The sequence below is a fragment of the Spinacia oleracea genome, chromosome 6 (genome assembly GCF_020520425.1).
Source record: "Spinacia oleracea cultivar Varoflay chromosome 6, BTI_SOV_V1, whole genome shotgun sequence".
NCBI lineage: Eukaryota > Viridiplantae > Streptophyta > Magnoliopsida > Caryophyllales > Amaranthaceae > Spinacia > Spinacia oleracea.
In genome coordinates this window covers 150,207,314-150,348,662 of record NC_079492.1, presented here as the reverse complement: position 1 = coordinate 150,348,662, position 141,349 = coordinate 150,207,314, and the positions used below count along the sequence as shown (strand labels likewise).

Sequence of the window (141,349 nt, the reverse complement as noted above, 5' to 3'; positions counted from 1 at the left end):
TATTTACTTGGATGCATTTTATAAAAAGCCCAACACTTTTACCCAAGTGCAACACTTACTAGGTTATTTGTGATAATATGATTAATGACCTTTATTTTACTACGAGCCATATGAAAAGTAGTGCATAATCTTTGTATTTTTGGAATGGAATAGTATTTACTTTTTCAATTTCGTGGTAAGTAAATTATTCTGTTTTAAATACTAATAATATAGATGATGATATTGTCAAGAATAGTAAGTACATAAAAATGGTAAAATGCTACAATTAATAAGTACATTAAAGGGTAAAAAGTACTATAATCTTCTAGTGAAATTAGTAGAATCTCAATCAATGGAAAAAATCTTAACATTAATATTCAATCGAAAATTAGTAGAATCTTAATCAATGGAAAAAATCTTAATCTTAATATTCATTCGAAAATTACAAAGATAATAAATCTTGATATCAGAATTGATTATATTGATATCAACATTATTTAAGATCATATGAAGATTTTTTTTTTTACTTTACTATCTGAGAAAATCTTAACATTACAAAATAAGACACAGTATACACCTATAAATACGACCCAAGGTAAAGCCATTATATAAACACAAATTGATAGCATACACACACACACTTTTATTCAATTAATTAATTATTTAATAACAATGGCACCCAGAATTGTATTTTCTGTGTTCATCGTTGTCTCTTTTTTAATCATGGCAAATTGTAAGTTATATATGCAATTATTTTAGTACTACCTCCGTTTCAGAAAGGTCTTTACGTTTTGGAAATGTGTCCAAAGTATAAAAACTTTGACCGTAAATTCTCATCATTATATACATCAAAACGTTACATGTAAGATCTTGTTAGATTGGTCTCGGGATGTATTTTCAGAATATCACATTTTTATAATTTTTTCACATACGAAATTGGATATATTAGTAGTTAAATATTGCATTGGAGTCCGTGCAAATAGTAACTGTAAAGATCTTTTTGAAACGGAGGTAGTAAAAGAGAGGAAATCAATGTGGTGATGACAAATGTCACTCATTGACAAATGGGCTTTATTGAACGTACCAATCCGACGAATACCAAGCCCCCCCATTCCCTTTGGAAGATGCAACACAGAAGATGGAATCAACGACATCCCACACATATGAGAAGAACACCACAAAAAACGAAGGCACATGTTATCAATCCTGTCACAAATGAATTGCGGAATCTTAAACACTGACAGGACATGAGTGATCGAAGCCACTAGCACGGAATTAATGACCACAAGCTTTGCCTCTGCCGACAGATGAGAGGCCGAGAAATTCACAATTCTCCGTGCAATGCAATCCACAAGACCATAAAATGCGGAACACTTAGAACGACCCAAATCCACCGGAACCCCCAAATAAGGCCCCAAGGAAGGACACTGGCCCAACCGCAAAGAACGAGCCAGGAAATCACGATAGTCTTGAGGGGTGTTGGGGCTGAATTTGACAAACGATTTCTGATAGTTAATCACCTGACCCGAAATGGAACTAAACTCAGAGAGCACGGAAATGACTTGGTCACATGCCTCTGGACACACTCTGAAAAAAAAAAAAGAATCATCTGCGAAAATAGGTGAGAGATCGAAGGTGCTCCACGGGAAATTGAGATTCCCTCAATGAGACGCAACCTCTCTGACCGGCGAAGAAGAGAAGACAGAACCTCCGTACACAACATAAACAAGTACGGGTAAAGGGGATCCCCTTGACACAACCCGCACTTTGGGGAAAAATCTCGGGTAGGGTCCCCATTCACCAGAACCTGGTAAGTCACTATGGTAACGCATTGGCGAATGATATTGACCCAATAAGGAGGAAAACCAAACGCCTGCAAGACCTGAAACAAGAAATCCCAACCAACCCTGTCATAAGCCTTATTTATATCAAGCTTTACCACTGCGAAGAACTTCTTTCTAGCTGAGGCCCTGTTAACGAAAGACAATAGCTCATGAGCTATCAGACATTCATCTGACATCAAACGTTCAGGCACAAAGGCGTTCTAAGTGACAGATATCAGAGAAGACAACACGGAACGAAGACAATGAGTCAGGCACTTAGAAATACATTTGTAAATAACATTACATAACCCAATTGGACGGAACTGGGAAACTTGGGAAGGATTTTTAATTTTTGGGAGAAGAAACAAGAAAGTGCTATTCCAATCCTTGAGCATAAACCCGTGAGCAAAGAAATACTGAACAACTTTAGTAACCAAAGGACCTACCAATCCCCAATGGGTTTTAAAAAAAGCTGTTGAAAACCCATCTGGACCTGGAGATTTGTTATCAGAAATACTGAACATGGCAGACCGAATCTCTGTCGGTGAGAAAGGAACCATCAAGAAATCTTTATTGTCTTGTGACAAAACAGGCAGCTGGACCTTGTTTGAGGTGAGTTTGCTACTTATAATCTTTCTTTAGATCACTTTCTTTAGATGAAATTTGTGAACAATTTTCATACCTATTATTTATGGATGATTAGAGGTAAAATCACAAGTTTTAATTTTAATATAATCTCGCACGCATTTCGTGTATATAAGACTAGTTGTTTAATAGGGAACATTAACATTGGACCCGCCCAACTTGTCTAATAGGTTAGACGTGGTCACGTGGGTTGATTAGAGTGACCCGATTAGAGCTTGATTGCTTATCATATTGGGTTCGGCGGTTTGAGGGTCGGAAAAGAGATTTTAGAATTTTTCCTTTTATTAAAAAATATGTATTTTACTGAATTGGACTTCCTTGAACCTGTCGTTTAATATCCTACGGAGTAGTTAACACTAAGGCCCCGTTTAGTTCACCTTATTTCTCCTGATCTGGTCTGATCTGATCTGAACTTATTTTTTCTGATCTGCTCTGGTCTGATCTGATCTGGTTAAGTTTAAACAAAAATCTACATTTATTAATATTAAACGACTTACGTGTAAAATAAGTGTTACACAAATTTATAATATTGTTATTATTTATTTGACTTTGCTCATGATTTAACTATTCCTTATTTTAGATAGACCTAGACATGATCTAGATAGATCAGTTATGATCTAAACATATAAGTTCTGATCTGGATATGATTTGTACAGATCTAAACATGATTTGTACAGATCGGTTCTGATATGGACGTGATCAGTTCTGATCTGGACATAATATGTACAGTTTAGTTCTGATCTGGACATGATCTATACAAACCAGTTCTGATCTGGACATGATCTGTAAAGATCAGTTCTGATGTGGACATCATCTGTACAAATTAGTTATGATCTAGACATGATCTGTACAGATCAGTTCTGATCTGGCAGATCAGTTATGCTCTGGACATGATCTGTAAAGACCAGTTCTGATCTAGACATGATCTGTACAGATCAGTTCTGATCTGGTCAAGATCTGTACAAATCAATTCCAATATGGACATGATCTTTGCAGATTAATTCTGATCTGAACATAATCTGTACAGAGTCGATATCTAGACCAGTTATAATCTGGACATATCGATTCTGATTTGGACATGATCTGTACAAATCGTTTTTTATCTGAACATATTGGTTCTGTAAGGATCGGTTCTGATGTAGACAAGATCTTTTCAGATTTGAACATGATCTGGACATGATCTGTACAGATCAGTTATGATCTGGATATTATCTGATCCTATCAGTTATGGTCTAAATATATAATGGTTCTGATCTATAAAAATCGGTTCTGATATGGACATGACCTGATCATATCGTTTCTGATCTGGACTTAATGGTTTTAATTTGGACATGATGAATTTGAATGTTTTGTTAATGTTTTTTTATGCCTTAAGTAATAGATTTTAATTGCACCGACAACAACATTCTTTTTTATTAAAGCAATAATAGTAATAAAATATTAAATATAATAATAATAATAATAATAATAATAATAATAATAAATAAATAAATAAATAAATAAATAATAATCTGGTCTGGTCTGATCTGACCTGAACTTATTTTTTCTGATTTGATTTGATGTGAACTTATTTTTTTTGATCTGATCTGATCTGAACTTATTTTTTCTGGTCTGATCTAATCTGAAATAAGTAATAAGGTCTTGAAATAAGGTGAACTAAACATGGCCTAATAATGTATGGGTTCCTTTTTTGTGTGGCTTTCTGCCACTAATATCTTGAAATGTAGTTTCATAGCATAAAAAAAGTGTTCTTTTACCATTTCGAACTTTTATCGGTTTAATATTTCCGTAATCAACCATAATTAGATGGTAAAGATATAATTATATAATAAACATATTACTCAGTACACAATGATTTAAATATTAAACATATTTTAGTTATGAAGAACATCATTACATAAACCACATGTCTCTTCCAACAAAACAAAAAATTACATTGTAACTAATAGAATTTGAGATAATTTTAGCTAAAACAATTACATTCGATTACTACAACTAGGGTATCATAATGGATGAATTAATTCGGGCCGGGTATCTAATGGATGAATTAATTCGGGCCGGGTATTATAATGGATGAATTAATTCGGGCCGCGATACCGACAGATAAAGAAGCCAAAATGCAACTAGTAGAGGCAAATATAGCAGAACACAGATACCATCTAAAAAAATCATAACGGCGTACGTCCCACATATGTACATCGTGGAAATAAAATAGCAACATCGCTACCATGACGCTTGTGCTTCCAATTGACAAATACAATACAAGCTGCATGTGCCAAAGTTGTATTTTTAGTTCACCATATTGAAACGACTAAAGTATCTTTAATAACAAAAATAAATATTAATTTCGTTTCAAAATGATCTTTACACTTTCCGTTTTAGTTCATTTCATAATGTTATTTACTACTTTGCTTTATTTTATTTTTGGACATGAAAATTTACCACCTTATTCTTCTTTACCCCATAATATTTAATTTTTTTAACTCATCTTACTTTATTCATACACTCACCCATTTTTTTAACACAACTTATTTTTTTTTTACGTAAATAATATGATAAAGGGTGTATTTTGTACGGAGTAACTCTTTTTTCTTTTACCAGAAAAAAATTAAACAAAAAATCAGCACATACCACGTCCCAACGGAAAATTAGGGTAAAATAATAGGGATGTGCCCGAAGATCAACTCCTTCCTTTGCAACACAGAGTTCTACCACCATCATGATAAAGCTCCAACAAGCTTGGCAGCCCATGAATGCCATCAAAGCACTAAATCAAAAAAACTATGTTAAAATTGATAACGAGTTCAGATTAAAATTATCGGATGGGCTAAAATTTAAATAAAAATATTGTATTTTAAACAATTAATTTTTACTTTGAAAATTATACTTTTTGACTTTTATTCAACCCATGTGCTTGATTTTTTGTCTTTTTTAGGCCTATTTATTATCTAATTTCTTACACCTTTTTTCTTTTAAAATGTATTGCTTTGACGTACTTTCACAATTCATGGAGTAGTTAATATTCCTCAAAAATAATATTCAAATTATATATGATTATATTCCTCAAAAATAACATTCAAGTTATATATGATTTATAACAAGATATCAACTGCATTAAATTGCAATTAAGTCTGTTTTTCGTTCACCTTGAAAGAATAACTTGAACAACTGCAATAAAAGCAAGTTTTTATAAGTAAAAAACACCTTGAAAGGATGACTTTCAAAACACAAATTGGGCCAAACAGGGGTAAAAAAGAAAACAGCTTCAGCTTTCTGTAGAAGCCCAAAACAGTTTCTAGGGGAGTTTTTTAATGCAGAGAAGAAGAAGCTACAACTCTACAAGTTGTAGCTTTTCAAAATCGTTTCTCGGGGAGCCATTTCCTCCTCTTTAATGAAACATTAATTGGACAATAATGCCCCTGATTTTGATAGTAATTCCCTCATGTCCCACCTAAAAACATTATTTGCTCTTCACCTCCCCTGATTTTGTTGATTCGAGTCTCTACCTAATTTCATAGGCTGCTGGAATTTTATAATGGTAGACATAAGATGATTTGACGTAGATCAGTAGATGTGGGGGTTTGGTGGTGTTAAAATGACACTTCTATTTCTCAAAATGGCTTCTCTAAAAACTGTTTCTAAAAAACTACTTCTTATAAAGATTACACAAAGCCAACAAATTTGAATCCATCGTAAAAGAAAGGATGTAATACCTGAACCAAATTGCATATGTGGTCATAACGTACAAGGTAATAGCTAGTGACATAACGGATAAACCAGCGAATAATACTTGACCAATCCTCAAAAAAACACTTGCCATTGTCCCATAACGTCCAACAGAGTCAATCAACGGTATCATCCTAGTATTATCAAAAATAAGATGGAAGTATCAGATACCAAATTTGACATTTCTAAGGGTTTTTCTCTTTGGTAGCTATATATATATTAAGTTTTGCAAATTCTCAATGATAACAAAATATTTGCCAAGTCTCTCAAATAGCATTAGTTTTAAAAAATTATTAATATATATTGATCTTGTAATTAACGCCTAATTAAAAAAATTAACCTAGCGAACCTAATTTTGTAACCAAAGAAATGTAAATCCTATTTGCCCGCGTTGAACTTAGATAAAATCAGATATTAATTGAATTTTTGGCAAAAATGCATCATGATAGAACAATCCATCATAAAATAAGACCAGCAAAGTCAAAAACACTTCATATGCTCTAAATCCATAGACTCATTTACTACAATAAAGTATACAGTGATCCTATTTATTACGGAGTACAATTAGTAGAAGGTACACCCGGCTCTACACGCAACCGGGTCAAAACTACGTCGTTTTGATAATTTTTTACCAAAAAATTAAAATAAATTAATAACACAAAAATACTTTCCAGATATTTTGGTATTTTTTGGCACCTAATAATTTGCGTATTTATTATAATGACAACATAATTAATTAACATATTACATTTTGAAATAAGCTTATCTCTGGTCTCTCTCCTCCAAAATGGCGGAGAAACCCAACCAAAATGAAAACTCATCCGAAGAACAAGATCAATTGAAACGGTCGAAGCACAAGCGGTCGAATATGAATCGATTAAAAACAATTAAAGATCCATAATAATGATTAATATTAAGGTAACTAATATAATATTAAGGAAACTAATAATATTTACAGAAATTATTACCTGGTTAAACGGATTTTCAGAAACTCGATCTTGCCCAAAATTCACTTAGTTTAGTGATTTCCGCAAGTTTTTTTTTTTTTTTTAATTTCCGCAAGTTTTTTTGGTTACTCTAGTTTTTTTTTTTTTTGATAGAAACGTTAGGCCGACATATATTATATTAAATCAAGTCCCGCCAAAGTGGTGAGACTTTGGGGGAAATTGTCCTCAAAAACAAGCTCTCGGACATTGGTACTCCATCTTGCCATGAGATGAGCCACCGTATTACACTTTCTACTAACATGATTACAGCTAAAAGACTCAAAGGAGGTTTTCAATTTAGCAATATCTTCATAAAACAGCATAAGAGGGGAGAAGCCAGCAGCTCTATCGTTGATAGCACGCACAACATTCATTGAATCACACTCCAGCACCACCCTTGGGAAACCCAACCTGTGAGCAAGCTGTAAACCGTATTTCGCCGCAGCCACCTCGGTTTGTTCCACACCCCATCTAGCATCCAACTTTCTCACACCTGCAGCCACAATCTGCCCCTCCGAATCCCGCAGAACCACACCCAATCCTACACCAGAACCGCCCGCGATGTGGGCGTCAGAGTTGATTTTGATGTGCCCCTCCATAGGTGTATTCCACCCTAACGCGCTACCTCTAGCTGCACCAGGAGCTGGTGTGAAGACCAACTGTGCGTACTCGACGTAGTCTGACACCAACTTTGCAAAGTTCGCAGCTATTTGGATGGGGTTAGCCACGCCATTGTTATTCAGCTTATCATTCCTACAAAACCACGCAGCCCACGCTATTGTGCAAAACCATCTCAACTCGTCTCCGTTCAACCTGCTTGCTACCCATTCGAACATCGTGGGGAAAGAAGTAGAGGGGGCCTCCGCTATTAAGTCCGCGAACTGACTTTGTGACCAGATTACACGGGCAGCCGTACATTCAAACAAAGAATGGAAGATTGTTTCACTAAAGCAGTTACATACCTGACAATTACTATTATCCACCACATGCCGGTAATGTAGCCGCTCCTTCACCGCAAGGCTGCCTTTGCAAGCTCTCCATATAAAGTGTCGGAGTTTTGGAGGTCCCGTAAGTTTCCACATACATCGCCATAATCCTTCCTCCCTTGGACCGTATAAGGTAGCCCACGCTCGAGTCTTCCCGAGCCTCGCCAACCAGTACCCACTTCTCACAGAATACACCCCATCTTTGCAAGGCCACCAGTAACGTTGGTCGGACGGCATATACTCGGATACGGGGATATCAAGGATTAGTGCAGCCTCTTCCTCATTAAAAATCTCCCTTACTGTCTCTTCATTCCAGGCCCCCACATTCGTATCAATAAGATCACTCACCCTTAGCTCACTGTCAAAATTCAGGTTTGGCGTTGGAACCAAACTTGTGCCCTCGCCGGGTAACCACGCCTCTTCCCACACACCAATGTCTAGTCCGTTCCCAACCCTCCACTTAAGGCCATCGAGCAGTAGCGATTTTGAGCCCCATATACTTCTCCATGTATAGCTCGGATCGTACCCCCTTCTTGCATCAATGAAGTCACCGTTTTTAAAATACCGTGCCTTTAGAACCGAGTGAAGCAGTGAATTGGTATCATTTAGAAGTTGCCACGCCTGTTTTGCTAGCATAGCTTGATTGAAGCATTTAAGATCGCGAAAGCCTAGGCCGCCCATTGACTTTGGTAGACACATCGATTCCCAATTGTGCCAATGCATCTTCCTACCCGTATCCGACGAACCCCACCAAAACCGGGCAATAAGTGCTTGCATCTCATCCAACAAGCCATCCGGGATTTTAAATACACTCATCATATAAGTGGGAATGGCTTGAGCAACTGCTTTGATCAATACTTCTTTGCCAGGACGGGACAAGAGCTTTTCCTTCCATCCATTCAACTTCTTCCACAACCTCTCCTTTAAGCCCGCAAAAACCGCCTTTTTGGATTTGCCTATGATTGTCGGTAAGCCCAAGTACTTCTCATGCCTCACCACCTCTCGTACTCCCAAGGTCTCCACAATAGCCTGCCTTCTCTCAAAGCCCACCCACTTGCTAAATACCACATCCGTTTTGCTTAAATTAACTTTCTGACCCGAAGCTCTTTCATAAGTACTGATGATCTCAGCAATCTTAGAGCATTCTAGCAAATTGGCCCTGGCAAATAGAATACTGTCATCTGCGAAGAACAAATGCGACACTCTAGGAGCGCCACGACAGATGCGTGCCCCGTGAATGCTATTTTCTCTAGCAGCCTTAGATAGCAAGGTAGAAAAGGCGTCAGCACATAAGAGAAACAAATATGGAGAGATAGGATCACCTTGGCGCAACCCTCTTGTCGGATGCACGGACCCGGATATTTGCCCGTTGATCTTGAAAGAGAAGGAAACACTTGAAAGACAATCCATAATTCGCCTTACCCAGTTGTCGCTAAAGCCCATACGAAACATAACCCTTTCCAGGAAACTCCATTCCACTCTATCGTATGCCTTGCTCATATCAAGTTTGAGAGCAATCGTCCCATCCTTCCCCACCCCCCTTCTTTTCATTGCATGGAAGATCTCAAAAGCCACCAACGCATTATCTGTAATAAGTCGCTTCGGGACAAAAGCGCTTTGATTAATAGAGATAATCGAATCCAAAAAAGGTTTTAATTTATTAGCCATTGTCTTTGAAATGATCTTATAAAGAACGTTACATAAGCTAATCGGACGAAACTCGCTCATCAATTTTGGATCATTGCACTTGGGAATGAGGACAATGCATGTTTTATTAATCGGCCCCAAGTCTACGTTACCCCTCCACCACCCTTTCACAAAGTTCACAATATCAGACCCAATTATATTCCAGAATTTTTGAAAGAACAAGGCATGCATACCATCTGGTCCCGGAGCTTTGTTCGGGTGCATTTGAAATAGAGCCTCACGAACCTCTTCCACAGTTGGCTCCGCATCTAGCCGTGCATTCATCTCCCCATTGACAACCGGTTCGAGGCCCGCTAACGCCTCCTCACCTCCATTTGAAGGTTTTGCCGCAAATAAACCATCAAAGTATCGAGCAACGATTTTCTGTACCTCTACCTTTTCCGTTGTCCACACCCCTAGCTCATCATTCAAGCCCGCAATATAGTTCCTCCTTCTCCGCTGACTCGCTTTGTGATGAAAATATTTTGTGTTTTTATCACCATCACGAAGCTCGTTAGTTCTAGCTCGGGCATGCCAGTAAGACTCCTCAAGCATATGCAACTCGTCCAACCTACCACAAATCTCCGTACTCCTCTCGATCACCGTAGCATCAGGTGACCTGTTTTGCAGCTCCTTGAGTTCCTTTTCCGCCTCCCTGATCTTCTTTTTAATACTACCAAAGGTACCCGCAGCCCACGCAGACAAAGCTTGAGAGCACTTTTCTATCCTCTCCGTCACTGACCCCCCTGCTTGTTCGTGCCATGAGGCTGCTACTACATCACCACATTCTTCCTTCGAGAGCCAAAGGGCCTCGAATTTGAACAACCTTTCGACCTGCTGTCTACCACCCAAGTAATCGGATTTCAGAAGTAATGGGGTATGATCGGAACGGTAACGAGGCAAGTGAATTACAGCCGCGTTGGGGAAAAGGGTGGACCATGCAACGTTAGCCAGGAACCTGTCGAGGCGTTCCCGTACAACAGTAGTTGTAGATAATCCCCTTTGCCACGTAAAAATGCTTCCTGTATAGCCCAAATCCCGCACCCTACATTGATCCATAGCAGCCCTAAACGCGTCCATTTGTCTCTCCCCTCTACTCACCCCTCCCTCCTTTTCCGATGGCCCTGCGATTTCATTAAAATCCCCAAATAAAACCAACGGACTCATACACTCACCCCATAAGTTTCCCATCATTTCCCACGTTAAGTGTTTCCTCTCCCTCTCTGGCCACCCGTACACCCCCGCCGCTTTCCATGCCACATTGTCGTTGTGATCAAGAATCTCCGCATCAACATGATGGTCCGAATACGACGCGACCCTCACATTGATATCTCTCCACCAGAATGCCATACCCCCCGACCTCCCGTCACTGCTCATACACATCCCATTTGTATACCCACACCGCACCTTTATTCTCTCCAACTTCTGCGCATCGATCATCGTCTCCATCAAGAAGACAATTTCTGGCCTATCCCTCCAACACCTGTCTCGGAGGGCTGTTACTGTCCGGGGGTTGCCAAGCCCCTGGCAGTTCCAGCTTAATATTTTCATTGGTATTCGCGGGGTTGGTGAAGACCAACCACCGCTACTTTGACACACCCCTCACGGTCCGCCTGTTTTGTTCTCTTCAAACCATCATCCTCTTCATCGATCTCCATACAATCTTTGCGCTTCCCCCCCATGGACACTGCCTCTCCATCCACCCCCTGCGACCCTATTCCCCCTCCTTCACGCCTAAATTTCCTGTACTTACGTCCAGTAGTTGATGATGAGCATCCCACTGAAAAGTTCAATGGGGGTAGGAGCGAAGCTCCCGTTGGTTCCACCTGCCTCACTACATTGTCTCCCGTTACCTCTGTCACTTTCCCCACCTCATCAGTACCATTCCCACCCACCTTTTTCGTGTCTTGCCCTACCTCGCTTCCAGGGAGCAACCCTTGTTTCGTCACTCTAATTTCCTTGCTCTCCCCATCCGATCCCCTAGTCTGGCCAGCATGTGTTGCTATTTGTTTCACTCCCTCCCCTTGGACCTCCTCTTCAACACATAGGGACACAGTTTCTAGCTTTTTCATCATCTCGTTTACACACTCCACCTCCCCTTTCTCCACTTCCTTCTTCTTCTTGGTAATGAACAATTTCTTTGCACACCCCATGTTAGCAGAGTTTTGACCATCATCCCTCCCTCCTCGGTTCGCCTTCCATGGTGAAGCCCGCAGCTCATCAGAGAATTGTAGAGTTACTGGCGCACCTCCCTTAGTCGCATCGCAATCCTTCTCTCCATGACCAAGCATCCCGCACACATAGCAAAACAATGGAAGCTTCTCGTATTTTATTTTCACCTCGAACTCCCTTCCCCCTTTCATTTTCAGTAAAATTTTGTCCCGAAGAGGTCGTCTTGCATCTATCAGGGACCTCACCCGCATAGACTTGTTGATGCCTATGATGTCAGAAGTGTCCACCTCCATGAACGTACCAACCTTGTTCCCTACAGTCCTTGCATTATCCACATTTGTTCGGCCCCTCAACGGTAAATCGTATGCTCTAACCCAGAAAGGTATTGAGTGCAAAGGTATGTCAGACGGTTTCGCAGTACCTTGGATTTCACTGAGTATGAGAGCATGCCTGTCAAAGTGCCATGGTTGGGCCTCAAGAATCTGCTCCTTATCCCTCCAATGATAAAATTGGAAGAAGAAGACATTCTTCTCAATCAAATTCGCTTCCATTCCATGCCTAGGGTTCCAAATCCTCCTCATGGTCGAGATTAGGGCATTTGCATTTACATTACGTTCCGTCCATACACGGCCCACAATTCCCAACGTAACCCTAGCGTCTTCCTCCTCTTCGTCCTCAATCACCCAATCCACTTTCTCCGTATCTCCTGTAATCTCGAGCACCGTACTGGTGTCTCGCTCCTCCTCGTGTTGTGGTTTGGTAGAATTTGTCGCCATAGCCCTCGGAAAATCGAGAAAAAACCTTCGAGAAGGAAACCCTAGCAGTACTAGACAAAGCCCTCCCAAGAGAAAACTCTAGAGGGAAAATTTTTTGTTTACTAGTATGTGATAACTGATCCATTGGTTACTCTAGTTTAGTGTTCGCCAATTAATTTATAGATAACATTCTAGTAAAAAAGAGGAAATTCATTAAAAAGAAAATATACACATTTATAGTAATACTTAACCGAGTCATCTTCGTCCTCCATTTTCGAAGAGTTTAAAAGCTTATTTGAACCTCAGAAAACTGCTAGATTGACATTTATTTTTTTGAAAGAGATGAGTTTATTAGAGAAAAGTGATTCCATATAAAATGGAAAATACAGAGTAAAAAAGAGAAGAATGGACATCTAAAGTGAAAAAAATCAATTATATTATTGGGTTTTGAGTATTTTGTTTACATTACTTTCATTTTTATAAAGTACGAGTTTGGACATCTAAACTCTAAAGTGAAAAAGTTTAAAAAAAGGTACTCCGTATTACTTTATACTCCGTTCGAATAAGTTTTTTTGAGGGAAAGATCATGCTCATTAGATTAAAATCATTAAATCAAGTTCCACCAAGGTTTGAATCCGTTCGGGAAAAGAGTTCATACAAATTCGTTCCATGGAAGTATCGGTGTTCCATCTTGCTATAAAATGTGTCACCGTATTCTCCGCTCGTCTAACATGAGTACAAATAAAAGAGCTAAAAGCATAACTTAACCTTCTAATATAATCAAATTAAGATAAAAAATATTGGCGCATCACCTTCGAATAAGTAACCACATGTTTTAAAACTTAGGCAGATATTTTATAGTCCGCACAATTTTATTTTATTTTTATTAGGAGGAGTTCTCACAACATTTGGCGAGTAGACTAATCTTCCGCGTAAGTTTGCATGGATAACTCGATGGGCAACATCCCTTCCAATTGAGATTTTTTCCATACCCAAATATTGAACCCGAGACCTTGATTAAGAAGCAAGAAACCCTTAACCACTCGTGCCAACCTCAATTAGTATAGTTCGCACGAATAAGTGAATAACAAAATGTTTTAAATCTTACAAACGAATATAGACTTGCTAGTACGTTCCACGCTGGTATTGCTTAGATTAAGATATATACTTCACATTGAGGATGAACAAAAAATGGTAAGTCTTGCCTGAAATAGGTTGGACTTGCTTTTAAAAAGAACCTCATTCATATACTCCGTAATTGATTATTTACCATCATTTTTTAGGCATGGAGTGAGAGTGAGTGACAAATGACATTATATAAAACTATACTAATGTTTCACGATCGTATTGTTTGGAAACGAAAAATATCTTATGAAGTACTTATATGATCCGTATTAAATTCCATATGGTTTAGTGAATCAATTTCATAAACAGCTTATTCATTGTAATTTAATGGTATGCATCCGTGATATAAAAGAATACTAGTTTAGATCCCGTGCATGTACGGATTTTGATCATTTTTTTTCTACAAAATATTTAACTGAATATCTTCCCAAACTATTGCATTATTTATAACATTTTGCAAGCTAATGTAACATGTTTAATAATAATAATTTTAAAAATTAATAATAATGAATAGTACAAAATTGATATTGCACTGAATATTACACCGGATCGAGTATTCCGGGACGGAGGGAGTACTTAATACAATTAACGCGAGTGTATCAATTGGAAAGACATTTTTTGTACATTTAAACAATAATTATTTGACTTCATTAAGTTTGCTAAATGTATATGTGCTAAGGCTATGGATACACAGAGGGTAAGTGGTCCCTGTGTACCCTGGCCATATATTGGTTCAATCCACCTCAGCATCGCCACATCATCCCCCAATTTCAATTTGAAATTTCAGCTTCACTTTGAATTTGAAATTCAAATGGCTGAGGTTTTTTTTTTCCTTTATTTTCTGTCGATGATACCAAAGTTAGAAGGATTTTTTTTTTTTCCATTTCATCTCATCTCTGTCAATGGTAGGTGATGAAATGCGATACCATGTTAATATCGCTGTAGATTGCAATTTCCGTCGTGTTTTTGGATTATTTTGTTCGAATTAAGAGCTGTTATGGGCACGAAATCAATATTGTCGAATTGATTAATGTTTAATTTGTGAAAAAAAAATTCTGCATTTCAGATTTGATAAGATCCAATCGGAGAAGATGACTGCGGAGTTTCCAAAGTAAATATCTGTTTTAAAAAGCGCCCAAAAAAAAAATTGAAAAATAGAGGTTCTCAAGGCTCGAACCCCGTACCTCAGCGTGGATGAATGAAAGAGTTATTGATAATGCTAGTAACCATTGTGACAGTGAGGCAAAGCCATTGGCAATTGTCATGCAAATTTCTAGTTAAGCACTCCTTGTAGTTCTAAACGTTAATGAGTAATTAATTTTACGTTGTATATCAATATTGACTCCCCATCATTGTGTTGTACGTTTTTATATAATGTATGATGATACCTCCCCTATTATGTTATACATTTGTATGTCTTATAAAAATGATGCCCAAATTTATTTTGTATTTTATTATTTTATTTTTTTGAACCGAAGTTATAATTTAAATCAATCATTTCATTAATAAACTATAATTGCAAGTTATAAGAATATTCAATAATTAAAATTTCTTGTTAAACAAATAGTACATCAAAATAACAACTTATAATATATATCCTTTAGTCCACAGTCGTACGTTGTTATATACTAATTGCGTACACAAATGTTACATCATAGTACCGTACACAAATTCAAAAGTGTCATACCAAAGTCCTAAACCCCTCCGAAACAGTATTAAGTACCGTTTTTACTACTTAAATTAGACACTAATAAGTAACGATAAACAAAATGTTACATATTAGTCTATTGCCGAAAACCTATTCCTCAGCGAACAACCTACGCAACGACTCCCCGTAATCGTCGTCGTCCCAAATACGTTTCCATTCCTTGCAAATAGCTCGAATTATTTTCCCTTGACGGGCCGAAAAATTCGGGAAAATATGAAGAGCTAAAATGAGTTCGTTATAAAACACATCATGCGCCTACAACATTGAACATTTTAGTTAGGAATTGTTGTTTAACTAAAACTAACATTACGCAACCTAAATTAAAATCAAAATAAAGACCAAAACATAATTTTCAAAATTTCGGAATAATAACACTAACAAACATAATTAAAACTTCTCACCTAAATTATGTACCAAAACCAAAAATAAGAATAGAAAGTAACTAATATTTTCACCTTAAATTTTGTACAAAATATTATTTTCAAGTCAAAATTAACAATATAATTTAACTAAAATTAACACTCATTAAGCCTAATTGACCCTAAATAGAATTGAAGTAAAATTAACAAAAATAACCCTAAGTTTAGTGGTAAATTTGTTACGAAAAAAACTTGCCAAAATTACCAAAAAATGACTATTACTAAAAAAAATCGAAATCATGATCTTACAACCTCCCATTTGAGTAACTAAAAAAAAGAAAATGTTTAATTACCTTGATCTCCTCCATTGTTGAGTGGTTTTTGGTGGAAACTTGAGGGTTTTGGAGAGTGTTGGGTGGAAGAAAGGTGAAGTAGGATTTTTCAAGTGAACTTGAAGATCCTATTTATAATGTGTTTCCAAGTAAGTGTTTTAGGGCAATGTAAACTATAATGTGAGGCTTGAATTGTTATTGTAATACGAGAAACTTTTGAACTTCCGGATTTTATTTTCACACTGCCAAATGAGTTAAGTTGTATTGAGATGTTAGAGCATTCCCCAGCTGTGAACAATTAATTGTTGCTATTTACAGTTTTGTTGTATATGATTTTGAACAAATTTACTTTCGTTGAAAAACGAAAAAGTAAATCAGCTTTATTGATATAAGTGAGACGCGTGGTGCATGTAATAAATTAGAGGAAGCCAGCGCAATAATGCAATAAAAGTGGGTTCATTTTTATGTATTTTCTGAAAAAATTCGTAAACAATTTTGGTAAATTTTTTCACAATTGTGTAAAATTCATTTGGTTTATTTACTAGTAAAAGAAAAAATCAGATAAGTTGGTATAAATATTGTTTTATTTCGCATGTTAGTTTTATAACGACATTAACAATATTAGATAGATATAACAATGTAAGTTATCGTAAAAAACTCATATTTTAAAGAGTGGTAATGAAAAATTTATTGATTTAAATAAGTATATAATTTATAATATATAACCATAAATTAACAATTTTAGTTATCAGATCTTTTTGCATGTTATGTCAACGAGCCGAGCTCAACCGAGTATTTCGGTGTTCGACCTAGGATTAGGCTTGATGAGAAATTTCCGATCTCGAGCTCGAGCGGAGCTTAAATGAGCTTTCATTTTTCCGTTGTTTTAGCTTAGGTCACGAGTAGCTTGTTTAAGTTCAAGCTCGAGCCTAGCCGAGGTATTACCAAACGTGCCTTAATAAACGAGCGTTTAACAAACACGCCTTAAATTACCAATATCGAATTTAAATGATCATATGAATAAATTAAATATTATTTAAAAATATTATAAAACATAAAAACATATCCAAATTAAAAGGTAGCACAGTATCCTATTTATATTTTGTTAGCTGAGAAGATTAATAGGACTAAGTTACATTTGCTGTGAGGCTTAAATTATCACTGCATGGCTCGTGTATTAGGGCAACTCGAGCAGTGTAAAACCCTTCGTAATGTAAATATTCAGTTTTAAAAGGTGCCCAAAAAAAAATTGAAAAATAGAGGTTCTCAAGGCTCGAACCCTGTACCTCAGCGTGGATGAATGAAAGAGCTATTGATAATGCTAGTAACCATTGTGACAGTGAGGCAAAGCCATTGGCAATTGTCATGCAAATTTCTAGTTAAGCACTCCTTGTAGTTCTAAACGTTACTGAGTAATTAATTTTACGTGGTAGATCAATTTTGACTCCCCATCATTGTGTTGTACGTTTTTATATAATGTATGATGATACCTCCCCTATTATGTTATACATTTGTATGTCTTATAAAAATGATGTGTATTTTATTATTTTATTTTTTTGAACCGAATTTATAATTTAAATCAATACATTCCATTATTCGGTAATTAACAATAAAACTAGAATAAAAACCTGTAACCAAAAAAATAATAAAGAAATATATTGCGTCCAAAGAAACCCCTACTTTATTATCTACTGTTACACTCTCCAAGTATTTAGAGAAAAAAATAATACAAAGAATGTCAAAATAACGCACATTCTAAAACTTAGTTTTTCATTTGATTTTGATTCATAAAAGCGTAGCATGATATCCTCATTCCTTGCCTCCAAATATGCAACTTTTTCCAACAGCATTTTATTTTCTAGAAATATCTTTTCAACTTGGAATTTCAAGCGCACAGTTTCTTGCTTGAGATTACGATTCTCATCTTGTAGCTCATCTAGAATGTTACCGTTTACCTCACTTTCCCAAAAGAAAAAACCACAAGTATCATCCTGTAAAAAAACCGATCATCATTCTGAAAACCAAAATGTTGGGAAAAAGTGATTTAAATCTACCTAATGAATCGATTATATTACCTTCCATACCGGGCAAGAGTAAAATTGTTGGCCCTTGTTTTTTGTGTGTTTGCATGTTTGTAGCTTGGCCTTGTAACCATGGTAACATTGAACTTGCTGTGCCTTACAAGAACTGCCTCGCGAAGAATTTGCCGAATTGGGTGTTCCTTGCTCAATAGCCATATATATTCTTACTAAATGTTAATTTTTGTTTTTTTTTTTTTTTGGCACGTAATGTAAGTAGATATCCCACAGAAACGGTCATTATATAGAAGTCCAGATTGTTACCGTTGCAATGTAACTTGAATAAAAAAATAATAATCTAATAACAATACAACGAAAACCTAACCTAGTTAAATAATAAAAAATTAAAAAATCTAATCGTGGGAGATAGGATAACTAAAATGAATACAACAAATTAATAAAACTATAGGAAAGTTATTTGGACACATACTTGAAAATTGTTTGCAAACAAAGTCGACGACAATTATTAAATATTCCCATACACAAATTCTTCAATGACGGGTCCAAATCCGTAATCACCATTTGGTCCTTGATCTGCTTTTAATGTCCTGTCAATGTCCTGTTGGTCCCATACTCGTACGCGGCAGGCGTCGGGTGCCATGTTCAGATCAGCTCTGGACGATGCTAGCCTATCGATATATATGATCTGTTATTTTTAAGGGAAATAATTGTTGTTAGGTACATGTATACCTATGGTTTTCATAAACAAACGAGTGTTTGTTATTAATGTTGTTATAACTTACAAGCAGTAGAAGTGTGCATCCACCATAGCCCTGAATTGAATTTTTGAATTTTTCCCCGTATTTGACAAGCCAATCCAACACATATGCTGCCCAATTATACTTTGTTGCCTCTGAAGCTTTGTCTAAGACGGTGATATGTATCGGGCTTATCCAACCACATTTTTGTGTAGGACAAAGGAGAGTTCCTAAAGCATATAGTAAGAAATGTTTTTTGAAACTAATCTTGTCTATATGACAGTCGATTATTTTTGAATAAACCTCAGATTCTGTAACCGCACCATAAGATGTGTTTTGTTTATACTGCCTCTTTGTGTGAATATCTACAAGTTTTGAAGAATTATTTGGTAGCAAAAGGTGCTTCCCCGAATTTAAACCTAAAACCCAACTAATTGTTTCCTCGTCTATTTTAACGTAGTAATTGTCCCGTATCTTCAGCTCTAAGTTGTCCGGGTCAAACCTAGACATGATCCAATAACCAAATGTTGCGTCAATATGATTGACCCTTATATACAATAGTTCCTCGAAACCCATTTCCACCACCCATTTTTTTTGTGGTTCTGTTAATTTTGCAAGCATTTGTGCAAATTGACTTATACCACAACCCATTCCAGGAATCTGACCAAAAAAAAAACAATACAGTACATGAATTTAGTGATTTATTTAAAACTATAAACATTTTAATTAAAAAAAAATCCATACATTTCTAATTATACAATCCCTATTTCTAAAAACTTCGATCATATTTAAATAATATTACATATGTAACTCATAAAATGTCACTAACCGTTGTCGAACATTGACCATAGTCGTTATGTTCCCCTTCATTAGCCTCTGTATGCTGTTGTGCATTGATATTCGGCTATACAACAAAAATGAATTTAAGTTACTATAATAAGACAAACTTTAAAAATCTAAATACCTTAATCGGCATAAACATACCTTTTTAATTGGACTTAGATTTGTAACATTTTTCTTTTTTTTCCCAGTTGGATGAGTTGCCGCATAGTTAGTGTGTTGGATAATGATGTTAACCAATCTTTTCTTCAGACCCAAATCCACCATTGCCTGAAAGTCTTCTGAATTTGAAAGTAACCTCCCTTCGCTGTGAAATTTTTTAATGTCGGCGACATACCAGATCTTGTAGTCATAGTATCCCATAGATCTAATTATATTATGCAGATAGTTGAAGTTTAATATGGTCGTTGCTATCATATACAATTTTGACGACCCTTTTCTATATTGGCGGCGTGGATGGAAAACAATTTTCCCCTCACGCCAAACTACAAGCCATATTTTGGCGGTCTGTGTTATTGGTTCTCTGCGATAAAACGATTCAATTACAAAATATTCAACAAATTAAAAAACAAAAACAAACCCAGATAAAGGTAATCGATTAACATACCTTAATAGCGACAGTCCTCTTTGATTATTCATTATCTGCCAAAAAAATTGAACTCAGATCTGGTTGTGTAGATTAATTTGAAGAAAGGAGATTTTGGTTTCCGGTAAACTAAGTGTGGTTGCTGGTGATATTTACAAAGTATTCCCCACAATTCCCGTAAATGTCGAAATAGTATATGCAAAAGCAAAAGCAAAAGCAATACGACGAATATAAAAAAAAATTATATTTCAATACGAAATAAACAAAGACGTCATTGATTTTAATATAAAAACTTTTTCAAGCCGTACAACGTAATATTTAAGAAAGTGCATACGATAAACGTTGCATGTAACCACTTCTACAACAAAATTCCCTAGTCTTCTTGTGTTAAATCAACGAACACTATCTTTTTCTGTTTCCCTTCCTTGAGCAAAAATTCGTCCTCTTCTAAAGGTTCTCGCTTTAGTAGTCGATCATCCGCTTTTGCTACCGCAATTAGTCGATCTCCCTTCTGGTTTGGTTTAATTTTTTCAAAAGACCAATTCTCAACTAAGTAATAGTCACGTTCTTCCATAAATACTTCACTTACATTAGGAGCGCATCGTAGATCGCTTACTATCTTGGAAGTTTCAGAAGGTCCTAAACGCTTGATAATGAACCGCATAAATCTCCTCCAATCAATTTTGAATTGCTCCTGTTGAAGTTCCACCGCCAAGTACTTACACCAACGGGGTGTAGATGGTACATCTACAACAAACATGTCCGAAATCCATGTTATATTAGGCTATTTTAAGTGTAACTCGCTAATAATATTAAAACGCCGTTTTAGTAGGAGTTAGCTTACCTTTTCCACATACTCGAATTTTTGATATTTCCTTCATTCTTGACGAACTTGTGACGCCATGAGTTAGCTTACCTCTTCGATTCACCGGTGCCATTCCCACAATAGTTCTTGATGTACTTAAATGTTCAACAAATTGTATTCGTGGTTTGTTTGTAGTTGTTGAATTGCTATTTCATTTTGTATGTCTTATGTATATATATGCACCAATGCACCATATATGGATTTGGAGCACATGTGTTTTCTGGCGGGAAAAGTAGAACTAATTAGGCGTAATTTAGTGTGTTGTTTATCACGTCGTTATGAATTTTTCAGACCAAATTAATAGTTTTGTTGTTAATTACGTAGATAATCGTAGACAAACATGGTTGTATGTAAAGTAGTTTCGTTATATATTGAATAGCGTAGTTTTCCCGCCAGACATTTGCATTGGTAGTCCCAAAAGCTGAAAAGTGGTTGCATTGTAAAATGTGCTATATAGCACTAGCTTCGATACTTTGCATAAGTGAAGTTTAATGGGTTAAAGATTTAAGTTGTATAATATTATGTATGACTATAATGGGTTAAAGATTTAATTTGTATAACATCAGATCTTTATTTTGTATTTAACTAAAGTGAAATGAATGTCTAAAGTCTTCGTCACTTTAACATGATTTGATTGGGTTCAAGAGTCAAATTAACCTAGACAACCTTGGTAACCAAGATCAGAATGAGATTTGATTCGAGTATTCAAGACCAGATTAACACTTGTAACTCTTGTTTGTTCCTAATCCGTCGATACAATTGGTTCTACTTTGATCGGACCAAATGGCCAACTAAACCTAATCACCCCGTATTGAAACAAACCTTCTAGTGATTCGATTTAAGTGAGTGAAGTGTTTATTGTTTTGTTCAATTGGTTGACCTTTGATCGGAACGAATGTTCACCTAAACCTAATCACCCTGTGTGGAACGACACCATTTAATGAGATTTGATTCGAGTATTCAAGACCAGATTAACACTTGTAACTCTTGTTTGTTCCTAATCCGTCGATACAATTGGTTCTACTTTGATCGGACCAAATGGCCAACTAAACCTAATCACCCCGTATTGAAACAAACCGTCTAGTGATTCGATTTAAGTGAGTGAAGTGTTTATTGTTTTGTTCAATTGGTTGACCTTTGATCGGAACGAATGTTCACCTAAACCTAATCACCCTGTGTGGAACGACACCATTTAATGAGATTTGATTCGAGTATTCAAGACCAGATTAACACTTGTAACTCTTGTTTGTTCCTAATCCGTCGATACAATTGGTTCTACTTTGATCGGACCACATGGCCAACTAAACCTAATCACCCCGTATTGAAACAAACCGTCTAGTGATTCGATTTAAGTGAGTGAAGTGTTTATTGTTTTACCTATTTAACCCTTAGTGAACGATAATGGACTTTTAGTTAGAAATTTACACATAATTTATAATCGGGCCTAATACTCACCTAAAATATGTCTTGGCAAGTGAAATTAAACGTATACATACAATTTAAAGTTAACGGTGTCCTTAGCTATGTGTATTTATAATACAATAAAAAACATTAAGACCGAAAAAAATTAAATAAATTTGAATTAAAGTTAAATAAAAAAAGGGAAAGATAATAGTGTAATTAATGTCAACAAAACTACATTTTGCTTTTCTTTTGTGTATAGGAAGAATCAAACGCGTGCCATTCATTGCAAAAAGTGTCTCCGTTTTGAAAATCTGCCAAAAAAAAAAAGAAGCACTCAATCTTCTCATCTCTGTTCACACTCCAAAACCCACCCCAACAAGGTGAACATCCGATATTCGTTCGCCGGAAACATAGGAAAATTCGTCAAGAGTTTCTTTGAGCCAATTGAAATGTAAGTTCTTAATTTGTTTCAACCATTACATAATTGTGTAACCGAAGTATTAAATTCGCCAAAAAGTGAAGTGTTGAAGCTATGTTTGAGTGTTGCATGTAGCTATTCCACATTAAAAACCCGGAATTTATTGATTTGTTTGTGTTGCTCCGTTGTTAATGTTTGAATTGTGTGTAATAAAACCCCCAGGGAGGCAGATCCGGCGCATACGCACTACGATTGCATTCTTAAACTAGCGGCGTGCTACAGGGATGACTCCGACGACGATGACTCTAACTCCGGCCAGCCGCACAAGTCCCAATCCACCCAACCTTCTCAACTCTCAGAGGTACAGTATCACTTAACTTGTAATTTTAGATTTATCGTAACTAATTATTGTTAGTAGCGCTTCTCTAATTAGTGTTCCTATAAAAACCTTTGTTAGCTCGAACAAGAAACTGTCGATCCAATTGGACAGTTCGTGGGCAATGAAACTGAGGTATTGTTTGTAAAACCAGTGAGCCTTGAGTATGAATTACATGTTTATCTTTTTTGAATTTTTTTATTCACTATGTGGATTGATTTTAATTTGTAGGATTCTAATTTCATTGATAAGAACACCCAGAAAAGTAGTGGAATTAACAAGTCCGGTGATGATTTCACTAGCAATGAACCAATTTGTATGCAGCCCTTGTTGGGGGTAAGATTGTGTTGAACTGGTGACTAAAAATTATTTATTGGTTAACTTTTGTTTTTCGTTGTATAGTTATACCTTCTTTACCAAAAAAAAAAACTCTTGTTTTTTTTCTGTTATAGGAGTCAAACACAATTAATAGTGTCACTGATGTTCGCGGTGAATTTGAAAACCCCGCATTTGCGGTGAACAATAGTCAACCATTAAATTTCAATTTTGATGATAATTTAACTTTCGAAGATTTCTCACAGGTAATGACTGCATCCCTATATTGATTTGGTTTGATTTATCCATACAAAATATTTAAATCACTTATTAAGAAATAATCACAACACCGCTTGACAACACATTTTATGTTTTGTAGGACAACATATGGAACGACATTAACTATTCCAATCCTGACAACCAATGTGACATACCTTATGAGGCTCCCACGGGCACGAACAGAGGGGTAGGCAACTTTTCATATATTCGTTGCCATTGTTTGTGGGTACAAAGATGATTATCTTTAACCAAACTTTTTGTTGTAGGATATCGAGGGTCAACAAACTAATAATACAATTGAAAGCGATCCAATATTACCCAATGCGGGTAATGCTGCTTCTGGAGTAAACAATGATCTGCCGGTTGAAGAGGGTAAGGTTCAAAACAAGCATGGTCGTCCACGAACGGTTAAAACAGCAACAGTTCAAAAAAAAAAAACGGGTGGTAAATGGGTAAAGGGCGGACCAGGTAGACCACCAAAGGAACAGGGGCCACGAACTAAGGTATTGGTCGTACAACATTATCTGTACTTTGTGTAAATTTTTGATTGACATTATCCTAACTCATTTAAACTATTTTGATTGACATTGTGTTGTAATTTTTGAAATATTTCAGCACACTGCCCTACGGACGTACCCTGGCCTTGTTTGTGACATCCTAACCGAGTTGTGTCCTATAAGGAAGGATTGGGTCATAGCTGCTGGTTTTGGGTCTATTTTGAACCTAAAAATAAGTAAGGTAGATAGATATTTCATTACCTGGTTAGAGAGTAGGTGGGATTGGAAAAGACGAGTGCTTCGCATACGCGATGATTATGAGATAGTGATTGATGAGAGAATGGTTTCTTGGATCACTGGAATTCCTGTAGGGGTTTATAGAATCCCCTTTTTAAATAAGACCGATAAGGAACTTGGAAAATTGTTTAAGGAGTACGTCAGGGAAAAGGATGGAGGAATAGACTATGTCTGGTTGTATAACAAGTGTTTATGGGAGGTTCAGGATGAGATGGTTTTTCTTCGCGATTTCATACTACTGTCATTTGGTTGCTTGTTTTGCATGACCAAATACAACTTCATATCCATCAAATTATTGGCACTACTGAAATCAACATACTTTACAACACCCCGAGACTGGAATTGGTGTGGGTTTCTTTACGACTGGATTGCAGGTCATGAGAAGGAGAAGGGAAGACCATCTTCGATTATTTTAATGGTTAGTGAGGATAGACGTTGTGCGCATCGTCCGTGTTTTTTTTTTTTTTTGTAATTAGTTATTCCTCCCCGCGAATGATAACTACTCCATCTTTTGGCAGATTGCTTACCTGGACAGGTTAAAGTATGGTGTTACTCCGTTGGCTTGGAAAACTGATACACCTAGATTAGGGGCATGGCTACAAGATGATGTCACAAACGCTATTGCACAAGATTTGGGACCGGATGGCGAATATGGCCATGCAGAGGTAAAAACCAATATCTAACTTTTTTGTTGTATTGAACAATATATGTTATTCATTAGTGATCATTTATACGCCTATTTAGGTTGTACTGAATGTTGAGTATGGGAAACCATACCCCATTGGCAAGCCGTTAGAGCGGACCCCATGGGATGCCCTTGCTGAACGAACACTTCTTAGTAAGAGGACTGGTACACCAATGTTACCCTCTAAAGCGTCAACCAAAGCGGATAGTCGATCAAGGAACGTGGATTATAGATGCCGGGGCAAGAGGAAGAGGAAGGTACGAGTCTTTATTATATTATTGTTTGTTGTAACTGGTTTTTGTTACAACCTACTTCACCGTGATAATTATCACTAAACTACACAGGCCACACTTGAAGGCTCCGTACAACAAAATGCTTATGATACAAGGCGTGGACGAAGTTATAGAGCTGCCAATAAAAACATTGATGACCTTGATGGTCCTCATCAGGACGAGGAATACGCTACGGGGCCTGAAAACAGAAACCTGAATGAGGATGATGGTGTTGAGGAACCTCAAAACAACACGGGTGATGACATTGACTGTGTTGGAGTTGTTGATGATTACACAACTGGCAGCGATGATGGACTTTCCATGCCAGATGCTTTACAGCATAAAACTGTCATTGAACCAAGAACGTTAAAGATTTCAACTATGATTTTGACCGTGAACAAGTTTCCAAACCAAATGGTGTTTAAAGCTGGTGATATCACGATTGATCGGATCATGCTTCAAACGTCCTTTAAGTCCAAAGGCGAAGTACATGATAATGTATGGGGGTTGCATTTTGTAATTAGTTAATAGGTCTCTGGATTAGTTTTCTCATACTAACATTGTCTTATTGGTTAGGTGATGTCTGCATGGTGCGCGTGTTTGAATGCTGATACGACCTCCGGAGTTGGCATAAGGTCTTACGTGCTTATGCCAGATCTCATGGTAAGCTTATTATGCAAATACATAGTAGTAGACACCCATTAACCTTATATACGAAGTAATGCTATGGATGTTTAAAACGTAGGGTGAATTGTTAGACCTTGAAGAATCAAGTGAGAACTACACAGAAGCTTTGTTAATGAAATCAAAGCAACTACTTGAGGACATCAACTACTACCAGATTGATTTGGGTGCAATACAAAAGGTAAGTAGTCTTATTTTCGCACAGAAATGGTGGTTTACGGCTATTAACTCTATGTTGTGCAATCAGCTTTATGTCCCGATTAAACGCCGAGGACGGTGGGTGGTTGTTAAAGTGGACCGTGTTGCGCATAAGGAGGATCTTAACTCAAATATGTTGAAAATGACTATTTTTGCACCAAGGCAAAAGGTTATGGGTTTAAATGCTACGGATAAATTCGTATACAAACTGGTACGTACTGCTATTTTCGGGAAACATACTTCCGCCTTAATCTCGTATTAATTCGATATAACCCAATTGTAACAGGAACGTATGTTTTTGGGTTTTCAATCGCACTTGGGATTAAAAAATGATGAATTGACCTTAAATACTGCCTCTTTTGATCTATGGTCAAATGGACCAAAAGAGAAATGTCGCCAGGACGGGGGTGTACTGTGTATGATCTACCTCTTGTCATCCGTTGAGAACGTGGCAGAGTGGTTGGAGGTAAGACTATTTAATTTACATGTGGAAATAAGTTGTTTTAATTTTTTTTATTAATCACTACACTAACCGTGTGTTCATTAATTATGACTAGGGCTACGTAGAGGAGGTGAGGGACGTCCGGAATTACATGCTCGGACGGCTAGTTACAAACCCACACAATGAAATCAAAGTGGACGAGCTAATAAGGAAATTGACTGACGGACAATGATGGTTATTGATTTGGTTGTATGGTAGGATTTCATTAACAAAAAATTTAGTAGCGTATTACTCGCAGCATAACTGCGTCTTTTAAACATGTTAAACATTTTCTAATGTTCATTGGTCTTATTGGCACAATTTCTTAGTATCTTTTAACTACAAACACCGACAATCCCCTCTTCAGTGATGTTGAACATACATGCATCTACCTCTAATGATGGTGAAAATGCAATGTTTATAAATCTGTCAATTTGTTGGGTAAACGAATTAAATCTTTTGGACAACATTAGACGAGTGCGTACATTGCGTGTCCATGAGGCGCCCAAAGCCGGACGGACCTTTCTCCCGGACGATATAATGAAATTTTGCGTTGTATCGTGATCAGATGGAAATACGTCAATCACATTGTTAGCCACAACAACGGCAACATGATTGGATGCGGCAATTGTACGTAACCCATAACCAATAGCTTGTATAAGATCCTTTCTTTCGGTTGAGCCAACAACATTGTTTTCAAAATGACCAGTGAACATACTACCTATTGAATCAATAACAACAACGCGGATTGGCATTGATGAATTTTGAGACATTTTAATAAGTTTTACAGTCCATTCTAGCACATCCGGTATTTCATGAGGAGTGTCAACTTGCTTTGTAGTTATGTAATCCAAAGGATTTCCATTTAATGTTTCAAGGTCCCCTAAAACATATGGAACTAATCTACTTAAACGACGTATGGGAAAGGGACCAAGTGAATGGATATATATAGCCGAGGAACAAATACCACCCCTTGAAGGCGGCAATTGACAAGAGAGACTAATTTGAAGGAAAAATTGAGTCTTACCTGATGCATTTTCGCCACACACCTCAGTCACTTCACCGATTGTTATTCCCCCACTCAACATCGAATCGATTTCACTGCATCTCGTTGTGATTTTGTTTACACTAGTAGCCATTCTTTGTGATGTAGTAATCTCTTATAATTACTTTTACTTTGAAATGGAGGGATTGAACACACCCTTATATTCACCTAGTTCTAACATGTCATTGATGGATCATGTTGTTTCCAATAAATAATATTCATATATTACAAAAAATAAGGGGCTGAGTTTTGCATGACATGGGAATGCATATTTTGACTACAATGACCAAACACATCATGTTTACATTTGGTAAGACTAGTATAATGAAGTCGTTGTTTTAATAATTGTTTCCCAGTGTAATAGATTCGTTGTATGTACATTATTAAGTAATATAAAGTATACAATAAATAGTATTGTTGCCCACAAATAGCACTGGCTTAGCCTCACTGTCACAATGGTTACTCTTTCCTCCTCATTTCCCATATTGTCTACCCGTTGGTTGTGGGTTCGACGCCTAATACAACTCATTTTGTATTTTTTTTTTTTTACACTGACAAAGTAATTGAGGTTACATCAATTACATATATAGACATAACGTAAAGTACATAGCAAAAAGGGAGGATTGGATTAAAAAATTCAATTCTTAAAATACCGTTTAAACGAAAATATATCTTTGAAGAAATCAAATTAAATTACATTTACACAAAACATTCACAATCTGGTGCGCCAATAGTTAATATCAAATTCAAATGACTGTGAATAATCCTGAGACAAATGTAATTGGGACGGGTGTGCTTGAGAACTTTGAGAAGGATGTACATTAGAACTTTGTGGGACGTTCTCCGCATATGTACCCCCAACGTGATTCGCGTGTTGTTGCCTAGCACGGTAACTTGGAAGATTTCCAAATGCGTTGCAAATAAGTTCCTACATTGCACAAACAACATTTAAGTAGAAAAGTAAAGTTATATTTCCTAATGAGGACTTGCATATACGATACGAATCACCAAACAAATAAAATATAAATTTTACCTCATTAGCAATAACTTCCTCTTCAGTAACCACTTTTTTGTTCTTAGAATTCCCACCGGCCTTTCCACCAAAAGGAGCATTCCTTTTTGTCTTTGCCCTACCAGTATGCCGTTTGTCAACCGGTGTTTTGATCCTGTTCTCGTCCACGACCGGTTCTACATCCCTTAATCTGGCTCTCTCACCAAATTCTCGTGGACGTAGCCTTCGACGACCAAATACATTTCTCGCATCTGGGTCCCACCAACATATAAGGTCGTCCCCTTTTTCCCCAGTCTTTCGTATTCCGACTACATCCTCCATTTTTAGCCGCACAACATCCATAGCCTCCTTGTACAACCGAAGTGCATCATCATTACGCATAGCTAATTCAGACAAGTAATTATGCCGTTGTGAAAGCTCTTTGGCTTTGCCCAATCTGATAGATTCAAGAGGGTCGAAGTAAGATACTCGAATGCTCTCGTACGACCTAACACACTTCATCCACCGTTGTAGTATGTACTTTTCTGGAACAAATTGAAAATCCTCTACATCCATTGCACGCATTATATGTCTACAAAGTATTCCCGTAAATTCAAACAAGTTACAAGAGCAATGTAAATCACCATTTTCCTTATCCACCCTAACATCATAACTTTTAAACCTTTTCCGCCAAAACGGTGAGGTTAGTTTTTCATCAGCTCTATACAACACCACTGATCCATGACATGAGGTTTTCGTGACATTTGTGTGTGTCAATCCTCTACGCTCTTTAACAACCTCAGCAAACTTCTCACTAGTGTACGTCTTAACCAATACATACTCAACTAAAACACTCTTATCAACATCAATCTTAGCAGGCTTATCAATGTTATCAAAATTATCCTGTTTCTCTTCCTCAGCTTTTATCCTCATACAATATTCATAATTATGAATGAACAAAACTAAACCACAATCTAAGTTCACGTGAGTTTTAAAAAATCTATTCATACCCTCACTCCTTTGTGTAGAAGACATACCTGCCCAAAACTTTCCTCTATTATATGCCGGAGCCCACTGACGCCTGTTATCATACGCGTCCTTCATCCACCCAGGACCCCTTTGTTAGGTTATGATTCATATGACAGTTCATAAATCATGCGGAAAAACCATAAAGCCAGGAAACATATTATTTACACATAATCATTTAGCATAGTTTAGATGCATACTCTTTGTTGCGTGCCTTCCCTAGCTGCGCCCGAACCGAACAAGAACAAGTCTTTAGGACTCCAAGTGTCGTCCCTCCGTAGATAGTCCACAGCACGTCCGGATCCGCCTTAAGATTGACCAACTAGAATCGCCCTTAAGGTTCTAATATTTTCGGTTGGGTAGGCAAGAATATTGGCTGATTTTTCTGCTTAAAAATCTTAGTTTTGAATACTTAAAAACTTGTATATAAATAATGACCCCTAGGCCTTTATTTATAGAGTTATGGAAAAGGAATCGCAATCCTAGTAGGATACGAATTAATTGAAATTAGAATCCTACATGAATTCTATTTAATTAATTTATCTAATTAGGAATAGGAATTTAATCACACACTAACTCTTGCAGTTTTAGGAATCACGCATGAGCACAAACTCACACACACACACGGCAGCCACAAGGGCTGCCCATGCGCATGCGAGCAGCAGCCCATGCAGCGCGGCCCACGCATCCGTGGCCTTGGTGCGCGCTGGGCTTGTGGCGTGCGTGCTTGCTGGGCGATGGCCCGGCTTCGTGCTGGGCCTTCGTCCGGCAGGCCTCGTCCGATGCTAATTCGTACGATACGCTTCCGATTAAATTTCCATTTCCGGAATCTATTTCCGATACGAACAATATTTAATATTTCCGATTCCGGAATTAATTTCCGTTTCGAACAAATATTTAATATTTCCGTTTCCGGAATTATTTTCCGATTCCGGTAATATTTCCGATTCTGACAATATTTCCGTTTCCGGCAATATTTCCGATTCTGGTAATATTTCCATTTCCAATAATATTTTCCGATACGTACCATGTTTCCGTTTCCGGCAACATCTACGACTTGGATAATATTCATATTTCCGATACGATCCATATTTCCGTTTCCGGCAATATCATCGTTTCCGGAGTATTCATTTCTTGCCTGTGACGATCTTAGCTCCCACTGAAACCAAGATCCGTCGGTTCCGAATATTCATAGATGGAGTATTTAATGCCATTAAATACTTGATCCGTTTACGTACTATTTGTGTGACCCTACGGGTTCAGTCAAAAGTAAGCTGTGGATTAATATCATTAATTCCACTTGAACTGAAGCGGCCTCTAGCTAGGCATTCAGCTCACTTGATCTCACTGAATTATTAACTTGTTAATTAATACTGAACCGCATTTATTAGACTTAACATAGAATGCATACTTGGACCAAGGGCATTATTTCCTTCAGTCTCCCACTTGTCCTTAGGGACAAGTGTGCATTTCCTAATTCCTTTGTCGCTCGATGCTTGCTCTTGAACATAAGGTAAGAGTTGTCATCCTTATTATGTCCAGAGGTGTTCCTCGGTTTCAGAGTTCAACTGATCAAATAAACAGATAATCATAGCCTATGATTCATCCGAGCACGGCCATGCATTTCACAGTTTCTAGCTCTCCGAGTGGCCTTGTACAACTTTTAAGCATCTCTTCCCGATTTATGGGAGGACAATCCCAATCTTGCGATCTTGAGATTAGACTTCGTTTGATAGGTGATTACCTGAGCGTTGCCTTTATAGCCTCCTTTTACGGTGCGACGGTTGGTCAACGTCAAAGCAACCAGTTCTCAAACAAGTAATCTCAAATCACTCAGGTATTGAGGATTTAGTGTCTAATAATTTAATGAAATTTACTTATGACAGACTTTCATCTCTTACAGTAAAGTTTCATAGGTCTTGTCCGATACTAGTCTTCCCAAAGTAAGTATCTATGCAAATGATTATGACATTGCCATGTCCACATAGTTCAAGAAACAGAACTACTAGTCATCTTGCATTCTAATCGTCTAACGTTTTCTATGCGTCCAATTTTATAGAAAACTCCGATTAGGGACCATTTTCAACCTTTGACATTCAAGTTCACTTGATAGACATTTCTTAGTCACAGGACTGGTCCTGACAGTCTATCTTGAATATATCGTCAAGTTGAAGGGACTCATCATTTAATAAACCACAAATTAAATGGAAAAATGAATTTCTTTCATTTATTGTGAATGATTAACCAATAATGTTTTACAAAGATTTAAACTCTAAAACTTTAAAACATTAAACAGAGACATCAAAGCCATTCTCCAATATGCTTGATTCCCATAGCTGCAGTGTGCGAGTTGTGCTTCGCTTGCGGCAGAGGTTTAGTTAATGGATCTGATATGTTGTCATCAGTTCCAATTTTGCTTATCTCGACTTCTTTTCTTTCAACGAACTCTCGTAGAAGGTGAAATCTACGAAGTACATGCTTGACTCTCTGGTGGTGTCTAGGCTCTTTTGCCTGTGCAATAGCTCCGTTATTATCACAATACAGGGCTATTGGTCCTTTAATGGAGGGGACTACACCAAGTTCTCCTATGAACTTCCTTAGCCATATAGCTTCCTTTGCTGCTTCATGTGCAGCAATGTACTCCGCTTCAGTTGTAGAATCCGCAATGGTGCTTTGCTTAGCACTTTTCCAGCTTACTGCTCCTCCGTTGAGGCAGAAGACAAACCCAGACTGTGATCTGAAATCATCTTTGTCGGTTTGAAAACTTGCGTCCGTATAGCCTTTAACAATTAATTCATCATCTCCACCATAGACCAGGAAGTCATCTTTGTGCCTTTTCAGGTACTTCAGAATGTTCTTGGCAGCAGTCCAATGCGCCTCTCCTGGGTCTGACTGGTATCTGCTCGTAGCACTGAGTGCGTACGCAACATCCGGGCGTGTACATATCATAGCATACATTATCGAACCAATCAATGATGCATATGGAATCCCATTCATTCGTCTACGCTCATCAAGTGTTTTTGGGCACTGAGTCTTGCTTAGAGTCATTCCATGAGACATGGGTAGGTAGCCTCGCTTGGAGTCCGCCATCTTGAACCTATCAAGCACCTTATTGATATAAGTGCTTTGACTAAGTCCAATCATCCTTTTAGATCTATCTCTGTAAATCTTGATGCCCAATATGTACTGTGCTTCTCCTAGATCCTTCATCGAAAAACATTTCCCAAGCCAAATCTTGACAGAGTTCAACATAGGAATGTCATTTCCGATAAGCAATATGTCGTCGACATATAATACTAGGAAAGCAATTTTGCTCCCACTGACCTTCTTGTATACACAAGATTCGTCCGCGTTCTTGATGAAACCAAAGTCACTGACTGCTTCATCAAAACGTATATTCCAGCTCCTGGATGCCTGCTTCAATCCGTAGATTGACTTCTTTAGCTTGCATACCTTTTTAGCATTCTTTGGATCCTCAAAACCTTCAGGCTGTGTCATAAACACAGTTTCTGTTAAAACGCCGTTTAAGAAAGCAGTTTTGACATCCATCTGCCATATTTCGTAATCGTAATATGCAGCGATTGCTAACATTATTCGAATAGACTTTAGCATTGCAACTGGTGAAAAGGTTTCATCGTAATCCACACCGTGGACTTGCCTGTAACCTTTTGCAACCAATCTAGCTTTGAAAACTTCAAGTTTCCCATCCTTGTCCTTTTTCAGTTTGAAAACCCATTTGCTTCCAATGGCTTGGTAGCCATCTGGCAAATCGACCAAATCCCATACTTGGTTTTCAGACATGGAGTCTAATTCAGATTGCATGGCTTCTTGCCATTGCTTGGAGCTAGGGCTCGTCATAGCTTGCTTGTAAGTCGCAGGTTCATCACTTTCAAGTAATAGAACGTCATAGCTCTCGTTCGTCAAAATACCCAAGTACCTTTCCGGTTGAGATCTATATCTTTGCGATCTACGCGGGGTAACATTTCTAGATTGACCATGATTCTCACCAGATTCTTCTAAAGATCTCTGAGTTTCATCCTGAATGTCATCTTGAGCATTCTCTAGAGTTTGTTGTTCGACTCGAATTTCTTCGAGGTCTACTTTTCTCCCACTTGTCATTTTGGAAATGTGATCCTTCTCCAAAAAGACACCATCTCGAGCAACAAACACTTTGTTCTCAGATGTATTGTAGAAGTAATACCCCTTTGTTTCCTTTGGATAGCCCACAAGGATACATTTGTCAGATTTTGGATGAAGTTTGTCTGAAATTAATCGTTTGACGTATACTTCACATCCCCAAATCTTAAGAAAAGACACATTTGGAGGCTTTCCAAACCATAATTCGTATGGAGTCTTTTCGACAGCTTTAGACGGAGCTCTATTTATAGTGAGTGCAGCTGTATTTAGTGCATGTCCCCAAAATTCTAATGGAAGTTCGGCCTGACCCATCATTGACCTGACCATGTCTAGCAAGGTTCTGTTCCTCCGTTCTGACACACCGTTCCATTGTGGTGTTCCAGGAGGAGTCAATTCTGATAGAATTCCACATTCTTTCAGATGGTCATCAAATTCATAGCTCAGATATTCACCGCCTCTATCAGACCGCAGTGCCTTAATCTTCTTGCCTAATTGATTCTCTACTTCTCTCTGAAATTCCTTGAATTTGTCAAAGGATTCAGACTTATGCTTCATTAGGTAGACATAACCATACCTACTGAAGTCATCAGTGAAAGTGATAAAGTAGCTGAAACCACCTCTAGCATTTGTACTCATTGGTCCACATACATCTGTATGGATTAAACCCAATAGTTCATTTGCTCTTTCTCCAATTTTAGAGAAAGGTTGCTTTGTCATTTTGCCAAGTAAACATGATTCGCATTTACCATAATCCTCTAAGTCAAATGGTTCTAGAATTCCTTCTCTTTGAAGTCTTTCTAAGCGTTTCAAGTTTATATGGCCTAATCGACAATGCCACAGATAGGTGAGATCTGAATCATCCTTTTTGGCCTTTTTGGTATTTATGTTATATACTTGTTTGTCGTGATCTAATAAATAAAGTCCATTGACTAATCTAGCAGATCCATAAAACATCTCTTTAAAATAAAACGAACAACTATTGTCTTTTATTATAAAGGAAAATCCCTTAGCATCTAAGCAAGAAACTGAAATGATGTTTTTAGTAAGACTTGGAACATGGAAACATTCTTCCAGTTCCAAAACTAGCCCGGAGGGCAACGACAAATAGTAAGTTCCTACAGCTAATGCAGCAATCCGTGCTCCATTTCCCACTCGTAGGTCGACTTCACCCTTGCTTAACTTTCTACTTCTTCTTAGTCCCTGTGGATTGGAACATAAGTGTGAGCCACAACCTGTATCTAATACCCAAGAAGTTGAATTAGCAAGTATACAGTCTATAACGAAAATACCTGAAGATGGAACGACTGTTCCGTTCTTCTGATCTTCCTTTAGCTTTGGACATTCTCTTTTGTAATGGCCTATTCCATCACAATAAAGACAGCTTGATGTGGACTTGTCCTGCTTTGATTTAGCATTGCCCTTGGACTTTCCACCTTTCTTGAATGGTCTCTTTCTAGCCTTGAGTAAATCTTTGGCTTCACAGTCCAGTACTATTTCAGCCTTTCTGACAAGGTGAATAAATTCTGCAACTGTTTCTTCTCTTGGTTCACTTAGGTATAGTTTCTTGAAGCGACCAAACCCACTGTGTAGTGAATTGAGCAAGACAGAGACTGCCATCCTTTCGCTTATTGGTGTTCCTAGTAGACTTAGGCGATCAAAATATGAACACATAAGATCCACATGGAACCTCAGTGGGACGCCTACCCTCTGTTTAGTGCGAAGGAGCTGAACATGTGTTTCTTGGACCTCCATCCTATAACACCTGTTGGGAGAACTAACCTTTAGACCAGACATTGATTCAACCAACTCATGGACGTTCAGGTCCCTGTCCTCCGTACTTCCACGACAGATATCCCTCAGATTCTTGATGAGCGTAAAAGGTTCATAGGCTACAAACCTTCTAGCCCAATCATCAGGGATATTGTTCAGCATGAGACTCATAACCTTTTTGAGATCCGCATCCCAGGCGTAAAATCTCTCAGGGGTCATGTCTCTGGCATAGTAGCTTGGCATGGGATGTGACAGTACATACTCAAGTCCATTGAGTTTGACTATTTCAACTAGCTTAGCTTCCCATTCAAGAAAATTTGTCAGGTTCAGCTTGACCATAAGCTCAGAACCCATGATGATGTTTTGATTGTTGTTTGCCATATTAAAACTACAATTGAAAAGAATAAACAAATAAATAACCATTCACAGTTTCTCTTAATAAACTTAAATTCTAGCATACATGCATAATTCAATGTTTATTAAGCATTTTATTCAAGTTATGTGTTCCGGCAGGTGTGAATAAAATGATTCCAAGATCCTAAAATCATTGAAGAACTAAGCACAGTTTGTCGACTTAATCCTAGAACATCTTAGGTAAGCAAAAGCCTTTTGCTAATAGTCTAGAAACTATTCTTGGTTGATAGGTACGTCTAAGAACTTATTAGGTAAACCTATCGAATTTGCCACGACATAAAAGGACTCCTTACTTATATCGTTGAGTTTCACCAAAACTAACATGTACTCACAATTATTTGTGTACCTTGCCCCTTTAGGACCAATAAGTAACACCTCGCTGAGCGAAAACTATTACTAGATTGATGTAAAGGATATCCAAGCAAGTGTATATTTTGGCATGGCACCTTTTAACTCAATTTTTTTTAAGTTTGGAACTTAAGGCTCTTACTATGTTGGTTAGATTTTAAGTGAACTAAAATCCTTAATCATGCAACATAATCAAGCTTTTGATCTCATGCATTTTAAGACACATTTAAAACAATAAATAACTTAAAACATGCATAAGATATTTGTGATCTAGTATGGCCCGACTTCATCTTGAAGCTTTGACTTCAAAGTCCGTCTTGAAAATCTCCGTGGGAGGCACCATTTTCTTCAAATAGGATAAGCTATAACTAATTACAACTATTTGATGGTTCGCAGACCATATTTGAATTGAAAAATAACTTTGGTGCTTTAGACCAATTACATTCAAATTAATGGTACGCAGACCATATTTTCTATCCTATTTGGGCCATACTAGTCACTTCATAACCTGCAAAACAGTACATATACAATATATACCATTCACCCATTCATTATCATGAATGGCCCACATAGCTGGTTAGTAAAACACATTATGCATCACGTAAACATTTGCAGCAATTAATCAAGGGCACCAATAATCTACCAATTATTCAGTCCTTATTAATTCTAATCAAGTTGTTTTAACCTTAAGGATTTGTAGACCTAATCAAGAGTTTATGACTAAAAAGCGCTCCCACTTAAACCAATAAATTCATATGCTTTACTAATTTTAAACATAAAATTGTATTTCTAGTCTAACCGGAAACATACAAATTTAATTAAAATTTAAAGCTCATATAAATTTATAATTGAATCCAAAAATTTAATTTAATTTCAGTCGCATTTAAATTAATTCATGATTTTAATTTTAGTAAAATAATTAGAATAAATTCCATTTATTATAATTATAATATTCAAAATTAAAATCCAAGAAATTAATTCAAATTATTAATTTTAAAATTAATTAAAATTACGTGAACTGAAATTTTCAAATTAAACATTCAAAACGATCTAATCGTAACGCAAACACCCTACGCGTTGCACGCCCATGGGCCGTACGCACACAGCCATTGCTGGCCATGTGCGCGCAGCCCATGCGCTCGTCGCATAGCTGCTGCTGTCCTATCGCAAGCCTCCGCACAGCGCCCCATCGCACGCGAGCTATCGCTCGCAGTGCGCGCGCGCGAGATCGCTCGCTGGGCGCGCGACATCGCTTGCTGGGCGCGCTGGCTCGCTCGCTGTGCGCGCGAGCCATCGCTCGCTGGGGCGCGACATCGCTCGCTGGGCGGGCGACATCGCGCGCTGTGCGCGCGAGCCATCGCTCGCTGGGGCGCGACATCGCTCGCTGGGCGAGCGACATCGCGCGCTGTGCGCGCGAGTAGTGCTGGGCGCAGCGCTCGTGGCACGCGAGCTTGCGCTCGCTGCGCGCGAGGCTGCGCGCACTTGTGCGAGGCAGCGCGCGTTGTGGTGCAGCTCGCTTGCTGCCCACACGCGACTGCCTTGGCTCGCCCCTCGCCCATGCCCATTCGTTCATTGCTCGTGGCACACGACACAAGGCAGGGCTGCTGCCTTGTGCTCGTGCACTACGCCCTTGCTCATTGCATTCGTGCCGCACGGGCGACGAGCTCCCTTGCTCGTCGTCGCATGCCCGCATTATACAACACCCCTTAAGGGTAACACGAAGCGTCCATTGCTTCGTGCGTGCAAGTTATTTGAACGAATCGCATAAAAATTTAAAATTTATATTTAAAATTAATGACAAATTAATAAATAATATTAATTTCATAATTTTAGGGCGAAAAATCGAAAATTTATTATCCAATTGATTTCCGATTGATATGGATTCAAGTCTAGGTCATAAAAATTTAAAATTTATCGTAAATTTACAATTTTTTATGGTGGTTTTTAATCATAGGTTTCTAATTAAATTACAATTAATTATGAAAATCAAATTAATTCTAAATTATTCTAATTTTCAACAAATTAATCATAATTACAAATTAGATTGCATAATTAACAAGACTAGGCATTCAAACTTGTTAAACATATGCAGTAGGTCAATCAAAAATTCAAGATTTATCAACAAGAATCGCAAATATTTAATTTAACATCTTAAATTTACGAAATTTTGCATTCGAAAAACTAAAACCTTCGAAAAGTCATAGTTAGGCTTCGAATTTGAGAATTCTGGGTTCGGCAGAAAAATACTATTTTTGTCAAAATTTTAGAATGCCTTTTACATGCGGAATTGACACAAAAATCACTCAATTCGGATGAGTAATGAAGAAACTGCCGAAAAACTGCGTACGTATAATTAAATAAACGCAATTTGCAATTAATTAACAATTACGAAAATTAATCACCCCTTTTAATTCTTGCAAATTTGTAATATTTAACCATGTTCATGCAATTTAGATTATGAAAATAATAAGGGGCTCGTGATACCACTGTTAGGTTATGATTCATATGACAGTTCATAAATCATGCGGAAAAACCATAAAGCCAGGAAACATATTATTTACACATAATCATTTAGCATAGTTTAGATGCATACTCTTTGTTGCGTGCCTTCCCTAGCTGCGCCCGAACCGAACAAGAACAAGTCTTTAGGACTCCAAGTGTCGTCCCTCCGTAGATAGTCCACAGCACGTCCGGATCCGCCTTAAGATTGACCAACTAGAATCGCCCTTAAGGTTCTAATATTTTCGGTTGGGTAGGCAAGAATATTGGCTGATTTTTCTGCTTAAAAATCTTAGTTTTGAATACTTAAAAACTTGTATATAAATAATGACCCCTAGGCCTTTATTTATAGAGTTATGGAAAAGGAATCGCAATCCTAGTAGGATACGAATTAATTGAAATTAGAATCCTACATGAATTCTATTTAATTAATTTATCTAATTAGGAATAGGAATTTAATCACACACTAACTCTTGCAGTTTTAGGAATCACGCATGAGCACAAACTCACACACACACACGGCAGCCACAAGGGCTGCCCATGCGCATGCGAGCAGCAGCCCATGCAGCGCGGCCCACGCATCCGTGGCCTTGGTGCGCGCTGGGCTTGTGGCGTGCGTGCTTGCTGGGCGATGGCCCGGCTTCGTGCTGGGCCTTCGTCCGGCAGGCCTCGTCCGATGCTAATTCGTACGATACGCTTCCGATTAAATTTCCATTTCCGGAATCTATTTCCGATACGAACAATATTTAATATTTCCGATTCCGGAATTAATTTCCGTTTCGAACAAATATTTAATATTTCCGTTTCCGGAATTATTTTCCGATTCCGGTAATATTTCCGATTCTGACAATATTTCCGTTTCCGGCAATATTTCCGATTCTGGTAATATTTCCATTTCCAATAATATTTTCCGATACGTACCATGTTTCCGTTTCCGGCAACATCTACGACTTGGATAATATTCATATTTCCGATACGATCCATATTTCCGTTTCCGGCAATATCATCGTTTCCGGAGTATTCATTTCTTGCCTGTGACGATCTTAGCTCCCACTGAAACCAAGATCCGTCGGTTCCGAATATTCATAGATGGAGTATTTAATGCCATTAAATACTTGATCCGTTTACGTACTATTTGTGTGACCCTACGGGTTCAGTCAAAAGTAAGCTGTGGATTAATATCATTAATTCCACTTGAACTGAAGCGGCCTCTAGCTAGGCATTCAGCTCACTTGATCTCACTGAATTATTAACTTGTTAATTAATACTGAACCGCATTTATTAGACTTAACATAGAATGCATACTTGGACCAAGGGCATTATTTCCTTCACCCTTAAACCGTACTCATCCATCACATGACACCAAGCTTCATCGAACTCATCTGGATCAATCAGATCATGTATTGCAGTTCTGATCAGGGTGTCTATTTTCTTCCAATCACTGAGACTACCTAGGTTCTTACTAGCATTCTGGAGCATGTGCCACAAACATAGTCTGTGACGGACGCCCGGGAAGACTAGCTCAATTGCTCTACAAATTGCTTTGTCTTGGTCGGTTAAGATGCCTAGTGGTGCCTTCCCCATACACTTCAGGAATTCTTCAAATACCCAAACAAATGAGGGAGTATTTTCATGGGAAATTAAGGCCGCAGCAAATATAATTGATTTGCCATGATGGTTTACACCAATGAATGGAGCAAATGGAATCCGATACCTAAAAAAATATAAATGTATTGGATATTACTTTTTCAAACAAATGGACCAAAGTACAATTACAAAGAATTTTAATCAATAAAAACTTAATTAAAACACGTACCGGTTGCATGCGAAAGTAGTATCAAAAGTAATAACATCCCCAAAATATTTGCATGTACCCCTACTACGTGCATCCGACCAAAATGCATTCGTAAAAACACCATCATCATCTACTTGTATTGAGCTATAAAACTCGGGATGCAAATCACGTTGTGCCTTAAAGTAAGCATCGAGTCCTGCGGCATCCGCAGCACTAAATCTTGATGAACGACGTTCGACGTTGATTGCGTTCCTCAAGTCTCTATTATTAAATGTAATATTTTCATAACCTCCCTTTTCAATTAGATGCGTACCAAAGTTCTTACTTATGCTAACACCACCCATGTCATTGATCATCGCCCTCTTAAATGTAGTACCGTCTATACATCTATAATTAACCATCAGTCTACTACAGTCAGGATTTAAAGGATGATTGTGTTGCAAGTCACAAGTCAATATAGTAAATAGCCCATCTCTACTTACACCGTAAATATTCATCTTACAACCGGTCACATTAGACCCAACACCTTTTTTCACCCCTCCCTTCTTGCATTTTAATCTAATAAGTTCCATCATATGAGGCTTTGCCTCATACTTTCCCACACCAGACTTAGATACTCCCTTTTCTTTGTACTCTTTTTTCAGCTTATTACTTTTGATAAACATCTCAAATCCTTCTTTGAAGGCATACAACTGACAAAATTCGAAAAACTCATGGCCCGTTGTAAAACACATCCCTACACTAGGGGGGTTAACGATAACTTCTTGTCCATCAGTTATTAATCTATATTGTGAGCTTTCAGGAACATTTTCATTCAGATCAGGGACACTTTCGTTTAGGTCTACCCAAGCCATACAGAACTCCCACGTATATCACTGTTGTACAAAATACGAAAAACGTTTAGGGTTTTATACAATGCTGCCATACACCGAATTATCTGGCACGGTATTTATATATAAAACATACAAACATAATATATACAAGGAAATTTATAATAAACTAACAATTTATTGTTTAACCATATGGGGTAGCATACAACTTATAACGTTCTTAATACTACGTAAATATAGAATTTGTTGAAATTATCAAAGAAAAACGCCTAGTTATCTCCGTCGTTCAGATCTACGTTCTCACCAACAACAAAGTATGATTCATCAATATCAAGCAACTACAACTTATCATCAATTCAAACAAATTTAATTACCATTAAAAACACATTCATATACCATTGTTTTTTTCAGGAATTTATGAGCTAGATTTGACAAAATCACTTGAACTAAAAACTTACATTATCTTCGATGCGGGATCTCGAAGCTGAATTTCGAAGCTGAATCACCATGTAGCAGTTCTACAGTTCTGCTAAAAACTCTCCTTTGTGTTTTTATTTGTGGCAAGCTAGATAACATGAGTCCAGCTTTGCCTAATTTTTTTTAAGAGTGATTTAGGGTATTAAAATCTTACCGTTGGGTTTTTGAAATTGGTATATTATGGTTTTTTTTTTTTTTAAATTACTTTGATATATGGGCGGGATAAAATTAGGGGAAGCAAAGGGCGCATTATTTCCCGCTTAGCATCCCTAAATGGCGCAATCAGTGAAAAATTTTCCCCCTAAAACCAATTGCTTTTCCCCCTAAAACTGAATTCCTCTTTGCCTACTTGGACCAACAAGCTTGCAGTGTACCTGGGCCCCAGTTACACCCAGTGTAACTGTATCAGCTCCCAGCTTTCTGGTTGCTGCAGCAGGCTTGCAAATCATTTGGTGCTTTTTGCTGGTCATCATTGGTTTGAAGGATATTTGGCTCAACCGTCGAGCAATTTGTTGTTTTGCTGCTGGTGATTTGGTAAGACCACACACATACTTGTAATTTGATATCTTTGCTTTAATAAGGCCTCGTTCTTTTTTGTTTCCAGTTTTTTATTTTCTACGAAACTTAAAACCAAAATATGAAAACCACCAAATGTAGTTTCCAGTTTTTTGTTGTCGTTTTTTAAAATCAACCTGGTTATTATAAATATGATTATTTTCTAGTTCGTGATTCAATCTAAATCATATGACTTTTAAAACCAAAAAATCAAAAACTGGAAACTGACAGTGATACCGAACGATCGTTTTTTGGTTTTTTTTTTGTTTTTTTTTTTATAAATTTTTTTTTTCCATAGGGATTTATCGGTTGTTTAGAAATTTATTATTTATTTTATATGCTCGTTTTGCAGATTATGTTTATAGTCGTATGTTATGGAGCTCTCTTTCCGTTCTTTGATGTCGACTATTTTTGCTCCGACACTCCGGCGAATATCCTTGTTCATTACGTGCTACCAATAATCCTGTCAACGATATTTTCGTTTACTAACTTGCAGTATTTTCTTTGGAATTATGAGTTATCGCGTCTTGTAAAACCATAGTAGGCTCTGATTGATAAGAAACAAGCCATATTAGACTTATTACTTGATTATTTGAGATAATATCTCAATTATGTTATTGTATTTTTAGGAAGACAAGGATAACTTATAACTATGTTTCTTTGTGGCACAATTGGTTCCTAGTATTTTCTTATTTATCTATTATGCCCCTAATATCGGTTGTAATTTACAGATACTATGACTTTTTATTACATAACAATAACAATACATTATTTTAGCAACTCTTAACACCATTTTTTTGAATAAATAACCGAGCTCATTCGTGTTAAGTTCTCTTATTCAAACATATGAAAGTAAATTTGTCAATATACATCTCCATAGCTTCATATAAACGTAACTTAATGGGGGGTAAGGATTATTACAAGAGCGTTATTTTAAAGAAAGCATAAAACCTAGAATATGTATGCATATCATATGGTAAACAGAATATCCAAATTCGGGCCGGACATTTGATACGGGCTTTGCGGGCCAAAACGGCTTTCAGGCCAGACTAAAATGCATGTTTTATGCTACCCAAACCCCGTACTTTTCGGGCCGAGTCAGGCCGACAGCGGTATAGATGATCAGGTCTAATACAACTCAGTATTCTACTATTCTCAAGTACATTTATTTTATATTTGGTTATTCTTCTTTCTGAAAACAGGCTCGTTATTTGCAGTATCTGAATGCATTGGCTACAAACCATATGGGGCCCTAAATCATTCTGACCTCGTACTCGTGGGATATGCTTAGAGGTGACTGCTTAGAAACAGGCCTTTGCTCTGACCACAGCTCCAAATTAACGGTTCCTGTACCCCAGTGAATCAGACACTTGAAAACTTCCTTAGTATCGAACCGGTTTACAAGACTAACACCGAGACATTTATCAACGAGTGCCCATTCTCCTGAAAATTCACACATTTAAGTGAATAAATAAATTCAGAGGTTTCAGATAAATTACAAATATAATTGAACACAATTACCATTTGGTTGCTAACTGATGATGCAATTAGCCCACCCTAAAAAAAATGCTACTATAATTGTTTGACAATTACCATTTGGTTGCTAACTGATGATTCAATTAGCTGCTAACTTTCTACCCTAAAAAATGCTACTATAATTGTTTGACAACTACTACTAACTTTCCACCCTAAAAAAATGCTACTATAATTGTATGACAATTACCATTTGGTTGCTAACTGATGATGCAATTAGCTGCTAACTTTCCACCCTAAAAAAACAATGCTACTATAATTGTTTGACAATTACCATTTGGTTGCTAACTTATGAATTATGATGCAATTAACTGCTAACTTTCCACCCTAAAAAAAAATGCTACTATAATTGTTTGAAAATTACCGTTTGGTCGCTGGTTGCCCTCATACGATAGCTCAGTAGACTCGGGCTGAATCTGATGCTTAGATCCATCAATTGCGGTAAATGATACAAATGATTCTGTCGGGTGGAGGAGACCAAATGTTGGATGCACACGCAAACACACAAGCCTACATAATTTTCATCATCAAGCAACAAGGATGAGAATAATGAAGACTATATGAAGTAGAAGTGACTCTAACTGAAAGAGTCACATTGGATTTCTTAACTCAGGTCAACATATCAAATAGTTTCTTTCTATTTATACTAGCTAAAGTCACATTAGTCATTCCATATGTAGCTAAAGTCGTGAAAGTTCTTGCATACTTCTTTTACACACAAATTAGAAAGTGCACTCGGTTATATGTAGCTCTAAGTGCAACCGGGTTAAAACTTAAAAGCATATTTTTACGGTTTAAAAGCACATTTTTCCAATTAAAAGCATATTTTTATGGTTTAAAATCACAATTGTACAATGTAAAAGCACATACATTTTTTCCAGAATTTTTTTTTTTATTTTAGTGATTGTGTTGTACTTAACAATATGTTTTTTTAAAGCGGATGTGTTTTTTGTTTGTAAATGTACTTTAATCGATAAATATGTGCTTTAAACAATAAAAATGTGCTTTTTGAATGATTTAAAAAAACAAAACGACCCGGTTGCATGTGTAGCTACGTACAACATGGTGTACCTTCTACTAATTGGTTTGTAATGTAAAAAGAAAAAGAACAGACTAAAGCATTAAAGTGCAAGTTGATAAGAGATGGTTTTGTTCTGATCATCAATACAACACTACTTGAGAATATAACAGTAGAGTAAAGTAAACATATGGGCAAACCTTGAAAATCCTCCAGAACCAGCACCAACGTTACGGCCTACGATACTGGATATTATTCGAACAACACTGGGTCCAGTCTTCGGAATTGATATACATCTCTCCAGGATCAAGCCTCCACCAATATCACCTTCCATTTTGAGGGCTTCTTCTTCTCCAGCTTGCAGAAGATCTCGCCTGCATACATACAGATAGATTTGGAGTAAGGCACAAGAAAAAACGAATTCTACACCATGTCAATTACAATCCACAATTATTGGCACGAGAAGGCGCGACACACTTTTTGTCACGAGATTCAAGAAAACAAAAAAGTTATACTGCATACGTTAGAGCATGCACAATGTAGTCTTGGACAAACATAAATTCAATTGTGAGATCATTGACATCTCCAGTCATGGTTCTCTAAAAGAAGAACTTAGAGTTGAAAGTTCCTAAACCCAATTATCCTCAGCCAAAAAGAAAAAAAGTTCCATTGCATATGTCTGGAGAAAATACAAAGACATACTCGTAAGTCGTAACTGTTAATTCTACTTTCCTAGAAAATGCAAGTGTGGGCCTATAGCGTGAATGTCACAAACATCAGCCTATATATGTATCATTACTTTGACTGGATAAATGGCATGTTCCCCAAGTTACGCAAGGGGAAAACGATTTCAGAATTGTTTTTAGTACAGTGATTAGTTGATTACACAAGTTAGTAAGTCGTAGACGACAAATGGAAAGAGTTTTACCAAATTAAAAAAAAAAACAGAAAATCACGAGGTGTTACACAAGCATTTCAATTTTCACTGTCCAGTGGGAATTTACAAAGGTCACTTTGCCTTAATATGATCAGTACAGCTTTAATAGTCTATTTGTGTAGTGTGACTGAAAATGTTTCTTACCTGGGAAGATATAATGCAATATAATGCCAAATACTAAGTTGTAGTTTCAAAAACATGTGCATATAACTCAGACTGCTAATATGACTAAGTTAACAATATTGCTAAAGAGGTGCATTCGGAGCGTATTTTAATCTTTTAATTGTAATTTTTTAGCCCGCTTGTGTATTTGAACGTAACATGTGATTAACCTAATACTAAGTTGTAATTTCAATAGCTTGCACAGCTAAATCCCGAACATTGACGTCAGGCTTGCGTGAATAAGCAATAAAGCTTATGACTCATGAGGTGTAGAACATTCTTAACTTTCATACAATATTCAGCATCGTTGGTAGTCATATCACTACAAGAATTCTTTAGCTGCTTAATCTACGCATTAAATGAAAATAAACTCTATGTGCGCAAGTTTCAGGAAAATAAATCGAGATAAATTGATAAATTCCAATAAGGGTCACCTAAGTTCAATTCACAACTAAAATAAGTTCAGATACGCTTCAACAGTTTCAGAATATGTTTTTTCAAGGTGAAAAGAATGAAGCCTTACAATGATCGTCACCTTATTGTTAATGCTCGGACATTATATAACGGCATACACACGTTTTTAAGATTTGATCGATCCAAGGATGCAAGAAAATTGATATAGTGTTATAAGTTTATCATATTTTAGCATCTTCAGAAGCTGCAACTTTCTAACTCATGACTCAAGTTATCAGCATTAACAGAAACACTCACTCAATGACGGAATATTCTTCAGTACATCCAGGAGATCTATACTCTGTACCACTGTACTCCTCGTAGCCATTAATTTCAACCCTGCTATGGAGCCACTGTATTCCTGTACGAAGTGAGCACAAAGAAGCACAATATTAGACAAAACTTTCACGCAGGGGATGAAATCCAGAGATTCAAATGAGAATAATTATCAGGCAACAAAGTTGTATAGGAAGTCAGCAAAAAAGAGTGGGTACAAACTGAAAGAAACCACTAAAAGGCAGTTTAAGGATGCATATTTTTTAACAGAATCATGAACAATATACTTCTAATGTTGTCTGTTGTATGCTTCATGCGCATGCTTTTAATTTTTTTTTGCTATAAGTTCCTTAGAAAGGTCAAGTTTCCTTAGAAAGAGTTGAGATTGGTTAAGCTAAAATCACAAATTTCCTTCAATTGAGATGATTATTGCTTTTCTGCTACTAATAGAGGAGTGATGGATGCCAAATCATTTTGGTTAAGCTTGCATCCTCCATTTTATTATGGATGTAAATATTGGCTTAGTAGATGGTCAACAAATAGCAGAAGTCATACCCGTGGGATGATGCTCCATTGTAATAATTCTACCACCAATCCAAGGAACCACTCTAAGACACCAATCACCACCTTTTAGTTCAACAGGAGTCTTTGAAAGTTCAGTGCCCTTCTTTCCTGCAGTATGTTCAACCTCTGGGATACGCTTCACAGTTTCTGCAATCAATAGTAATATATGGTTAGCCAAAAATTAAACCAGGTAGAAGTATCCTATATTTTCTGCTAGTGATTGTGAAGGTAATAAATAATGAAACTGGCACCAATAATTATAAGATTTACATGACAATGGCTGTATGCCAGTATGGAATTCCCTATTTTAGTGGTACACTGTGGTACATAATTAATTGACAACAAAGAAAGAGACGAATTCCTGATAGCAGATATGGTCAACTGAAGCAATATTAACTGTAAAGGAGCAGCAGTCAAGATTGTAAAGCATGTATTTCCGACCTACATGCTCAATGTCTTTCAAGTTACCTATTTGAGTTTGATAATGCTTCTGACTCATTAATACCAAGTTAGACACTTCCTGCTCTGACGGCATAGTAATTTGCACTTCCTCTCCATCAGTGGCCCATGAATCAATCTGCATAAAAATATTGAAAACAGGAGACAAGTGAAAAGAGATCCACCTATTTAAAAAAAGAAACTAAATTTATAATAACAAACTGTCAGTTCCACCAAAATTTCATACCATTGCACCTCCACCGAGCAACAGTTTCACATGCAGACGACGTTTTGGTCTCTTCCAAGATCCTTCAGTATTAGAAACTTTTATAGTAACAACAGAAGAGTGGAATTCAGCAGTGTAATAAGTTAATAGATAATTCCCTCTGGTGAATCCATATCCATCACCATCATCTTCAAATAGTACACCTTCAGCTTTCCCTGCAAGTATGTGGAAGACTGTCATAAACTATGTTACTTGGACTCGGGTACTAGTGTCGGACACCGGTACGTGCCCAAGTGTCCGACTCGGCTAAATTGTGAAAAAAAATCAAGGATTTAAGTAAAAAATGAAGTGTCAGAGTGTCCGTACACATGTCGGAGTGTCGAGGATCCGACATGGGTACTTGAGGTAAAATGAAGAGTCGAAGTAACATAGGTCATAAACCTGGTGACAACCTCAGCAGAAATGCTCACAAAATGTGACTTACAAAGGGGAAATAAACAAAGACACCAATTTACTAGGTTTAGAATACAACTAAAGAATATGTCCTGAATCAGTCGCTTCAAGTGACCCAGCACAAGGGTTTTGCTGAATGGTCAGCGAGCTAAGGGCCCGGGGGGCGATGCGACCTGGGTTGGCAAAATGGCAACACCCCCAAAATTTGCGGTATCTTTTGTTATATTGCGATACAGTTTTCTTTTCAGGCTTATTATCTAATCAGTTTTTGTTTCAGGGAATAATATATAAACTCCCTAATTCTTAACCTAGCCCAACTCTGTAATATGTGTTCCTCAAGATCGACATACTCCTATTCTTTGCCCGGTGGACATAGATAACGCATTGTTAGTGAAACACGTAGATATGTGTGTCATTGTTTCTTGATTTCATTTAATCTTTCTTGCGTTCATTAGAAAACAACAAACCATGACCTTTATTTTGTGCGGAAGTTGACTTAGAATAAATATCTCATAATACTTAATTAATAGTCATTGCATATATCTATACTAATGACATTGGGATCTCTATACTTGCATGATTATACCTGCTATAATCAAACTACTATTTCTTCTGTAGCTCCAACAAAGGAATTAAATATTTCCAGATCTGAAGCAAAGCAGCTTTTGCGGAACATACCATGTTCATCTAAAGCCACAAGAAGTGTTAAGTCATCTGTTGGATTAGCTTCCCCAACATGTTGATGTGGAGGACCCAAGGGAAGTACTGATCCTCCTCTGAGGTATAGCATGGGCAAGTCCTAGCATACACAAGATCAAAAGCTTTAATAATTGGCATGTGAACCTGTTTGCAGTCAAAGTATACTGAGCGAGCAAGTTTCTGAATACCGGATGTGAATCATTAAAATCAAAACTCGACCAAATGCCTTTAGGCAACAATGGTTGTATCTGGTCCGTTCCCTGATCCTGCAAAGTACTGTATACAGTAACACTCGTGTTAGTCCAAGTTTAAGCAATCAAGTCAACTTCTAGTTCTCATTTACTTAAAGATGATCCCAATTCCCAATAGAGGTCCCTGTTAAATGGCTAAAGCCTAGAAAACATTGCTAATTTATCACATTTACTACAAAGGACACATTGTCTTTGCCAGTTGCTAGCTTATCAGAGTTATCACTACTCTAATAGAACAAGGATGGATGTAGTAGATTCAAAGTAAGAAAGAATACTATGTTTGGAAAAAATGGTGGAATCCCACGATGCAACATAACATTAGATGGTGGAATTAAGCAAATTTACAGAGGAAACAGTCTTCTGCACTAGGTACTAGCTTGAAGTTTAAGAGTCCTTAACGGCCTGTTTGGTAGGCGGTTACAACTTACAACGTTGATAATGGTTATGTATTAATATATGAGTTGGCAAGGGAAGTCCCATGTCAATGTCTATGGTAATGCATCTCAGTCTAAGAACGAATTAATCTTCAAAAGTTTGCATTACCACTCAACACCACATCTAAAGTGGTAATGGAAGGTAATGGGAATTTATGGAGAAAAATAGATATTTGGTGGTGGACAAGCATTACCATGGACATTTACACGGGACTTTTCTTCCATTACACTTAGTTCATTACCATTACCACCTACAAACATGCTGTCAAAGGTATCTAGTTGCAATTTGTCTGCTTGATTCATGTTTTAATAGACAAGATAAAGAGTTCCTAGCAACATATCAACGGTACAATCAGAAGATAGCAATGTGGTATAAAGCATAAAAAAAGGGGCCTTAAATAACAGACGGAAAACCTTGCATGTATTAGAAGTGGTCCCAACAGAAAGGAGTTCTCAACTTTGCGAAGCTGTACATCTTTCGGATCTGGAAAAATAAAGTAATTTTAATGATTAAGATGCTAGAAGGAAGTTGGGCTTCAAGCTATGGCAGCCACAATTTCCATAATTGTATCACCTGCAAAAAAGGCTGGTGAAGCAACTGGAGCACCCCTCGTATGTGCTAGATAAAATAAAGTATATATGTGTGGTATAAGCCGGTAGCGCCTCTTCAAAGCAAGACGGCACACTTCCTCGCACTGACCAATTAAAGTGAAGTTAGCCTCAATCTAAATCTCTCTTTTCCTATTATATAAGTGATACACCTATACTGTATATGAGTATATCTGTATTTAATTAAAAATAAGGAACCAATGATACACGAAATGTGGGCTGCAGAAGATCCATCATGCCCTTGACTTTCATACGTCACTTTATCTCGATAAAAAAACTTAAATCTTTGACATGAAGATGTTTTTTCTTAAAGATCCACAGGTATACTACCGCGTGCACCACCAGATTGCTCTAAAAGTAAGCTTGAATCTAACTTCAAACACTATATTGGCTGTTCAGGTCATGGGAGTCATCTAAAGGAAACTATTTGATTTATTTCAAATCTTCGCAGTCAATAGAAGTTCTGTCACACTATTAGCACGAACTAAATAACAGAAAACACTAACACATTGTACAAGGCACATAACTAGCATTAAACTGTAACTTTCATATCCTGAATTTCAAACATACCTCTTCACCAAAGGCCCAAGGTTCATGGTCATCTGTACCCATCTCAGAATGCCCACGGCAAAATGGAAACATTGCACCAATACCCATCCACCTTCCAAATAGCTTCGGAGTTGCATCACCAGCAAATCCACCAATGTCTGGGCCTGAGAGAGGTTGTCCACTAAGGCTCTGTACCCTCAAAATACATGGGGAAAAAATGGAAGAGTTAAGCACACATCTTTCAATCTCTGATTCTTAGCAGAACAACATATTTACTCATGGGAGAAAGAATAAACAATTAAGCACATGTCTTTACTTTATCCAATTCTCATCTATATAAGGATGGCCAAAGCTAGGGGAGGGTTCTGCTCCAAGAAACTCAAGTAGGGTGAAGCCCACTTTACACTGAACCTCACCCTCCAATTGTCACCACAAGTATTTGATACCATGTGGCTTGTGGAGCCACGAATAAAGAATTTGATACCAGCTGCTTCAGATGACACCGTGATTTTCTTTACAAGGTCAGATGTTCCATTAATACTACTGTGTTACACTGGAGAAGTACAAATAAACAACAAAAAGAAAGATGTTTCCAGATCCCATACCAGTTGAAGTACCATGGGAACACTCATGTGAAGATGTTCCCATGTTGAAAGGTTGTCACCTGTCCATGTTGCAGCATACCTTTGGCTGCCTATAAATCCAGCTCGAGTAAGAACAAATGGTCGTTTATCTTCATTTGCTAATTTCATGCCTTCATATGTAGATCTAGCCATCAGCATCCCATATACCTAAAATGGCAATAGAATCTCATTATAAAAGATCAAGCTCTGCCAATTACACAAAAGAATGTGAACAAGTCATAAGAATATAATACATTGTGGTAGTATGAATGATTTTGGCAGCCGCCTAATTCAGGATCCCCATCATGGATATTGCTGTCAGGCATAGTCTTTGTCACTACCTATCGAACAAGCAGCAAGATGAATTCAATTTACCACCCAAGAGAGGGAGAATATAGAAGGTTGGGTGTAACGACGTAATCTGAATATAACTGTTAAGTATAAAAAATCTATACCTTGAATATCGCTGGTTCATTCATATCATTCCATATACCATCAACGCCATTAGAAATGAAGTCTTTCACCAAATCTGCCCACCATGATCGAGCCTTTGAATGTGTATAATCAGGGAAGACACAAGGCCCAGGCCACACTTCACCTGATTATATAAGAAAATATGAGACAGCCACTAGGGTTCATCGATATTTTCAGTGGAAAAAACCTGATGAAAAATTCATATAATTCTATTGGACCTCAAGATTGTTAGAAATGGAGCTAAAACAACATATTTCATTAAATTATTAGGTTTCTAACAATTACATAATTATGTTACTACTTTTGAGTAACAGTATTTAGTATAAGCCTATAAGGTCTTTAAATGACTTAGATAATCAGTTAACAACAATGCACAAAAAAAGACTTCCTCAGTGTTATTTCAATTCCAAATTTTCCCCCCTTTCTTCTTATACCAAAACCCCTGCACTTGAAAACTTCATTTTATTGACTCTCTATATGGATGTATGTAGTATTGTAGTCACCTTTTTCAGAAATAATTTCTAGCAACATTTTCAAAAATGAGGAAACAGCCAACTCATGGAACTCCTTACAATAATAGTAAAATAAATAAATCGCATGCGAGAAATCAAGGGGAATTTTTTGTAGATTAGTCATGTATTAGTCAAGTACTCCCTCCATCCCATACTACTCGGCAGTCGACACAGTTTGACTTTTTGCAGTATTCACACACCCATTTTGAACTTTTTTTTTTGCTAATGCATGAAAACAAATGTTATGTAAAATGTTGTTGGGTGTATCTTAATGTATATTTTCAAATTATTAACTTTTATGAAAAAAATTACTATTCGAGTAATCGATGATGATTAACAATATTGATGGTCAAAGTTATGCACTGAAAACATGTCCAGTCAAAGTGTGTCAAGTACTTTGGGACAAAGGGAGTAGTCAGCAATACACTAATTCATTGAACAACCAGCTCTTACATAATTCCTTTATTATTAATTACGTAGACTAAAAAGATTTCGAATAGGTTCAAAAATATGGAATTTCAAGGTAAATCCATTAAAAGAACGACAGTCAAAACCAAAGGTACAGAGGCAAGTCCTTAACTAAAAAAGCTTACCTAAAAAAGGTTTCCCATCAGCAGTTTTGACCCAGACGTTACTTTCAGATCCACTATCGTAAACAAAGTAACCTTTTTCTTGTTTGATTCCTGGGTCAAGCATCCAGATTGCCTTGAAACCATCAAGATGAAGATCATTCACCAGAGAGCTTGGGTCTGAAAAACGCTCCTGATACATTATTTTAAGTGAAACAAGAAGATTTTCAAGATCAATTAAGAAAATAGAAAAGGGGAAACTGCAGCTGTCGGCAAACTTTTCATATTCAGCAGATATGAAAGATAATCCAAATCAAAATTAATACAGTGGGGAGAAGAAATATCATCCAGGGTCTAGTTCTCTACTCTCCATTAGCACAAAGGCTCATATAAAAAAAAACTACGTATGGAGATTGTGGCGGTGTGGCCAAATTGTCAGAACACAAATTTTCAGTGCTACACCTACAGAAGGACCCAAATCAAAACAAAACCAAGTCCTTCTACAGGTAAACAATACCCATTTTTCAATAGGTCCTTGGAACATTTCTTTGCATCCTTTTTGAGCAATTATCAAAGTTATGCGACCACCTATTTACATTACATAACTGACTATTGTCATCGTAAAATAACTATAAGGCGGAGGCCAGTCTATTTGATAGAGTAGTGTAATAGTTTGAATTCAACTGAAGTAGAGAAAGGATATTTTGGATTTCACTCATATCTTGTCATTCAGGGCCTCCTCTCCCAACCTTACTTTAGTTTCTAAAATGACTACATACAAAGTTGATAAAGGATGGTCCTGCGAAATTTACCAGATTGCAGTTTTGTAGTATAGTAAAGGTATGGAAGTATGGTACTGTTAAAATACATTGATTCGAGAAAATAAAGAAATAACTTACACTGTCAAAAGTAAAGCAACGAAAACCATCCATGTAGTCTATATCCATCCAGATCACATCACAAGGTATGTCCTTTTTACGAAAAGTTCTAGCAACCTGTATATTCAGTTGAAGATTGCATTTAGTGAGGAAATGCAGATATAGATAAAAGATAGGAAAAGCGGGAAGGACGTCCAAGCAATGAACAAGAAATCACTAAGCATACACCAATTTCAAAATGATGCATGAACTGATAAACAGTATACAGAGCAAATGTATGCCCACATGTAGGAATAGGATCACAGGGAATCTTTTCCAAGGACAAAGAACAGCTAACCTCAAGAACTCGTTTATCAGAAGCATAACTCCATCGACATTGATGATAGCCGAGTGCCCACTTTGGTGGCATAAAGGTAGTTCCTGTAACCAGAATATCAATTAAAATCTGTACAAGGTGCATAGTGGGATATGGAATGGGCAGTATCAGTCATAAAATATACAGTATGACTTATTTGATTTGCATTGTTTAATGCTCCTTTTGAATCTGAGACAAACTCAACTAAGAAACAGAGAAATATTGCTTCAAGCATCTCTATCATTTTGATTTTATTCTGGTGCCAGTGGTGGATTCGCCATATTCTTCAAACTTCCACAAAGATATATGGTGTTGCATGTCTCTATGTTCCAAGGAAGAATTCTACGTGGATTAGTAGAGTCCAGTTACAAATAAATGGAAACGTGTTTTTCTTAGATCTACTTCTGGTTCTAAGTGAAGCATATGGTTGAAACAACTAACTTGAGATACAATGAGGGAAAAAAACCGGCCAATAAAATATCCATGTGATTATTACTTATAACTTGCATAGCAGAGTTGAACCCCCCCCCCCCCCCCCCCCCCTCTCCTTTTCCCTTTTCTCTCGTTTCACATGGCAAAGTAGCAAACGTAAGTCTAAGTCATATAGGGAAGCTGCAAAAGGTATAAGGTTTCCGTTTCAATTAGAAAAAGGGCCATTGCATTGAGCAGAATAAAAACTACCTCCACGCATATAGTCTCTAGTCATTTACCAGCCGTAGCCCACCATCTACTCCAAACAATAACAAACAGAAGGAATGAGTACATTAAACCCCCACAGGAAAAGAAAAGTCTTCACTAATGGGGTGCCAAGTTAGCTATAACAAGAAGCATATTCAGTATATTTATCTACCAGAAGATTCTCAATTCTGCAAAATTCCCTTGAAGTTGGTATAATACTGCTTGTTTTACCCATTTTCTTCTGGAAGAGCTGGGTCAACAAGGAAGAAGATCGGATAACGTGAACTTCCCACTCATTCATTGCTCCTTTTTCTGACATTCAGGAGCAAGGAGCAAAGTGCAATAAGCCAATAAGCCTTAATAGTTAAATAGTTAATACACGCAGTCATGCTTCTCGCCCTCATCAAAACAAAAGTCATGCTTCTCAATTTAAAATTGGCGTAACCTATTTTCCTATTTCAGAAACGTACACAGGATTTCTATATCAAGTACGAAGTATTATTAAAATTTAAACAGGTATTCATAAAGGCTTTCCAAAATTTCTCCCTTTCTCCCGTCAAATAAAGTCCCGTCTTGTTTTACGCTAGCTGAACATCCAACTGTCTAGAATTATTGGGGGACAAAAGGTATATGAAACTCAGTAAAATAATCTTACTAAGTAACAGTGATTACCAATTGCGTGAGACAAAGATTCCAGAACATGAGTTGGGGAAGAAAATGGACCAAATGTGATAACAGGGTAAGATGATGGTGCAACAAACTTTATGGTAGACTCCTTCCGTAAATCAATCTGTTCACGACAAAAAATTAAGATAAATGTTTAGAAAGTGGATTTTCTGTGAATATTATACAGGGTCTTCAAATAGAAAGAATAGAAGAGAGTTTTACCTCACAACGTTGTGTTGTATCAGCCAGCACACCTAGTGTTTCCCCATTTGGCAAAATGGCCAGAACCCAGGGATGTGACTGGTATAATGATGTTGTACTGGGCCCATATCCCCAAGCATCTGTGTTCCAGGTAAAGACCTAATACGGAAAGAATTAGTGAAAATCTAAGATTTAAAAAATAAGTAATTCAAATAAGACAGTTTTCTAGGAATGAAACATTACTCTTTTTCCTGTTCTCTCAAGCTGTCCACTGACTTCTCCAGTTCCATAAAAACATGTACCAACGGGAAGCTGCAATGACAGAAATAAGTTTGGAAACAAATAGTTGTACAAGTGAAAAATAAGAGCATAGAAAATTTAAATAAGGGTAACGAACTAATGATAGATGTATCCCTTAAGGCTATAAATAAGCATTTACTAATTCCTAAATTGGAATTAATTTAAGAATGCATGACAAAATCACGCGTTGATCGGTCTCTTATATATGTAGCTCTTAGGGATAAGGACTACATATATCATTTCCTTCAAATAATACCAAAGTGAAGTCATAACTTACCATGTAAAGAATCGAGACAAGTATTCTAAAAACTCTAACACTATAGTTGGAAGATCTTACTAAGTGTCAACTGTCAAGCTCATGTTTTATCCAACATGGAAGAGAGAAGGCATAAAATGGCAGAAACAATTGGGCATTTTACACATTTACGTACATGAAAAATCTCAGTATCTTCAATCCTTTTAGCCGCTTTAAGGATCTATATAGTTTCTTTTTCAGGTTTTGATAACATATTTCACTCATTCAAACATATGGAAGTAAAAACATCCCCATATATATATGTAACTAACATGAAATAGAGAGAACACGAGTTAACCTGAAGATTCACGATCTGCTGCCCCAGAGTGCACTCAAATGTAGGAACATAAAAGGGAAGATTTCCACTCATTAAAGGTGTTTCCCTAAGTTTAGGAGTTGCAAATGACAGGCTAGGAAATGCTGCATTTCTGTCATCAGATGAGCAGTCAAACCGGAAAACACCTTCTTCTAATATAGGCTCATAAATCATAGTTCCTGAATAAACATCACTCGCCATTCCCTTGCTGTCAATTCCAGCCATTCTACACACAAGCTTATTGCGACTGTTTTTCTTGGTCCTGTAACCAAAATTTGATACTGTCAACATAAGCATCTCTTTCGCCAACTACTCTTACTAATCTCTTCGTCGTAGCTCAACTAACTAATTACCAAGACTAAACATAGACGTAGAAACAAAGAGGCAAAACAGCACATCAAAATCTTCTTAATCGATGACACTCAGAGACCGTCATTCCAACTCACTCATGTACTACGTACAACGCTGATAACATGACCCTTTGAAACTCTAACGGCCTGTTTGGTAGCCGGTAATAAATGATGGGAATGAGAATAAATTTAAGTATTATTTGGCAAGAAAATAACATCATAATGTCCATGGTAATGAAAATTAGGATTACCATGGAAATGGATATTAATTTTCCTTAAAAGTTTACATATAAATTCATTCCCATTGACATTATTTGCAGCCGGCTACCAAACGGACCGTAAAAAGAATCAAAAATTGAAAACCCGACCCTCAGTTCCACCCCAGTCCTTGATTATCACGCTTCCTCTTAGTTTGTGTTTAACAGCTCCTTCTTAACCATTGGCATTTACAATATTACTCCACATGTTACATGAATTTTAACTTGATGCATACACAATATACTATCATAGAGTATCAAAGAAATACATGTCCATAAGTTGCTACAATTTTCAGCCGAGGATTCCATCACCTAGGCAAAAACTACTACTTCAAAAAAGAAAAAAAGAAATCCAGAATTGCAACTTTGCAAGGTGGGTTTCAATCACTACTAATAATTCCAGTGAAGCTTCATTTTGCTATTGTGAAGTGATAGTGATAGACTGATAGGTATTACATTATTGTTGTAAAGAAATTTGGCTAAAACGACATGCATTCGAACAATAAAATATTCTTGGAAATAAAAACAAAACCAGAAAGCAATCAAATTGACCTAATTGAATAAAATCAAAATTTTGGAACAATTAATCATCGAAATTGCACAATTAAACATTATTAGAGGAGCGAAAAATTCACCGAGAGCTCGGAAAACAAAATGATGATGATGATGATGATGATGATGATGATGGAGATGACGATAGAGGATGACGACGATGGTGATGATGAGGAAGATGGTGAATGTCGCACGATGTCAACGAAGAGGTTGAAGGAGGAGGAGAAAGTGTTGCAGCTAGTACTGCTGCTGCTGCTCCAATTGCCATTTTTCTAGTGAAATGCCACGTCCTTTTTTCATTTTTTTTATTTATTTTTGTTCACGTTTTTTTTTTTTTTTTTACTACACCTGATATTGTTTTGTGTAAGAGGTTCTAGGGTCTTCAAAATTTCAAATACAGCATTTTTTTTATCAACGCAGAATATGTCAGTATCAATTACGTAAATTATTTACTCTGTATATAATTGTTTTTTAACAACGTATTGTTATATCAATATCATACTAGTCTCAGTATCAATAAACAAATTTAATGATACCAAGCCACTTGAGACTTAGAGTTTCTCATAATCCGAAGGTTACAAATCTAGTATCTTTCACGATTCATTGCGCATCCGGAGGTCGGAGCATTGACAATTTATCGTACATATGTAGCATTAAAGAGTATAAAGACGCTTATGTGCCCTTAAACATATTACGACTCGAGCGAAAAGATGGCATTGGGACGGGCTAGCCTGAGGAATGGCCCGGCCCAACACGAAAAAACACGGCCATGGGTGGCCATGGAAAAATGTGGCCCGACACGAGCATGAAGTTATGGGTCGTGGGCCAAGTCTGAGCCGTTTTGAAAAAGGCATAACATAGCACAACATAGTCCTACATGACAACACACTAAAATGAGTAAAATAAGCTTAGATACTACGGCCCATCCAAACCTGGCACGAGAGCGCGTAACCTAGCCCGTGTCCGAGCCACATTTTTAAATTTTCCGGCCCCGGTCTCCAATTATGCCATACCATCAACATTCACTAATATTTCTTATACAAGTACTTCTAAATTAGTAATCCTCCTAAATGTAATGGTGAATAACAAGATAAATCTACTAGAAAAGTAGAAGGAAGAATCCCATCAATCACACCATGTACTTTGGGATTTCCTTTCCCATAATTCCCAACACCATTGACAATCAATTTCTTCCAAAACTGGAATCTCATTTACCTGTGTCAAAAATTCAAAACTATGGAAAGGAGAAATACGAACTATCCATTGTTCACCATGTACAAAGTCAAAAGTCTATAACACTGGTGGGATGAAACATACACAAGAGGGACAAGTTCATATCTTATCTAGTAAACATACCTCAATCAGAAAGCACGAAAAAATTTCTACTATGCTTTTTATTACCGTGTCACGGCCCTAGCACTCATTGACACATGGTAATTAGAGCTTCTATTTTTCCGATAACTAGTATAAACATCATCATATTGACTTGCCTCATTCGGATTTACACTAGCTCCAAGGCCCAACCTTCCAGACCCAAATGAACCCGGTTCTGTTTCCCGTTCTGTTTCTTGTTCTGCATTTGACTGCAAGTGCGATGGTGGCGGGATACAAGCTCCACCCTTACGGACCGGTGAATCCCTTTGATAGTCATCATCATATCTTGCTTCGGAACCACTCATCGGCCCTTCAGAAGGGTTGGCTTCCCCAATCTCCTTAAAAAATTTAGACACGCTATCCAAAATATCAGATTCTGGTACATCAGATGATGGGATGACAGTTGGAATTTCAAGAGGGCTCATTGGGGAATAGGGAACGCCACTTCCAACCTGCTGTTTTTTTACCATTCCGGGTATAAGACCGGGAGGGAACAAAGGGTATGGTGGTAATTTCTCACCAACATTAGCAGATGGCGGCTGTGGCAATGTAGCAAGTGAGTTAGGCAGTTGATTTAGTGATGGAATTGTCGGAGGTAAAGGGAGGGATCCTGGAAAACCACCAGGGGAGACAGTATGTGGAAGAAAGGGTTGTTCTTGATTAAGTAAACTTTTGTTTTCCTGCATCCATTGAAGGTTACTGATTGCTGTTTGATGAGATACTCCTGCATCAGGATAATAAAATAGTTTTATCAAATCATAAGTTAAAGAAAATTAGGAAAATCTCAGTAATACCTAAACCCTAAAACCTAACAACAATAAAACTGAGGTTAAGCAACTGTTAAGAAAAAGTTAGTGTGCTTATTAAAGCTTTAAACAGTTTGTGAAAAGACTTAGCCCTTTTTGTATATAAAAAAAAATAAAACCAAAACCCACCTTCACCCTTTCAAAATCCAATGGCTTTCTCAATTTCTCTCATCCTCAAACTTTAAGAACATAAATCAAGGTCCATAACCATCAGTTCTACTTCTACAAAACTCAAATATCCAAAATCTTCAAAACTGGTTGATTGAAATTGGGAATGGAACAGCATGTCATGATTTTGATGTAACACACATTCCTTTTCTTTGCAGCAAAATAAACCAATAATTGTGAAAATATGCAAAACGTATGAAACATCAAACAAATATCCCAGTTAACTAATATCCAGCTCAATTGACTTTGCAAGACGCAAATGGCATCAAGACTCATCAATTTCTTTAGGGGTTTAGTGATGAAGGAAAAAACATAGAGGAAGAGGAGATGCAGTTCAGCTAGAGAGACGCAATACGAAGCTTATGGAAGGCTCTTTTTTTTTAATTTGGCAGTTAGGGGCTATTAAAATTATCAGGGATTAACGTTTTCTTAACTTTAGGATTATTGTAGTTAAGGAGACAGAAGTAGGGGATTAACGTTTTCTTAACAGTTGCTTAACTTAATGACTATTGTAGTTAAGGAGGCAGAAGTATGGTGGTACCACATGTAAGCCAAACAAAATTTGTATACCACATGTAAATATGTAATCCACTATAAGATGCATATTCTGTTGAAGATGCCATTCTTGAAACATACTGATTAACATTCTGCCCAAGCAGGAGGTGCCTTCTATTGGCACCATTTAGGAATATCAGCAACCCAATAAAAAAATAAAAAATAATTATTGACTCAGAAGTCAGAAGAGCAGAACGTTAGACAGGGTGTAATATAAGGTGACAGGATCTTACCCCCAGAATGTGAAGGGTCAGCCGATGAACCAAACAGCTCCTTGGGAGGACCAGTAAAAGAACTAGCTGGTGGTCCTCCAATCATCTCTCCCTCGAGGGCATGAATGGTTTCTTGATCATAAACTTCTTTCGAAGCCCAAAATTGTACTATTTTCTGCAACCGTGCCTGGTTTTCTTCCTTATTTTGTGGATGATGGTAAATCCTCGCCAACATGGAGCCCAAAACAGGTTTGAATGCAAGGGCCTCATTATCAAGTTCATGAGGATTGGCACGACGCTGGAAGCTGTGAATCCGAGGTTAAATAAATGACACAAATACTTTAATGCTTCTAATGGAAGAAAACCACATAACACCAGCATATGTAACAATGTAACATCAGCATCAATATTACTTCAATGCCTCTAATGAGGCTCCCACCCAGCAAGGTAAGAAAGAGTTAAATACATGCAACCTTGTCACCGCAATAACAGAGAGGTTATTTCCATCAACGACGTCAGAGTAAAAATAAAAGCACATGCAGCTTAATGAGCCAATTTTATCTATTGTTTTCCAAAGCCAAAGAATTGAATGTTCCAGCTTCATTGGAAAATGAAAGTACAGCACAAGGTTTTGTTCTCCTCACCTTAGCAAGCCATATGGGCCTCCTTTCGAAAATCTGGAGGTTGGATCACTATCTTTTAAATAAGATAAGTTCAGGGAAAATAAAGCTCGGGACTAATAAGTTCAAGGCTCTACTCTCCCCGACTTATTTTCACTTATCTCAGGTCTAATAAGTTTCAGATAACATATGATCGGGAATATTTACTATCGGAAAAGAGGAAAAGACGGCTAATAAGTCAAATAAGATAAGTTTAGGACCAATAAGTTCGGGTCTATAAGTTCATAAGTAACAAAGTAATAAGTTAAAACAAGTTCAGGGCTAATAAGTTCAGAAAAGATAAGTGACATTCAAGTGAAGAGAACACTGCCTTACCGTTACATCAACTACGGAGGGAAAAGATACTTTAAAGTATTTTGAACACCATTAAAAAGGAAACTACAAGGTGGAGAAAAAAAAAATGCAACTATCTAGCCATGGTTTTTCTTAAACTGGTGCTATCAAAAGCAACAATGAAAAATCAAAACTTACTAGAAATTACTCTCTGTGCTATACAAAAAGCATTTAGTTAGTTTCAGGCTGTACTTTGACAATTCACTTAGATATGATATGGGTAAATTTTTTTTTTTTAAACAAACACTATGCTTTGTGGAATTATTTGTCTCACAAAATTTTAGAATGAAGGACTCGGGAGGAAAGGGAAGAAGAAAAGAGATGCAAAATAAGTATCAATACATCATTTAATCTGGCACCCAATTAACGGACTAAAACTGCAAAGTGCAAGGCATTATTTTGAGAAGATAACAGGAAAACAAAAAGAAAGGAGTAGACTAACACATTATCTATGAGGTTATACAACCAACGCCAAAATCCTTAGGAATTAGAACATACAAAAATTTATTTTAGGTTCATTAATTAGAACTGATAATTATTTCAGACATGGTTATAGACAAAAATACCTGTCAAAGATTATGTCATTTGCAAGGTAAATAATGTGCAACAGCTTCTCAGAATCTTCTAAACTGAAGACCCTATCCCTCAACGCTTCAGCTAAAGCAGGAGCAAAAGGCGACCTCTGCATAAACCATGCCTTAGCCCCTTTAATCGACTCCTTGGTACCAGTGAGGTTGACAAGCACGTTGTTCAACTCCATTGCAATATCAGATGGAAGTGGACCGGAAAGGCCTCTAAATGACTTGGCTGGCTGGTCATAATCCGGTCGGCCATCACCCATGTAAGGCTGAGAATAAGGCTGTTGCTGATCATAATGAGGGAAAGGAGGTTGATGCATCTGAGGTAGGCCCATCATTGAACCAGAAGCTCCAGTAGGATTCATAGGTGATGGATGAATCCCAGGCATAGAAGGAGGGAAGGGGGCACCAAAAGGACCAGGAGACCGAGTAAACAAAAAGAGCTTATAGCGATAGTATGCATGACCCTCACCACCAAACAAAAAACTATACTCGGGGTTCTTATGTTCTTTCTCACACACCATTGCTTCAAATCCCGGACCGTTTTTGGCAACATACTCAACTAGCTTGTCAATACGCTTTCGCATTTCGGGATCGGGAGGAGGAGGTGCAGGGGGTGGAGCAGAGTCATATGGTCCTCCAGGAAAAGGAGAGGGTACCAGGTGAGGTGGCATATGAGGGGAAAAGGATGGTGGAGGTTGTTGTTGCTGCTGAAGATGAAGAAGATGAGAGTGGGTAGGATGAGGATGAGGATGAATTTGTTGAGGATGCTGTTGAGGATGGAAAGGGAACTGTTGGGCAGATGGATGAGGAGGTAGAAAAGGAGGACCGTGAGCTGAAGGGGGAAACTGTTGATGCTGCTGTGGAGAGAAGCCATACTGTTGTCCAGGCATGTTAGCTGCCTGTTGATGTTGTTGCTGCTGCTGAGCAAATGCCATTGCAGCATAATCATGTGGTGAACGGTCCATCAATATTAAGACTTAGGAGTTTATTTTCCAAATAACAACGAAGACCGAGAATTCTTCCTGTGTAACAACTGTAGTGCAGAAAAATATTTTTCCAGTTAATAACATTATAAGCTGGAGACTAAGCCAAAACATATGATTTTTCCTCAAAAAGAAAAAAAAGTATGAATCAACTTCATATATGATATATAACCCCTTCCTTTCACAACAATCAACAACATTTGAATTTTTGTTTGACTTTTATAATTTATTGGTTAAAAGTATAGATAAATCCACAATGTTTAAACAATCTTGTGGCAGTATGTCGTGATTGAGGAGCTAGACTAAACTTCCTAGCCTTGTAGGTCTCTCAGCAAGACACACCAGCAGACCAGCTTCAACCTGAAGCATATAATCTACTACTTAGGTTTGACTAACATTGTTTGGCAATATGATCCAAGATCCCTAGAATCACAACAGACAAAACTGAATCTGCGATACACGAGATCACCGAAAGCAAGAAGCATAGCATGCTAGCCTAAGTTCAATCAAGAAAAGATTGCTCTTTAACCCAGACTAAAAAGCTAGTCAAAGGTTGAGCAGTTGCATAAAATAGAATCACCATATAGTCACTCAAATCACAGCATGCCAACAGCCAACCTATTTGAACTTTTTTGACAGGCTCGAACTTACTAACAAAATAAAGAACACTAACCCTAAAAAACTATGTGTGCTATAAATCTTTATTAAATCTAAACAAAATTACCTCAATTACATATACAGGACATAGAACTATAAATCTTCAACATGTCACAAAGAATAACTTCAATGAAACCAAGCCCTACTGGGCAAGTCCATTTCGAATACAGAAACTAGAGGCTTTCACGGTCCGATAACTCTACCATCTACACGGGTACGCCCCACGTGGTATCCCTTTATTTTCCTCTCTTAGGTCTTCCCAGATTCTTCCTTTTTGTTTAGTCGCGCGTATCACAGAACAGAAATACAAGTCTGTGTCTCAGCAAATAACCAGAACCGAAGTATTACTACATTTTCACTATCTTAACCAATCATATACTCCATACTTTTCTAATCAAATAGCTGTTCTAAAATATTTATGATATCCTAAGTTGAAGCAAGAAAAGGTAGCCCTTTAACCTAGACTGTTGCATAAAATAGAATCACCATATAATCACATAACAAAAGTTACATCAAAACCAGAACCGAAGTATTACTATATTTTCACATCTAATCTGAACAAATCATATACTCCACAATTACTTATCTAATTAAATAGCTGTTCTAAAAGTTTTATCTTTGGCATTGCTCAAAAAGTAATCAAAAAAATTAAAATTGAGAACCTAACAATTAGCGCCGTTCCCCCAACTCATCCATATCATTGATTGAAACTGCAGGATTCATAATTCAAAATTGCAATTTCTTATCGTCAAATTAAACAAACTAGGGGGGGAAATCATTCTTAACTACCGGAAACCCTCTCAGAAGATTCACGAATCACAATTGCATTATTCCCAAAAACATAATTCCAGATAACAATAAATAAATTAAGGAAAAAAATGTAATTGAAATTCATTGAAACAACCAAGTCATTCGTCGGGACCATGAACCAAGTGAACTCGCGACTTAGATTGAATAAAATGTAATTAAAATTATACTGATAATTTCACAAAATTGAAGAAAATCGAAAAATAATACGGTACAATTAGAAAGAGAAATACCTGACAGTGGATTTGGGAACAACTGGATTTTGCTTCACAAATTTGAGAGTTGCAGAATACCATACTTTGAAGCCATTGAAGAAGAAGCAGCTCACTGACCGAAAATTGTTTTATTTTGAAAGCTGTAGACTGTCGACTAGACAAGTAGACATGCATTGCCGAGAAGTTGTGGAGTAGTGTGTATTTGGACCTAATGGCCCAATGTAGTTTAAGGCCCCAAAAAAATACAATCTCTCTTTGTGTCTTTACTGGAGTGTCAAATCGGGTCATCAGTCAGTTACAGGTCAGGTATAATCGAATAATGTAGTTGTACGGAGCCACTATGCCTATGTGGATTAAATGTGTGAAATCTTTTTTTGGGTCACTTCAATTTTTGTCAGAAATCGGTTGGATCGGATCAGTTTTTTATAGCCCTACGTTCGGAAACCTCCATCTTGTTCCCGATAATTAAAAGTCACTAAAACCCGTAGGGTGACATTTTTTAGAAAATATACACAATATACATTATTACTTCATTTCACAAGATTTGCGAGTTGCGACAATTAGACTTCCGCACAGTGGCATTAGAGTTTGGCATGTGTTGGATCGTGTATGCCCACGTGACAGGACTGCGTGCTTCTTCCCCCGTTGTATCATGTACGCAACATGTCAATCAAAAGTCATATCGTGTCAGGCGCGTGTTTCTTGTCCGTAAATGTCATGGGCTGGAAAAAGTAAAAGTTCAATTGTTGCAAGTAATCAAGATGTATTTGGTTTGCATAATGGTACGAGTTACTAAATCAGGGGGTTGCGAGGTTTGAATTGTATTCTTAAAACTGTATCCACAATAGACATGGGAAAACTGACCCATACCCAATTACCGGACCTGAGAACCGAACTCTACTAGAAATCACTTGACACAAATTTCACTCGACCCAATCGAAACCCGATCCAAACGACCCGATTGCAACCTCTAGTCCACGTGTTTGGTTTTGTTCATGGTGATTTTTTTACTTGATACATTAAAGTTGGTATGAGCCATACATATTACATACACACCTCTTCCCTTGGCCCTTGTGTAATCTCATGAGAGTTGAGACTCTCTAAAGAATCGATCTATATGGATTTTGACCAAAGTATAAACCTCAATTTTAGAAGTTTCCTATTTTCATGTGTATCATTTTGTTCTATGTAAAGTTGTAAACAATATGGATGAGCCATACATATTACACAAAGTGCTAGCTGAGATCACATCATTTAAGCTAAACAAAGCAAAGCTAACAATATTACACCAGTAGAGTTTTCCATTTTCCTACAAGACTAGAAGAGATTCCAAACGAAAATCACTCTTAACAAAAGTTACATCATGAACTTGATTCTGATCCCATAACATCAATCTATATTCTATAATCAGTTCTTAGAGTTGCATAAACGCGACAATGATCCTGTTTAGAGCACCTTTCTGAAGAGACTGCAGCATTCCTAGTCAATCAGTCAGTAACAATAACATCAGCAGCTAATTTTCTGCAAGTTTTGGTACTCTATGTTTGCAGTCTTTACAGCTGATAATTTTCAGAATCTCTGTTTACCTTGTTCTGTGCAGCTGATATATAACTTGTACTAATCAATACTCTGTAATTAATAAATAATTAAGACAAAATGGAGGAGGTGTTCTACTTTCTAAACATGAGAAGGCAAAACTATTTAGATACACCAAAACCAAGCTTCAAAAGATGGGATAAAGGCATACCAGAGACTTATTTCCCTGGCTTTCTGCCGATAAACTCCACTGGGCCAAGTCAAGCCCAATGTTGGAGGAGAGTCTGACCGTATATAAGCATGACCGGGTTCCTTCCTAAAAGCAATTGATGATAGGTGGAATAGCCCACCCACCGATATATTGAGATAATATCATAATATAAAGGATATATTTACATAGTTGGTAAAATAATATGAAGGATATATATTCATATTATGATATTATCTCAATACAATAGTCAATCTCTCTCTATTTTTTTCACGTGTGGGTCAGTCTTCTCAACATCTGCATCATTCAGTTACCGGACAATCATCTGGTATGTGAACGATGTAGCAAAGCAAGATAAAATGAGGGGTGTTCCACATTCTAAACAAGAGAAGGCAAAAACTATATATGTACAATTTTACATACACCAAAACCAAAACCAGGCTGCAAAAGATGGGATAAAAGCATGCATACCAGAGAGTCAGAGACTTAATTATTTCCCTGGCTTTCTGCAGCATTCAGTCACCTAGCAATCTGGTATGTGAACAAGGTAGCAAAGCAGACACAGTAAGAACTGAGAAATATGTTAAACGTAACAATATGATTCTATTAAAATTGTGCAAATTGTAGAGTACGTAGATGAAAAAACTCTCCCAGGCTAGTAGTACAAGGTATTTACATGGACATTACTCAAGAGAACATATTACTAGTACTCTTCATAATCTGTAACTGTAATCTTGATTTTTATTAGCTGTTGAATAGGCTAGACAATTCTCGATCGATCTGTTTTCAGTGATAACCAACAGGAGCAGAAGCTTCCTTCAGTTCACGACCTTGACAGTGAATGTCCTGCATAAATAAATATCAACAACCAAATTAGCAACTTGTTAAGCTCAAAATCAGAGAAATCACCAAACAATGCAGATCAAAATCGGGATATAGATAAGTTCAGGAAAAAACAAGGGTTACCCAAGAACATATCCTAACAAGTTCGGTTAAGTTCAGATAAGATTAGTTAAAAATCAGGTAAATATAACGCATCCTAAATATGAAAATTTCTTTTGAAATTTTCAAAATGCCTTATTTTAGACAAGTAAAAGACATCTTTTTCAGGGGAATTGTAAACAAATGAAGTATTATGCTGTACATACCATTTTGTACACAAATTTATGCAACTACTAAATGGAATAAGCACTATAAAGTTTAGAAGTTGCTTAAGTAAAAATCACATTAAGTATGCACATAAGCAAAGTAACTGTTAGATAATGTCTTGAATCGGTCAAGCCCCTTACAAACGCCCCAGCATGGGGATCTGTTTTGGGCCTATTTTTGGACACGGATTATCTGTTTTGGGCCTATTTTCTGGGCTTTTCCGCATCTGTCTAGAGAGTAGTATATAAACTCTTTAGGTGATAACCTAGCCGTATTCTGTAGTCTGTATTCCTCAAGATCAATAAAACTTTCCTCCCCTCTGCCTGTGGACGTAGCTAACACATTGTTAGTGAACCACGTTAAATCTCTGCGTTCTTTAATTACGTTATTTAATCTTTCTTGCATCCGTTATAACAGTAACTTAAGCATTGGCTTATGCTAAACAAGTAAAGACATCTTTTTCAGGGGAATTATAAAAAAAAAAATATACTGTCCAAACCATTTTGTTCAAACTTCAAAGATTATACAACTACTAAACGGTATAGTTAAGCAATAAAGTTTAAGGGATTGCTTAAGGAAAAACCATCATGAAGTATGCATATATATATAAGCACAGTAACTTATAGATGCAAAGTGATTAACAATGCAGATCAAAATCAGGATATTGATAAGTTTAGAAAAAATAAGGCTTATCAAAGAACAAACTCTAACAAAATAAGCCTTAATAATTTCAGATAAGATAAGTTTAGCATGCATATAAGCAAAGGAACTTACAGATGCAAAATGATTAACAATGCATATCAAAATCATGATATTGATAAATTCAGATAAATTCATGAAAAATAAGGGTTACCAAAGAACAAACTATAACAAAAATAAGCCTTAATAAGTTCTAATAAGTTCAGGTAAGTACAGATAAGATAGGAACTTACAGATGCAAAGTGATTAACATCGCGGTGATGAGCTTCATCAGCCCTAATTACCATCACAACATCCCTAAGAGTAGAATCTTTAGCCAACCTCCAGTAATCAATAGCAATAGCAGGAGCAGGAACATTCTCAATATTACCATTATCAATCTCTTTCAAAAACTCAGTGTAAGAATGGATAGCTTCTTCCTCAAGGTACCCAACAACACGATGAGCAAGTTTAGGAGAGATGATATAAGTGAGAAAGTAGGCATTGAAGAAGACACCTTGGACTGTAAAAACCAGTGCACGTTCATACCATCTAGGGTTTACAACTTCCATGAAAGTCATGAGATGCATACGTTCGTTTTCTGCTTCTTCTAAGAGTGCTTTGATCCAACCACCACTTTGTTCGAATTTTCGAAGGGATTTGCAGTGGAGAAGCATTCCTCCTACCATTCCTGGTACTGCTGCTACTGTTTCTAGCATCATTGCTCGGCATCCGTACCTCCTCTGTTTTCATGGCAAGTTGGTAATTAATTAGGGTTGCAAAATGATAAAAGGTCAGTGTTACGCCTTTTATTCTTTTTTATTTTGCAGCGAATGAGCCATAAACGGAAAATGAATCATAAATGGGGGTGAAAGATTTCGAATCTGATATCTGTTTTACACAGGCTCAGTCTTAACCATTAGGTCAAGACCTTATTGATACTCCCTCCGTATTTTTTTAAGAGATACACTTGGCCGGGCACGGGTATTAAGAAGAATAATTGAATGAAATAAAATAATAAAGCAAGTGGGGTTGGATAGATATTTTAATAATTAAATATGTGGGGACCATGTCATTTTGGTGGGTGGATGGTGGGGTGAGTTTATGAAAATGTTTGTTTAATAGGATGGTGGGTGATAGGGTATATTAGATGTATTATTTAATTAGATGGTGGGGTTGATAAGTTACTAAAAATGGCCAGTGTATCTCTTAAATAAATACGGCTGGAAAAGACAAGTGTATCTCTTAAAAAAATACGGAGGGAGTAATAGTGTTACATTGCTAATATTGATATATAGTTTGATCAAACAGTAAAGGTCCTAAAATCACATGTTTTCCTGAGTGAATTTGGAGTTTCTAGAACAAATTAAAGGTCACAACTCACAAGTATAATAACATGAGCACCTAGCTAACCTTTACAATTTATAAATAAATTGCAAAAACTAGAACAGAATCACAAATTTGATTACCTAAAATCATATCTTCGTTTGTGTGTAAAATCACATGCTTTTCTAATGTGATAAAAGGTGTGTTACACACTTACACTTCCTAATGTTGGTTGCTTGTCAAGTTTGATCACCTAAAATCACATGCTTTTCTGAGTGGATTTAGAGTTATTAGAAGTTTAGAACAAAAGATTAGACAAGTATTACCTAATTCTCTAATCGTCCCATGAACCGTGAATCCTAAAGCGAGTTACAATATGAAAACGATATAATTTTGGTCTAATTTAGAAAATTAGGTAGTAAAATTCACTTAATTGTGAAGCTGTATCCAATCTCATACTAGCAAACCAAATACGGAGTAATAGTGGATCAAACGGAAGTATAGTATACTATGCTTTATACTTTGGACCGAGAGTCTCTGAGTACAATTAGTAGTAGCTAACAGCCTAACACATCAATTAAAGATCCCATCATTACAACAACAACAACAACAACAACAACAACCAAGCTTTAGTCCCAAAATGATTTGGGGTCGGCTAACATGAATCGGCTAACAACAAAGATCCCATCATTCTTAACGAAAAAATTAGAAATATATAACTTCCTTTATATATCTATCAAAGGGCTAATTAAAAATGTCAAAAGAATTAATTTGTACCTGAAAGAAAATATCAGTGGGCAAACGAAGAGCCTTAACAGTCCAATAAGCCATTTTGTCCATTAATGTTTTTGGCGCATGATGCTTCCCCAAATCAATTGACATATCTGCCTTGTACGTCTCCCATGGCTTCACCAAACCAAAATAAAATTAATAACAAAATGTCAAGATTAAAGAAAAACATTTCAACATTTCTAAATAATTTCGATATGATTTCCAATATTCAATTAGTTTATATGGTTACACTTTAATTTTTTGATCAAACTTCATAAACTTTAAAATAAATTTTTCGTTATTACACATATCAAAATAATATGCTTGAGATATTGTTAGATTTCTGATCGGATAAATTAATGGTCAAATGTGTGCATTAGAGACGTTAAAAAGCAAAGTGTAACCATAAAAAACACGAAAGAGAATAACGGATCGATCTACAACTTTATATCATTCAAACATTATTTATATTTATTAAATCACATTTTTACTAAATTTCTCATTATAAAAAAGAAACTAAAATTAAAAACATCAAATTTTATGACATACGTACCATGAAACAAGACCATCCCCATTCAGTACCATCTTCCTTCATGATCTTCTTAGGCTGAACTCCCCAATAACTCACAACCGCCTTATCATCAGCCCCACCACTACCACCGGCTGAGCCGGTTTCCGCCTTCTTCTCCTTCTTAACCTCTTTATCTTCCGAGGTATCATGCAACGCTGCCGTACTCATATGCCTCACCGGAAACCGGATAAACCCTGCGACCATTCCAGGCACATGAGTAGAGCCTCCACTCACGTGACTTACCCTATTTAGAAGCTTAAACGCCGCCGCTTCGTTAGAACGGAGTAATGCGGCGGCTGCGGCGGTGGTGGCGGCGGAGAAGTAGCGTGGCGCCACCATGCCCATTGATCGTGCGGCTCTGGTTGCAGCACGTGACATCATCATATTGATCGGAATTATAACCGTCGTCGGATTAAGGAAGTATAATGCCAAAAATGTGGGAAAAGAATTTTTTTTTGTTTATTTTTTTCTTTTGAAAATTTGTTGTTTCTTGTTTTTCAAGACAATTGTATGACGGCGTTAGGAGGGGAGTTGGATGATTTTATACCAGCAGGTAAGTCGGTGTTGTAGTGCTGACGTGGCCCCATTTTTTGGCACCAAATTAATATTTTTACTTTTCTTTTCCATTTTTGGCGTCTAGAAAATTTAGCTGAGGGTGGGCCCTTTCTTGGGCAACAAGAATACGTGAAAAGGAAGAGAACACCTTGTATTTCCCTTAATTACTCGTTGACTTGTTTTAGGCATAAATATTAAATAATATTCATGATCTCTATTGTATAAGCTAACTTTAGACCACATGAATAATAAGGGGTGTGCACAGGTCCGGTCCGGTCCGATTTCGGTCCAAATTCCGGTCCGGACCGGACCATGCACACCCCTACACATGATAGTTGATGTTTCCCTTGAATTCTTGATGCATGTAGGAATAAATAAAAATTAAAAAATTTGTGTTATTACAATTAAAAATTATAAATAATAGGCAACTAAAATTGTGTCACTAGCTAGTCTTGTTTGCACGCGATGCTTGTGGGAGTACATAAAAATTAAAAATTGTGTTATTACAACTAAAAATCATACGGAGTAAACATTAGGCAAGAAAATTTATTCACAAAATTCATTTAAAGAAAAATTAGACATAATCTTATTAACTAAAACATCCAAATTAGTGAAACAATATAATACTCATGTTATTACGTTGTAGTACAAAAAGGAAGAAATTTTTTTTTTGGCAAATAAAATGAAGAAATTAAACATATAAAATCATGTTTATTTTCCACTCGTTATAGGAATTTTCTGGATTATAATAATTGGACATTTGGACCACATTTTGCAAAATGTTAGGAAGACCAAGCAAGTTCAAACATTTTATACAACTAGTTGTTGGAACGTGCGCTAGCGCGCACGTTCCCCCAAGATATAAAAAACTATCTCCCGAGACACTATATAGATCATACACAAATTCTTGTTTATAATGGGTGTACAATAAATATTGTACACCGGAGTAAAAGTTGACTCAAAATGCTTAAAAGTTACATTTATATAGGTAAAAGTTATCTATTTTTTAGTGATAAATTTTTTCATTTGAATAAATATTATTTTTTCAAAATCACCAATAATGTATAAATTAATCATTTAACCCTTTAAAATGTTTATCTATCAACTTTTTTATTTTATAATATAAAAGTTACAGAAAAATAGGTTAAAGTTATGAAAAACTGCATAAAAGTTATCTGGGTGTACGATAAATTTATTGTACACCTTGTGCGCGCAAGACCTTTTGTAAATCATAAGCCTAATTACTCTATAGAAATAGTTGAAATCATGAAAAGAAACACCGTTAATTACTTGATGTAGGTTACATATATAGAAATCATGGCTAAGCACAAAAAAAATACATGACTAAGTATAGAGAAATTAAACACGACCGACATAATAGCATAAAGAACAGTCGCGATAGTTCCTCGCCCAACTTTGTGGCAACGTAAAACTCTGCAAGAAAAGATACATTATTACTTAGTTGATCAATGATGAAGCAAGAAAGCAAGAAACTTGTCCGTCCTGCAATTATTGATTATAATTATAATTATACACAGACTATTGTCGCACTCAATCACCTGATATAAGGTCTTATGCATAATAGTATTTTAGAGTTGGATAACTACGTTTATTACGTTTATTTGCGCTGGTGAAATTTCAATTGCACCCTGAATATTTGTTTACATTATATTTACCAGAAAATCCAAATAGAATTAGCTCTTCATATTCATTTATCAAGTTCACTTATGTTGTGGTGTACTCTAAATTGTAATTTTGAGAGAGTGCTGTAGAAATTTGTTGATTGATTATATGTAAGTTTAAGATATCATGTTCCATATTTGTTGCCCTGAGACTTCATTTGTAGATTATACGTTGCTCCTGAGATAAGGGGGGATTTAAAAAAATGAGCTAACTTTTTTTTTAAAAATGACAAAAATTAAACAAACCATCCTTTCTAAGGTGACAGACACAATGTTGAGTGTCCTCGACGACAACATTTCCAATACGTACTGCTAAATAATGAAACAAAAGCAATGCATTTGCTGGAATTTCAAGGCTCCTACACTCGTACCAATCTCTAACTTCTTTAGAACTTGGGGGAGCAAATTTCCTTACAAACGAGTATGCAGAGTACTTGTCTCCGTTTCTCCATAGTCTGACATCAATCTCTCTCCCTCGGAGTCCCAATCTATCTGATTCATCTTTTATAGCGCTCACTCAAAGATGCCCTCGTATGCCATCTTCAAATGACATATTCAAGCCTCAGAAAAGAAGAATGCAATAATGATGGCCTTAGGAAGAACTTCGCAATAAAGGGCTTGGATTTATCATCAAATTCATACTTGACCACTTCAGGTCTGAAAACGATCCTGAATATTTGTCCCAAAGTGGAGAAGATCAGGCTATCTTCTTGTTTTAAACGCGATAACCAACTGGATTTAACTGATATCCTGGAGTGCAACAGGGGACTCGTGAACATGAACTTAACTTGCGAACTGAAAGTATCTAGAAAAGACGCGGTTATCTCAATGTTAGAGGTGTTGAATGTACAAGATTTAGAAATAACTGATGAAGTGTTAGGGATGTTGGTGAGGATGTGCCCTGGGCTGGCTCATTTGGATCTAGAGGATTGCGACGAGTTGACAGAAGAAGGGGTAAAAGAGGTGATAAAGCCGTGTAAAAAACTAAGATTTTTAAGCCTTAGTGCTTGTTTGAATGTGGATGTCAACATTATGGTGTGGATTGTGGATAACATCCTATCCTTGAGACGACTCGTCTCACCATCTTACTCATACCCAGACGACGAAGATCAAAAACGTTTCTTGCAGCAAGGTTGCCTTGTTAGTAAGGGTAAAGATTACGAAATGTATTGTGTTTGCTTTGCATTGATTTGTATGAGACTCTTTTCTTGTATTTTGTTGTGTACATTACCTTAATTTGGTTTGGGGTTGATGATTATATAATCTAATGAAATACGAAGTGTAATATGCTAATTAATTTATGCTTATGGTATGCTTAGTCCTAGTCAAATATTGCTACTACTTCAGGTTAGGCACTGCATCAGTTTACAAAAATCTCAGAATGTGAGGTACGGATTACTCATTAACTTTTGATAATATTGTAGTCACTTTTGGGACGCATTTTGATGGTTGCATACTTGATGTACGATGTGGGTTTGCCTGTAATATTCTATCAATAAACAAAGTTGACTTTGCTCTTTTGGTAATTAGATTGGTGGATTTGGAACCTTTTTTGTTGGTGCATTTTAATATTTGTTAACAATGTGTTGGTCATTTTTAGCTTAAGAACTCTGTAATATTGTCATTTTGTATTTAGTACTTCGGTTTGGATTGGTTCTGGCAGTATGGGGTAGTCAAGGTTAGAGGCGATGTGTAGAGATTGTTGCAGTTGGTGTAGTGCATCAGTTTCTAAAGTCAGCAGGTTCAGACGTCTCAGATCGTAGGCTCATTAGGTGCACTCGTGAGCTGTTGTGGCTGTAGTAAAGCGATGGCGTTTGCTGGTGGTTTATAGGTGGTTGTGTATCGGAGTTATTGCAGGATTGTGTTAGAGGCTACTTGTGGTAATGTTGTATATATGTTCTTGCAATGTAGGTTATTTTGTTGCTGCAGTTGTCACTTGTCATTTAAAGTGAACTGACCAATGTTGACTTTTGGAGGGTGTTAAGTGTTGCTTCACTCGCCTGTGTTATCTTGTTTTGATTTCGTTTTGCAAGCATAATATACTTCGTATAAGCTAGAAAAGCAATCAAAATAGAGAACGATGACATGGTGTTCAATAAACGAAACCTCCATTAAAATATGACTTTTAATTACAGACCAACCCATTCTGATTGCAAACTAAACAACCAAACCCAAATAGTTTGAATCATGAACCAAATAATAGTCATACCTACAGTAATCAGGCTGACTTTGAAAACTGACAACAAAAAGCTGAAAAGTTTTAATAATTTGTAAAAAACAGAAAATTGAAAACAACAAATGATACTGAACGATCCCATAAGCAAAATTAAAGCTTCCTATCACTATCCAAAAAATTTTTATTGAAATTGCAGCTTAAGTGAAGCTAAGAAGACCACAATAGAAATTGGGTTTATGAAACTGGTGTACCTTTGAAAATGGGATGTTCCAAGATCGTTTGGAAAGAAGATCGTATACGAGAGAACCACCATGAAAACGCCATTAAAATGTTCTAGTTTTCCTGACGTAGCAGCCGTTATAAGAGAACCACCATGAAGACGACATTATACGAGAGAACCACCATGAAGACGATAGTATAGTTGATCAAATAAGTATTTTTCGCAACAGGAAACCCACACCTATAATTGATATGTTTAAAGGTAGCCTGATGCAAAAAATTTGAGCAGAATTAGGGAAATTGTATGATTTTAGATTGGCAGCCATTTCACGGATAATGAACCACAAATAGAAATAAGGTAACACTGATAAGACCTAGTCTATATAAAGCATGAACTATGTGAAGCCAAATTAGTGTTGGTATCATGAAAGGTTGGTGTACCCTGAGAAATTATATTAGGGATAAATACCAAGTTTAAGACGGCCTAACACCAACCCAGTTCAACAGGTATTGTGGTACAGCTCAAGTCAGTTCAACAGGTATTGTGTAAAGCTCACCTGAGATGCTGAAACCCAGTGTATCATTGACTTAAGTTGTGGATCTCCACCAAATCTTCACAGCACACCCTAGTAAGAGATAGAATGGAGGAATGATAGTAAACATTAGAATGTCAATAATGCTCCCAAATTGCGGAAATTAAAGAATGGGGGAACGATAGTAAAACCCCTAAAAGCAAAATTTAAATACCTACCCCTAAAAAATTGAAAATTTGGGAGAAGATAAGACTCTGAGCGTACACCAAGAACCCCTAAACCCCCTAAAACTCAAAATACTCTCATCGTCTGTAGAGTATTTTTACTATGTGCCTTAAATTTAATAGAAAAGAAAGGAAGGACATTGGTCCAGAATCATAAGAACCTGAGCACTTTACCTGAGCCTGCTATATGATCAGGATTCTGTCAAACAGCTGCTATTTGAATATTTTCTGATAATATGCAATTGAAGAAAGAACCTGCAACTTAAGAAGCATTGATTTAGACAAAGGAATAACAAGTTCAGATATAAATAGTACAATTAACTACAGTTCCTTAGTTTCAAGATTTTTTTGTCAGCAAAGGCGGCAATGTACTTATCTCTCTGTCTATGTATCTCTCTATCTCTTATAGTTATCTCTGAGTCTTACTATTTACACTCTCTCCCCCCATCTCCACTATCTCCCTCCTTTTAAATGATGATTTGAATTTTGAAAGGCTAAATGATATGAGATAATCTCGTGGGTAAATCTCCTGATTCCATAAATCAATATAGACTTTTACAAATCATCTCGTGAGTAAATCACCGAATTCTATAAATCAACATAGATTTTTACAGTCATCGAACTATTTCTTCACCACAACATAAACTGATGACAAAAATGCAACACAATAACACCACAAAGACGATTTCAAGTGCACAAACGATTCCAATTAAACATGAAAAAATCATCAGAAATCCTAAGCTAAAATTAACGAAGCGAAGCTCAAACTTCAGGAAAATTAAAGAATATCGTACAAACATAAGGCTAAATGAGAATATGAAATGAGTTATATTGTGAGAAAATCAGTCCTGATTCTAACAAAGCAAACCAGTTCGTGATAAATAAAGCAAACAAAATTGAATCCCTAAAATTCATTATACAAAATTGAATACAAGTAATTGAAGCGGGGAATAAAGCAAACCATATCTACAGCAAGCAGAAACCGACAACCTCAAGTTCATCTGGCGAGATACCCTCTTGTGGTATAGCCGGGTATACTTGCACTTCAGGAGAGCCTGCAGTAGCATAGATTCTTCCTTCTTCAGTGAGAACCCAGCGCTCCCTCTAATATCCTGAAAATTGCCAAAAATACATATTCGCTATAAATCATGCAACAAACCCAAGAAAAATCTAATCTAGTATCCTATACAATTACCAAACATGTATTAGAGATAAATAACATAAATACACAATAAAATCCAAGAAAAAAATTTCTCGAAGAGCATAAATCCATAGGCCTGGAAACAAAAACCTTTTTCCTTATCCACACAGTTAAACGAACTGACCTAATTGTACAAATCACAAATGGCTGAACAAACTATGCAAATTATATTCAGTTAATATAAATGGCTGGACTCTACAAGAATGGAAAAGTTAATATAATTGACCAAGCTTAATAACATGTACTTGAAGACCAAGCTCAACAATAGCTTATAAAAGATATCAGTGACATTGTGCACAAGTCAAACAAGTCACGGAGACACTCAAGTCATTAAAAATACAAGAATAAGTCTCACTATATAGGGGAACATTCGGCTAAAAACTCACTGTATAGTCGGATAATTGCTTGTTTATGCCAGCCTTCACTCAAAGTAGCAAGAACTATTACGGGAAAAAAACAACTATTGAGTTCTGAAATAAGAATTTGGAGGTGAAATGTGATCAATAAAGAGATCACTTGTTAGTTATATACATCACTCAAAGTAGCAAGAACTATTACGGAAAAAATAATACAAGAGTGAGTAAGCTTAGTACTATTAGTCACATTAGACTCAAGAACCTTGTTTCAAGCAACCCTCAAAGTGTAACCAAAATCATTTTAGGCAGCTTACAAAAATTCAAGTGCCTATACAGTGTAACTACAATATATCACTCAACCATACTTCCCTGCCACTTACTTCCAAAACATTAAACCTAATTAACTCATCAAAGTTCCACTCTTTCCTGTTTTGGCGATATCTATTTAGGAATGATTCCCAATATTTGTGTCCTGGATATACCTCATATCTCCCCATACCCTCCTAGAGCTAATAGAATTGCTTCAGCCTGCGATAATCAAATACTCAAATAAAATAAGTATTCCCTCTGTTTGATAATCTAAAATATCTAAAATTAAAGGCATTTGAACAACATATAATTCAGATAAAACAACAGTGGACGGAAATTAATTTACTATCTCACTTGAGGGTTAGCCTCTCAAGTCTCAATTACATCAAACACGGATGAATGAAGTAATCAAGCTTACTATCACACTCTTATTCCTAAAAGAAGTAGGTCAAGCTGATCTAAAGATAAATGAAGTTTTCTTGAAAAAGGAAAACTTTCCAAATACAACCCTAAAAACTTAACATTTTACGGGTTACAACCTCAAACTCTCATTTTTGTTAATTACAACCCAAAACTTAAGCTCCCTTATTAAATTTCAACCCCGGGTCACATTCCTGCTAACTTAATCGGAATGTGATGTCATAATTATAATTTCAACCAATTTAATCCCAATTAAATGAAATTGAAAACAAAAATCATTAACAAAAATTAACAAAAAGGAATTTACTCCCTCAAATTAATCCATCTTCTTCTCAACTCTGTCCCTCGATTACTCCCTTCCCCAATTACTCCATCTTCTCACTCCCATAATTCTCAAATTGCTTCCCACAAATTCAGTTGTTCATCCATGGAGCTCAACACACACATCCTCAGTATCAAAATACACATATGAGGGCCGCTGCGCACCTCAACACAAAAACACAACTCCAGCAAAGACCGGTAAGAACAACACCAATAGGATGACCACGCAACTACAGTAAATTTAAACATAAAGAACATCAAATTTCTTAGTTGAATCAACAATAGTTATTCTAACTTCTAAGCAATTTGGCTATGTAATTGACCCAGAAACACAAAACTCCGATAGCAAAATACCCATACGAGGGGGCTTTTTGCACCTGCACAGGGATGTACTCGTATGAACCAATTCAACAGAGAGATACGAGAGATACTCGTATGAACCAATTCAACTAAATTGTAGATCCAAAACACAAAACCCTAATACAAAATCAGCCATATGAGGGATATTCTCAAACCTCAGTCCAAAAAAAACACAAACCCAGTAAAGAAATATTAGCAGCTAATCATAAAAAAGCTTTCTTTGAGTTTTCTTTGTTTGTACCTTCCGATGTATCAATGTTGTACTCCTTCTCAGAATCCTCGAACGTGGCCTTCTATCACCATAAAACAACATCCTCTTGAAGAAGAACGAACATTGACGATCTTAAAATCTAGGGTGATGGAAGGAGATGTGTTAAGGGGCGGAGGAGATTGTAGAGAGGAGAGCTAGGGTTTTTTGAAAATGGAAGGGGATGAAGATCCCAGTGTCGAGGAAAAGGAAAGGGGAAACAAAGAGGAACAAAGAAGGCAGATGGTTGATGGAACATGTGGCATCATCCAACATTATGGCAAAATTCAGTAATTAAGGTTGAAAGTTAGGGGCAAAATAGGCAGCACACTATTGCTGCAATAGTAAATTGAAGTTTACATGTTTTAAAGTGTTAGGATTTGGAATAGATCTCTCCTTCCAAACCACAACAATGCAAAAACATTATTAAAAAGATAAATGTAATTTGCATTTTTTAATAAAAAATAGAGATTCTCAATCCACATTATTTAGCCATTAAATTGCGTGTATGATACCAAACGTAAGAATAAAAGGGACATAAGAGTAAGGCCTTGTTTATTTTACTTTGTTTTATGACATTATTACTTATCAAATCAGATTAGATCAGAAAAAATAAGTTTAAATCAGATAAGAGAAATAAAGTGAAGGAAACAAGGCCAAGATGTTTATGTTACCATCTTTAAACATAAATCTAGATAATGCTAGGTTATTTAAAAGGGCAAGTGGAATTTGGGCCAAGAAATTTGGGCCACACCCAACATATGCTCCAACCACAAACCCGATATTGGCTGATAAAACAACAGAAACCCAACCAGTGACTACAAATTTTAAGGGTCTGTTCGGTAACATTTTTTATTTCCAGTTTTCTGTTTTTTACAAAACTAAAAAACCAAAATATGAAAACCATAAAAAATAGTTTTCAGTTTTTTGTTGTTAGTTTTCAAAATTACTCCGTAACATGATTACTATGAGTATGATTATTTTTTAGTTCATGATTCAATATAAATCATATGGTTTATAAAAGCAAAAAATCAAAAACTGGAAACAGGCAGTGATGCGAACGAGCACCACTAAATATATTTTGCAAATTTTAACTAGGAAGACCAAACACATTCAAACACTTCATACAATTTGGAATGTATAGATTTCTCTTTCCATACCACAACAATGCGAAATTGACGACAGTGGGGGATAACTCAGTTAATTAGAGTTTCTCTTCCGATTTCAGGTAATCCTGAGATTGATTCTCATTCCCGCCATTGTGACTCATTTGCACCCAAAAAAAAAAGCGAAATTAAACCCCTTTAAAGTCGTTTGTCAAGCTAAACGATGGAGTTGTTCTATTTGATCATCATCATCTAACAAATCTTTCTTGTTCGTCTTCTCTTTCTCAAGCAAGTGAAGTTGTACGTTCTGCTTCAGGGATCGCTTGTATGATCGTGTTCATCTTTGAATTCAGCTCCTCGATCCTTTCGAGTAGCCTGTCGTTGGTGAACATCCCTGATAATACACTTTGAATAGTTTTCCAGCTCTCCATCAATGGCATTGCTATTATAATTGCAGATCCTATGGTTCCCCATGCTATTGCAATTATTGCCCATACTGTGAAATATTTCAAACTAAATACTCCTGCATCAACACATAACATAACACAGATTAAATAAGTTGGAATTTTTTTTGGTGTTGTTACTGTGTTACATAGAAAGTAGACGTGAATTAAAAGGTGGGCCGGGTGGGGTAGGGTGAGGGCAAAATATTCAGCCCATTGTGTCGGGTTAGAAGGCTTTCCGGGTCGAGTTTTGGTGCCCATAAGGCCATAACCCACTATTTTTGGGCCAAAATACTGGCCGGTGGGCCGGAAAACGGTCTAAAAATCTGACCAAAACCCGCTATTTGGGCCAATATTAATACTAAAATTGTAGTTTGAGTTGCTCAAAAGTCAAAATCCCACCAAAAATAATTAAATCGGGTCGGGCCTGAAAAACAGGACATCAAAGCTGCCCAAAAACTGTTCTTTTTATGGGGCTTTTTATGGGGTAAGGTTTTACATTTTCATATCCAATTATAGTATGAAGCGTAATGTAAAAAATATTATGAAATAGACGAAAACCGAAATCATGAAGATCATTATGAAGCAGAGGTAGTAGAAACTAGAAAGTAACCTGATCAAAAGACATGTCGGCCTTTGTTCAGGTCAGGTCACGACCAAAAAGTTCATTTCATCATGTCGACTGGGCGAAACTCTAGGTCGATTTTTTGTGTCTGAAACCCGCTATTTCGGGTCAAAATCGCGGGCTTTTCAATCCAATTTTATAACTAAAATTGTAGTTGTTAGTTACCCAAAGTTCGCCCCAAAACCGGTTGGGCCTAGAAAACGGGCCTAAACATCTGCCCAAATCCCGCTATTTTTCAGACTGGCCAGCATGTGAGGCTCACGATGATCAGGTCTAATAGAAAGTACTACAGAGTACGTAGAAAGTAGCACCATATCAACAACGTTAGTGTAACACCACATGCATCCTCCAACTAGTTTTCAGTACCCTAAACAAGTAAATCATCAAAAATTCAAGAGCAAAATATACCAGTTTACCTACCTGCAGGGAGGCTAAGAGCAGGCCAAAGAATGACAATCACAGCAGTAAAAACAAGACCCCATCTCACAATCCATGCCTTGGCTTTCCTGAGTTTCTCTTCTTCAAACTCATCAGAAGAAACCTCAGTCATATCTTTCTCAACCATGCTAATCTTCTTAGTAGTATCCCAGTCATAATTCTGAGGCCACAGGAAGCTACAAACAGCATGAATTGCTCCACCACTAAGAATAGACACCAGGTTTCCTGCAAGTAGAGGGTTTAAAATTCCAGGAACTGGAACCTGAATTTGTTACAACAGGTTCCTTAAAATGGGAACCGGAACCGAACATGTTGATACAGGTTCCTGAAAATGAGAACGGAGCTGGAACTTGTTGCAACAGGTTCAACAGGTTCCAATTCAGGGTAATTCTGTCATTTTAAAAAAAATTAATAAATTATTGTAATCTGTCATTTTTATATGGTCCGGTTCCTTATTTTGGATACTCCATGTTAGAATAAGTTAGTACAGGGTAACCGTTTCAAAAAATTGAAAGCCGGAACCGCAACCTGTTGCAACAGGTTTCCAAATAAATTTGTTACCCAGAATCGAATTACTTTTGTTCATCCCTACCTGCAAGCATAGGCGTGTTCCTTCCTGTTGTATCAAGATTTACCCTCCCATACTCGATCTTTGTTACTGACAACCAAGTAATTACACCCAAAACACAACCAATGGTTGCTCCGAGGATGGCTCCTATGGAGTTCGCCTTCCTCCATAGGAGGGAGAACGCGATGGGCATAACTGCTGATCCAACAAACACTCCCATGGCTAAGTACATCCAACCTAGTGAAACCCCTGCTTTGTTTAGTATTACTGCTAATACTCCCATGAAACAACCAAATGCTAGGATTATTATTCTTGAAACTTTGAGTATTTGCTTTCCTGTTGCGTTTGGGTTGATGTAAGTTCTGTAGATGTCATATGTGCATAGTGATGATACTGCTATCAACTCGGCTGATCCTGCAGATGTTACAGCCCTGCATGCACCAACATATAAATGAAAGTCATAATTTCATTTTATAAGGCGGTAAATACAAAACCTGAAACTTAATTAAAAGGTGGTAAACATCAGGAAAAATAATCTGTAGAATAAATTGAAGTTACTAAGCAACATAATACAGAAGATGCCTATAAAATCCTGCTTTCTGTCAGAATTCAGAAATCAGCTACTTACATAAAGAGCATAGTGAGGAAGGTTGCCTATACATACTAATTAATCCTTCTCATAAACTTAATTCCTGTTGTTTATTTTCTAATTAATTACTCGAGCTTATTGTTTTAATAATCATGAATCAATAACAGGAAATGCAAGCTGTATTATGTCCCTTTTTAAGAAAAATCCATGAATCAGAATTCAGAAATCAGCTACCTACATAAAGAGCATAGTGAGGAGCAAAACGGATCCTGATGTCCCCATCAAAGCAACAGCTGCAGCAGGGGGAACAAGGCCATGATTGGCTTCACTTGCAGTTATAGGCAAATCTAGAGCAAGAGCCGCGATACCCAATGATGTTGCCAAAGAGAATGGCACTGCAAACCACACCAAACCACCCAACAAATAGCCCTTATGTGTTGATGAAGGCCTTGCTGCTATTGCACTTACCCAATACCCCTGTAACAAAATTTTAGATCATTAATGAAACGGAGGTAGTATATGCTAGTATTAGGCATTCAGAACATTTTGGAATATATTTAAGGTTACTATTTGCACAAATATTAAGATAAAAAGGAAAAATGTGTAAAAAAAGGTGGTAAATATAATAAAATACGAATAAAGTGAATGAGTGTAAATAGGTGGGTGGATGTAATAAAAAAAATGAATAAAATAAGAGAATGAGTGAAATTTTATAAATGTTGTGGGGGTAAGAGGGGCCGTAAGATATTGAAGTTTCATGTTCAAAAATAGAATAAAACACAATGTAAAGAACATTATAGAACAGACTAAAACGGAAAGCGTAAAGATCATTTTGAAACGGATGTAGTATTTAAGATGGAATGAAATATTAAAAGGACTTTCTGAATTTAAAATCAATCATCAATGTATCATATTCCAATTTTCCATATACTGTATTCCACTTTTCTTAAAACCCGTGTTTTTAGTCAAACGAGACTATAAATATGGACCGAGGGAGTAGTATTTGGCATTCAGAAGATTCTGGAATATATTTAAGATGGAATGAAGGATTAAAAAGACCTACATTGTCAACAAAGACGGTCCCGAAGTTGCCAACAATGTTGATAATCCCGAAAACAAGTCCACCTGAGCTCAACATGGTGAGGTAAGATCCTTTGTAATTCCCATCTGCTGGACCACAAGATTGCCCTGCATGAGAAATAGGCTCCATACAAAGTCTTGATCTGCTTGAAACTTCTTTGAGTCGCTCATAAATTATAGCAGGACTGCCTAGTTCCTTGCTTGCTGTGTAAACTAGGAACACGAAAGTTACCAGCACCACATGTACTGCAATTTACAACCCAAAAAAAAGTTACAGTTGGCCTGGTAAACAAATGTCACTGACAGTAATTTAACTTCACAACCAGCAATAATGTCAAAACCTTGCACACTTATCTGCAAGTTTTTGGCGCCATTGCTGCGAATCACAAATTAGAAGGTGCACCCGGTTGCATGTAGAACATTTTCCAATCTTAAAGCACATTTTTAGGTTTAAAAGTACAATTTTCAAAAAGCACATTTCTACAGTTTAAGCGCATACATTTTTTTCAGAAAAATTCTTTATATTTTAGTGATTGTTTTGTACTAAACAATATGTTCTTTAAAGTGGATGTGTTTTTTTTATGTAAAAATGTGCTTTTAATCAGTAAATATGTGCTTTTAAACCATAAAAAATGTGCTTCTTGAAGAAATAAAAATACAAAACGACCCGGTTGCATGTAGAGCTACATGCAACCCGATGTACCTTCTACCAATTGTAATATTTGGTTATCTATTACTAGTCTACTATAAATCACAGTAAAGATTAAAAGTGGTGTACCGATCACTGAATGTATATAGCTTGCAAGAAAGGTGGCTTTCAGTCCTCCGGCTAGTGTGTAAACAACAACTCCAAGGGGTATCAGGAAACTAGCAGCATATAGATTTACTCCTGTAAGTGCATTTACAACAGCAGAACCACCCAGGAGTAGCATTGCTGTTACTATTATGTTTGTGAAGAAACAGAATATTAGAAATGTCATGTGCGCAGCCGTTCCCCATCTGAAAAGTGCACAGAAAGGAAAAGCGCGCATCACCCTCCATAAACATTAGATGATTAACAGAAATAACACAACTTCATCATATGAGGAGTATACCTAGCCTTCACAATTTCACAGACTGTATGAGCATGAGGAGCTTTTCTCTTGATTTCTATTGCAATGATTCCAAACAGAATAACCTGTCAACAGTTCCTTACAAAATTTTATTAAACTGAATAGATACTCCCTCCATACGGAATAAACTCGGAAAACTAACACATACTCTGACATCATTTTACAGAAGTTCAATCATAAACCATAACCCCCACTCCCTCCGTCCCATAATATAGTATATGTTTTCCATTTACGGTGTTTCAAAGTGTTGTGCCTACTTCTAAAAAGTTTCCTATTTAGGGTGCGTTCCATTCATCTGACTTTCACTTATTTTTTCTGAACTTATCTGAATTAACTTAACTTATTGAAACTTGTCAAAACTTATTTTAGTTATAAATTGTACTTGGTCAACGCTTATTTTTCCTAAATTTATCTGCACATAACTGAACTTATCTAAACGTATTTTTCCTAAAATAAGTGGAAATAAGGTGAACAGAACAGAACAAAGCCTTAATCCTTTAATTTTTGTCCAACATACCCTTATGACCGTATCAAACGATTTAAATACCCAAATTCCCCTCCTTTTAACTACAAAATATGTCATAGTTCGTGTTTCTACCAATGAAATTTGTGTTATTGGTTTTTTTATTCATAAACCCCCCTCTCTCCTCCACACCTTTATTGTTTTATGGGACAGATTGAGTACTACTTTAGGATATGCTGATTAATGTGACAATTATTTCCGGACACCATAAGCTGCTAAAATTCATACCAATAGATAAAAAAAAGATAAACATGCCTGGATAGTAGCACCACTTGCATACCAAAAAGGACCACTGATACCATATTGCCAAGCAACATTAGAGCTCTGCAAGATTGTGGCTGCCCATGTCCACTGCCAAAACAAAAAAAAAGGAGTTCCAATAAGGGGTACTAAATGCAGAATAACTTAATATCACTTATCTATTATTTTTCCTAAATTTCCCTTATTCTATTAAAACCTTCTTTCCACCCAAAAACTATATAATACTTCTAATATTCAATTACTTGTAAATTAAAAGCCCCCTACTTTCAGACTATTCTTCAAATCGATGGACACCAATGAACATAAACTAAGCATATAAACACAAATACTCCATTAGCCAGCCTTCATTTTCTCACACAAAACATCTCTTCTGATTCGTGTATCTGAATGGATGTGCATTACTCCGATAATGCAGCCTTATGATTTCGGTGAAGATTAAACAATAGCAACATATTTTGTCAAGAAACCACATTACCAGTACCCATACTCACTAGCAGGCTTATCACTAGTGTCCCTTTCGTAAACAGTAGAGGATTCGTGTATATACTAAACAACATACTAACAACAGATAATAGATGAGCAATTGAGCATATTTTCGTGTTACCAATTTACTTAGTTTTTGTTTTTCCAACTTACACTTCAACAAAAGCTCAAACAACTAACTATTTATTCTACTAATAAACAATGAATCTCATTTCTACTCACTTGTTCCAACACCTAACTGTCAATCAACTTTTTTTTGTAAACAATAGAGGATTCAATCCATTTATGTACTAAACAACATACTAACAACAGATCATAGATGAGCAATTGAGCATAATTTCGTGTTACCAAAAATACTTAGTTTTTGTTGTTGTTCCAACTTACACTTCAACAAAAGCTCAAACAACTAACTATTTGTTCTACTAATAAACAATGAATCTCATTTCTACTCACTTGTTCCAACACCTAACTGTCAATCAAACTTTTTTGCACAGCTAAAAACTAGTGAGCACTGACTGACCATATTTTTCTTCAGAACACCTAATACAAAATTCACACAATGAACAACGACTCCCCAATCACAATTTCCATGGTGCAAAAGAATGAAAACATTGATCTAAGTAGAATTTACACTATGAAAAACTAGTGTCATTTCAACAAACACTTGGTGGGCAATACTTTTAATTTAAAAAACAACACAATTACCCAACAAATAACTGGCCGGAAAAATCAGCCGTAATTTGGAGTCGACTCCCGGTGGAAGAATTCGGTAGTACAAACCGACTGCCGGTGATATAAATTCCGGAAATTACAAAAAAAAAAAAAAAAAAAAAAAAAAAAAAAAAATAACAACTCCTATGATACACGAATTATCAGGCAACATCAAAGAGCGATATCAAATTGAAAAAATTGACAAACAAACAAGATGACATACCTATCTTCAAGGTATAGAAACCAGAGAATCAAGAGGAATGATTGAAAACCAGAAATACAGTGAAGACATTTTTTTCTTTTTGGTTTTGGAGACTTTTGAATTTAAAAGGGTGTTTTTGTCTTTTACATTTATTTATTTTTAAGTAATTAAGTATTTTTGTACTGTTTTTAGTGATTTTTGTACTTGCATTTAGTCATTTACCTAAGCTATTCAACTGATGAAATACTTTTTCATCTCTTTTTTGGACTTCAAATGGAATATGAAAGACTAAAGAAATGCAAATGGAAAAAAAGGAAAACATATACCTGTGAGACAATAACACTGGCTATGAGCCCAGTTTTAACTGATCTACCCGCAGTGTTAAACCATTCTGATGTGTGACGTGAGCCAACATATCGTTTCTCCAACCACACCTACATTGCATATGATGATATGAGCGCAAATTGTTGTCAAAAGGGCTCGAGAGGTAACTAGTTCAGTAGGATCATTTGTCGTACCATAAACCATACATATGTTATAATTTAAAGTTGATCAACATGAGCCCGACACGTTGGGCCCGGCATGACCCGAAAATTAACGTGGTTTGGGCATAATATAGGGCCCGGACCGGCAAAACTTTTGAAAAATGATGACGGTTTATGGGCAACATAAAATTACACTTTTACATAAAATCGAAATAGCGGGTTTTGGGCACACAAAATCGGCCTGAATCTTGGCCTAGCCCGATATAATAGGCAAAATTTTAAGGTCACAGGCCAGCCCGAACCTGTCCCGACCCGCCTTTTATTCAGGTCTATATGATATGACTACTATCACCAATATAAATGGTTAATATATCGTATTGAAATCCGTTCAAATAGTGAAGGTAAAAAACATTCAGGAACAAATGTAACACCAATCAATTCAAACTAACAAAGAAAAACAAGCATATTATAACCTTAACTAAGAGAACAGTATATAACCTTAAGAGAACAGATTAAAAGCAAAGAAGTTAGTATAGATGACATACCAGAAAAGAGGTGAAGACAGCAAAGAAAGCACCAAAACCCAAAATAACAGAATAGCCAACACCTTGATTTAGCACTGGTTTTCCACCAAAGAAGCTAGTTTGCCTCACACAATTACCTCCTGAACTTTGGTAGTATTGCCCTGCAAACCCAAATGGTGGACATTTCGTCTCCATTAATCCCACAATTATTTTAATTTTGAAAGATTGTTTTAGTCAAATCCAAGTGCCATTTTTTCATATACTACTTACTTTGTATATATAAGGGTAGTTTAGGGTTATCCCTACTAAATAGGAGGGTAGTTTGGAATAAAAACACGCGAGATTTTTAGTATTATACGGAGTGTATACAAAATACAGGGAAGTGATTTTGACACACTCATTGTACTTTCTACTCACGTATAGGTGTGTCAAAATAAATTTTCAAATGCTAAGTATTTGTTTTGATATGAATGATTGGAGGAGTAAAATCAACAATTTTTTTCTTAAACTACTTACTTGGTATTTATATAAGGGTAGTTTAGGATTATCCCTACTAAATAGGAGGGTAGTTTGGATAAAAACACGCGAGATTTTTATAATTATACGGAGAAGTGTATATAAAAGATATGAAAGTGATTTTGATACACTCATTATACTCTCTACTCCCGTATAAGTGCGCCAAAATAAATTTCCAAATATTGAATATTTGTTTTGATATGAATGATTGGAGGAGTAAAGTCAACAAATATTTCTTAGTTTGCGTCTTTGAACAAGATTCTACTATAATTGGGTGACACAAATTAGATACTTTTCTGGTCAAACTTTGCAACATACATTGGCCAATTAGAGCATCAATTATAAGGCTAATTCTTATTTACCCACTCTTAATCTCTCTCCAACTCCACATCATCACCATCTCTTATTAAGAATTATCTACCAAATACCCAAGAAATAGACCACCTCTTATACACTAACTCTTACATACAATATCACATTTTTTTTTTTTTTTTTAAATATAAGTGAAAAACATACATAAAATACACCTCATACCCCCTCTTATTTCTAAGAGCTACCTCTTATTTAGAGGATGTCTCAATCAACCTCTAAATAAGAGGTAGCTAAGAGTTACCTTAATTTTTTTAAGAGCTAGCTCTTAGACATTCTCTCTCTTTAAGAGGGGGCTAAGAGTAAGCTACAATTGATGCTCTTAGATAGCTAGTTTCATTACTATCAGCTAGAATAGTAGAATCTAGAATCTCGGAGATTCTTTGCAATTTTCTAATACTCCGTATATATACTCCTTCGTTCCCGGAATACACACACCGGTTTGACTTTTTGCACTATTTACATAATTCACTCTGACCCTATTTTATTTCTAGTTTATGAAAACAAAAGTTAGCCTATAATATATTGTTGGCTTCATTTTTAACATATATTTTTAAAATATTAATATTTCATAAGTTTTTATAATATGTTGGTGGTCAAAGTTGTGCATTGGCAAGCGTGTCGACTCGAACCAGTGCGAATATTCTGGGACAGAGGGAGTATATGAGAAGAAGATTTTACAATAGCTACAATAATTTGGTAACCACCGTCATTTTTAAATCAAGACCGTACATGTATAATAGTAAACCAAGACCATTAATTTCATTGGACAAATAATTAATATAAATTAAATGATCTTTTGCGTAAAAATAACCCCTTCAACCATGGAGATGAGATTCTCACAAAAACTAATTACCCATGGAAGTTTTTTCCAAAAATTGTTCTCATTTTTCTTGGAATCTTGGTTTAAGGTCATTGCATATGATTACCGAACTACCTTAAAAAAAATATTTACCAAGTATATGATTGTCATTTTTTCGATCTTTAATTATTTCATGCAATTATTTTCTAATCAATTAGAACACCCATTGACGGCGATGATATGCGAGAAGAAATAGACGGGAGGTGAAAAATCCAAGGAAATTCTTAATTCTTTCAAGGAAATCCACATTTTTTCAAAGATGATTTTATTGGAAGAAGTGAATTATTTCCTTGGATTTATCATTTTTCGAAATAGACTATATTAACATATGATTGTCGGCAAAAGGTTTATTGAATGCAAACCTGATGTATTACACCTTGTTTAACTGGTTTTGAAGTTAAAAAAAGCATTGAATGAGCAAATAATTTCCTAACTGATAATTAAAATTATAAAAGACAAAAAAAAAGGCGATTTTGATTAAAATAAATCTTTTACATATATTTTTCAACTTTAACGATAAAAAATGTATGGCTAAAATTTCCCTTAAAGGGTTGAGATTAAAATAGTTACGGTGGCTACAACCAATTTTAATGTAGCTAACTAGCTTACGGCCCTGTTCGGCAAAATTAGCGGTAGCGGATAACGGTTAGCGGTTGAGTAGCGGGTAGCGGTTAAAGTAGCGAGTGGCGGTGAATGGTAGCGGGTAACGGTTAGCTGTCAAATTAGCGGGTAACTAATATGAGTGTTCGGTAAAAGTAACGGTTGATATTATAAAATAAAAATAAAAGCAATAATATTATTTAAAACTTTATTATAAATTTGTCAAACGCTACTCGCTACCTTAAACGCCTACTAATTTCAACGTTTGACAAAAGCTACACAGCCGCTACCTCAACCGGTAACCGCTACCTAAATCGCTACTTTACCAAATACTTACAAATTTTACAAGTAGCGTCTTGACTAGGTCAAAACGATACCCCATACCTCAAACGCTACCGCCGAATACGCCCCGTCACTTTATTTATTTATTTATTTTGACGGGTCACTTTATTTATTTTATCAAGAGCAAGAATGGGTTAAAAAAGAATAAATGAAAAGTGACAAGATTTAAAAGGCGAAAAAAGTTCTTATAAAGATGTAGTTTAGCCAACAGACATCATACAAAATTACAAAGACAACAAAAACAACAGTAATACAACATTCACTCAAGTTTATGATTACAATCATTCTTGAGAGGCCACGTACCCACTCGTAATTTATAAAACAAACTAGTATTTAGGGCGTGTTCGGCGGTAGCTTTTGAGGTAGCGGGTAGCGTTTTGACCGAGTCAAGACGCTACTTGTAAAATTTGTAAGTGTTTGGCGAGGTAGCAATTTAGGTAGCGGTTAGCGGTAGAGGTAGCGGTTGAGTAGCTTTTATCAAACGTTAAAATTAGTAGCGTTTAAGGTAGCGGGTAGCGTTTGACAAATTTATAATAAAGTTTTAAATAATATTTCACCTTTTATTTTATTTTATAATATCAACCGCTACTTTTACCGAACACTCATATCAGTTACCCGCTACCTTTGACAGCTAACCGTTACCCGCTACTATTGACCGCTACCCGTTACTATTGACCGCTACCCGCTACTGAACCGCTACCCGCTACCGCTACTTTTGCCGAACAGGGCCTTAGGTCCGGGCGATGTCCCGGATTATTCCGTGACTAACAGTAATTATCATATTTTTTTAATGAAATTTTGTTTGTGTTTTTTCAAAACATAATTTTTCTAGATGATATTTTTTCTATATTATATTAATTTTAATTTTGCATAGATAACATCTAAAAGATTGTAGCTCAATTGGTTAATGGTCTAGTGTTGAAAGTGGACGTTGCAGGTTCAAATCTTATGCTATATAATGAAAGTGGATATATGGCATGGATTTGTGGATTGAGGGAGAGCGTCACGTGGCATGTAAACGTTTGTAGAAACGCTTTTTAATATATAGTATAAATATAGAGGTGGCTTATTCGAAAATACGTAAATTATATTGGAGGTGTGTCAACAATCAAGATGGGAGCACCTTATCACCATACATTGCATTTCTTCATTTTTATCCCTGTATCTGTCAAAGAAATAACCAATCAATTAAGTTTTAGGTAATTAGTATTAGGATAAATTGCTTTTTACCACCTAAAAAAATCAAAAAATTATTTTTTACCACTTAAAAAACTAAAACTTGTATTTCAAAAGGTCTTGCGCGTACAAGGTGTACAATAAATTTATTGTACACCAAGATAACTTTTATGCAGTTTTTTGTAATTTTAACCTATTTTTCTGTAACTTTTATATTATAAAATTAAACAGTTGATAGATAAACATTTTAAAGGGTTAAATGATTAATTTAGTGATTTTGAAAAAATAATTTTTATTCAAATGAAAAAATTTATCATTAAAAAATAGATAACTTTTACATATATAAATGTAACTTTTAAGCATTTTGAGTCAACTTTTACTCCGGTATACAATATTTATTGTACACAAAATAAGAATTTGTGCTTGTATTTTACCATCTAAAAAAAAGTTTAAAACTTGTTTTTTACCACCTGAAAATTGGAAAATAGATTAAAATGTTAGGTGGGGCTCTAAAATAACGGTAATATTTCTAATATGTTCTCTTTTTCTACGATTTCATGTACTTAACTCTTTTATCTTCCCCCATTTCCTTATTTTCCATGAGTTTACTTAATTTTTCACCACCATTAATTAAAAAAAATGACAAAAGTGAATGAAAGTAAAGATAGAAAGGTAAAAGAGTTAAAGAAAATCACATAGGGAGTGCAAAATTTTGGAGGAAAATTGAATTAGGTAGCCATACATAAAGGTTTAATCTAATTTTTCGTTTTTAGATGGTAAAACACAAGTTTAACCTTTTTTAGGTGGTAAAATACAAGTTTTAAAGGGTTGGTCGAGCTATTTCATATCCTCCGTCGGTGTCTTTTCACCTCCGAGAATTTTTGGCAGACCGGGAGGTGATCGCTTTCATCAAAGCGGCAGGTATCAGTCACCAGAAAGGTAAAGAAAACCGTTAGCAAAAATTTAGAGATGGTAAAAAACATTTTTTTGAATTTTATAGATGGTAAAAAACAATTTGTCGGTGTATTAATAACATACAAATCAAAGTTGATCAATTTTTTTTGGTAAGGATGTTACCTTTTGGATGGATACTCCAACAGACTCGAGATAGTTGTTGCTCCTTCCGAAAAATCCAACAACAACGTAGCCATCACTCTTGTCCGGTGATGAAAATGTGGACACGTTTGTAATATCCCTGCCTTGTCCAAATGGTCCGTATTCGTTCGGATTCAGATTAGGAGGTTGGCTACATCGCTGTCCACCAGCGACAAAAAAAATCCATACCCACCCTTAAAAAAAAAAAAGTTGAAAAGATGGCCCACACTTAAATAGTGTTGCTAACTTGTTATATACTGTCATCGGTAATATAAGTATTGTCATTGTTATATATATACTGTCATTGTTGTATTAAAATATTGTCACAATCATCAAAATAAAGGAAATTATGTATACAAGTGTAATGAAATAGAAAAAGTAAAGGGATCACTTAAATGAATGGATAAAAGTGTTGCATATTAAACGAATAAATAAAAATATGTATACAAGTGTTATATAAGTATTATCATCGTTTACATAAATACTGTCATTGTTGTATTTAAATACTGTCATTGTTGTATCAATTACTGTCATATTACCGATATTTAGTAATTTGTTTGACTTTTCAACTCATGTAACGAAAATACCATTTTACCCTAGGTATGGACTCTTTATGTCGCTGTCCACCAGCGATGTAGCATGTCTCTTCAGATTAGTGTGTATGTTTAGTGTTCCAATAAGCACATCGTTGTGTTGGTGTCCCATTCTTGCTCTTGATAAAATAAATAAAGTGACCCGTCAAAATAAATAAATAAATAAAGTGACTGGGCGTATTCGGCGGTAGCTTTTGAGGTAGCGGGTAGCGTTTTGACCGAGTCAAGACGCTACTTGTAAAATTTGTAAGTGTTTGGCGAGGTAGCAATTTAGGTAGCGGTTAGCGGTAGAGGTAGCGGTTGAGTAGCTTTTGTCAAACGTTGAAATTAGTAGGCGTTTAAGGTAGCGGGTAGCGTTTGACAAATTTATAATAAAGTTTTAAATAATATTTCACCTTTTATTTTATTTTATAATATCAACCGCTACTTTTACCGAACACTCATATCAGTTACCCGCTACCTTTGACAGCTAACCGTTACCCGCTACTATTGACCGCTACCCGTTACTATTGACCGCTACCCGCTACTGAACCGCTACCCGCTACCGCTACTTTTGCCGAACAGGGCCTTAGGTCCGGGCGATGTCCCGGATTATTCCGTGACTAACAGTAATTATCATATTTTTTTAATGAAATTTTGTTTGTGTTTTTTCAAAACATAATTTTTCTAGATGATATTTTTTCTATATTATATTAATTTTAATTTTGCATAGATAACATCTAAAAGATTGTAGCTCAATTGGTTAATGGTCTAGTGTTGAAAGTGGACGTTGCAGGTTCAAATCTTATGCTATATAATGAAAGTGGATATATGGCATGGATTTGTGGATTGAGGGAGAGCGTCACGTGGCATGTAAACGTTTGTAGAAACGCTTTTTAATATATAGTATAAATATAGAGGTGGCTTATTCGAAAATACGTAAATTATATTGGAGGTGTGTCAACAATCAAGATGGGAGCACCTTATCACCATACATTGCATTTCTTCATTTTTATCCCTGTATCTGTCAAAGAAATAACCAATCAATTAAGTTTTAGGTAATTAGTATTAGGATAAATTGCTTTTTACCACCTAAAAAAATCAAAAAATTATTTTTTACCACTTAAAAAACTAAAACTTGTATTTCAAAAGGTCTTGCGCGTACAAGGTGTACAATAAATTTATTGTACACCAAGATAACTTTTATGCAGTTTTTTGTAATTTTAACCTATTTTTCTGTAACTTTTATATTATAAAATTAAACAGTTGATAGATAAACATTTTAAAGGGTTAAATGATTAATTTAGTGATTTTGAAAAAATAATTTTTATTCAAATGAAAAAATTTATCATTAAAAAATAGATAACTTTTACATATATAAATGTAACTTTTAAGCATTTTGAGTCAACTTTTACTCCGGTATACAATATTTATTGTACACAAAATAAGAATTTGTGCTTGTATTTTACCATCTAAAAAAAAGTTTAAAACTTGTTTTTTACCACCTGAAAATTGGAAAATAGATTAAAATGTTAGGTGGGGCTCTAAAATAACGGTAATATTTCTAATATGTTCTCTTTTTCTACGATTTCATGTACTTAACTCTTTTATCTTCCCCCATTTCCTTATTTTCCATGAGTTTACTTAATTTTTCACCACCATTAATTAAAAAAAATGACAAAAGTGAATGAAAGTAAAGATAGAAAGGTAAAAGAGTTAAAGAAAATCACATAGGGAGTGCAAAATTTTGGAGGAAAATTGAATTAGGTAGCCATACATAAAGGTTTAATCTAATTTTTCGTTTTTAGATGGTAAAACACAAGTTTAACCTTTTTTAGGTGGTAAAATACAAGTTTTAAAGGGTTGGTCGAGCTATTTCATATCCTCCGTCGGTGTCTTTTCACCTCCGAGAATTTTTGGCAGACCGGGAGGTGATCGCTTTCATCAAAGCGGCAGGTATCAGTCACCAGAAAGGTAAAGAAAACCGTTAGCAAAAATTTAGAGATGGTAAAAAACATTTTTTTGAATTTTATAGATGGTAAAAAACAATTTGTCGGTGTATTAATAACATACAAATCAAAGTTGATCAATTTTTTTTGGTAAGGATGTTACCTTTTGGATGGATACTCCAACAGACTCGAGATAGTTGTTGCTCCTTCCGAAAAATCCAACAACAACGTAGCCATCACTCTTGTCCGGTGATGAAAATGTGGACACGTTTGTAATATCCCTGCCTTGTCCAAATGGTCCGTATCCGTTCGGATTCAGATTAGGAGGTTGGCTACATCGCTGTCCACCAGCGACAAAAAAAATCCATACCCACCCTTAAAAAAAAAAAGTTGAAAAGATGGCCCACACTTAAATAGTGTTGCTAACTTGTTATATACTGTCATCGGTAATATAAGTATTGTCATTGTTATATATATACTGTCATTGTTGTATTAAAATATTGTCACAATCATCAAAATAAAGGAAATTATGTATACAAGTGTAATGAAATAGAAAAAGTAAGGGATCACTTAAATGAATGGATAAAAGTGTTGCATATTAAACGAATAGATAAAAATATGTATACAAGTGTTATATAAGTATTATCATCGTTTACATAAATACTGTCATTGTTGTATTTAAATACTGTCATTGTTGTATCAATTACTGTCATATTACCGATATTTAGTAATTTGTTTGACTTTTCAACTCATGTAACGAAAATACCATTTTACCCTAGGTATGGACTCTTTATGTCGCTGTCCACCAGCGATGTAGCATGTCTCTTCAGATTAGTGTGTATGTTTAGTGTTCCAATAAGCACATCGTTGTGTTGGTGTCCCATTCTTGCTCTTGATAAAATAAATAAAGTGACCCGTCAAAATAAATAAATAAATAAAGTGACTGGGCGTATTCGGCGGTAGCTTTTGAGGTAGCGGGTAGCGTTTTGACCGAGTCAAGACGCTACTTGTAAAATTTGTAAGTGTTTGGCGAGGTAGCAATTTAGGTAGCGGTTAGCGGTTGAGGTAGCGGCTGTGTAGCTTTTGTCAAACGTTGAAATTAGTAGGCGTTTAAGGTAGCGGGTAGCGTTTGACAAATTTATAATAAAGTTTTAAATAATATTTCACCTTTTATTTTATTTTATAATATCAACCGCTACTTTTACCGAACACTCATATCAGTTACCCGCTACCTTTGACAGCTAACCGTTACCCGCTACTATTGACCGCTACCCGTTACTATTGACCGCTACCCGCTACTGAACCGCTACCCGCTACCGCTACTTTTGCCGAACAGGGCCTTAGGTCCGGGCGATGTCCCGGATTATTCCGTGACTAACAGTAATTATCATATTTTTTTAATGAAATTTTGTTTGTGTTTTTTCAAAACATAATTTTTCTAGATGATATTTTTTCTATATTATATTAATTTTAATTTTGCATAGATAACATCTAAAAGATTGTAGCTCAATTGGTTAATGGTCTAGTGTTGAAAGTGGACGTTGCAGGTTCAAATCTTATGCTATATAATGAAAGTGGATATATGGCATGGATTTGTGGATTGAGGGAGAGCGTCACGTGGCATGTAAACGTTTGTAGAAACGCTTTTTAATATATAGTATAAATATAGAGGTGGCTTATTCGAAAATACGTAAATTATATTGGAGGTGTGTCAACAATCAAGATGGGAGCACCTTATCACCATACATTGCATTTCTTCATTTTTATCCCTGTATCTGTCAAAGAAATAACCAATCAATTAAGTTTTAGGTAATTAGTATTAGGATAAATTGCTTTTTACCACCTAAAAAAATCAAAAAATTATTTTTTACCACTTAAAAAACTAAAACTTGTATTTCAAAAGGTCTTGCGCGTACAAGGTGTACAATAAATTTATTGTACACCAAGATAACTTTTATGCAGTTTTTTGTAATTTTAACCTATTTTTCTGTAACTTTTATATTATAAAATTAAACAGTTGATAGATAAACATTTTAAAGGGTTAAATGATTAATTTAGTGATTTTGAAAAAATAATTTTTATTCAAATGAAAAAATTTATCATTAAAAAATAGATAACTTTTACATATATAAATGTAACTTTTAAGCATTTTGAGTCAACTTTTACTCCGGTATACAATATTTATTGTACACAAAATAAGAATTTGTGCTTGTATTTTACCATCTAAAAAAAAGTTTAAAACTTGTTTTTTACCACCTGAAAATTGGAAAATAGATTAAAATGTTAGGTGGGGCTCTAAAATAACGGTAATATTTCTAATATGTTCTCTTTTTCTACGATTTCATGTACTTAACTCTTTTATCTTCCCCCATTTCCTTATTTTCCATGAGTTTACTTAATTTTTCACCACCATTAATTAAAAAAAATGACAAAAGTGAATGAAAGTAAAGATAGAAAGGTAAAAGAGTTAAAGAAAATCACATAGGGAGTGCAAAATTTTGGAGGAAAATTGAATTAGGTAGCCATACATAAAGGTTTAATCTAATTTTTCGTTTTTAGATGGTAAAACACAAGTTTAACCTTTTTTAGGTGGTAAAATACAAGTTTTAAAGGGTTGGTCGAGCTATTTCATATCCTCCGTCGGTGTCTTTTCACCTCCGAGAATTTTTGGCAGACCGGGAGGTGATCGCTTTCATCAAAGCGGCAGGTATCAGTCACCAGAAAGGTAAAGAAAACCGTTAGCAAAAATTTAGAGATGGTAAAAAACATTTTTTTGAATTTTATAGATGGTAAAAAACAATTTGTCGGTGTATTAATAACATACAAATCAAAGTTGATCAATTTTTTTTGGTAAGGATGTTACCTTTTGGATGGATACTCCAACAGACTCGAGATAGTTGTTGCTCCTTCCGAAAAATCCAACAACAACGTAGCCATCACTCTTGTCCGGTGATGAAAATGTGGACACGTTTGTAATATCCCTGCCTTGTCCAAATGGTCCGTATCCGTTCGGATTCAGATTAGGAGGTTGGCTACATCGCTGTCCACCAGCGACAAAAAAAATCCATACCCACCCTTAAAAAAAAAAAGTTGAAAAGATGGCCCACACTTAAATAGTGTTGCTAACTTGTTATATACTGTCATCGGTAATATAAGTATTGTCATTGTTATATATATACTGTCATTGTTGTATTAAAATATTGTCACAATCATCAAAATAAAGGAAATTATGTATACAAGTGTAATGAAATAGAAAAAGTAAGGGATCACTTAAATGAATGGATAAAAGTGTTGCATATTAAACGAATAGATAAAAATATGTATACAAGTGTTATATAAGTATTATCATCGTTTACATAAATACTGTCATTGTTGTATTTAAATACTGTCATTGTTGTATCAATTACTGTCATATTACCGATATTTAGTAATTTGTTTGACTTTTCAACTCATGTAACGAAAATACCATTTACCCTAGGTATGGACTCTTTATGTCGCTGTCCACCAGCGATGTAGCATGTCTCTTCAGATTAGTGTGTATGTTTAGTGTTCCAATAAGCACATCGTTGTGTTGGTGTGCATAGTTTCCATAACTCCCACTAATTCTGGTAACGTATTCGTTATCCTTCAATACAATCTTTAAATATGCATGTAAAATTAAAATGTGGCAATAAATATAAGTTAGAGGCCGGACTTGTTTTTTAGAAGTATAGAACGAGAGTACGACGAAAAAGATATAAAGATATATTACGTCTGTTTCAGAAAGTTCTTTACAGTTACTATTTGCACGGACTCCAATGCAATATTTAACTACGTACTACTCCCTCCGTCTCTTTTTGTTTTTTACGTTTGGTATTTTACACGCGTTTTAACGACTAATTAATATGCATTGAGATTCTTCTAAGTTTTTTCATGTAAACGAGGAAAATTACGTTTATTTATAATGTTTTCACTCTTATCAAAATTCTGATATGGGAAAATGAGAAATAGTTAATGTCTTATGGAAAAGTATGAGAGATTAAATGACTCAATTGATTTAATTGGTTAATATAATAATTGGGTACAAATTTTGATAGAATATTAAATCATTTATGTGATAATATAAAAGGAAATGTAAAGAACATTTTGAAACACCAAAAAAGGAAAACGTAAAAAACAAAAAGAGACGGAGGGAGTAATATATCCAATTTTGTATATGAAAAAATTAAAAAAAGTTGATATTTTGAAAATACATACCGAGACCAATCTAACAAGATCTTACATGTAACGTTTTGATGTATATAATAGTGAGAATTTACGGTCAAAGTTTTCATATTTTGGACACGTAATCCAAAGCTTAAAGAACTTTCAGAAACGGAGGAAGTACTCCCTTTGTTGTAAAATAATGGGGACAGTTTACCTTTTCAAGCTTGTCAATGTAAATGTTTAGACATTAATATCTCTAATTTTGTATTCATAAAAATTATAAAAAGTTGATATTCCGAAAGTACTTATCGAGACGAATCAAACAAGACTCGACACGAATATATGTTTCTTGCCCATAAATTACAAATGATAGTTAAGTTGAAATTTATGAATAGTGTCAAAAGTCAAAGTATAATTACCTTGTTCTCATCTCCTTGGTCGCCGCCGAAGTGGTAAATATCGGTCGACCCATCTGGCGTAGCTACCAAGACTTCAAGTGCGTCCACAATGTATCCATGCCCCACTTTTAGTTCTTTGATAAATTCACCATCTTCAAGTTGCATGCGATAATTTTCCGGTAATTGAGAGCCATAAGGTCCGTATTGTTCTAACATCTTGAGACTATAAAATTAAACAAAGAAGTTATTAATCAGTACTAGGGGTGTGCAAAAATTGATCCGATCGGAAAAAGTGGATCGGATCGGACTGGACCGAAGGCAATCTGGTCTTCGGGTCAAGAATTCGAGAAATATCAAATTTCGGTCTTCGATCTGGTCCGGTGATCCAAAATCGGACCTATATTTCCTTAATAAAATACTCCATATAATATAAACTATTCAAAAGTATGATTCTCTCCTTTACTATGTTGTTAATATTCCTATATTGTGATGGAGTATATTTTATTTTATCTTACAAAAAAGGCCTTAAACAATTGGTTTTTTTATATATATTTTTTCTTTTTTACCATAATTTGTAGAATAAATAAATAATATATAGAAATAGTCTACAACCCGTCCGGTCCGGGTTTTGGATCGATTTTTCGGTCTGGGTCCGATCCAAGCATGATCGGTCCGGTCTTCGGGTCATGAATATCAAAATTTCGGTCTTCAGTCTTCGGTCCGGTCCGGGTCGGTCCGTTTCGGTCCGGGTTTGGACCGATGAACACCCGTAGTACACACGGCCCTCTGTTTATTTTTACTCGCAACGTTTTTCACTTTCACACATGTCAATGCATACTATGAGAATAGTGTAGAAATCACAAACGTTGCGAGTATTAAAAATCGGAGGAAATATAATAGGAAAGGATTAGCAAAGCAAGCTAATAATGTGTGCACCTTGGCGTTTGCTTGAGCCATTTTCTTTGCCGATGAAATTACAAAGTATTAGTAGTAATTATATAATATGTTTTTGAGATGTGTGTTATGGTTAAGGAGGATATCTATCTATTTATATACACGAAGAGAATATATGTTGCGTTGAAGGACAATTATGATTTTACACATTTGGAATTTTGGATAACCTAAGAACATACTATGTTGGCCCATCATATCTAGTTATGTACCTTGCACTTCTTTAATTTATTCCTTTGTAATTATTTCACGTCCAAATTAAATTAATTTTCAATTTTAGAGTAACACCCAATTAATTTCTTGTTTTGTAAAATTATTTTTTCTTGAATAAAATAAAGGGATTACTAAAATATTATTTCCACCGTGATAACGGCTAATGTCTTGTACCAAAATAACGAAGTACGTGGAACTAATAACTAACTCTTAAAGATCAATATAAATAGTTAATAGCCTGATGAATCATATTTGTATACGGTATTTTAGTCTCATTTAGGTTTCATTTCTAGGCATTTGTCTCATATTAGTTGCATTTAAAATCATAATTGCATAAGTCGTCGTTATTGCACGGGTCAAAATGCTAGTTAACGTTTAAAAAGGTTGGTAAGTGTACACTTGTACAAAAACATACTTCCTTAGTTCCTAAATATGTGTCCTGTTTTTAAAGATAATGTTCTCTTATAAGCATCATGTTTCTATTTTTGAACATAAATTTTCCCACTTTTTCCATTTTTTCATAAAGTATGATTACTTTTTCTTATCTATTCGATATTTTTCCCACTTTTCAATCTCATATCAATAAACAATAAACAATTATTTACTTTATCTTTTCTCCAAAAAAAAAACTCTCAATCATTGTTTTTCTTATACATTTCTCATTTTTTTTCTCTAAACACCGCACATTCATCCAAATATGACACAAATTTAGAAACGGATGGAGTATTTTATCACCCCCCATAACTCCCGAAATTACGAGAATTTAGAAATTAAAGGGAAAATAAATCTTTAGTGCTAAAACGAGGAAATTACTATTTACTTTATGCAAATTTTCTTATACAAACTTTTATATGAGAGCCGTCTTCGACTCTTGGTGTATAAGTTAAGCAATAGAACCAAAGTGGTCTTACCCGAAAAATCGTTTTGGTGTCATATAAGTTAAGCTACAGAGTAATTAGTAACTACGGAGTAGTTAGTTAAGCACTAGAATTATGGAGAAATTAGATAAGCGGTGGAACTATAAGCAATACAGCTAATTAGTTAAGCAATGCATCTAATTAGCTAAGCACGGGAACCAATTAGTTAAGCAATGAAATAAATTTGTTAAGCAATAAAACCAATTTGTTAAGCAATCAAAATGGTATTTCTGGTAAGGCAATCTTACACAAAAGTTGCCTATTTTTTTACGATAAGGATATACAGACGATGATATGAGACGAGACAAAGAGACTAGACTATCGAGCAAAGGAGAAAGGAATCGTGTATATCATTTCATACGAGTACTTTACTAACTCTTTGTAATTACAGAAATGTACATCCTATACACAGTAAACACTAAATGTTTGAAACAAAATGATTAAAAATCAAAGATATAAAGAGGAAAAATTGCAGAAACATTAAGAGGCATAAAAAGATGCCTAAACAGACTCATTTCTGACCTTTGAGATATTATACACAATTCATGAACCCTTGTAAACTGGTTTTATGTAAACTGATCCTCAACATTCATAATCTGAGTGAGTAACCCAGATTTCTGAACACAAACCAGAAGCTTCAATGGAAAGATGAACTTCCATCTCTATATATTTCTTGTGTTATTTGTTTGATCATCTCTCAATAACCCGTGTTGATTGTCTTCTATTTGTGGAATTTTGTTTGGACCTTTCAAGATCCAATCCTTCCTTTTTTGCAGCAGAAGTAGCAGCAGCTTTTTCTTTCATAGCTTCTTTCTCCAACTTCTTCTTTTCGGCTTCAGCCTGTTGGGCATTCTCTTCTCGAGATTTGTTGAACAGCTTCACGAACACGAACAGTATTTGTGTCACTGCAGAAAGAAACAGGAAAAAATTAGGGGTGGCAAGTCGGGTCAATGGGTCAGGTTAGGGTGGATTTCGGGTTGTGTCAAAAAATATCAGAAATATTGTAAAACTTAATATTACTAAAAAAATATGATAAATCAGGTCGATTCAGGTCATCCGGGTTCGGTTCAAGTCGAGTTCGGGTTTCTCTCAATAACTTCATGTCGGATTATCGGGCCGGATCAGGGATTGCCAGCCCTAAGAAAAATATCTATGTGACTAATAATTTGACTGTGTTAAAGAAAGAAAGGTGTGTTAAGTCAAATTTGGATGCTGAATTTTAGTGAAAACCAATCAATATTAGTTCAGTTCAACGTTGCTTTGGGTCATGAAATTATCAAAATTCGGGTACAATTGGGTCTGAGTCGGGTAATTTGATTCTAGTAAACAGCAATTTACGGTTACTGAAGGAGTTAGAATTTCAGTACATTGATAGACACATGAATAAAAAAAATGTGAATATGAATCACATAAGGGAGTAGGAATTCCAAATTTCCAAGATAGAAGTGAGCATTTTCAATCTGTCTGATGATAGAGATGCGGAGCAACGTAACTCCAGAGAAACTGCAAATTTGGGCCATTAGGGTGATGAACATGGGCATACAAGTATATAACTACAGTAATTGACCAGTATATCAGTCAGTTCCATATTTTACGCAAATAGTTGTTTACCATTACTATGATAGACTATTCAGCCTAACTAATAACCCTTTTACTCTACTCCAAAATCGTTAAGATCCTGTTTTATCTTTCTGAGTTTCTAGTATTGCAGGCTCGTTGATATAAAAAAATATAGCCATGTAGAAAGAGAGACAGCAAGAGTCGATAAGGAGTTCAAATCAAACCTTGCTCAAATGGACACCTAGCGGGATCTTCCCCGAAGTACTGGCAAAGTGAATCTGCATTTCTTCCCTGCAAATGAGAATATGAAAAATAAATCAGATTATTTTCGTAAAGTTAGAACTTTCACAAGCTACGAGTGAACTGAGGACCTACCACTTCTGAATACAATGTGGTGAGAGACCTGACTTTAGCTTCAGCTGTATCTAGGAAACCTTTTAAGACCTGACAAGGCAACATGACCATATCTCAAATTTACAGATAAATGTTCGGTATTAAATATATACAGATTACAACTAATAAGAAGATAGTATTACCACCATATAATCAGTGCAATCCTAATCATTCCTAACAAACTATATACAGTATGCAAGGACATAAAACCAATCTTCATATATGGGCATGGCAGTGATGGTTGGAAATATTAAAGCATGAAAGTGATAGCCTTGAGTTCAACTGACCAATGAAATGTTGTATACAGTTATTTCTGCTGTCAATAGAGCATGATACTTTGGTTTTTCTCCTGTCAGATTTTCTTTGCAGACTAAAATTATGGATATGCAAGAATGGCAACTTAAATATTGTGCTAAATCTCCCTATATTTTAAGATGTTGCTTGCATTATATGATTTGGTCTTCATACAAGACTAAAACATTTATATTATGCAAGAAATAGCACAAAACACCCTTGCACTTAAACTTAGGGGGCGTTTGGTTCAAATGGGGTAAAGGGAATGGAATCAACAAAGGGAAAGAGAGGGTAAGGAAAGGAAATCCCTTTGATTTGTTAAGTTGTTTGGGTAGGTTTTTTTTTTCAGGTCTGTCTCCTTCCTCTCCTTCTCTCTCCTTCTCCCTCCTCCCGCCGCCGCCCGGTTCCGCCGCCGTTGCCCTCCTCTTCTTCTACCTTCGTTCTCTCTGCGGCCGCCCACGTTTCTCCTTCCTCTCCGTCGCCGCCCACGTTTCTCCTTCCCTCTCCTTGTCCCTACTCCCTCTCCGCCGCAGCCCACCTCTTCTTCTCCCTCCTTCCTCTCCGCCGTAGCCCACCTTTTCTTCTCCCTCCTTCCTCTCTGCCTCCGCCCACGTTCCGCCGCCTCCTCCTTCCTCTCCTTCTCTCTTGCCGCCCAGTTTCACTCTCGCCGTCGCCGTTATTTTTTTTACTCTCTTCTGGATGTTTATTATGAAAGTCAAAATTGAGGTTTTAAAGAGGTGGTGAGTCAAAATTGACCATATAAAATCATGTTTAAGGAGGGATGGTGGTGTTTTTTGACGGTGAGAGGTGGTGAGTCAGGTGGTTGGGGGAGATGACCTCGGGTTATCGAGGTTGGTTTTCGAAGATGACGGTGATGGTATCGGAGGTGGTGGTGGTGGTCTCGGAGGTGACGGTGGTGTTCGAGTGGTTGGGAGGGGGCGACCACGGGTTAGTTGGTTGGGCCGGACAGCAGGTGATGTACTTGGTTATATGGGGAAAGGGAATACAAAACCCTTGGGGGGGGGGGGGGTGGGGAATCAAGGTAGAGGTTTTTGGGGGAATAGAGAGGGTAAAGGGAATGATTGAAATGGTGTTACAAACAACAATAAAGGGAATGAATACTTTTCATTCCCTTTCCCTTTGCTAAAGACCCCCAACCAAACGGCCCCTTAGTCTGTTCCCTCTCCAAAGTAACTTCCAAACCTTCAGTCTGAGATTTCACCATCACTTGCCTCAGAGCTGCAATACAGTATCCTTGAAAAATGTTTTAAATGCCTAAGGTCACTAAGTCAGTTGGAAGAAGCATCAGAAAAATTCCCCACATCAATGACTATGTAATATTCCATTTTAGTACTCCTCAAACAGTTGGAAGTTTCCTATTGCAACAACCCTTTACTTTATCAAATTACCATTTTAACTGTCGTTTCTATTATTTCATTCTCTTAGGGGGCGTTTGGTTCTTCAAAGAGAAAGGGAATGACATTAAGAAAGGGAAAGAAGAGAGGAAAGTAAAAAGTCTTTGATTTCACATGTTGTTTGTTTTAGAATTATGATTTGACATCACTGTAATCCTACCTCTACATCCACCCAGGGTAGTTTGGGTTGTTTTAGGGGCGGATTGGGTGGCTTTCGGGTGGTTGGGTTTGTTTTTGGGATAGGTGGGTGGTTTTTCTGGGTGATTAGGGTCGGTTTTTAGGGAGGTGGGGTGATTTTTCTGGGTATTTGGGTCGATTTTTTGGGTAGTGGGGAATTTTTTGGGTGGTTGGTGTGGTTTTCGAGTAGCGGGTTTGAGGTTTTGTTGGTGGAGGTGGTTTTTTGGGTGGTTGGAGGTGGGGTTTTTGTGGTGGTTTGATTTGTACTGGGTTGCGGCAAGGAGGTGATCCGGGAAAGTATTTGAAGTGAAACGTTGCTCCTAGGGCAGGCAAACCAGCAAATAAAAATTGACAGTGTACAATAAAAAAAAAAAAAAGTTCACAGCTCGTGGAATGCACTTATGATGAAATATGAAACAATAACAAGGTTTTGATAGTAACAAGTTAACAACTGCGGAGTAACAACTAAGGTTTTACTTCTCAGTTCTCACCTTCCGGAAGCCTGTAGAGATAGCTCCATCATTATCTGATGCAGCAAGTTCCTGCTCAACCTTCTCAAGGCCTTTGCTCACAGCTTGCATTTCTTCAGCCAATGATTTCAATTGTATCTGGTTGATTGAGAAAAAGGGGCAGAGCAACGCATTAAGTAGATACAATAATACGTATAAACTACGTGTAAAACAGACTGAGAATAACTAATACTGATGTAATAGTACAAAGTAGTCATATAATCAACAAACCTTTGAAGCTCCTTCTAAGTGAACAAGATCCTTGTCAAAATCCAGCAACTCGGGCATTTTCTCAGCTAGAAGCTTAAAAAAATCAAACGCACCATTTCAATATTAAATTCTAAAGGGCGTAGAAAATATAATTGTCCAGGAAGCAAGAGCAAACAATTGAGAAGTATTTTTCATTCTTAGAAGAGACAAGATAAAAGATATCTAAAGGAAGGATTAGAGCATTCTACTTAGACAAAAGATAAGTATACACAAAATACTTTACAGTTTACATAACTAAGGGACTCCATACTACCATGTTCTTTCAACTACATACCTTACAAAGGTAGTGCATTAAGGTCATTTTGTTGTTTCTGGCACGTGTATCAGATAATTTAAGAAGACTGTCTAGTTTGAATCCAACAGCAGCACCTGGTACATAAGACAAGTTCAAATATAATAACTTTTAAACAAAGATGATGATCAACTTAGAAATATTACTATTACAAGAAAACTTATATGTAATTCTCTACCTCTTGCAGTGCCTTGATTTAATGCATTTCCTAATGTCAAAATAGTCTGCATCACTTGTCTCAGCTTCACAGATTCTCTTACCTACACGTATTGGCAAGAAAATTTAATTAACTCGGAACAGGGAGATGAGTCCAGTCAAATACACTATCTTTTAAGTTAAACATACCTCTCGCGAAGCAGCATTAATTGTATCCAAGTTGCCTCTCAATTCACTAACCTGCATGAGTCACATGAAGTTTACAAAGAGCAGACATAGAGCTACTAGTAGAATTATTTCAAGACAAAGTATAAACCGGCGTGTTATTATTGCTTAAAGAACCATATACCTGGCTAGAAAATGTAATTTTGAAAGCAAATACTCGCAATTTAGATTCAACTCGTGGGACCTTCATCAGCTCCAAGAAAAACTGAAATGTTCATGGCGACAAGCTGTTTCAGAAGTAACACGAAGGACTTTTGCAGTCTAATAATAAAGACATTCCAAGTCTAGAACTTACCTGCTCACACTTCCCAAGCATAGCTCTATCCCCAGTGTAATTCTGAACAGCGTAAAACAGAAGAAAAAGATAAGGCAAACGTAAAAAACACCAAGCGAATGAAAGTTTGTTTTATGCCACGATTTCATACCACGATCAGACAGCTAATGACACAATGGTGGAAGATACCATATTACCGTTCAATGGTAGAACCAACCCACCATATTACATTATTACTTATGAATCAACCCACTAAAGTAGGATAAACACGAATTCAAATATGTGCAACTGTGAACTTGTTATTGTGGAGATTGGAAAGTCATTTAGTTACTTTCCCAAACCACATTTGGACGATACTGAGAATAAACTTGCTAACATTAAAGATACCATTGGTTTAGGACACAATAAATTGTTTGGGTTACTATTTACTTTCCCCTACCCCCGAGTAAAAAAGTTATGTTATAAATGTAGGTCTGAAGGGTCTTACATTTTGTCTTTATCGGATTTTTCTCTATCACCTTAAACAAGAAATTACTTAAGGGAATTCCAATTAAACATACATTTGACCGGTAATTTTTGGCTCAGCACTTGTCCTTATTAACAATATCAAAGATCACAATGAAAACAAATATTATTGTACAAAAATACAATATATCCAATTATACTAGCATCTCATCATGACAAAAAAAAAAATGAGACAATGCTGTCATCAAAAAAGTACCTTCAGCGTTTCCATTTCCTCTTTTGTCGGACAAAATTTTATCAGGTTTTCAACTTGATCAATGTCCAGTGCTGATGAATCTAATGCAAGAACAGCACTCTGCAATAGATAAAGTACAAACATAAAGATAATATGGTAGTAAATTTCAGGGGAGAGGTATACTGTCAGAATTTATATATTTTCGCCAGATAATGGACATCACACTGAGAAGAGGAGAATGTGCATCCTCCCAACCCGGGAAAAAAACATGTAAGCAACTGCAGTCCAATTCTCAAAATTTGTGCACCTTAAAAGTGATCATTCGCTAAATAGAATAGCCTGATTGAGCACAGAAGTAACAGCTATCACAGATAAGAAAATCAGGAACTGCACGTAAAGGTGTCCTATGGTCGGGATGTAATGTAACAGTTCAAAGAAAAAGACTAATCATTCCTATAGATATTGCTGCTGCAAGGGGAACGAAATGCCACAGCTGTCTACACAAGGCATCCTGATCTTCCAAATAAGTTAAACATAAAAACTTAACAGATGACTTTTCTCAACAAACTGATGACCAATTCTTCGTGGGATTTGGACTGCAGACATATACCCAATTGTGAGGCTTCCTGCGTGTAGCATTGATTATAAAAAAAAAACCCAACTTGGTATGTCTCCTTTTACTAGTGGCATTTTATTTATTTGTTTATTTTGTTAAATAGAGAAAGAGGAGCTGAGGTCCATAGAATTGACAGGGATGGCAAGAGTTATAAACCTCCAATCATAATGTATATTCATGAAAATACAAGAGAGCTCACCAACATATCTGGAAGAGGCATCTTTATTTTCGTAAGCATTATTTCACAGTTATAAGCTCTACGCAAATCAACCTGTGAAAGGATAAAAACATGTGGAGATAGAAGTGTTAGAAAAGACTATACTAGTAATTTGAAACTTACACACCCTCTTCAGTAAAGGGTGGGGAAGTTAAAATTAAGTAATTGGTACTACTCAACGTGATAGGTAAACTCAATCAACATTAGATCTAAAATTTATACCAAATCCAAGCAAACTTCAAGAGAGAATTGAGAACAATGATGCCATAGAAACCATATCGTTTCAACCAGAACTGATTAAATTGACTGATAGGAAAGCAGTCCAATATAAACCTATGTACCTCAAGCTACTATTCATGAAATCAGTACAATCAGATTAAATAACATCCCATTAACGCTACCATATAAGTATACATCCTAGTTTTTAAAAGCTTTCCTTCTAATTTTAGGCCAAAACTACTCATCTAGGATATCTGAAAACATGGAAATAATGTCCGAACTTCAAACTAAGTGAAAATGTGTTAGAAATCCTAGGTAACAAAATAAAACAAATGGGAAGCCCAAATATAGCTCTCGCTGGTCACTGTGCCATACGTATAAAATAGTTGTACTTAGGCTCATGACCATAGTAGTTATCTTCCATTTCGCATCATTCCATTAGCATAAAAGTGGAAAATTACAATTGAAGCAAAAAAGAACACCAACGAGTCAACGACGTCCACAACAAGGAATAAAATACCATTCCCATTGATGATTCAAGGCTTCAAGTTCTGATTTTTTATACAAACACTGAAACACATGGGCATCATCAATTTACTAGATCAAATTATCTCTTCCCCAAAAGTTCTAAATCAAAAGTTCAAACAGCTTTGGTTTTTCTCAAAACCGCAGAAATGTTTTCCAATAGAAATTTGTCTCGGGATCCACAGCAAAGATCTCACTTAGCATTAGCCTAACAACATAAGGGAGGTTGAAAGTCCTCAACTCAAAAGAACAAGTTAAACCTATTTTTCAAACCTTTGTAATAGCTATCCTCTTTCCTCCCAAGAATTTACCAACAAAGAATACGAGATTAAGGTCACGTGAAAAATGGTCATAAACTGTAATTACACAACTAGAATGCAATATGCCATATGTCATCATATCCAAGTTGAATTGAATTTATTTACAGGGAACAAAAATTAAAATACACGAAGTAGATCAATACCACTTACCAATTGAACTTTTTCTGGTTTTTTAACGTTAGTGCCACGCCGAACGCCTACTTTACCCCCACCACTTGCATCAGTATTAGCCGAGAACAAGCTTTCAAGTTCTGATATGTCTATCTCAGGGGCCCTGTGAAACTTTATGCAATCAACTTTCCAATACTCACAAATGTTTAAGATAAAGCAAACATAACAGTATTCAAAGACATCGGTCAATGTAAGCATGTGCCTGCAATCAGAAAGCAAAGAAAATACACTAGGCAATTTCAATGCTATACCAGACTAGCAACTGTCGAGCCCTTAAAATTTTAAAATTTTAAAAGAGGAAAAGAACACACACACACGCAAAGGAAAAGTGAGAAATAGAAGTAGCACTTCAATATCACATGTGCAGACAGTAGCTATAAGCAGACCACGATAATTCACAGATAAAAAGAAGATAAACCAGTGTAGGTTATGAGTCTGGTACTTACACTGCCTGACTCTCCTGCTTTTGTGTATCAGCCCATAAACTTCCCTTAACTGCTCGAGTAACCTTTGACCAATGTAGAGCTCTTAATGGAGCCTTCTTTATCGTTGTAGAAGCAGGTCTATTTCTTGAACTAGTCATCCCTACAGAAGATTTTCCCCTTCCAACAGACGATGGAGGGGGAGGTGGTGCACCTCCCTTAGGTGCGGGGGGTGGAGGCGGCCCGGGACCAGGACCTTTTGGTGCAGGAGGCGGAGGTGGGGCAGGTTTTGAGACTTGTCGCATAGGACCAGGTGGTGCTGGTGGAGGTGGTGGTGTAATTTTGGAAGTACCTTTGGTTGAAGGTGGAGGTGGTGGGGGAGGTGGTCTTGTAGAATTATTGGATGGAGGTGGTGGGGGAGGGGGAGGCATTCTTATGAGGTTACCATTCCCAGGAGGAGGCGGAGGTGGCGGAGGTGGACCTGACCTTGTTGGTAATGGGGGAGGTAGGGGAGCATTTACTTTTGCAGAATTACTTAGACCATGTGATGGTGGAGGTGGTGGTGGAGGAGGTACAGACTTATTAGCTGATGCCCCAAAAGAGGGTGGTGGAGGTGGTGGTGGTGGTGGAGGAGGTAAGGACTTGTTAGCTGATACCCCGAAAAGGGGTGGTGGTGGTGGTGGTGGAGGAGGTACAGACTTGTTAGCTGAAACCCCAAAAGGGGGTGGAGGTGGTGGTGGTGGTGGTGGAGGAGGAGGTACAAACTTGTTAGCTGATACCCCAAAAGGGGGAGGTGGTGGTGGTGGTGGTGGTGGGGGAGGTACAGACTTGTTCGCTGATACCCCAAAAGGGGGAGGTGGTGGTGGTGGTGGTGGTGGGGGAGGTACAGACTTGTTCGCTGATACCCCAAAAGGGGGAGGTGGTGGTGGTGGGGGAGGAGGTACAGACTTGTTAGCTGATACCCCAAAAGGGGGCGGGGGCGGTGGTGGTGGAGGAGGTACAGACTTGTTAGCTGATGCCCCAAAAGGGGGTGGAGGTGGTGGTGGTGGTGGTGGAGGTGCATACTTGTTAGTTGTATCCCCAAAAGGGGGCGGAGGCGGAGGCGGTGGAGGGGGAGGAGGAGGAGGAGGTACAGACTTGTTAAATGTATCCCCAAAAGAGGGTGGAGGCGGTGGCGGTGGAGGAGGAGGTACAGAGTTATATTCTGTAGCCTTTGAAAGGGATATAGGCGGAGGTGGTGGAGGTGGAGGCATAAAGAGTGACTGAGTAGAAATACTTGAATCATAGCTGCTGCTATCACGCTCTCTATTTGAACTCATAAAAGGAGCTGGAGGCAACGGAGGAGGAGGTGGTGGTGGAGGTGGCGGCAATTCTGTCCTTGATTCAATTGGAAGAGGTGGAAGAGGAGACAGTGCTTCTGCTGGCAGAACTTCTTGCTTGTTTGTATCAGTGACAACAAAAGATGAAGAAGCACTTTCTTTGACCTCAGTTAGAGATTCATGTCCAACCAACCTAGGAGTAAGATCGACCTGTGCAACATTTTCCAATTGAGTGGGCATATCATGTAGAGCATCATTCTCAAGGTCCGAATAAACACTATGTTGGACTAAACTTTTATCTCCAGAAGGATTGGATAGGAGATCTGATGCTTCATCTGATGCAGAATCATGAGACAAGGGATCATCAAGAAAATTTGTCATACTTGCGTTTGATGACTCATAAAAGTTTTCAGGCTCCATAAAAAAATCTGAATCAGCAACACTTGACGCCTCTTCTGAGTCAGCAGGTGATGTATTTGAGCTTAGCCTACTTTGCAAAACAGAAAGTTGCTTCAGCAACCACATAGTAGCGTCATCACTATTTTCGACCCATTCTGCACCATTGAATAGTTCCTGAACTGCTGAAAACGCTTCAATAGGCAATCCACCCCTCTCTTCACCATTTAAAACTGCGGTTGGTTCTTTCAAGGGAGACAAACTCTCAATTTCACCAAACAGTACCTAGGTTTTCAAATACACATCAAATGAAACAAGCTAGTCAGCAAGAGGCCGTGAAAATATTTACTGAAACTCGAGTGTTGTGCAACCCTTTATAAAGCACACACCTCTGCTCGGAAACCTTTTGGATACCGTTCCTTGGCATCCCAGAGAATATCCAAGTTTTCACAGTTCAATATTAAAATGTTTGACCTAATAAAAGCAGTGTTGAACACTATTCTGAACATCATAACCTCTCGTTCTAGGTCCAAGTCTAGATGTACACATTCAAGTACAACATCTCCTTGCACCACACACTGGATATCAATTTTAATCACATCAGAGTCTGCCTGCAGAGAAAGATCATCCATGTCAGAGACAGCAGATGGTAGTAGTGATATTAAGAAAACATTTGATACGTCTCATAATTCATAAACAAAAACCTGTCGGTAATGATTAAGGCTCTTTTTCTTGTTAGACATAGAGAAGAGCATCTGAGTTGATAACCCATCCTTATTATGGAGGTTTCTGCCAAAGATGCGAAAGGCGGGCCTACAGCCACTGTGGCTATCATAGCTAGGTATTCCTCTGAGAATAAGACAATCCAAGGAAAGTGTCCGTTCAGGGGGTGGCCACTCTGGAGATAAATTCCTCCTTGAAACATACTGAAGATAGCGGAGTTGAGAAGCAAACGGATTTAGGGGAGATAACAGCTTTAAAAACCCTTTTGGGGCCTCGCGATGGACCATCTCAAGAGTCCTCCTTTCACCACTATTTAATTTTCTGAATATCAGAAAACTAGCCAAAAGAAATGCCAAAAGTGGCCAACCACCTCTCTCGCAATGCAGCAAAATAATATTATGCTGATTATGCCCCGAAAGCCAATTATCAGAAACACGGAGAAAGTGGTGTACCAGTGACAATGGCAACACGGGGCAGCCCTCATATTGCCTAGGATAGTCCAGTACCATAACATCATATCCACTTACTGTCTCTGCAAACAAACTACGCTTCTGTCCTTCTCGGAAATTGAAAGCAAGAAAGGACGAATCAGGAAACGCTTCACGCAATTCATTTATGACCTCGTGAAGATAAATTTGGTAAATTCCATCCCGCAGAACATCCGTAGAAAAACAAGTATCAAAAACTGCAAGATAGTACAGACCTATGTTACTTGGATTCCTCACTTCACTAATGAAACCAAACCAGATAAAAGACAATCCAACATGGATATTACAGACACTTACTCTTCATTTTAGACCAAACCATGCAAATTTTTCATGAAATAACACAGTGTGACACCCGGACAGTGGACATGTACCCCTTTACGACACAAGTACCTGAGATTGTCCTATGAGTTACACCGACATAGAGAAAAAAGTATACCCAGATAAATTCTCAATTGTAAGTATACAGCTAATTCCATTCAGCCATTTCACCAACACTACTAAACAGACCAATGTGAAATGGCATTTGTCACTTGAGTTTCGATTTCGAACACTACTTCAATGATAAACTTCAAATGTTAACAGCAAGCAATCACGGTTAAATCCCATTTAGGGAGAAGCATAAATAAAACTACACCATTCAAAAACTAAAACTAAGCCAAAACACTAAAAGTTAAAACTACCATCATAGATTCATAAAAAGCAGCTAAAATACAGACAAATGAAACAAATTCCTCACCATAAACTCTATCAGAAAATTCAAGCAACCCATCTGGGGGTCTTTTGTTGTGGAAGAATCTGCTGAGAATAGTCATGCTTACTAATCAGTTCACCCAATCATATACCTGTGATTACCATTTTAGCAATTGCATCAGAGAAAACAAAAATTAAACATAATTCCTAAAAACTATTCCATTTTCTCAAAAAGTATTACCAAAATTAACACCAATTCGCCGATATTTATACTTCTAATGCTCGATATGCTAAATTTGAAGTTCCCCCTTTTGGAATTTCAAAATTATAACTCCAAAAACTATGCAAAAATTGTCAATTCAATGAATTAATACTAACAATTTGCAGCAATTAAGTAATAAAAATGCGAAGAAATGCTGTAGAGGAGACTCACCTGGGGAGCAAGATACGCAGTACTCGATACGCTGAATTTTGAATTTTTTTAGAATTTTAGAATTTCAAAGAAATTTTTGTGGCCCAATAAATATTTCTCCATTAGCTGGTTTAAATTAGAGTCTGGTTCTTGTAATTGATTTTTTTTTGCCTCTTTTGAAATTTCATTTTGTCAATTAATACGTCACAAAAAAATTGGGAGCTTTTTCCCGTAAGTTCTGAGCCTTTTCCCAGGCCCAGTATCATCTAACGTCTAGATGGGCCGGATTTTCGTCTTAAAGAAATTGTAGCTACTAGATGACCGTGGGACGGGCCCGGGCTCGGGCTGTATTTTTTTTTGAAAAAGCACAATAAGGCACGATACGACTCGATCCGACAAAGCATGCTAAGTTTAGTAAATTTAGGATTAAGCATGACGGTCCGACCCGGTCCGGCCAGACAACCCGTGGGTCTAGGCCGGGCCTGGATCTTGTTTTGAAGTTTTTAGCCCAATCCGACACGGTGGAGAACGGGCCAAGTGTGGCCCCACCCTGTGAGCTAGGCCCGACCCACGGCCAACTTTACTTTGCGTCGAAAATAAACTAATTGGAGAACCTCAACACTAAGACCCTGTTTTTTTTAGTTAATTTCAGTTCAGTTTAGTTCAGCTTTATGCAGTTCAGTCCATTTCAATCAAATATAGCTCTGAAGAACATGACATAACTCATTAACGGTACATTCTCTTCACCGGGTAGAACTTGAAAGATTGCGACCACGTAACTAGTTAACTACATTCCCCAAATTCTGGTGAGATTAACACATATTCCTTGAACGGGTGAGCACAAAAACAAAGGGATTCCAATGAGATGAGCACAAATTCCTTCAGTAGTTGAGCACAAGAACAGAGGGTGCGTGCTCATTCTTCTGCTCGCTCGCTCGCTCCCTCTGCGCAATTTCTTATGGTCCTTGTTAAGGTTCCTCCAGCCTTCAAACTGCAATAGGTTGAAGTGGGAATATCTTCTCTTCACTATAAACTGGGTCAAAGAGAAGGTGCTTTGGTGGGATCTTCATGAATTGAAAAAACTTGCAGTCAGAACGATCGAGTGACATTGTTTATACCCCAAACTATATAATTTGAGAACATAAACTTATAGGATATGATTTGAACTTATCGACTTTATTACATATGATTGTAACTTATTTGAACTTCTTACAACTGATTACACATGACACTTAATTGGTTTAAGAGGAAGAGAAACACCTTCACTCGAATAGATTAATTCGTTTCGTGTTAGGCCATTAATTAAATGGGATAGAACCTTAACACTAACACATTTCTTTCGTGTATGGATAATGTTGTGTTTCCTGTCTCGTTTTTTACACATATAATTGGTAGCCAATCTTCTTGCAGAAAATGTAATTTGCACACTCTTATTCAGGGATGTAAGTGGATCGGGTTTTAGGATAGACCCATCTCACAACAATACCAAGTAGGCGGGGATGGGCAAGGTTTGGCGGGTGATGGGGTGGGGATGAGTAAGAATCGTACCTGACAAGGGTGATGGAATGAGCGTGGATTTCATGCTGGACCTGCCCCCGCTTTATACCCGTCAACCGATCCCGACAATCGTTTCCTACGCGAATTAAAAAATTAAAGAAGAACTAAAGATGAACAAGTTTTTCTATTTATTTTTTATTTTTTATGTGAGTTGAATTTGTTTGTACGTGATAATATGAATTTAGGTGAGACTTTTAAGTTTGTAAGTTTAGATTTTTTTGTTACGAAGGTACCTACTCTCCCATTTTACGAAGTATATGCTATTTTTATTTGTCATGCATGTTTTTTTTTCTAAAGTTAATTTTTCATTATATACGTTGTCAGATGTTTGCTAAACAAGAAAAACTACACCAGTATCGACACCACTAAATTTAGACATGGTCAAACTGTAGCCCAACCCGAACAAGTGCGGATTTGCGTCCTCAAACACACATTTTTAGACCAAAGTCTGAACCTATTTGAAAAAGCCCGATTTAATCCAAAAATCCGTATCAACTTTATGGGTTTGGACATAGAATTTTTAAACACTACGGGCAATAAAAAACAAGCTAAAACTAGTCGCAATAAACAACACCTTCATAGAGTTGTTGAAACAAAAAGATATGGCCAAAAAACTTTGGCAAATTTGCCAAAAAGGACCTTTTATAACTCAAATTTTGCGAGAAAGGATCTTATATAATTTTTTTTGTGAAAACACACCTTAAAGTAATTTTTTTTGCGAGAAAGGACTTAAGGGATGTTTCCAGCATTGACTGAGCTTTTCCGGCCATTGACTTGCACGTGAGCAGCACGTGTGGCTTACGTTGGCTAAAGACATTGATTTTCCCGAGTCTTGAATTTTCAAAGTTGATTTTATTTCGATTTTTTTTGCAACTTTATGTTTTAAAGCTTGAATTTTGGAGGAAAATTGGGTGCGATTAGCAAAAATAATGTCACACGTGCTTCTCACGTGCAAGTCAATTGCCGAAAAAGCTCAGTCAATGCCGGAAATTTACTTTTGGTTGTCTTTCGCAAAAACAAATTACATTAAGGTGTGATTTCACAAAAAAAATTATATAAGGTTCTTTCTCGCAAAAAAAATTACATTAAGGTGTGATCTCGCAAAAAAAATTATATAAGGTCCTTTCTCGCAAAATTTGGATTATAAAAGGTCCTTTTTAACAAATTTCCCAAAAACTTTTTAGTAAGCAAAAAGCTAGAGAAAAGGAGTCCATCAAAAAGCTGAACCCAACCCCCCAAATCAAAACTAAAAACGCTAAAAGCCGAACACATCACATTTTCCAATCCCACTCTCTTTCTCTCTCCTCTTCTTCTCCCCCCCACCTTTCCATCGTCTTCAATGGCGGCATCATTACATCCTCAACAGCCCTCACTTTCTTCTGAACAACTACAACAGCATAATCATGAAACTGAAGAAAACCAGAAATTCTACTCAACTTACTTAGGAGTAAGCTTTGCAGTGTTGTTGTCACTCCTCCCTAAGAATGCTCTTTCTCTACTGCCAACTCTCCAGTCCCGCAACCACTACCTCCTCCACCGCCTTCGTAAGGCGGAGGAAGAGCTTTTCGAGCTCAGGTCAAGGCGGCAAGAGGACTCCAAAGCCAACGCTCGAGTAGTGGAGATCTTCGCCACCCACCGTAATGCCTGGCAGCAGGAAGAACGCCGCCTCCTCCGCCGCCTCGATGAATCAGCTGAAGAGATCTCCCGCCTTAGGTCCCGCCTTGCCGAGCTCGAGGCGCGCGAGGCGCAGCTCCTTGATGAGTCCGACGACCTGAGGAGGGAAGTTGGGGAGAGGGATGAGCTCCTCAATTTCATGTCCCGGCACAAGGGTTCTGAGATGGGTGGTGGCGACGGCGAGAATGGGGAGAGTGAGAATGGTGGTGGGTTTGCGAGTGTGAGTGGGGAGGAGAGGGAGTGGGGTAGAGAAGATGAAGAAGGTGGTGGTGGTGGTGGACCTGGTGGTGGTTTAAATTTGATATTTGCGAATCTGGGTAGTGATTATAGTGATGGATTTGATCCTAATTACTTGTCTCCTGGTTCAAAATTCTGGGGTGAAAGCCGTCCTCCTAATTTATGGCAGGTTTGCTTTGAAATTTTGCTTTACCTTCAATTTTCCAGCAGAATTATGTTAATTTTAGGGTAATTTGGGTTAAATTGTTTGTTTTGCTCTTCTATATGATCAATGCTGGATTTAATTTTGCAATGTTGCTCAAATTATCTGTTGGTGTGTGATTAGTGCTAGGTTTTGTATATGCTAATCCTCGAAGCGAAACGGGTTGTTGAACTTGTTGTTGGTTTATGTGTTGCTATAGTGTTGCTATGTGATTAGCACTTGGTTTTGTGATTGAAAGAGTAGGTTATGCACTTATGCATTATAAATGTGGTTAAATATAAGTGAATGGAATTGGTCTTTGGGCGTGTCGGGTCAGGGTTGGTGCTGTCCGGTTAATGAAAAGGTCATTTTTAGCGGGTCAATAATGGGTTTCATGTCAATATTAAGCCGATAGTGAGCGGATCAATAAACGAGCAAAGAAAAGTGAAAAAACTTGAGCCGTACGTGAATATGAAGCTATACACATAATTTTTTTATATCATAACTATTTCAGTTTTCAAAATTATTGTGTTATTAGTTTGACCCTATCTTGATCATGTCCAATAAAAGACCCTACCACGTCCAGTAAAACCCAATAAAAATTAAAAACCACATTAACTTGACCCTAATGATATATCCATTGAGCTACCGCTATCTTGTCTGATAACCAGGTCTATAAGTGAGTAGTCTTCAAGTTGGTGGTGTTTTATGAATTATGGTTCCATAATCCGTGTAATGATGTTTTTTGTGGATATAATGTTGTCTCTTGTGCAACATGTGAAAGAATTGATGTGTCCTACCGTCCTGTGTGACTGTGTCATATGTGTTATTGTGGTGATATAATTTTTCCCCACAACGGGGTCTTAATGTTTGGACTCTGGATTGAACTATCATAATGTTAGTTTCCAGCTGTAAGTGGGACTTCAATCCTTCATTTCCGTGGTGTGTATACTGTGTGTCTGCGACTATGTGTAGGGTAAAATTATCTTTGTTTGTGTTTCCTTCATTCCATTTTTGTGATTTTTCGTTGCGTCGTAATCCTAGTAATCATGTGGAACCTCCATCTTGATTAGGGAGTACAAGAATTCAAGTGGTAGTACATTTATTTTGTTGCTGATTGTGTTGGTATATCTGTTAATATGATAATGATACCGATAAAATTCGATTTCCCCCCCTTTTTTTTTGTTCCTTTTGTTCTTTGGGGAATAGAGATGATTGGATTTACTTATTTTCTTTTGTGGAGAAATAAGGAGCAGAAAACTTGAAGAAGAAAATCATGACCCAAAGTCATGACTTTAGGTCAATCCAACCAGTTTGAGAAGTTTTTGGATAGTGTTAACACTTATCCTCCGTGGTTAGAGAGTACATGATGTCATGTAGTTTCCATTATCCTTTCCCTTGAGTTGCATGAATGAATAGGGTGGTGCCATATTATTGTGCTCTTACTGAAATTTAAAATGTTTGTAATTGTAGCAATAACCAAATGTATTTGTTCTTATGCATTGTAACAAGCTTTCAGGCTTCTGATATTGGCCATATTAGTAGTTGAACTTTCTATTGTACCATAAGACCCATATTGATATCTCTTGTTCTTCCCATCTTGTGTCCCACTAAAGATGGTCGTGGGCCGGGCTGACACGAGGCCCGACCCAGAAAAGCCCGGACCAGCACGAGCACAAAGTCGTTGGCCGGGCCTTGTACGCTTTTTTTTTGGGAAATAGCATGACAAATCACGCTAAATTTAGTAAAATTGACTTAGATATGACGGTCCGACCCGACTCAGCAAGACAGCTCGTGGACCCGGGCCAACTTTTGAACTTTTCAGCCCGGCCCGACACGCTGGAGAGTGGGCCTAACATGGGCCCGGCCCACTGCCATCTTTAACACACAGTCCCACCTCTTCTTGTTTTGACCTGTCACCAAACTTAAAGAAAACACGAGTTATAAGATGAAACATCGAATGAGATACAAGATCTCTGATTCTCTATTGGAACTTGGAGATGTCCAGTCTTTATCCGTGCATCACAGAATAGTTTTTCTTAAACCTTTATCGTATGTGAAAAAATACTGGCTATGCTTGTTCGTGTAAGTGAAGAAAGTCTTGTATGACGTGCTGTTTTCTTGCTTACTTAGCTGGTGGAGAGTCTTATATGGAAAAATGTTGTTTCATTGCAGGATGTACAATACGATTCAATTGAGCCCACACATCATGTGAAGCATTATGTAGTAAGGTAAAAACATTCTGCTCTCTGACACATAATTCACAAATGGGAAGGATTGAAGCTGAACCTAAACACGTTCTTTGTGCTTATTGATAAATGAAAGTACTTATCATTTTCAATGGCTGCAAATGAGTAGTAACTATTCTACTTGGCTCCTAAATGCCTTAACAATTTTTATGATATAAATAATACTGCTCGTTAAATTAATCTCTTTCGTTTATCTGTTGAAATTTATTTTTATCTAATAATTGTGATAGTATAGCCTAAGAAGTGGCCCATATCATGACTTGCCGAACGCAAGACTTAAGACTAATCGAGGAAGGCCTAAGAAGTGGCCTAGATTAGCACCCTAGTTAGTAGTTAGCATGATCACCTAAATAATAGGGTTATTTCATTTTCAAAAATGATAAAGAGAGAAAGAAACCTTTTCTTCCTTTGCAGGAGGGAGTCCCCGTGGAAGGTTGATGGTGAATCAACTGGAATTCCATCCAAGTTGAAAGTGCTTGAGGAAGAGCTACTAAATCTGGAAAAAGTAGGGAAGAGCAATTCACCAAAGGTGGCATCATCAATGAGGAAGCAAGCTAAGCGGTATCAAGACCTTTCCGGAAAGATTGACGACCTTTGCAGGAGGATGGTAATAATAATAACGCTTATTCTTAGAATTGCTATCTGTTGTGGAGTTCTTTGTTAGCTTGTTGTTACTCTCTTTTAGGTTTTATATTGGCAAGCGTGAAACATCGAATAGTGCAACTGTGCAAGTAATAAAAAATGGAGGAAGTAATATTTTGGATAAATTGTTTTTTACCACCTAAAAAAAAGTCGAAAATTTGTTTTTTACCACCTAAAAAATGTAAAACTTGTATTCTTTCACCTAAAAAAAATGTAAAACTTGTTTATTACGGAGTTCTTTGTTGGCTTGCTCTTACTCTCTATTAGTAATTTAGAACTTTTAGCACTTGAAAGTAGAGTTTGGTTGTTTCTTGGGTGTTTCTCTAATACTATCTGTACTCTTTATCTCTGGACCATTTTCTGAACTGATAGCATCATAGCATAGACCCTTGAAATGAGAACCTTGAGAATATCAAAATTATACCGATGAAAACCATGCAGGTTTATTTTGTGCAAGAATCTTTAGACTCGGCCCTTAGGCGTGAGAATTTGTCTTGCCAGTGATGACCGATTTAGTAGGCGAGGAAGTAATGGCAATATTGGTAATTTGTGTTTTTAAGATGTGGTATTAAGCGGGGATAAACAAGATAAGAAAATCACAGTTTGTGTAATTTGTGTTTTTAAGATGTGGTATTAAGCAGGAATTAACAAGATAAGATGTTACTTCTGTGCCTAATCAGGCAATTCTCATGAACTTTACTACTTTGGCATCAAGCTTTCAGGCTATTCTCATATACTTTACTACTTTGGCATCAATCATGTTAGAGAATAGAAAGAAAGTGATTACTTTTACCATCGACCAATAAGGCCGTTGAAAGTTGGAAAATGGAATCAAAGTTGGAAAATGGAATCTGTTATTTTTCATTAAGGAACATATACCCATCACACCAGATTAACAAAGGGGGATATAGAAAGGCATAGGTGGGGTTAGAATTCACAGGACAGGGAGAAAGAACCTCTTTTTTATATATAATTATAATCATTTTAGTCTTTTGCATAAAGTATATGATTGTTAAATTGTGTATTTCTTTGTTCCTGCAGCAAGCTAGTGATCCAAGTGAACCTACAATGAGTTCTGAGTTTCGATCACAAAGACAAACAGAGTTTCTACTTGAAGCATTTCAACTACAACAACGTGCTACAGAAACCGGAAAGAAGCTTACGACATTACAAACTGAGATATACACTAGTTGTATTGGAAACGAACTGGGAATCGATACCAAAATTGCCATAAGAAGTTCACTTGACAGCATTCGGACCAACTTCAAAGAGATTCAAAGAAACTTAGAAGTATGGTTGGCCAGAATTATGGGAGATCTTGAAGGGATTCTAGCTAGAGATGGTGCTTCTCGTGCAAGAGATTATTATAACCCTAGATATCCTTTTGTTAATAGTTACAGCTAATTTCTAATTAACTGTGTTAATTGTAATGTCCCTGATATTTTGCAGATCCTTTGGCCAAGAAGTGGTTTTGGGATGTCATGTAAAAAAAAAAAAACTAAAAATGCAAATTTTTCCATGTTAATAGTGTGGATCAGGTAGGTAGGGTAAATAATTCCTTAGAGAAAGATGATGTTAATTAATTCCCCCTGACCCCCTAGACCCTAGTTATATTTTGAGAAGCTTGTGCATCAGCTAAGCTGTCTTTGTACCAATTGTACACAGTGATTTTTTTTGGTGGAAGATGGTAATCTGGTTTGCTAGATGTTCAAGTTTACATGTTATTTGATGCTAGCTAGAATCACTGAAAATTCAGAACTCATCTAACCAGATAAAATGGTTTGTTGCTGGAAAATGCTATACTTGCTATTCAATTGTAAATATCTAATTCTATATGCGTAAAAATTATAAACAGGTGATATTCTAAAAATATATATTGAACGAACCGAATCTAACACGATCTCATATGACTAATATTTCTTATAGGCTAATGAGTATATGTGGTCAAAGTTTCAAGGGTTGACCCAAAAGGTTGCAATGGAGCGGTCTTTTAGGTAGGGAAATCAAAAATTGACCTGGTCCAACTGATTTCTGACAAAAATCGAAGTGACGCGGACAAAATATCCACACATTTCAATCCGGCATAAGCATAATGACCCGTACTACTTTATCTAATTATACCCAAATCGATTATACCCAATCTGTAACCGACCGATGACCCAATTTGACAGCCCTACTTTTAGAGACGTAGCCACGTACGGAGTACTCCGTATATGTGTAGTTCACAGAATCACAGCACACTTGATACTTTCCCAAGTTGCTAAAGTTGCTAGCCCTTCAAAGATTCTCCATTAACAAAAAAGAGGGAGAGGGGAATCACATATCACTCATCAGCTACAAAGTAGCAGCAATTTGAAAACGAATATAAACTGAAATTCTGAAATCTTATGGTCTTTGATTATAATTTAAAGTTCACACACACAGATCCATTCTAATGACTAAATAACATACAGCAGTCAAATTTGATTAATTTAGGAAGAAACAACACGAATAGAGAGCAAATACTAATACATCAGGAACGAGCATCAACAAGGTAGACCTGCTGCCTCCAACAATTGCTTAGCCTTTGTGATGTAATCATTCATGCAATCCTCTTTAGCTTTTCCTGTTAACAAGAAAATAAATCATGGAGTGTTTAGAAACATAAAGTAACAAAATACGCGTTGACTAAGACTTTGTTCTGTTCGACTTATTTTGACTTATTTCAGACAAAATAAATTCAGTTAAGTTGAGACAAAATAAGTCGAATAGAAAGGAGTCTAAATTGCAAAGAAAACTAGCTGAAACTCTGAAAAAGAAGTGATTTTTTTTGCTATGATAATTTCTGAGTTGTTATACCTTCGTTAGCCTTCCAGGCATCCCATTTCGCCTTTCCTTTTAGATCAAACATACCAGGGCGCGCTGAAAATGAGAGAACAAAAATTGCAGACGGTAAAGGAGCAACACAGGGTTATAGAAAAAGAAACTAATTCATGAAGAAAACGAAAAGACAAATGGACGTGGAAGTTTGTGCTAACCGGTATTCACATCTCCAACATTGCCCTGCTTGTATAACCCATAGAGGATGAGCAAGTCATCGTTAGTAGCAGCAGGTAAGGATCTAACCTTCTCAGCGTATGCCTCAAAATCTTCCTGCAAAATATAACCTCACAAGTTCAACTAAATGGCATAGAAGCATATTGGAAGCTCAATATAAAAGACGAGCATATCAAATGATTTCCGGACAATTTGTATCTGTGCCTTATGGTATCCTATCCTATACTTCCAGGACGAACAAAGAAGCGTATAACAGTATAACTGATGATCTCACAGGCAACGTTAGTCACTTTCACGCATGTCAATGCACAACTTTAAGAAAAAATTATAAAAAATTGATATTTTGAAAATACAGATTAAGACGAATCTAACAAGATCCTACATGACTATGTTTTATCTTACTTATAAGTAGAATATGTGAATAGTGTAAAATGTTAACGTTGAGAGTATTAAAAAACGGAGGAAGTATAATATGCACGGCAAAAGGAAAGTCCTTTAACGATCAAAACCGTGTTTGAAAGTCCAAAATCAAAATCCTAATAACCATAACTACTCAACACCAGTAAACAAAACTTCTTAGCATGAAACAATTCCAATTTTCAACCTTTGACAAACTCACAAGTCTAATTGGCTAGATCACAAGGTGGCTCGGTTTAAGCTCCTTCTCGGCATAAGGTTAGGTTAGCCTTGGCATGAGGAACGACGCAGATTTACCTGAGTTAAAAAATCTCAAGCTGGCCACATCCATTGGGGATCTGCATCTAATGCCACTGAGTTATATTGCATCAGACCATCAGTTTTCCTCCTTAACTAACAATGGAGGTCTAAATCTCGCATAAAACCGAGTTTCACACATTATAGTTGATAGTTCATTCAATTTAGGCAACCAATTTCACTGCAATATGATTAGGGTTCCCCAAACACTACTAAAACATAGATTAATAACTTCACTGATCAGTGATCACAAAAGTTTACCAGAACATCATGCCATCAACTAAAACCTTATGCAAATAAAGCAGTGATTCCATCAAAGTCGTCTATTTTTAACTGAATCTACCTTGAAATCGATCTCAAACTTTCCACACTCTGATTAAATCATCAAGAATTAGTTAATTAGTTCTGCATTACTCCAATTAAATTCAATTCTTCCACTAATCTCCAACTTTAAACTTGCTCGTCGTGAAATTTCAAGCATGAACCTTGCTAATCATCCACTACTCCAGATCTAATATTATAGAACAACAAATTTAAATAAATCAGAACATGTATTGCGCTATCGACAGATTCAGATCAAATATATGAAATTATGTACTGTAAATATCACGATTACAAAGCAAAAACACAAAAAACAACACGAATTTAGAGAGAGATAGAGAGAATTGTAAACCTGAAGACCCATTGTTGACTTGTTGTTGAGCTTGGATTTGCCGAATGCTTTGTGATCGGATGAAATTGTTGATGCCGATGTTTGGGTGATGACTGATGAGAGGTTTTATGGGGCTTGGTATTTATAACCAGCTAAATCCGAATATGGATATTCTTTCTTTTTAAAAATAAAAATAAATAAATAAATAAATAAATTTGAAATTAAAGCTTCGTTCCATTGGAATTATTTTGACTGAACTTATATTATTTGAACTAATCTGAATTTATCTTAACTTATCTGAACTTAACTGAACTTATCTGCATTTATTTTATCTAAAAAAACTTATTTTGTCTGAAATAAACGTATTTATGTGTGAAATTGTTTGAAAAAACTTATTTTTGCTGAACTTATATTTTCTGAACTCATCTGAACTTAACTAACCTTATCTGTACTTTTTTGTTCTGAAATAAGTCAAAATAAATCGAACTGAACATCGCCTAAGTTGGCAACCGTTAAAGTATACGGTAAAAAAATGAATTTCTTGCATAATACGGATTTTATTATGCAAAGTAATTACTGGATGAGAAAAAGTACTTCGTACTAACGATATTTTCGCCTAATGGTTAAACCTTAGGTCGATAAGTGTCAAATTCGAAACTCTCACCCTCATTTATGATTTATAATGTCATTGTAGTTCATTCACATCAAAAACTATGAGGTGTTTCAAAAACATTGAAATTTATTCTCATGTTATTGAATTGATGAAATTGATTCTCGTGTTATTGAAATGTGAAATCGGGTTTATCCAAGTACAATTTATAACTAAATAAGTTTTTAATAAGTTCTAATAAATTAAGATAAGATTACTTCATAAAAATATAAGTGAAAATAATGCGATATAACACAATGTATCTTATTTGACTTACTATCTAAACTTATCTGGAAATAATATATTTAAATGGAGTGTTGTCTAAAATAATACGAAATATTATAGGCGTTAACGTTTGAAGTAGCGGGTGGTGTTTTGGTCTATTTAAAAAACTACTTGTAAAATTTATAAGTGTTTGGTGAGGTGGCGGTTGAGATAGCGGTTAGCGGTGGAGATAACAGTTGGGTAGCTTTTGTCAGACGTTAAAAATAGTAGCTTTTGAAGGTAGTGGATCGTTTGATAAAATTATAATAAAGCTTTAAACACTATACATAACTTTTATTGAATTTCACCATCTCAACCGTTACTCTTACTAAACACTCATACCAGTTACCCACTGCTTTATCAGCTACCCGTTATGCACTACTTTTAACCGTTATCCGCTACTATTAACTCGTTACTGCAACAGCTACTCACTATTCAACCGCTAAATATTATCCGCTGCACTAATTTTGCCGAAGAGGATAATGACATTCAATTGACATGATAATATTACTACAAAATTACTTACGAATTTATGATAAATATTTCATCATAAACTTTGTTGCTTCGATTGTAACGCCTAAATTGGTAGACCTATTATATTCCACACTTTCCCAATCGGGCGATGAGAGGAATCAGATCCCTTAAATGGGCCCCAAAATATGAAGGTAGTTAACTCGCCCACATGACAAGTTGGTGGGCTACTGGGCTTCCCCTTCTAACTCGTTTTCCCAACTAACAACATTCATTTAGATGTCATTTTCCTTATTCCATGTATTCCATGGTATTATTTATTAATAATCTAGCTAGTATTTTAGAGCACGAAGTCAATACTCCTTCCGTCCTGTAATACTCGCAACAGTTTAACTGGATACACTTTGATCATCAATATTTTCAATTATATATTATAAAAACTTATAAAATATTAATATTTTGAAAATATATATTAAGATGAAGCCAACAATATATTATATTCTAACACTTATTTTCATATACTATAAATAAAATAGGGTCAAAAATAATTATGTGAATATTGCAAAAAGTCAAACCGTTGCGAGTATTTCGGGACGAAGGGTATCAAATATAAAAGGGGAGAGGGAACCCGAACATGAAACCTATCGTATACAATTATACATGCCCTCATTTGTAACTACAAGACAAAAGATCTCATTGGTATTATTATTAATCTAGCTAGTGATAGATTATACCAATGAGTTCTTGACCTAGTGGTGATTAAAATTGGAATTTGCGTATGATAGAAAGTAGTTTGAATCTCCTCACTGATTTATAAATTGTTATTTGTTATTTATAGCTCATTCACGCACAAAGAAGAGGTTAGTGGGGTTATCTCGTGAATTAAAGGAGAAAGCCAAGTATATAATATTGTCATATGGGGGATAATGGTTAAAGAAAAGTGGAGTAATTGCTTGTTTTCAAGGCTACTTGTAAATATAGTTAGGCATAGGTAAAGAGGATACACAAAACGTTTGAACTCGACACAAAATTGAAAATAGCGCGATCTCGTTGTAAGTCCAACTTGGCACGAAAGACATATCGATGGATCGTGGGTCTCGCATGAACATCGTTTCATATTTGACTCATACTACATGTTATGAACTTAAACATTGCTTTCTCTTATAATGATTTATAAGAACTTTAGTAGTTGAAGTTAACACATTATCACCAGAGACTTTCTTAATAAATAATAATGTATGAAGGAATAGGGCAAACCAAAGTTTTTTATTTAAGTAGTAGATTTTTTTTTCCCATCAAAATCACTGGAATGGTTAAGATAATAGTTTGAGACTTATTTGTAAATTCCACGCCAATCTCTAAATACAACCACTGGAGTTTCTCTTTGACCAACATTACCCCCCAAAAAAAAGTTGGCTACTTTACAATATTATCTTCTTCCTCCTTCTTTTTTACTTGCACCATTTACAATTCTATATTACTCCATTCTCTGTTATCAAATTTTTGTGGTTATACATAATTAACTATACAGTCATGTGAGATCCTGTTAGATTTTTCACGATATATATTTTTAAAATATCAATTTTGTAAAATATAATTTAAGGCTTCCAGCTAATGTATAATTACAGAAAGTCATAACCATAACACATGTAATACCACGCAGTACACTCCGAACCCAAAAACTAGTTTATAGATAATAGATTAATTGATGAACACAGTTGAAATGTATTTTAGACTTTTTGAGTTCTTGATTGTAAAAAGGGCCTAAAAGCCCAAATATTTCTTGCAAGAAACATAAAAGGCCCATTACCCAACTCAAACAGCTACGAAATCTAAGCCGTCTATTTTAGGGCTTAGATAAGAAGACTTAGTTTTAAAACCCTAAATCACAATTGACGGCTCTTCCTCTCATTCATTCCCCGAAAACCCTTTCAGACTTCTCACTATCAGGTAATCTCTCTCTCCTTCGTCCCCGAGAATTTTCAATTCATTTGGTCTTAATCGATTAATTCTTGTACGATACCTGCTCGAATATGTTTGATTGATTGAATTGTAATTTTTCTGCGTTTTTTCACCGTGATTTTGATAGTATTTTGAAACTTTGATTTGTTGATAACCCTAATATTTGGTATCAGATTTAATTGATTAATGTTTGTTTTCAATTTAAAATGTTGTTTGAGCTCAAATATATCGAACTTTGTGCTATTTATTGATTTCGACCCTCGCATGCCTGCATTTATGAATTAATCTGAAAGATTTTTGTATGAGTATGATTAGGTAGTGCAAGAAATTATAGTTTTGAATCTTTTAGCATTGATACTTCATGCGATATGACATACTAACATCTGTAGTTCATGCTTAGAAATTAGTGATTTTTATGAATTTGTTTACCTAAATAGGAAAATGGAGCATTTTTTGATTTATCGGAGGATTCGTTTTTAAATTAGGTGTTATATGATATTGTATTTATTATTCACCCGATGAGGCATACTAATGACAGCTTCCGTTGTATGAACTGTTATTTAAGTTCCTGGTCCGTCTTCTTAAACCCAGGTGATAATCGGTTGTTTGCTGTAAACTGAGGTCTTTGCAGTTTGGAATTCAAGCTTGAAACTTGATACCACTTGTGGAATTATAGGAGTTACTTTTGAAATGATCTATTAGAGGGTGATATAAGTTAATTACGTACTGTGGTGATGGTGTGTTATCTTATAAACAGTATAAACAGTGTAGAATGGACTGTTTTTGGGTGCTCTCTGCTAGTTTCTTTATATTTTGGGTGCCTTGTTTAAATGTGTGAGCATTTTCATGGAAACCATTGATATGCTTGCTGATTTGAATGACTTTATTTCTTGTCTTCTAGTTTGCTTACAATCCTGTAATGGTACTTAACTATTAGTCTGGAGTTTGGGACACTGTTATCTGATTCGCTAATATTGGTACACAATTTGCTACCTAATTTGCTAAATTAGACCAAAATTGTACGATTTTCATGTTATCTTTCGCCTTTTAGGGTTCGTGGGATGATTAGAGAATTAGGTAACACGTGTTTGGATGACTGTGTTTCTTGTCTTCTAGTTTGCTTACAATCCTGTAATGGTACTTGACATTTAGCCTGGAGTTTGGGACACGGTTACCTAATTCGCTAATATGGGTACACAATTCGCTACCTAATTTGCTAAATTAGACCAAAATTGTACCATTTTCATGTTATCTTTCGCCTTTTAGCGTCCGTGGGATGATTAGAGAATTAGGTAACACTTGTTTGGGAACTTGTTTATTAGGTTTTATGCGATTTGAATGTTGTTTCGGCTGAGAATGTTTCTGGCATTGTTGTAGTTGTAGGTTTCCGATCTCCATTCCGTTGCTTCTGGTTTTACTTGAATTAGTTATTTGGATATCCTTCTAATAAAACTGATTTTGATATGTTCATGGTGGTAATATACTAACTTGTATGCTTCTGATTTCAAATTAGGGATTTGGCAGTACTGAGCGTGTTTCACATGTTGTGTTATTGTTCATTTGTTGAATATCTATTCTTTTAGTTAGTTGATTATCATTCGGTTTGGTTGTTTTCAGGTAATGGCTCCCAAACCACCAAGCTCGGGTCTTTTTGTTGGCCTCAACAAGGGTCACATTGTCACCAAGAAGGAGTTGGCTCCAAGGCCATCCGACAGGAAAGGGGTGCGTTCCTTGCGTATTCATATCCAGTTTTTAATTCTACACTGGAATTTTTAATTCTAATTTTAGTCTCAAAATTATAGGTTTACATCTTTACTGATATTATATATTACTTGGTTTGCAGAAAACAAGTAAGAGGGTTCTTTTCGTGAGGAGTCTGATCAGAGAGGTTGCTGGTTTTGCTCCCTATGAGAAGAGAATCACCGAGTTGTTGAAGGTCGGCAAGGACAAGCGTGCATTGAAGGTGGCCAAGCGAAAGCTCGGAACACACAAGAGGGCAAAGAAGAAGAGAGAGGAGATGTCAAATGTTCTCAGGAAGATGAGGTATAATTCTTCCATTTCCGCTAATTCTTCCATATTTACCGCTAATTCATCCATATTTACTGCTAATTTTCCGTCTCCCGAATGATTATATTATGATCCGACTGTTTTGATTATAACCATTCTTGATTGTTTTATTGGCAGATCTGCTGGTGGTGCCGAGAAGAAGAAGTGATCTGTTGTTTCGAGTTTAATTTTGTCTAAACATTTTAGTTTGTGGTAGTGAGACTTTTAGCTTTACAAAAGTTCAGAAGTTGAATTAAAATTTTGATGACTATATTATGAATTTATGAGTGAGAAATGTTAGCTCTGCTGGATAATTCTTCTAATTCCTTCATTGTTGGAGCATGAACAGTTCCTCTCTTTCTTCATTTACTCCGTATTGATGTTTGCTGTGCTGTATTGAAATTGATTCTCGTATTATTGAATTGTGAATTTGCGCTTACTCCAAGTACAAATTATAGCTAAATAAGTTTTAATTAAGTTCAATTAATTAAGGTGAAATAATTTCATTAAAAATATGTGTAAATAATGTGAATATAACCCAGTGTATTTTATTTTAATTGCTATTTATCTAAATTTATCTTATTTGATTTTCTATCTAAACATACAAGAGTGATCCACCGAATGTCTCAACTTCTTATTTAAAGGTGGTGTATGTTAAATATTGAAAATCAGAGTGAAAATTAAATTATAACGTTTACAAATTATCAAAATCACTAATTATAATGTACTCCCTAAAAGTAACCAAGTATGTAATAGAGTTAGGCATGGATAAAGATGATACACATGACGTTTGAACTTTACATGAAATTGGATCGCACATGAACATCATTTCTTTGGCTTATACTATATGTTATTAACTTGTTCGGGGTGTGAAACTGGGAGAATGGTTTGGATGAGCCCGATCTTGTCAAGCAGAGCAAACGTAAGATAACCTCGGGGTTTAACCGAGGAAACTCCCTCTGATGTCTAAGTCAGCAAGTGTATAAGATATCTTTAGAGAGAGAAAGTAGATAAGAGGTGGTGCAAATGCCGAGAATATTGTGTGTCTCATCATAGATGTGGTTGGTATTCATAGGGGCACTATTCTGTGCTTTGGTGTGTTCAGATGTCGCCACTTGTGTGACATCATTGTACTTACTTTTGTCATCTATCCTGCCGTACCAATACCACTTAGTTTGAGCCTTCTGACCCTGTCAGGACTTTGGTATGATCTGAGCGGGTGGCTTTGCTTTGCCGCTTGAGGTTTTTCTCTCTTGACAAGATCTCGTACAACTAGTCCAACAAAAGCTGGTCTAACTTTAATGTTCGGTATGTTCTTCAGTGTTCTTTGGTCTCTGCATGCTCTACACCGACGACATTTACTTTGTTATCTTAGGCCTATCTTGATGGTAGGACCCATACACAACTTAAACATTGCATATAATGATTTATAAGCACTTTACAAGTTGAAGTTAACACATTCTCTTCAAATACCTTCTTAATAAGTAATATGTGTGGGGCAATAGGGTAAACCAAAGTTTGTGATTGAAAAATGTTTTTGCCCATTGATTCTATGTCGATCCCTTTTGCATTCTTAGATGTATGAGACGTTACCTTATAAGGTGGAGTGATAAATGTAATTTGGATGACAATGTTCATGTGATTCACAAAAGTGCAAACAACTGTTTTACATTAATGATCTTTACATATATAGTAATAATTTTGTTAAAGTATTCTATTTTAAATAAACTAATTAAGGTACAACCTCGAGAGAATATTATCTTAATTTTTGTGTACTTTTTTTTAATAAAAAATAGAGATTAATTAAAGGAAAAAACATATATTCCAAAGAAAGAAAAGAAACCCTTATATTATAATTTTTTAGTCAAACATTAAATATAAGAGCATCTCTAAATTAATGGCAAGCCAATTTGGCAATTTGCTTGTTATGCCACATAACATTTCTAGCTATTTCATTGTTTAGCTTAATGTTTTAATGGCTAGCTACTAACTTGTTATTTAAATTGGTCAAATCTGTCAATTAATTATTTGGCACATTTTAGGAGGTAGTTGTTTAAGCTAATTTGTTTTGTCAAGCCGATTTATTATTTTCACTGCAATGGTCTAGCTATTAGATTAGAACTTTTATAAATTTCAAAACATATAGTTTCTAGTTACAATCATTATAGATGCTCTTAGAACATACACAAAAATCATTGGACATAAGATCAACTCCAATAGTAAGCTAACTATCAAATTAGTTTGCCATTCCATCTAAGATTTTAAGCTAATTTACTTTCTATATAATTTGTAACCCAACGACAAGCTAATTATTTGACCAAACTAGCTTGTTATTAAATGTGTTCCACTTTTACATAAACTGTACTCAACTCCAAGTTCGACAGTTTTTTGACTTTTTTCTCAAGCAAATTCATCAAAACCACTACAATGGTTAAGCCATTAGTTTGAGAGTTTTTTGGAAATGGCAAACAAATCTCTACATAAAACCACTTGGGTTGCTCTTTTGCCAGTATTACCCAAAAAAAGAAATTAGTTAGCTAGTTTACAATATTATGTTCTATCTCCATTTTTTTTTTGCACCATTTGCAATTCTATATTATTCCACTCCCTTTGTTATCAAATTTTGTATGATTATAAATAATGAACTATACAGTAATGTGTGATCATGTTTAGACCTGGTTATCGGGCGGGGCGGGTCAGGGTCGGTGCGGGTCAAAAGAGGGTCGGGTATTGAAAGGGGTATTTTTAGAGGGTCGATAATGGGCGGGTCAAAAGCGGGTCGCGGGTCAATAGCGGGTCATTAGTGGGCGGGTCAATAAACGAGCAATGAAAAATGAAAAACAAAAGAGCCATGTGCAAGTACAAGTAAATACGAAGCTATACACGTAATTTTTTGTATCATTACTATTTTAATTTTCAAAATAATTGTAGTATAAGTTTGACCCTATAATGACCCTGTCCAATAAAGGCCCTGTCCAATAAAGGTCCTGTCCAATAAAAGCCCTGTCCAATAAAAGCCCTATTAACTTGACCCTAACCCTATATCCATTGGACTACCCTGTCCAATAACCAAGTCTAATCATGTTATATTTATCTCGATATATATTTTCAAAATATTACTTTTTATAAATAAATATGATTTTAGGCTTGTAGCTAATGTATCATTAGAGATATAAATGACTAAAGATAGTGCAACTAAAAAAAATAAAAAATAAATGAAGGGAGCAATATTTTTATCATAATTATAGACTACTAATGTATGATCAAACTTGAAGTTTTGCATTTTAGACTTTTTGAGTTCTTGATTGGAAAAAGGGCCTAAAAGCCCAAATATTTACTGTAATACAACCCTAAACTAAAACATTAAAAGGCCCATTACCCAACTCAAACAGCTGCGAAATCTAAGCCGTCTATTTTAGGGCTTAGATAAGAAGCCTTAGTTTTAAAACCCTAAATCACACATTTGACGGCTCTTCCTCTCATTCATTCCCCGAAAACCCTTCAGACTTCTCACTCTCAGGTAATCTCTCTCTCCGTTTCTGAGAATTTTCAACTCAGTTCATCTTAATCGATTAATTCTGGTATGATACCTGCTCGAAATGTTTGCTTGAATTGTAACTTTTCTTCATTTTTTCACCGTGATTTTTTTAGTATTTTGAAGCTTTGATTTATCGATAACCCTAATTGTTGGTATGTGATGGATTGGTGTTTGTTTTCAATTAGAAATGTTGTTTGAGCTCAAATATATGAACTTTGTGCTATTGTTTGATTTCCCCCCTCGCATGTCCGCATTTATGAATTAATCTGGAAGATTTAAGTATGCGTATGATTAGGTAGTGTAAGCAATATTCTAGTTTTGAATCTTTTAGCGTTGATGCTTCATGCGATATGGCGTATTAACGCCTATAGTTTATGCTTAGAAACTAAGGGTTTTGATGAATTTATTTAAGTAAATGTCTGAATATGAAAATGGAGCTATCTTTGTTTTATCAAAGGATTGGGTTTTCTATTCGGTGTTCTCTGATATTGTATCTAGGATTCACCCAGTAAGGTATTGTAATGTCGGTTTCCGTTTTATAAACTGTTATTCAAGTTCCTGGTCTGTCTTTTAAAACCCTAGTGAAAATCGGTTGTTTCCCGTAAACTGAGGTTTTTGCAGTTTAGAATTCAAGCTTGAAACCTGCAATCACTTGTATAATTATACGAGGATTAATTGAAATGATCTATTAGATGGTGATATAAATTAATTACGTACTGTGGTGACTGCTATATAATTAGCAGTGTAGAATTCGGTCTTGAATCCGAAACCACCTATATGAATATATGTCTAACATTTAAAATGCATCTATTACAGAGTGATATAAGTGTGTTATGTTTTGCAGTTGTGTTTTGATGTAGCGTTAATATATGCTGTAATATCTGGTATATGCAAATAAAATCTGCTATAGCATTGTTCTGAAGTTATATGCTTGTCTTTCTTTGTAGGTAAGCAATGGTGAGGCATAACAATGTGATCCCTAACGGTCACTTCAAGAAACATTGGCAAAACTATGTCAGGACATGGTTTAACCAGCCCGCCCGCAAGACAAGGAGACGTATTGGTATAGTTCTTCGTTGTGTTAAGATCTTTTTTGTAGCTTCGAGTCCATGTATTGAATTCTGTAAACGCTTACAATGGTTTCCTATGGGAATACAGCTAGGCAAGAGAAGGCCGTAAAGATCTTCCCAAGGCCGACAGCAGGACCTCTTCGTCCAATTGTTCATGGTCAAACTCAGAAGTATAACATGAAAGTCAGGGCTGGAAAGGGTTTCTCTCTTGAAGAACTTGAGGTAACTATTTGTATTTCAGAAACTTGGTGTATGAATCATGATAGTGTTGCTGTGACCTTAATTAGCTATGAATATGTTCAAATTTCTTGAACATTACCCTCTGTTGTACATGGTGTTAAAAAAATTTATTTCTACTTGAGATATATGAGCTGTAGTTAATGGTAATTTGCACATAAAATAATTGTATACATGAAATTACAGGAGCTTAATCTGTTGTAGAAAGTGTTTACATATAGACTGCATTTTCTATAAAGCCCATTACTGTTCAGCATTGATGCATTCTTTCCATAACTGCATCCTAAATAGTTAGTAGTTTGCATTATCTTGTAATTCTGGCTTTTTTCATACACATCTGTATGTAATTTTGAACATGAGATGCTATAAGCGTGTTGTTGGGATCTAGGAATTATTCATGTTGCTTGGTTTCCGCTGTTTGTTCAAGTTTGTGTGCTTGTGAGTCTTTGCTGTGGATAAATGGTTATTTCTGTGTGAAGGTGTTTAGTGTTGTTTGTTTAATCTGTATCACTATTATCGTTATTATTGATAAACTGCATTGTTCGCTCTACTTATGATATTATAATTCCCTTTATAATTTTGCAAATTATACTAGATAACATTGTCTTCTGCCAACTTTTTCTTCGTTTTTGTTAGGATTCCGTCTTTGTTGCATCCTAAATAATTGTTGTTCTTCCTTTCTGCTTCTCATTCTTTTTCTATCCCGTTACCATCAAGCTTGAATACTGGTTTCGTTCTTTCTCAGGGTGCTGGTATCCCAAAGAAGCTTGCTCCCACTATTGGAATTGCAGTTGACCATCGACGCAGGAATCGCTCCCTAGAAGGTCTGCAAACTAATGTGCAGAGGCTTAAGACCTACAAGGCTAAACTTGTTGTCTTCCCAAGGCACGCCAGGAAGTTCAAGGTAAATTTAAAAATTTCTACCTAACTTATACCATCTAGTCTCCATTTAGTAGGGTGTGAAACATTTTTATTGAAATCGATTTTTCCCTCTTCAACCATTTTTCCTTTTTTGGTTTTGACAAGCTATGAAAAATAATTTTCCATAACTCCCTCAAAGGTTGAAAAACTTTCCATTTGAAAGGGGGTGAAACCATTGTTCCTCCTTACCTTCTCTCCCTTCTTCCCCTCACCATCTTCTCCCATTTTCTTTTAAAGAACCGAAAAAGGTAAACTAGTCTTGAAATTCTCTTTCCCTTGGAAAATCTACCTTTCTTTCTTACCTCCCTCTCCTATCTTCCCTCCAATTGTCACCATCTTCTGCCATTTTCTTTTAAAGAACCAAACATTTTGCACTGAAAACATTCACGCCAAGCCAAACAGAGCCCTAATGTTTTTCAGTTCGGTAAATCCGCATCTCATTTGTGGAACTTGATTGTTACACAGGCTGGTGATTCAACCCCAGAGGAACTCGCAAATGCTACACAGGTCCAAGGTGAGTTCTTGCCAATTGAGAATGTCAAGGTACCGATGGATATTGTGAGCGTTACAGCCGACATGAAGGCTGTCAATGCCTATGCCAAGCTTCGTCTTGAGAGGACAAACAAACGCCACCAAGGTATTAGACTGAAGAGGGCTGCCGAGGCCGAGAAGGAAGAGAAGAAGTAAGGAGGCTTTTGAATTGTTTAGGGAACTTAAAATATTTCCGTGTCTAAATTTTGGGTCCAATTTTGTGTTTTTAAGATATTTTGCAATACCAAAGACTTGTAGTTTCTTTGTTCCAGTAGATTGGATATTTGTTATTGGAAGCTTAAATGCAGTTCAGTTGGCTATGAATGACATTGTTGCTTGCAATGCTTTAAAGCTTTGCTATACTTGTTTGCTATTGGCCATTATGTTGTTTTAGCTGATGATATTTTTACTATTTCAAAATTTTATGTTCTAAATATTTTTCTTTGAAACCATAAAATTAGTCAAACAGGTCTAATAAATTTGGGTTGGAGGGAGTACATTGGTTTGTAGGGTTGTTGTATTGTTTGGTTGACATTTAAAAATAGGGAAATTAGAATTTTATGGGTATTTAAAGATTGACTAGTTGTTTGGTTAAACACATAAGCTCTTGTATAATCACAAATTCTTCATGAAGTGCATTTTTGTTACAAAATATTAAGCATTATTCATTGGCCAACCTATGCAATGAACATCTAAATTTCTACTTTGTAGTAATCTAAAGACACAAGTAATACAAATAATGATTCGAGAGTTACTTCTACGCAGGGGCAACATATCACTAAGGTACAACTCTATAAGGAGTTACGTTGGGGTTGTAAAAAAAACTATTTTTTCAAATTAATTTTCGTTAAAATTAGCGGTAGCGGTTATGAGTGTTCGGTAAAAGTAGCGGTTGATATTATAAAAATAAAAATAAAAGCAAGAATATCATTTAAAACTTTATTATAAATTTGTTAAACGCTACCCGCTATCTTAAACGCTACTAATTTTAACGTTTGACAAAAGCTACCCAACCGCTACCTCAACCGTTAACCACTACCCAAATTGCTACTTTACCAAACATTTACAAATTTTACAAGTAGCATCTTGACTAGGTCAAAACGCTACCCATACCTCAAACGCTACCGCCGAACACGCCCTACATGTGAATGTTAAGTAGCATAGTTGATAAGTTTTGAGTGTGGTATCCTGTGGCGTTTTTAATCCGGTCTCGAGGTGCTGTACTAATTTATTTTTTCTAATAAAAATAAGATATAAACGTTTTTTTTATTTACAAAATTGGGTGGTCGGCGACCCACGTTGACAATAGGGGAGTGCAAAAATTGGTCCGGGCCGAATATCAATTTTCGGTCTTCGGGTCAGAAATATCCATTTTCGGTCTTCGACCCGGTTCGGTCTAAAATCAGTATTTAAAAATTTAATTCTCTCCTTTAATATGTTGTACATATTACTATATTGTGATGTATTTTATTTTAACTTCCAAAAAAGGTCTTAAACAATTAATTTTTTTTTTATATATATATTTTTCTTTTTGACCATAATTTTAATAAAAAGTAAAAAAATATATAGAAATAGGTCTACAACCGGTACAATCGGTCCGATTCGGGTTTTGGAGCGATTTTTCCGGTCCGGGTTTTGGAGCGATTTTTCCGGTCCG

At 36.3% G+C, this 141,349-nt stretch overlaps 14 protein-coding genes and 1 long non-coding RNA gene across 28 annotated transcripts; 4 read left to right on the top strand and 11 right to left on the bottom strand.

Annotated features, from left to right (window-relative positions):
* Window positions 1-4,094: 4,094 nt before the first annotated feature.
* On the bottom strand, window positions 4,095-7,261 carry LOC110801330 (uncharacterized). The gene is made up of 4 exons (XM_056833526.1): window positions 7,142-7,261; window positions 6,161-6,307; window positions 5,079-5,214; window positions 4,095-4,713 (listed from the first exon to the last, which is right to left on the bottom strand). The coding sequence occupies exons 2-4, from the start codon at window positions 6,304-6,306 to the stop codon at window positions 4,495-4,497; spliced, it is 501 nt and encodes a 166-aa protein (XP_056689504.1). The 5' UTR covers window position 6,307; window positions 7,142-7,261; the 3' UTR covers window positions 4,095-4,494.
* Window positions 7,262-27,590: 20,329 nt separating this feature from the next.
* Window positions 27,591-28,394, bottom strand: LOC130463701 (DNA repair protein XRCC3 homolog). Its single transcript, XM_056832917.1, has 2 exons — window positions 28,283-28,394; window positions 27,591-28,138 (listed from the first exon to the last, which is right to left on the bottom strand). The coding sequence occupies exons 1-2, from the start codon at window positions 28,392-28,394 to the stop codon at window positions 27,591-27,593; spliced, it is 660 nt and encodes a 219-aa protein (XP_056688895.1).
* Window positions 28,395-28,997: 603 nt separating this feature from the next.
* LOC130464118 (protein FAR1-RELATED SEQUENCE 4-like) lies at window positions 28,998-30,403 on the bottom strand. Its single transcript, XM_056833525.1, has 2 exons — window positions 29,334-30,403; window positions 28,998-29,228 (listed from the first exon to the last, which is right to left on the bottom strand). The coding sequence occupies exons 1-2, from the start codon at window positions 30,393-30,395 to the stop codon at window positions 29,013-29,015; spliced, it is 1,278 nt and encodes a 425-aa protein (XP_056689503.1). The 5' UTR covers window positions 30,396-30,403; the 3' UTR covers window positions 28,998-29,012.
* Window positions 30,404-43,960: 13,557 nt separating this feature from the next.
* Window positions 43,961-59,056, bottom strand: LOC110801363 (uncharacterized). The gene is made up of 23 exons (XM_022006711.2): window positions 58,854-59,056; window positions 57,594-57,873; window positions 56,944-57,012; window positions 56,722-56,859; window positions 56,506-56,623; window positions 55,138-55,220; window positions 54,822-54,917; window positions 53,947-54,115; window positions 52,823-52,965; window positions 52,622-52,708; window positions 52,350-52,535; window positions 51,766-51,933; window positions 51,161-51,281; window positions 51,001-51,070; window positions 50,090-50,177; window positions 49,881-50,001; window positions 48,771-48,964; window positions 48,554-48,662; window positions 48,077-48,232; window positions 47,504-47,606; window positions 45,894-46,067; window positions 45,040-45,185; window positions 43,961-44,585 (listed from the first exon to the last, which is right to left on the bottom strand). The coding sequence occupies exons 1-23, from the start codon at window positions 59,036-59,038 to the stop codon at window positions 44,395-44,397; spliced, it is 3,195 nt and encodes a 1,064-aa protein (XP_021862403.2). The 5' UTR covers window positions 59,039-59,056; the 3' UTR covers window positions 43,961-44,394.
* Window positions 59,057-60,009: 953 nt separating this feature from the next.
* Window positions 60,010-66,318, bottom strand: LOC110801325 (uncharacterized). The gene is made up of 4 exons (XM_022006670.2): window positions 66,160-66,318; window positions 63,465-64,512; window positions 61,907-62,190; window positions 60,010-60,868 (listed from the first exon to the last, which is right to left on the bottom strand). The coding sequence occupies exons 2-4, from the start codon at window positions 64,442-64,444 to the stop codon at window positions 60,168-60,170; spliced, it is 1,965 nt and encodes a 654-aa protein (XP_021862362.2). The 5' UTR covers window positions 64,445-64,512; window positions 66,160-66,318; the 3' UTR covers window positions 60,010-60,167.
* Window positions 66,319-67,386: 1,068 nt separating this feature from the next.
* On the bottom strand, window positions 67,387-72,898 carry LOC110801356 (ubiquinol oxidase 2, mitochondrial). 5 transcript variants are annotated; one of them, XR_008924262.1, is made up of 6 exons: window positions 72,363-72,898; window positions 71,816-71,944; window positions 69,967-70,455; window positions 68,562-68,731; window positions 67,728-68,416; window positions 67,387-67,620 (listed from the first exon to the last, which is right to left on the bottom strand). XR_008924262.1 is itself a non-coding variant. In XM_022006706.2 (4 exons), exons 1-4 carry the CDS (start codon window positions 72,762-72,764, stop codon window positions 68,672-68,674), a joined length of 1,080 nt encoding a protein of 359 aa, XP_021862398.1. In that variant the 5' UTR covers window positions 72,765-72,898; the 3' UTR covers window positions 68,465-68,671. The 5 variants fall into 5 exon arrangements, 1 of the variants encoding a protein (XP_021862398.1); XR_008924261.1 differs by having other exon boundaries at window positions 67,387-68,210; window positions 68,357-68,416; XR_008924260.1 differs by having other exon boundaries at window positions 68,357-68,416.
* Window positions 72,899-75,163: 2,265 nt separating this feature from the next.
* Window positions 75,164-76,313, top strand: LOC130463700 (uncharacterized). The gene is made up of 3 exons (XM_056832916.1): window positions 75,164-75,767; window positions 76,042-76,139; window positions 76,281-76,313. The coding sequence occupies exons 1-3, from the start codon at window positions 75,164-75,166 to the stop codon at window positions 76,311-76,313; spliced, it is 735 nt and encodes a 244-aa protein (XP_056688894.1).
* A 399-nt stretch (window positions 76,314-76,712) lies between these two features.
* LOC130462837 (uncharacterized) lies at window positions 76,713-81,346 on the bottom strand. Of its 2 annotated transcripts, none has more exons than XR_008923658.1 (5): window positions 80,978-81,346; window positions 78,731-78,881; window positions 77,944-78,024; window positions 77,570-77,638; window positions 76,713-77,279 (listed from the first exon to the last, which is right to left on the bottom strand). It is a non-coding gene; the product is annotated as an uncharacterized lncRNA (long non-coding RNA). The 2 variants fall into 2 exon arrangements; XR_008923657.1 differs by having other exon boundaries at window positions 78,760-78,881.
* Window positions 81,347-82,028: 682 nt separating this feature from the next.
* On the bottom strand, window positions 82,029-90,382 carry LOC110801333 (urea-proton symporter DUR3). Its single transcript, XM_022006681.2, is given in 11 exon segments — window positions 82,029-82,390; window positions 82,392-82,612; window positions 83,578-83,820; window positions 84,188-84,594; window positions 84,991-85,229; window positions 85,816-86,078; window positions 86,611-86,831; window positions 86,927-87,009; window positions 87,723-87,818; window positions 89,451-89,558; window positions 90,155-90,382. Coding segments are annotated over 11 exon segments (2,145 nt in total). The 5' UTR covers window positions 90,329-90,382; the 3' UTR covers window positions 82,029-82,300.
* Window positions 90,383-92,196: 1,814 nt separating this feature from the next.
* On the bottom strand, window positions 92,197-103,212 carry LOC110801348 (uncharacterized). Of its 7 annotated transcripts, none has more exons than XR_008924145.1 (5): window positions 100,478-103,203; window positions 99,348-99,389; window positions 97,778-98,505; window positions 95,076-96,689; window positions 92,197-93,987 (listed from the first exon to the last, which is right to left on the bottom strand). XR_008924145.1 is itself a non-coding variant. In XM_056833216.1 (4 exons), exons 1-4 carry the CDS (start codon window positions 102,860-102,862, stop codon window positions 99,378-99,380), a joined length of 444 nt encoding a protein of 147 aa, XP_056689194.1. In that variant the 5' UTR covers window positions 102,863-103,203; the 3' UTR covers window positions 96,701-99,377. The 7 variants fall into 7 exon arrangements, 2 of the variants coding, with proteins under 2 accessions (XP_056689194.1, XP_056689193.1); XR_008924144.1 differs by having other exon boundaries at window positions 92,199-93,987; window positions 95,076-95,805; window positions 96,648-96,689; window positions 97,778-99,389; XR_008924142.1 differs by having other exon boundaries at window positions 92,201-93,987; window positions 97,778-99,389; window positions 100,478-101,251; window positions 102,219-103,203.
* Window positions 103,213-104,597: 1,385 nt separating this feature from the next.
* LOC110801369 (formin-like protein 14) lies at window positions 104,598-117,238 on the bottom strand. 2 transcript variants are annotated; one of them, XM_056833613.1, is made up of 19 exons: window positions 117,083-117,230; window positions 116,891-116,989; window positions 116,696-116,801; window positions 115,453-116,156; window positions 115,138-115,359; window positions 113,058-115,033; window positions 112,591-112,714; window positions 111,359-111,430; window positions 110,565-110,663; window positions 109,865-109,906; window positions 109,694-109,774; window positions 109,534-109,584; window positions 109,367-109,448; window positions 109,171-109,265; window positions 108,858-108,929; window positions 108,609-108,725; window positions 106,214-106,282; window positions 106,063-106,129; window positions 104,598-105,183 (listed from the first exon to the last, which is right to left on the bottom strand). In XM_056833613.1, exons 3-19 carry the CDS (start codon window positions 116,769-116,771, stop codon window positions 104,969-104,971), a joined length of 4,164 nt encoding a protein of 1,387 aa, XP_056689591.1. In that variant the 5' UTR covers window positions 116,772-116,801; window positions 116,891-116,989; window positions 117,083-117,230; the 3' UTR covers window positions 104,598-104,968. The 2 variants fall into 2 exon arrangements, with proteins under 2 accessions (XP_056689591.1, XP_056689590.1); XM_056833612.1 differs by lacking the exon at window positions 116,891-116,989 and having other exon boundaries at window positions 117,083-117,238.
* Window positions 117,239-119,841: 2,603 nt separating this feature from the next.
* Window positions 119,842-125,306, top strand: LOC110801350 (uncharacterized). Its single transcript, XM_022006700.2, has 4 exons — window positions 119,842-120,698; window positions 122,886-122,941; window positions 123,374-123,566; window positions 124,643-125,306. The coding sequence occupies exons 1-4, from the start codon at window positions 119,958-119,960 to the stop codon at window positions 125,003-125,005; spliced, it is 1,353 nt and encodes a 450-aa protein (XP_021862392.1). The 5' UTR covers window positions 119,842-119,957; the 3' UTR covers window positions 125,006-125,306.
* Window positions 125,307-125,966: 660 nt separating this feature from the next.
* LOC110801355 (acyl-CoA-binding protein) lies at window positions 125,967-128,175 on the bottom strand. The gene is made up of 4 exons (XM_022006704.2): window positions 128,025-128,175; window positions 126,619-126,733; window positions 126,440-126,502; window positions 125,967-126,206 (listed from the first exon to the last, which is right to left on the bottom strand). Exons 1-4 carry the CDS (start codon window positions 128,034-128,036, stop codon window positions 126,127-126,129), a joined length of 270 nt encoding a protein of 89 aa, XP_021862396.1. The 5' UTR covers window positions 128,037-128,175; the 3' UTR covers window positions 125,967-126,126.
* Window positions 128,176-131,189: 3,014 nt separating this feature from the next.
* LOC110801346 (60S ribosomal protein L36-1) lies at window positions 131,190-133,834 on the top strand. The gene is made up of 4 exons (XM_022006697.2): window positions 131,190-131,337; window positions 132,967-133,071; window positions 133,193-133,392; window positions 133,534-133,834. The coding sequence occupies exons 2-4, from the start codon at window positions 132,970-132,972 to the stop codon at window positions 133,562-133,564; spliced, it is 333 nt and encodes a 110-aa protein (XP_021862389.1). The 5' UTR covers window positions 131,190-131,337; window positions 132,967-132,969; the 3' UTR covers window positions 133,565-133,834.
* Window positions 133,835-136,776: 2,942 nt separating this feature from the next.
* Window positions 136,777-140,054, top strand: LOC110801326 (60S ribosomal protein L13-2). Of its 2 annotated transcripts, none has more exons than XM_022006671.2 (5): window positions 136,777-136,915; window positions 137,881-137,996; window positions 138,092-138,225; window positions 138,986-139,144; window positions 139,627-140,054. In XM_022006671.2, exons 2-5 carry the CDS (start codon window positions 137,888-137,890, stop codon window positions 139,846-139,848), a joined length of 624 nt encoding a protein of 207 aa, XP_021862363.2. In that variant the 5' UTR covers window positions 136,777-136,915; window positions 137,881-137,887; the 3' UTR covers window positions 139,849-140,054. The 2 variants fall into 2 exon arrangements, with proteins under 2 accessions (XP_021862363.2, XP_021862364.2); XM_022006672.2 differs by lacking the exon at window positions 136,777-136,915 and adding an exon at window positions 136,924-136,976.
* The last annotated feature ends 1,295 nt before the right edge of the window (window positions 140,055-141,349 follow it).

Coding starts and splice junctions, on each gene's coding strand:
- LOC110801330 (XM_056833526.1), bottom strand. CDS start 6,306: ATGATACCGTTGATTGACTCTGTTGGACGTTATGGGACAATGGCAAGT. Junction 5,215..6,160: donor ACATATGCAATTTGGTTCAG/GTATTACATCCT, acceptor TTTTTGATTTAG/TGCTTTGATGGCATTCATGG. Junction 4,714..5,078: donor TAATTTTCCGTTGGGACGTG/GTATGTGCTGAT, acceptor TGGCACATGCAG/CTTGTATTGTATTTGTCAAT.
- LOC130463701 (XM_056832917.1), bottom strand. CDS start 28,394: ATGGCTACTAGTGTAAACAAAATCACAACGAGATGCAGTGAAATCGAT. Junction 28,139..28,282: donor GTGTGGCGAAAATGCATCAG/GTAAGACTCAAT, acceptor CATATGTTTTAG/GGGACCTTGAAACATTAAAT.
- LOC130464118 (XM_056833525.1), bottom strand. CDS start 30,395: ATGAAGGACGCGTATGATAACAGGCGTCAGTGGGCTCCGGCATATAAT. Junction 29,229..29,333: donor AGGAAGTTATTGCTAATGAG/GTAAAATTTATA, acceptor TGTGCAATGTAG/GAACTTATTTGCAACGCATT.
- LOC110801363 (XM_022006711.2), bottom strand. CDS start 59,038: ATGGCAATTGGAGCAGCAGCAGCAGTACTAGCTGCAACACTTTCTCCT. Junction 51,934..52,349: donor TTCCCATGGTACTTCAACTG/GTATGGGATCTG, acceptor TTGAGGGTACAG/AGCCTTAGTGGACAACCTCT. Junction 50,002..50,089: donor ATTTTAATGATTCACATCCG/GTATTCAGAAAC, acceptor TGTGTATGCTAG/GACTTGCCCATGCTATACCT.
- LOC110801325 (XM_022006670.2), bottom strand. CDS start 64,444: ATGGACCGTTCACCACATGATTATGCTGCAATGGCATTTGCTCAGCAG. Junction 62,191..63,464: donor AATGACATAATCTTTGACAG/GTATTTTTGTCT, acceptor TCGGATTCACAG/CTTCCAGCGTCGTGCCAATC. Junction 60,869..61,906: donor TGACCCTTCACATTCTGGGG/GTAAGATCCTGT, acceptor ATCCTGATGCAG/GAGTATCTCATCAAACAGCA.
- LOC110801356 (XM_022006706.2), bottom strand. CDS start 72,764: ATGATGATGTCACGTGCTGCAACCAGAGCCGCACGATCAATGGGCATG. Junction 70,456..71,815: donor CCACTGATATTTTCTTTCAG/GTACAAATTAAT, acceptor CCATGAAAACAG/AGGAGGTACGGATGCCGAGC. Junction 68,732..69,966: donor ATGTTAATCACTTTGCATCT/GTAAGTTCCTAT, acceptor TTATTTATGCAG/GACATTCACTGTCAAGGTCG.
- LOC130463700 (XM_056832916.1), top strand. CDS start 75,164: ATGACATATTCAAGCCTCAGAAAAGAAGAATGCAATAATGATGGCCTT. Junction 75,768..76,041: donor AGGTTGCCTTGTTAGTAAGG/GTAAAGATTACG, acceptor ATAATATTGTAG/TCACTTTTGGGACGCATTTT. Junction 76,140..76,280: donor AAGTTGACTTTGCTCTTTTG/GTAATTAGATTG, acceptor TGGTTCTGGCAG/TATGGGGTAGTCAAGGTTAG.
- LOC110801348 (XM_056833215.1), bottom strand. CDS start 102,862: ATGCTTGGATCGGACCCAGACCGAAAAATCGATCCAAAACCCGGACCG. Junction 102,421..102,809: donor CCAAAACCCGGACCGGACGG/GTTGTAGACTAT, acceptor TTAATTTTATAG/TCTCAAGATGTTAGAACAAT. Junction 100,655..102,218: donor ACCAAGGAGATGAGAACAAG/GTAATTATACTT, acceptor GCTGGTGGACAG/CGATGTAGCCAACCTCCTAA.
- LOC110801369 (XM_056833612.1), bottom strand. CDS start 116,771: ATGACTATTCTCAGCAGATTCTTCCACAACAAAAGACCCCCAGATGGG. Junction 106,283..108,608: donor TCTCTACAGGCTTCCGGAAG/GTGAGAACTGAG, acceptor TTGCCTTGTCAG/GTCTTAAAAGGTTTCCTAGA. Junction 105,184..106,062: donor TAGGTGTCCATTTGAGCAAG/GTTTGATTTGAA, acceptor TTCTTTCTGCAG/TGACACAAATACTGTTCGTG.
- LOC110801350 (XM_022006700.2), top strand. CDS start 119,958: ATGGCGGCATCATTACATCCTCAACAGCCCTCACTTTCTTCTGAACAA. Junction 120,699..122,885: donor GTCCTCCTAATTTATGGCAG/GTTTGCTTTGAA, acceptor GTTTCATTGCAG/GATGTACAATACGATTCAAT. Junction 123,567..124,642: donor ACGACCTTTGCAGGAGGATG/GTAATAATAATA, acceptor TTGTTCCTGCAG/CAAGCTAGTGATCCAAGTGA.
- LOC110801355 (XM_022006704.2), bottom strand. Junction 126,503..126,618: donor TGTTGGAGATGTGAATACCG/GTTAGCACAAAC, acceptor TCTCATTTTCAG/CGCGCCCTGGTATGTTTGAT. Junction 126,207..126,439: donor TGCCTGGAAGGCTAACGAAG/GTATAACAACTC, acceptor TCTTGTTAACAG/GAAAAGCTAAAGAGGATTGC.
- LOC110801346 (XM_022006697.2), top strand. CDS start 132,970: ATGGCTCCCAAACCACCAAGCTCGGGTCTTTTTGTTGGCCTCAACAAG. Junction 133,072..133,192: donor GGCCATCCGACAGGAAAGGG/GTGCGTTCCTTG, acceptor CTTGGTTTGCAG/AAAACAAGTAAGAGGGTTCT. Junction 133,393..133,533: donor AATGTTCTCAGGAAGATGAG/GTATAATTCTTC, acceptor TTTTATTGGCAG/ATCTGCTGGTGGTGCCGAGA.
- LOC110801326 (XM_022006671.2), top strand. CDS start 137,888: ATGGTGAGGCATAACAATGTGATCCCTAACGGTCACTTCAAGAAACAT. Junction 137,997..138,091: donor CAAGACAAGGAGACGTATTG/GTATAGTTCTTC, acceptor ATGGGAATACAG/CTAGGCAAGAGAAGGCCGTA. Junction 139,145..139,626: donor GGCACGCCAGGAAGTTCAAG/GTAAATTTAAAA, acceptor ATTGTTACACAG/GCTGGTGATTCAACCCCAGA.